Source organism: Malus sylvestris, chromosome 8, assembly GCF_916048215.2.
Source record: "Malus sylvestris chromosome 8, drMalSylv7.2, whole genome shotgun sequence".
NCBI classification, from domain to species: Eukaryota; Viridiplantae; Streptophyta; class Magnoliopsida; order Rosales; family Rosaceae; genus Malus; species Malus sylvestris.
The window spans coordinates 599,531-727,350 of record NC_062267.1 but is presented as its reverse complement, the minus strand read 5'-3'; the positions used below and the strand labels follow the sequence as shown (position 1 = coordinate 727,350).

The 127,820-nt window shown below is 37.6% G+C and overlaps 18 protein-coding genes, 1 long non-coding RNA gene and 2 pseudogenes across 26 annotated transcripts; 9 read left to right on the top strand and 12 right to left on the bottom strand.

Moving 5' to 3' along the window:
* The first annotated feature begins 20,598 nt into the window (after positions 1-20,598).
* LOC126632694 (GDSL esterase/lipase EXL3-like) lies at positions 20,599-22,753 on the top strand. The gene is made up of 5 exons (XM_050303147.1): positions 20,599-21,013; positions 21,517-21,647; positions 21,734-21,967; positions 22,058-22,313; positions 22,407-22,753. The coding sequence occupies exons 1-5, from the start codon at positions 20,686-20,688 to the stop codon at positions 22,601-22,603; spliced, it is 1,146 nt and encodes a 381-aa protein (XP_050159104.1). The 5' UTR covers positions 20,599-20,685; the 3' UTR covers positions 22,604-22,753.
* A 1,554-nt stretch (positions 22,754-24,307) lies between these two features.
* Positions 24,308-26,824, top strand: LOC126633283 (uncharacterized). Its single transcript, XM_050303856.1, has 3 exons — positions 24,308-24,601; positions 25,020-25,496; positions 25,894-26,824. Exons 1-3 carry the CDS (start codon positions 24,488-24,490, stop codon positions 26,629-26,631), a joined length of 1,329 nt encoding a protein of 442 aa, XP_050159813.1. The 5' UTR covers positions 24,308-24,487; the 3' UTR covers positions 26,632-26,824.
* Positions 26,825-27,768: 944 nt separating this feature from the next.
* Positions 27,769-29,077, top strand: LOC126632347 (SKP1-like protein 1B). The gene is made up of 2 exons (XM_050302723.1): positions 27,769-28,152; positions 28,624-29,077. Exons 1-2 carry the CDS (start codon positions 27,856-27,858, stop codon positions 28,795-28,797), a joined length of 471 nt encoding a protein of 156 aa, XP_050158680.1. The 5' UTR covers positions 27,769-27,855; the 3' UTR covers positions 28,798-29,077.
* Positions 29,078-29,330: 253 nt separating this feature from the next.
* LOC126632346 (CO(2)-response secreted protease-like) lies at positions 29,331-33,247 on the bottom strand. The gene is made up of 7 exons (XM_050302722.1): positions 32,706-33,247; positions 31,875-32,158; positions 31,631-31,742; positions 30,904-31,524; positions 30,575-30,811; positions 30,088-30,491; positions 29,331-30,014 (listed from the first exon to the last, which is right to left on the bottom strand). Exons 1-7 carry the CDS (start codon positions 33,152-33,154, stop codon positions 29,455-29,457), a joined length of 2,667 nt encoding a protein of 888 aa, XP_050158679.1. The 5' UTR covers positions 33,155-33,247; the 3' UTR covers positions 29,331-29,454.
* A 2,907-nt stretch (positions 33,248-36,154) lies between these two features.
* On the bottom strand, positions 36,155-37,015 carry LOC126632340 (protein FD-like; annotated as a pseudogene).
* An 86-nt stretch (positions 37,016-37,101) lies between these two features.
* Positions 37,102-41,447, bottom strand: LOC126632339 (la-related protein 1C-like). The gene is made up of 6 exons (XM_050302715.1): positions 40,505-41,447; positions 39,600-40,170; positions 39,381-39,528; positions 39,183-39,273; positions 38,196-38,267; positions 37,102-37,933 (listed from the first exon to the last, which is right to left on the bottom strand). Exons 1-6 carry the CDS (start codon positions 41,027-41,029, stop codon positions 37,655-37,657), a joined length of 1,686 nt encoding a protein of 561 aa, XP_050158672.1. The 5' UTR covers positions 41,030-41,447; the 3' UTR covers positions 37,102-37,654.
* A 4,566-nt stretch (positions 41,448-46,013) lies between these two features.
* LOC126632222 (uncharacterized) lies at positions 46,014-54,763 on the bottom strand. Its single transcript, XR_007626642.1, has 2 exons — positions 54,599-54,763; positions 46,014-46,249 (listed from the first exon to the last, which is right to left on the bottom strand). It is a non-coding gene; the product is annotated as an uncharacterized LOC126632222 (long non-coding RNA).
* Positions 54,764-54,843: 80 nt separating this feature from the next.
* LOC126632221 (probable cinnamyl alcohol dehydrogenase 6) lies at positions 54,844-60,096 on the top strand. Of its 2 annotated transcripts, none has more exons than XM_050302523.1 (6): positions 54,844-56,245; positions 56,395-56,508; positions 56,658-56,885; positions 59,038-59,326; positions 59,448-59,601; positions 59,707-60,096. In XM_050302523.1, the coding sequence occupies exons 1-6, from the start codon at positions 56,151-56,153 to the stop codon at positions 59,724-59,726; spliced, it is 900 nt and encodes a 299-aa protein (XP_050158480.1). In that variant the 5' UTR covers positions 54,844-56,150; the 3' UTR covers positions 59,727-60,096. The 2 variants fall into 2 exon arrangements, with proteins under 2 accessions (XP_050158480.1, XP_050158479.1); XM_050302522.1 differs by having other exon boundaries at positions 54,986-56,245; positions 59,712-60,096.
* A 2,676-nt stretch (positions 60,097-62,772) lies between these two features.
* Positions 62,773-64,663, top strand: LOC126631574 (UPF0496 protein At1g20180-like). The gene is made up of 2 exons (XM_050301695.1): positions 62,773-62,948; positions 63,096-64,663. Exons 1-2 carry the CDS (start codon positions 62,885-62,887, stop codon positions 64,226-64,228), a joined length of 1,197 nt encoding a protein of 398 aa, XP_050157652.1. The 5' UTR covers positions 62,773-62,884; the 3' UTR covers positions 64,229-64,663.
* A 1,040-nt stretch (positions 64,664-65,703) lies between these two features.
* On the bottom strand, positions 65,704-67,276 carry LOC126631282 (expansin-A11-like). The gene is made up of 3 exons (XM_050301459.1): positions 67,045-67,276; positions 66,596-66,917; positions 65,704-66,306 (listed from the first exon to the last, which is right to left on the bottom strand). The coding sequence occupies exons 1-3, from the start codon at positions 67,181-67,183 to the stop codon at positions 65,997-65,999; spliced, it is 771 nt and encodes a 256-aa protein (XP_050157416.1). The 5' UTR covers positions 67,184-67,276; the 3' UTR covers positions 65,704-65,996.
* A 2,312-nt stretch (positions 67,277-69,588) lies between these two features.
* On the bottom strand, positions 69,589-72,321 carry LOC126633206 (probable 26S proteasome non-ATPase regulatory subunit 3). The gene is made up of 8 exons (XM_050303777.1): positions 72,147-72,321; positions 71,851-72,038; positions 71,612-71,755; positions 71,366-71,502; positions 71,133-71,187; positions 70,945-71,055; positions 70,358-70,597; positions 69,589-70,240 (listed from the first exon to the last, which is right to left on the bottom strand). The coding sequence occupies exons 1-8, from the start codon at positions 72,235-72,237 to the stop codon at positions 69,728-69,730; spliced, it is 1,479 nt and encodes a 492-aa protein (XP_050159734.1). The 5' UTR covers positions 72,238-72,321; the 3' UTR covers positions 69,589-69,727.
* Positions 72,322-74,882: 2,561 nt separating this feature from the next.
* On the bottom strand, positions 74,883-78,032 carry LOC126632901 (uncharacterized). 2 transcript variants are annotated; one of them, XM_050303432.1, is made up of 9 exons: positions 77,865-78,032; positions 77,450-77,582; positions 76,949-77,029; positions 76,761-76,849; positions 76,551-76,625; positions 76,053-76,114; positions 75,886-75,942; positions 75,414-75,602; positions 74,883-75,260 (listed from the first exon to the last, which is right to left on the bottom strand). In XM_050303432.1, the coding sequence occupies exons 2-9, from the start codon at positions 77,570-77,572 to the stop codon at positions 75,181-75,183; spliced, it is 756 nt and encodes a 251-aa protein (XP_050159389.1). In that variant the 5' UTR covers positions 77,573-77,582; positions 77,865-78,032; the 3' UTR covers positions 74,883-75,180. The 2 variants fall into 2 exon arrangements, with proteins under 2 accessions (XP_050159389.1, XP_050159390.1); XM_050303433.1 differs by having other exon boundaries at positions 75,105-75,320; positions 75,371-75,602.
* A 1,864-nt stretch (positions 78,033-79,896) lies between these two features.
* On the bottom strand, positions 79,897-81,892 carry LOC126633460 (uncharacterized). The gene is made up of 4 exons (XM_050304072.1): positions 81,503-81,892; positions 80,898-81,000; positions 80,422-80,583; positions 79,897-80,220 (listed from the first exon to the last, which is right to left on the bottom strand). Exons 1-4 carry the CDS (start codon positions 81,772-81,774, stop codon positions 80,050-80,052), a joined length of 708 nt encoding a protein of 235 aa, XP_050160029.1. The 5' UTR covers positions 81,775-81,892; the 3' UTR covers positions 79,897-80,049.
* A 1,996-nt stretch (positions 81,893-83,888) lies between these two features.
* LOC126632491 (E3 ubiquitin-protein ligase ATL23-like) lies at positions 83,889-84,254 on the top strand. The gene has a single exon (XM_050302909.1). The coding sequence runs from the start codon at positions 83,889-83,891 to the stop codon at positions 84,252-84,254; it is 366 nt and encodes a 121-aa protein (XP_050158866.1).
* A 6,106-nt stretch (positions 84,255-90,360) lies between these two features.
* Positions 90,361-104,439, top strand: LOC126631954 (probable nucleoredoxin 2). Of its 2 annotated transcripts, XM_050302169.1 has the most exons (7): positions 90,361-90,494; positions 98,386-98,705; positions 101,650-102,144; positions 102,505-103,139; positions 103,705-103,832; positions 103,916-104,015; positions 104,156-104,439. In XM_050302169.1, the coding sequence occupies exons 2-5, from the start codon at positions 98,532-98,534 to the stop codon at positions 103,730-103,732; spliced, it is 1,332 nt and encodes a 443-aa protein (XP_050158126.1). In that variant the 5' UTR covers positions 90,361-90,494; positions 98,386-98,531; the 3' UTR covers positions 103,733-103,832; positions 103,916-104,015; positions 104,156-104,439. The 2 variants fall into 2 exon arrangements, with proteins under 2 accessions (XP_050158126.1, XP_050158127.1); XM_050302170.1 differs by lacking the exon at positions 98,386-98,705 and having other exon boundaries at positions 90,377-90,790.
* A 617-nt stretch (positions 104,440-105,056) lies between these two features.
* LOC126631955 (pentatricopeptide repeat-containing protein At1g20230-like) lies at positions 105,057-106,276 on the top strand (annotated as a pseudogene).
* Positions 106,277-106,441: 165 nt separating this feature from the next.
* Positions 106,442-107,301, top strand: LOC126632489 (pentatricopeptide repeat-containing protein At1g20230-like). Its single transcript, XM_050302908.1, has 3 exons — positions 106,442-106,469; positions 106,590-106,821; positions 107,229-107,301. Exons 1-3 carry the CDS (start codon positions 106,442-106,444, stop codon positions 107,299-107,301), a joined length of 333 nt encoding a protein of 110 aa, XP_050158865.1.
* LOC126631956 (probable prolyl 4-hydroxylase 3) lies at positions 106,976-109,525 on the bottom strand. Of its 3 annotated transcripts, none has more exons than XR_007626517.1 (9): positions 109,147-109,525; positions 108,949-109,033; positions 108,692-108,789; positions 108,487-108,584; positions 108,058-108,187; positions 107,732-107,919; positions 107,550-107,639; positions 107,374-107,491; positions 106,976-107,286 (listed from the first exon to the last, which is right to left on the bottom strand). XR_007626517.1 is itself a non-coding variant. In XM_050302171.1 (8 exons), exons 1-7 carry the CDS (start codon positions 109,335-109,337, stop codon positions 107,566-107,568), a joined length of 864 nt encoding a protein of 287 aa, XP_050158128.1. In that variant the 5' UTR covers positions 109,338-109,525; the 3' UTR covers positions 106,976-107,286; positions 107,550-107,565. The 3 variants fall into 3 exon arrangements, 1 of the variants encoding a protein (XP_050158128.1); XR_007626518.1 differs by having other exon boundaries at positions 107,374-107,487; XM_050302171.1 differs by lacking the exon at positions 107,374-107,491.
* Positions 109,526-110,945: 1,420 nt separating this feature from the next.
* On the bottom strand, positions 110,946-111,580 carry LOC126631069 (uncharacterized). The gene has a single exon (XM_050301227.1). It carries the CDS (start codon positions 111,549-111,551, stop codon positions 111,084-111,086), a length of 468 nt encoding a protein of 155 aa, XP_050157184.1. The 5' UTR covers positions 111,552-111,580; the 3' UTR covers positions 110,946-111,083.
* Positions 111,581-118,722: 7,142 nt separating this feature from the next.
* LOC126632451 (U-box domain-containing protein 34-like) lies at positions 118,723-124,616 on the bottom strand. 3 transcript variants are annotated; one of them, XM_050302877.1, is made up of 10 exons: positions 123,907-124,616; positions 123,291-123,665; positions 121,441-121,515; positions 121,103-121,290; positions 120,747-120,968; positions 120,412-120,619; positions 120,138-120,286; positions 119,818-119,996; positions 119,561-119,711; positions 118,723-119,479 (listed from the first exon to the last, which is right to left on the bottom strand). In XM_050302877.1, the coding sequence occupies exons 1-10, from the start codon at positions 124,529-124,531 to the stop codon at positions 119,132-119,134; spliced, it is 2,520 nt and encodes an 839-aa protein (XP_050158834.1). In that variant the 5' UTR covers positions 124,532-124,616; the 3' UTR covers positions 118,723-119,131. The 3 variants fall into 3 exon arrangements, 2 of the variants coding, with proteins under 2 accessions (XP_050158834.1, XP_050158833.1); XR_007626733.1 differs by lacking the exons at positions 119,818-119,996; positions 120,138-120,286 and having other exon boundaries at positions 119,280-119,479; XM_050302876.1 differs by lacking the exons at positions 118,723-119,479; positions 119,561-119,711; positions 120,138-120,286 and having other exon boundaries at positions 119,749-119,977.
* On the bottom strand, positions 121,557-123,277 carry LOC126632458 (uncharacterized). Its single transcript, XM_050302886.1, has 2 exons — positions 122,539-123,277; positions 121,557-122,295 (listed from the first exon to the last, which is right to left on the bottom strand). The coding sequence occupies exons 1-2, from the start codon at positions 122,795-122,797 to the stop codon at positions 121,781-121,783; spliced, it is 774 nt and encodes a 257-aa protein (XP_050158843.1). The 5' UTR covers positions 122,798-123,277; the 3' UTR covers positions 121,557-121,780.
* Positions 124,617-127,820: the final 3,204 nt, after the last annotated feature.

The following is a 127,820-nucleotide window of genomic DNA, read 5'->3' as shown; positions in this document are numbered from 1 at the left end:
AAAATCGGAGTTAAATTAACCGTTAAATCGTGATTTTTCGTTTATAACCGTCGAAAAGTTTTGGCCCATTACTTGCTCTCTGAATGTTTATTTTTTGTAATTTTTGGCGTATGCAATCTCGAAATATATAAAAACATGTTTGACGGTTGGATCATTGAAACTAGTTTCATAGAATGAGTATCCCATCAAAACAATAGATTCACTAATACTTAGAAAGTTTATTCATACTTTTATTAAGTATAACATAAGATTTTGTGGTATCCACTAGTGTAAATATTTTAAATTGAAGATCGAATTCAATCATTGTATTCATATAGGGTCAAGGAGTGTAGTTGTAAAAAATCATCAAAATCGGAGTTAAAATGACCGTTAAATCGTGATTTTTCGTTTATAACCGTCGAAATGTTTTGTCCCGTTACTTGATCTCTGAATGTTTGTTTTTTGAAATTTTTGGCGTATGCGATCTCGAAGTATATATAAACATGTTTGGCGGTTGGATCATTGAAACTAGTTTCGTAGAATGAGTATCCCATCAAAACAATAGATTCACTAATACTTAATAGTTTATTCATACTTTTATTAAGTATAATATAAGATTTTGTGGTTTCCACTAGTGTAAATATTTTAAATTGAAGATCAAATTCAATCATTGTATTCATATAAGGTCAAGGAGTGTAGCTGCAAAAAATCATCAAAATCGGAGTTAAAATGACCGTTAAATCGTGATTTTTCGTTTATAACCGTCGAAATGTTTTGTCCCGTTACTTGATCTCTGAATGTTTGTTTTTTGAAATTTTTGGCGTATGCGATCTCGAAGTATATATAAACATGTTTGGCGGTTGGATCATTGAAACTAGTTTCGTAGAATGAGTATCCCATCAAAACAATAGATTCACTAATACTTAATAGTTTATTCATACTTTTATTAAGTATAATATAAGATTTTGTGGTTTCCACTAGTGTAAATATTTTAAATTGAAGATCAAATTCAATCATTGTATTCATATAAGGTCAAGGAGTGTAGCTGCAAAAAATCATCAAAATCAGAGTTAAAATGACCGTTAAATCGTGATTTTTCTTTTTATACAACAACAACAACAAAGCCTTTTCCCACTAAGTGGGGTCGGCTATATGAATCCTAGAACGCCATTGCGCTCGGTTTTGTGTCATGTCCTCCGTTAGATCCAAGTACTCTAAGTCTTTTCTTAGAGTCTCTTCCAAAGTTTTTCTAGGTCTTCCTCTACCCCTTCGGCCCTGAACCTCTGTCCCGTAGTCACATCTTCGAACCGGAGCATCAGTCGGCCTTCTTTGCACATGTCCAAATCACCGGAGCTGATTTTCTCTCATCTTTCCTACAATTTCGGCTACTCCTACTTTACCTCGGATATCCTCATTCCCAATCTTATCCTTTCTCGTGATTTTTCTTTTTATAACCGTCGAAAAGTTTTGTCCCGTTAATTGATCTCTAAATGTTTTTTTTTTTAATTTTTGACGTATGCGATCTCGAAGTATATACAAACATGTTTGATGGTTGGATCTTTGAAACTAGTTTCGTAGAATGAGTATCCCATCAAAACAATAGATTCACTAATATTTAATAGTTTATTCATACTTTTATTAAGTATAACATAAGATTTTGTGGTATCCACTAGTGTAAATATTTTAAATTGAAGATCGAATTTATTACTTGTATTCATATAGGGTCAAGGAGTGTAGTTGTAAAAAATCATCAAAATCGGAGTTAAAATAACCGTTAAATCGTGATTTTTTGTTTATAACCGTCGAAAACTTTTGTCCCATTACTTGATCTCTAAATGTTTGTTTTTTGCAATTTTTGACGTATGCGATCTCGAAGTATATACAAACATGTTTGACGGTTGGATCATTGAAACTAGTTTTGTAGAATGAGTACCCCATCAAAACAATAGATTCACTAATACTTAAGAGTTTATTCATACTTTTATTAAGTATAACATAAAATTTTGTGGTATCCACTAGTGTAAATATTTTAAATTGAAGATCGAATTCAATCATTGTATTCATATAGGGTCAAGGAGTGTAGTTGTAAAAAATAATCAAAATCGGAGTTAAAATGACCGTTAAATCGTGATTTTTCGTTTATAACTGTCGAAAAGTTTTGTCCCGTTACTTGCTCTCTGAATGTTTTTTTTTTGCAATTTTTGGCGTATGCGATCTTGAAGTATATACAAACATGTTTGACGGTTGGATCGTTGAAATTAGTTTCGTATAATTCGTATCCCATGAAGTTCAATGGTGTGTGTGTGTGTGTGTGTTTATATATATTTATTTATTAAGTAGATTTAAATCTATTTGTTTTGTATGTATAATTATTATAGTTTTTAGGGGTATAAAATTTAATATATATATATATATATATAATTATTATAGTTAATATTTTGGGTATAATTATTATAGTATATATAATTATTATAATTATTATAGTTAATTTAATATATATATATATATATATATAATTATTATAGTTTTTAGGGGTATAAAATTGTTAAATTAATATATATATAATTACTATAGTATTTTTTTAGGGTTATAAATTATTAAATTAATATTCTGCTTATCGTGTATCGTGTTACCCACGTGTATACCCAAACAAACCCGTTATCTTAACAGGTGCTTATCGGGTTACCCGATAACGACCCGTTTCGTTTTCGTGTCGACCCGAACACCTGTTAATTTCGTGTCGTGTCGTGTCGGGTTATCGGGTTGTGTCAGGAATTGCCAGGCCTAGCTTTAAACAAGGCATGTCGATGTCTCTGGCGATCGATCTGTGGATAAATGACAATCTCTATATCAACTTGTGGTTGTTCGTGGCAGGAATTTCCGTCGGGGATGTTTCTTGGCCGACGAGCACACAGCTCCCCTGGAGGTTGGCGCCGGTTGAGGGCTACTGTCGGGCTTCTGCTTCGCTGTCGGGCGTTGTCGGGCAAGTCTCGTCGGGCAAGACTTGTCGGGCAAGATTCTTCGGGTAAGGCTGAAAGAGAAGGACATCGTTAACTTTGAGAGGTGCCTTTGTGGGGCCTTAGGTGTAGGCCTTGAGGCTCACAATCAAGGTTAACATTTAGGTGCTCAAGCGTGCCATTGCCATCTTTAGCATGGCAGATGTAAAATGGTTGTCGTGCTTTAGTTGTACATATGTATGTATCCGAGAAACCATGTTAGTTATAACAGGTGCCTTTGTGGGAGCTTAGGTGTAGGCCTTGAGGCTTCCCATAAATAACTAAACCAGTGCTCGAACACATCATATTTGTTCTTGTGGTTGTAGGAGTTATCTAACTATTATACTTCTGATTACCCGAATCTAAGAAGTAGAATGAACCCAAATAGGTGCCTTTGTGGGGCCTTAGGTGTAGGCCTTGAGGCTTCCCATCAGAGTTCATTCTTATACTTAGACTCTTTAGATCGCCGAACGGAATGGATCCAGATGGATGCCTTTGTGGGGCCTTAGGTGTAGGCCTTGAGGCTTTCCATCAGAATCCATTCCACACTCAAACGTTATATGATAATCATGGTATACTAGAAAGAAAACTAGAAGGTAGATTGATTACTTGCGCCCTAAGTAACTTCAGACTTCTCGTTTATCAAGGACTATCGTGGATGGGTTAAGTCCACATAAAGTTCTTTTTTATGCCTTGAGGCCAATGACTTTTAACTGATCAGATTTACATGCCCGAGGGCTTAGTACTTGGATCTGGTTTGAACACTGATAATATATTCAAATCGGATTCAAGTGCTGGGAAAGCTTTTTAATGGTCATGTTGCTAGAAATAACTTGCATATAACTGGAAGTATACAACATATTGAAAAGACAAAACTAAAGCAAAGAAGGTCGGGCAAGGTTAAACCTTATCGGGTAAGGTTGCTCGTCTTGCAGGTTCCTATCTTTGTAGTTTTGTCAAAGGTCTGAAAGCTTAGAGGGGTAGAGAGAGATTACAAAAGATGAATCGATACTACAACAAGGTTGAACAAGGTAGCAGAGCTATTACAAAAGGTTGAAGAGAGGGTTATCCCGAAAGGGATGGAGGTTTATCCCGAAAGGGATGAAGGCTGACTACAACTTTGTTTTGAAGGCAAATCTGGCTTTGAGCAGAGTTTGTGCTTGCATTTGTTTGTTTGTTTGTTTGAGTGTCCTTAATCCTTGATTTTCTTTCTTCTTATATAGACAACTCGGCTTGGCCTTTGGTAGCAGCAGCTTTGCCCGAATGCGGTTTGAGGGTGATGACTCATCAGCTATTTTACATGTAATGCCACCATAAAGTACTTTATGGGCTGTGTAGCTGACCAGCCTACACCACTTGGCCTTTGGGTAGGTAAGCAAGTGGTCTTCATGAGCTGCACCAAGTCAGAAAAGGCCTTCTCCTGCCTTCTGGGCTTCGACTGGGCTTTGGCTATCTTCCCTTTCGGGCCTCCTTTTGGGCCAACTCTTTTCTTGAGCCCAAAGTTAACTTTTAATCCAAACAGTGCCCCCTTCAATCAATATTTAGCCTGGAATTCCAGGCGCCAATATTGATTGAAAAAGCTCTTTATAAAACCCACGAATCCCTTGCAGTTGAACTCCTCGATACCCTGTACTCACAGCAAGAAATCCTTCTCTAATTTGTCGCCCTCGTCATCTTCCTTGGTATTCCGTTCTCGAACTCCTTCAAATGACTGGGGAATCTAGCCAAACCCAACCCTCTTACGAATCTGGCGAAGGAATCGCCACTCTTCGTCGTCTACTCAATGGGCTGCATCGCCCTCGGGCAAGTCTGCACTCCGAGCTTTTCTTTGAGGTGCATGGGGTACAATCATTGGGTCCCGCCTGGATTTCTCGGGTCCCTTTAGTGGTGGAGAGCAACATGCCTAGAGATAACTGGTTTTCCCCAAATCCCTATTCGGCTAGGTCGGGCATCTCTTCCTCCAAATGGTCATCATATCGTCGGGGTTTTCCTCTGATGAATGATCCTGCCTGGGCTCAATGGATTGAAGATTTGGAGCTTACTTTTAAGAGGAAATGGATGAATAATGGTATTTATGAGTTAATCATGCTTTCGAAGACCACGACTATTCCCAAGCCCGAACTGCTTGCTTCTGCCCTCCTTTTCTAGAATTCGGGCACAAATACCTTTGACTTCCGTATAGGCCCCATGTCTCCCACCATTCTTGACATGGCTCAAGTTTTTGGTTTAAGGCCCTCGAGCAGGATAGTGGACGTTACTCAAGAATGGGTTCCATCATCTGCCACTGGAAGCTCAAGTTCATCCGCTACCTTCCTCTCTTTGAATTATAACTCGGCAACTTTCAAGAGTTACGAGACTTCCTTCAAAGGATTCATCCCCTTCGTAAAGGAGAATTTTGGGGTGGGCTCACCTCGGGTAGATAAAGATCAGGAGCACATGTATTTCCTCTTATACTGGCTCAACAAGAACATCTTCCCCAACAAATATAAAGGGGTGAGGGTTGAATGGATTCCCTTGGTAGAAACTCTTCACAACTTTGATGACGTAGCTACAGGTCCATTCCTTCTTTCCCACCTTTATCATCTTCTTTTTGAAATGACTCAAGGTGAGCCATTTGAGACCAATTTGAATGGACCAATATGGATGATACAAACTTGGCTTCAATGGTATTTTTCGGAATTTCGGGCTGCTAATCTGGAGTTCCCTGAGGGTGTGGCCCCTGCCCGAATCCTGGCTGAAGCTGCCCCTATAGATCATTCCACTTTTGCCTGCTTCTATTTCTTCAGAGTTTGCAGGACTCGGTCAGATTTAGAATGGGGTGCGTCGGTCCTAAGAAGATATCCTTGGTTTTCTGACCAAGTCTTTCAAGATGCCCCTGGCGAGGATGCTACCCCCTTTTGCAGGGAGAAATTTATTAGTTGCATTCAATCAAGAGACCTGGCCTGGGGAGTGTACCATCATAACTTCTGCAGCAGGCAGTTAGGACTTAGACAGGCCATTCCTGTCCCGTTCTTCGACTCTGTCCATTGTGGCACTTCCTTCCGTTACCAACTTCATCTGAAGTGACATTCCGAGCTGCCCGACGAAGTCTTGACGTAATGAGTCAAGCAGCCCGAAAGTCCATTATCCTCAATTTTGAGTGCACCTCGCTCTTCTCTTCTTGGTGGGAAGACAAATGGACTAAGAAGTACGGAGGAGATTTGAAAGAGACTCACGATCGCCTTTTCAACCAACTCTCTCTTAAGTCATACCCTGGCTCGGGCGAACTTGAAAATTGGAAGGAAATGATTCAAGAGAAGAATCGGTCATTTCTAATAGGTACTTCTCTTTCAACTCGATTTGGCTTCCCTTCTGAAGTCTTTCTATCCTTATTTTTGCTGAATTCTGCAGCTCCAGTGGATGTTGAATCAGAAGTCATTGAATCCGAAGATGACTCTGCTGATGCTGCAATTCTTCATGGAGCTGCCGCAGAAACTGGGAGACGAGAATCTGGGGAGGGTGCAGATGTCTCAGAATCCTTTGGGGATTCAGGAGCTGAAGAAACACCTGAAGCTCTTATCAAAGCAACTAAGAGAAAGAAAGCGGCGGTGACTAAGACTTTAGATCCTGATCCAGTATCTCTACCCAAAACCACCCGACCAATTCTCACTAGAAAAAGTAAGAGAGCAAGAACTACCGCTCCTCCTAAGTTATCAGCCCCATCAGTTCCTGAGGCCGGCAGAAAGAAGCAACAATCCTCAAGTGAGTTTCTGTTTTTCTTTAAACTGTTACCTTTCACACTTATTTGATTGTCTCCTTCATCGGTGAACAGGACCCCAAGCATCTAAAAGACCAATCCTTGCTTCTAAGGAGGAACCACTAAGAGCTGCAATGCTCAAAAAGGCCGAAGATCTGCGAAATACTGCCCTCAAAGAGCTTGAGGTATGATTTATATATTTTTCTTTAGGCCTTTTCTTGCTCTCATATAACTCTAAATCTGATTATTTGACTTAGGCCGCAAGAAAGGAAAAGTTTTCTTCGCCCGAAGCCTCTCCACAATTTGCCTGAGAGACAAGCCTACCTCCTTCTCCGGTCGACCCTGCAGAGGTGATTTTTCTTCTATTCTGATTCTTGGATAATTTTCTAACTTCTGGACCTAATGTCTGAATATTGTTAGGCTGGAGCATCCACTTCCTTGCCTTGTCATGACCCTCCTCTGAGGTCCATGACCTATTCTACTGCTCTGGATGCAACCCCTTCTTCTCAATTTAATCCATCCACAGGAGTCATGCTGCACTTCGTGGATGAAGATAGTAATTTGGTGAGTCGCATATTCCATATTGAACTTCTGCGCATTGCTTTCCAACTAACTTTTACTTATGTTCTCCACAGCCTTCTCCAGTATATGAGCCACCCCCTTCAATAGTGGTTCCAGATGATGAACCCATAGTCCCTGAGATCCCTGTAGCTTCAGAGGTAGCAATCTCGCGGGTATTTGCTTGCCCGACAGTTGATAAACCTCTTTCTCCTCCTCAAGACCAAACTCAGGTATGGGAGTATTCTCTCCTTGTTCTCTCTCTTAGGCTCTATTTACTGACAATTACTGCTATCTCTGGGTACCTAGGGCACTGGTACAGGTTCAGGTGCAGCTCATCATTCTCCTGCTGGTGGTGCTGGTGGTGAGGAACCTTCCCTCCAACAAAAAATTAGTCATCTTCCTGGTGAAACCCCAGGGCTGAGTCAGGTATATTTCATCTCTCCAAATTTTCTTTTGCCTCAAACCATATTCAAATTGTCTTGACCTGGTCTTTTGGCTTTCTATAGCAAGCTTCAAGAGAAGCTTCCCCCCCCCATCTGGTCCGCAAATCAAAGCGCTCCCATCCTCACTCTTCTGGAGGTACTGCGATTCCCCATTCTGGAATTGAGCAGGTCGGGAAGGCAGAAATTGCCCCCTCAATGGGCATTCCTTCATTAGAGGAAGCTGCAGTGCAGGATTCTCCTTCTTTCACACCTCCACGCCCTGCTAAGTTGCCCAGACTGTTCGAAGCACTTGGACGGCTTGAGACGCGGTTGAAATCCTCAAGACAATCTTCAGCTACCCCCATTTCTTCAGAGCAAAAGCGAGTCCTTCAGGAATGGGCAAGGAATGACTTCACTGCTTCATTCAGCCTCATGGCTCTTTGTGATATGGAGAAGATCATAACCGAGTCTTTCAAAACCGGTCGGCTATTAAAGTCTCAACATGATTCTTTTCTATCTTTCTTTGAGAACTTGAGAGCCCTTAGGGAATAATACCAGAGAGCGGACAGACAGGCTAATCGGGCAAAATGCTTCATGGAGAAAGAATCAAGCACCTCTGCCCAAATTGATCGGAGGATGGCAGAAAGCTTACAGACAAAAGAAAGGGTCAGAGTTGTCACTTCTAAAATCCAAGAGCTGGAGGAACAATTGGTTGCCCTTAAAGCAGAACAAGCAACTCTCCTAGATACCCTTGAAAATCAAATTGAGGGGGTGGAGAAGTCAAATTCGGAGTTAGAGCATGCCCGGTCTCAACTTGTGAATATCCATACTGTTTTGGCCGAACCCAGTAGGATATTTACCATTATGCAAACATATCATTCCCGAATAATCACCCTATGTGAAGATGTAAATTTTTTAGAATAGGATGATTTGTAACTCTTCTTTTATTGGAATGAACATGTAATTTGCTTCCTGCTCTGTTATTTGGTACTGCTTGTATTGGGCAATTCTTTGCCCCCCCCTTTAATCCTCTTTCTTCTTCTGCCCTGGCTGATACCAATCTCAGGACCTGATCTTGGTCCCTTGATCCCCTTCGTGGCACTTTATTCATGCAAAGGTGCTGGGACAACCTGGGCCCTTCTCTTTCCCTGCAATACCAAATGGTGACCCCGCCTCTTGTAAAATGAGGTTGATCATATTGATAGGAGCCTCAGGGAAAGGGTTAGTATCCACCATCATACTAGCTTGGGGCGAATCAAGCAACATCTTTCCCTTCACTATAAGATCTTGTATCCAGTCCCTAAACTGGACACAATTAACTATGGAATGGTTGAAGGTATAGTGCACCTTGCAATACTTTTTCCCCCTGAGTTTTTCCGGCTTGGGCATTTTCTTAGTATTGTCGGGCAAGATTACTCTTGCCCGTACCAGCTTTTCATAGATCTCAGGTGTCTTAGATAGGTCGAACGAATAGCTCTGGTACTTGGGTGGTTTTATGGGGACAAAACCACCATCGTTCATTACGACCTTCTGATCCTTGACAGGCTGGACCAGCCCATTTACCGTCAATGGTTTGAAAGGTGTGGTCATCTCAGCGGCACACACATCTACATCCTCTTCATCACGGCCATCCTCATGCTCTGGCCTGGCTTCTCCCACTTCCACCCGTTGAATTGCAGCCTTACTTTTGTAGAAAGGAGGAACTTTGGAAGTGTGCATCATTTATTGCTCCTCTTGCAATAGCCTTTCATACTTCGTGGCAGCAATCACCAATTCTTGCAGCTCATTAAACTGTGCATCATAAAATCTTTTCCTCAAAAGCAATTTCAAAGCCCTTTGAGCAATCGATATGAGCTGCGCTTGGCTGACGGGGAATTGGCATCTCATCCTTGTTCTTCTGAACCTCATCATGAAGTCTTCAGTAGATTCATGATCGTATTGCTTGACTTCAACTAGGTCGTTGATAGTCAATTCTGGCTCTATTCTGTAAAATTGTTCATGGAAGGCCATCTCCATTTGCCCCCAGTTGGCGATAAAGTTAGGGGGCAATAGAGAGTACCACTGAGATGCTAACCCTGCTAATGAATTCCCAAACAACCTCAACTTGTAGTTTGGGTTGTCTTCATACGCCACGCAATGATTGGAGAATTTAAAAATGTGGTCTCTGGAGGACACGTTGCTATCTTCACCTGTGAATATTGGGAATGCGGGCATCTTGAAGTTGAGAGGGAATGGATTTAACTCGTCAACATATTCAGGATAAGGCTTCTGATAAGTAATCCTGAATACTGGGCTAGCTCGTGGTTGAGCATTTTGAGCCACCGCCCTTCTCAACTCAGCTAGTTCCTCCCTCAGCTGCTGAGTAGCTAGAGTATCATTATGACCAAAGAGAGCAGGTTCGATTTTTGGACTCCGGTCATTGCCCGCACTTGCTTCCCTTCTTGGTTCGGGCTTCCTCCAACTAGTTCCTCCACCTTTATTTACCAACGGGGGTGGCCGATAAGGTTGGGGTTTATTTGCAGTACTGGAGCCTTCATTTCCGCTAGTTTTGCCCATCGTAGCTGGCATCCCGTACCTCGTTCTCTCTTGCTCGCTTGGCTTCCTATTATTGAATGATAATACTGGGAAGCTGGGAAGTTCTCTCTCCAGAACCGGCTCTATCACTGGTTGACTCCCTTCAGGAGCTACCTTTTTCTTTCCCTTATCTTTTTCTTATTCTAACAGTGGGAATAAAGGAATGATTGGTTCATTTCTCATAACTACTTGGCTCATCCCGCTCCCTTGAGCCCCTTTTGGAGTAGAGAATTTGAAATCCAGTCTTCTCTGGAGATTCCCTGTTAGTGTACAGAGCCTGCTTACTTCTCCCTTGGTTTCCAAGGAGATTCTTTCCATGCTCTTCAGAACTTGGATCATCGTAGCCTGTAGCTCTTCATTAGTTCCCTTTCCTTCCGATCTTTCAGATGCAGTTGGGCTCTCCAGGACCACTTGTCCTGATGGGGAGGAAGGGTTTTCTGATTGATCTGCCATTCGTGAAGACTCTCATTCGGATTGTTTTTGCCAAGTTTTCTGGCTTTTCTTTTTGGACATGCAAGAAGTTTTCGAATCCCACCGGGCGTGCCAAAACTATGTTCGTGGCAGGAATTTCCGTCGGGGATGTTTCCTGGCCGACGAGCACACAGCTCCCCTGGAGGTTGGCGCCGGTTGAGGGCTACTGTCGGGCTTCTGCTTCGCTGTCGGGCAAGTCTCGTTGGGCAAGACTTGTCGGGCAAGATTCTTCGGGCAAGGCTGAAAGAGAAGGACATCGTTAACTTTGAGAGGTGCCTTTGTGGGGCCTTAGGTGTAGGCCTTGAGGCTCACAATCAAGGTTAACATTTAGGTGCTCAGGCGTGCCACTGCCATCTTTAGCATGGCAGATGTAAAATGGTTGTCGTGCTTTAGTTGTACATATGTATGTATCCGAGAAACCATGTTAGTTATAACAGGTGCCTTTGTGGGGCCTTAGGTGTAGGCCTTGAGGCTTCCCATAAATAACTAAACCAGTGCTCGAACGCATCATATTTGTTCTTATGGTTGTAGAAGTTCTCTAACTATTATACTTCTGATTACCCGAATCTAAGAAGTAGAATGAACCCAAATAGGTGCCTTTGTGGGGCCTTAGGTGTAGGCCTTGAGGCTTCCCATCAGAGTTCATTCTTATACTTAGACTCTTTAGATCGCCGAACGGAATGGATCCAGATGGATGCCTTTGTGGGGCTTTAGGTGTAGGCCTTGAGGCTTTCCATCAGAATCCATTCCACACTCAAACGTTCTATGATAATCATGGTATACTAGAAAGAAAACTAGAAGGTAGATTGATTACTTGCGCCCCAAGTAACTTCAGACTTCTCGTTTATCAAGGACTGTCGTGGATGGGTTAAGTCCATATAAAGTTCTTTTTTATGCCTTGAGGCCAATGACTTTTAACTGATCAGATTTACATGCCCGAGGGCTTAGTACTTGGATCTGGTTTGAACACTGATAATATATTCAAATCGGATTCAAGTGCTGGGAAAGCTTTTTAATGGTCATGTTGCTAGAAATAACTTGCATATAACTGGAAGTATACAACATATTGAAAAGACAAAACTAAAGCAAAGAAGGTCGGGCAAGGTTAAACCTTATCGGGTAAGGTTGCTCGTCTTGCAGGTTCCTATCTTTGTAGTTTTGTCAAAGGTCTGAAAGCTTAAAGGGGTAGAGAGAGAGATTACAAAAGATGAATCGATACTACAGCAAGGTTGAACAAGGTAGCAGAGCTATTACAAAAGGTTGAAGAGAGGGTTACCCGAAAGGGATGGAGGTTTATCCCGAAAGGGATGAAGGCTGACTACAGCTTTGTTTTGAAGGCAAATCTGGCTTTGAGCAGAGTTTGTGCTTGCATTTGTTTGTTAGTTTGAGTGTCCTTAATCCTTGATTTTCTTTCTTCTTATATAGACAACTCGGCTTGGCCTTTGGTAGCAGCAGCTTTGCCCGAATGCGGTTTGAGGGTGATGACTCATCAGCTATTTTACATGTAATGCCACCATAAAGTACTTTATGGGCTGTGTAGCTGACCAGCCTACACCACTTGGCCTTTGGGTAGGTAAGCAAGTGGTCTTTATGAGCTGCACCAAGTCAGAAAAGGCCTTCTCCTGCCTTCTGGGCTTCAACTGGGCTTTGGCTATCTTCCCTTTCGGGCCTCCTTTTGGGCCAACTCCTTTCTTGAGCCCAAAGTTAACTTTTAATCCAAACAGTGGTTACTTGTATTAATTTCCAATAACACTGAATTGATTGTATTACTTAATTATCACGTAATTATATTCTAAAGTAAATTACATAAAATTACCTTAGAGCAAGTCAACCCCTAAGGACTTTGCGTTAGCACTCAGCGTATTTATCCACTCAAGTGAACAGTAATAGACTGGAGTGAACAGTAATAGGCCAAGGCATCTCCATCCCTAAAAAAATGTGCTGGCACCCAACGCATTTATTTGGTGTGTTTTTTTTTTTAAAGTTTATTTCGGATAAGATTTTTAACCAATTTCGGATAAAATTTCAAATAAACTTAAAAAAAAATACACACTAAAATAAAATTACATACTCATCAAATAAGCTTAAAAAACACACTAAAATAAAATTACATAAACTCATCAAATAAATTAAGGATGAGCTTTTTGGTATTTTTTTTTCACACAAAAAGTATATGAAAGCTTTGGTAGAAGGTGTAGAAAATATTGAAATGTGGTGTAAGGTGGAAGATGAGGGTTAGGTATTTATAGAAAAAATAATAACTTTTTAAAAATTTTACTGTATTTTTTTTAAAAAAAATTCTGTGTTTTTTTATATTTTTAATTATTTTTAATGTAGTTAATTAATCTGGACCGTTGGATTTAAAAAATATTCAAATCCAAGAGTCCAGGATCGGCCACTTGGCCAACGCCAGCAAATGGCCCAGCTTCTTGGTCAGCCTGTTTTGTGCTGGCCCAGAGACCAGCTTAGGCTGGGTGCCAGGCTGTTTTGTGGGCTGGAGTGAATGGACAGGGTCCCAGCCTGTTTTTTGTGCTGAGTGCTGGCCTAATCCACCACCGGTGGACTTGCTCTTAACTATTGGGTCAGTCACAATTTAATACCCCGTCTTTAAAAAATTTCAATATCATACCTTATCTTCGAATTTGTTACAATGTCATACCTTCCGTCAATTGTCTGTTAATTCATCCGCTAAATGTTGACATGGCTTGAGACGCGGCCCACTTTTTATTAAAAATTTAATAAAAATAAAAAATAAAATATTTTACCCTTAAAAAATAAAAATAAAATAAAAAACCCTAACACCCATCTTCCCCAATCTCTTCCCCTTCTCTGCGACCCAAATCCAAAACCTCTCATCCGCCACCTCTTCGACTCCTTATCCCTTTGTTCATCTCCATCCCTCCCTACAAACCCATCACCCCACCCCCTATCCCCATCAAAAATTTTCCTTGTTCCCATCTTCCTTCAACCCAAAACCAGAACCACCCCAAACCCAGATCTCACCCGCGCCAACATCCCCCACCCTCCCTGGCCACTCATCCCACTACCCCACTCTTCTCATCTCTCCCCAAAAACAAACAAATTTTGAAAAAAAAAAACCCAAAATACTTTGATTCTCGGCAAACCCAACCAAATTCCTCAGCACACCCGCTGCTTTTGATTAAAATCTCCGTGTCGGCGACGTGCAGTCAAGGCGGGTCAGGAGAGGGAGAGTTTGGGGTTTGCTTTTTAGGGTTTACAGAGGAGGGAGAGGGAGAGGGAGAGGGAGAGAGAGAGAGAGAGAGATAGAGAGAGAGAAAGGGATCGGGTCGGGGAGGTGGTTGCGAAGGAGAAGACAAGGGGGATCGGGTTGGGTTCAAGCCTGTGAGAGGTAGAGATTTGGTGGAACGGAGGGAAGGAAGGAGAGGAACAGAGGGATGGGGAGTCAAAGAGGCGGCGGATGAGAGGTTTTGGATTTGGGTTGTAGGGAAGGGGTCGAGGAAGATAGTTGTTTGGGTTATTTTGTTTTTTTAAGGGTAAATTATTATTTTTAAATAAAAAATGGGCCCTGTGGATGCAAAATTCTTCCTCATTGATCTTGAACAATTTTGCACCTACAAAACAATTAACACCTTAGGTTAAGGCCAAGAGCCTCACACGCCCACGATGAATGGGGGGCTTTGGCTGAAGAACCTTCGATGCCAAAGTTAGAATTTAGAGAGAAAGAGTGTTTAGAGAATTTTGGGATTTTTGCCAAAGTGTTGGAATGAAAGTTTTGTGAAAAAGGGAGCCTTTTTATAGGGTTTGGCCGGTCCACTTTTTAGAGAAAGTGGCCGGCCATTATGTGGGTTTTGTGGTTGAATTTTAGGTTTGATTAGCCAATTTATTATGATTTATTGGCTAATTAAACATAAAGGGAATAAATGGGTGGTTATAGAATCAATTAGCTAGCTTAATTGGGGTAGTAAAGTGGGAAAAGATAGGAAAGGTAGAAAGCTAAGGGGATGGCCGGCCATGTGGTGTTTTATGGGTAAAAGGGATCACTTAATTGACAATTTAAGGGATTAATTAGGCAATTAACCCCTTAATTGGTCATTTATCATGATTTTTAGAACGAAGGTTTTAGAAGTTATGGAAAAAATAAAATAAATAGCTAATTGATTAGCTAAAAAGGGAAAAAGAGGTAAGAAATATATGAAATGAAATTGGTTGAGAATGATTACCCGCTACTCACACGTAGGGATCCTGATACACCTCAAGGGTATTTTTGTCTTCTTCATCCAAAAATCCACGTGTCGCCTTATGATTATTTTTGGCTCCACATGCCCCCTCTCAAGCCATGTCAGCATTTAACAGATGAATTAACAGACAACTGACATAATGTATGACATTGCAACAAATTCGAAGATAAGGTATGACATTGAATTTTTTAAAGACAAGGTATGAAACTGTGATTGATCTAATAGTTGAGGTAATTTTATGTAATTTACCCTATATTTTAATATCGCACAATAATTTTGTTTCATAACCAAATAGGTAAAGGGATCCCTTCTTATTTTTGAACAATGCTTGACTACTCAAAGATGAGTAGGAACTCTTACTCAAAATTTCTCAAAATTGTTCATTGTCAATTTATAAAACTTCGTATTTATAATTAGAACTATTCATATTATAAATCACCCTATAAAGATCGCCTCTACAAAAAATAAATTAAAACTAAAATCGTTTAGTCATCAAACTATTTAAAAACAAATGAACGGTATTGGTAAAAGCATTACGAATTGTCTATGTATTTGCCACAATAAATTGATTGAAAGACCTTAGTTTTTAATTTTTTATTTTTTTTGTAAAGATGATCTTTACAGTGTGATTCATAGTATGAACGATTCTGATGATAAGCACAAAATTCTGTGATTAACAAATAGATACAACATAGTTTGAAAAAAAAAAATTGAAAAACTACACGGTACTTGTTATGTTAGATCACCAATCATTTGAAAAAAAAAATTCAATAAGCACCCTAAACTAATAGGAATAAGCACGTTTATCAACGTCTAAGTGATCAACCAATCATCAACTTTCATGTCCTTTAGTTTTCAAAACTTTGTCTATAAATTTAATCTCCCTAGCATTACCTATTAATTAAAGTTAATTATTTCCTTTGTTTTCAAACTTTTCATTGAGTTTCACGTTCAAGCACATGGTTGTCTCAATAGCTGTTAGAACTAATGAATGAATATCAGAGTAATTAAAGGATTATATTGGCTAGAAAAGGATATATGAATGGACGTGGACGGCTCCAATCAATTTTCATTTCACAAGTAGGAGTTTGAGTTTCGTGCATTAATTTGTTGGCCAAATTTTTTCGTGATCTTTGTAGTGAGATCCTAATTTTAAACTAATTCATGTGGTGAAAAAGTTGTTAATCATAACCTTGTGGTCGAGTTTGTTATCTATCTTAATCGTAATAAAAATTTCTACTAAAACTCCATCCACATAATGTAGGGATAAAATGACAGTCCACTATTTTTTATAGAAACAAAGAGAATTTTAACAAAAAGAGAAAAAAAAAATTAAAAAAAATAGAAACACACCACGGACCACTTCCTTTATTTATCTGATCTAACCCCGCTAACATCCCACTCTTCAACAATAAATGGATCAAATTGCTCTCTCTTGGCATTGTCTTCCACCTCCGTCTCAGTCAATGACTTATAGCGCGTTTACTAACCCGTAATCGGAATGAGAATAAGGAATCCGATTCCGATTACGGATTATACCTGTGTTTATTAAAATTGGGATGAATCAAAAGTGCGTGGGGCCCACACAAAAAATGGAATCCAATTCCTGAAATTGGAGGATTTAGATTCCCAACATATAGAAGGTATTTGGATTCTGGATTGCCCAAGCAATCGGAATGATAATTTTTTTTCCCTTTATGCTCTCACTTACTTTCATTATTTTCAAGATTATCCTTTTAACCCTAGACTTATTTTCCTCTCGTTGCATGTGCTACTAGCTCATTAAGCATAATTCTATGTTCATTCATATTATGCACAACTTCATACATATGCCGAAGAGAAAAAACTACAACTTGAGCGAGAAAATTTAGATATTAAAGTCAATACTTAAATTTATAAAAAAAATAAACAAAATCATTTTAGTATGTCTGTGAAATAAAAAAGCAATTTAATTTTTTCTTACTATTATATACTATATCAAATTTTATTACAAAAAAGTATATAAAATATTTGATTTGAGACAAGGGCATTTTAGTAATCATATTGGTTTATATTCCGATTCTGCTGAATTAGTAAACAGCTTTATGAAATTTTATTCCGATTCCGAACAGTTTTAGTAAACAACTTCAACAGGAATCTGATTCTGATTCCACCTCATTTCAATTCCTCCTTAATCTAATTCCTTTTCAATCCAATTCCTCTCAATTTGATTACGGATTAGTAAACGCGCTATTAGAGGCATCACATACTCTCTCCACCGCCACAGGTTACAGTAATTGTTGGGGCAAGTAGGTTGATCTTGAAGAAAACCAACCATGACCCTATTATATATATAAACCCTACAACATATATTAGTTAACACAATTAACATGTGATGGAGGTAGAAGAAAAACTTAAGATATTGATTTGGAGCAAGAAGAAGGAGAAACAATATTTAATTTTTTATATAATCACAAAATTAAGTAAAAGATAATTCTATAAATAAGAGAGAACATTTATCACAGTTTAATAGAAAGATAAAAAGCTACTTAGTACTAAGGTCTAGTGGTATTCCTCTTCACTGGTAAGTGAGAGGTCTTGGGTTCGATTCTCGCCAAAGGCGAATTTTAACCATATTATTACTAGCTCATTTTGAGGCTTAACTTACTCTCTACCCCTTAGCATAGATAATATTTTTTGTTAAAAAAATAAATAGATAAAAAAAAATTAAGTTGTTGTGGATAATTAGTGAACGGAACTAACCCATTAATGTGAACTAAACCAAAAAATTACTTACAAAATTGGACTTATATCAAGTTTAGTCTTTTTTTATACGGTGCGCTATTTTATCTTTAACTAATTTAAATTGTTGGGAAAAATTCAAATTCGATTATACATGTGATAACTTATTCACTTTAGTCAATGTGATCATATTCACGTGCAATATGAGATGAGGTTATAACTTAGAGCATCTACAATGCAACGAATCATGTTTTAAACCTATATTCTTATATTTCAATTCGAGAAATGTGATGGGTTTAAATTTTTTAAATTTCACCTCCAATGCAATGACTATATTCTTAGTTATATATATATATATTTATTTTGGATTTTAAGGTTTGAGTTTTTTTTGGAGTAGAAAACATTATAGTCAAAATTTTGAGTTTTGACAATTTGGGTATGTGCACTAGAAGAGAATTGGACTCAAAACTCAAATCTTATTTTTCTTGGTTGAATAACATTTCTCTTAATTTGTTGGCACGAGATTCATCTTGAATTCAAATATCATATTAAAACCGATATTTGAGTTTCACTTTAGCCAATGGTTACTTATATATGGTTTTAAGCCTCCATTGTGTTGGAGAGTTTGGACTCATATTTGAACTTAAATATAGAATTTGATTCCAAACTCTTTGCATTGGCGGATCCAAAGGGGGTCCTCTTGGGTCCTGAGGCTCTAGGGAAGTCGGGAAACATAGGGAAAAAGTCGTCGCATGTCCCATGGTCATTTAGTATGGGACTTGAAAATTCCTACTACCTCTTAGGAATAATTCAGCACGTCTTTGGCAAGTGATGTTCAATATGTCTTCGGACAAGCCTTGGCAGGTTATGGCCGACATTAGGCCTTCGAAGCTGTTGATAGAACTAGGAAAATAATGAAATTGCCACTAAGTGCTCGACTAAACATGTCAATGAAAAACTGAAATTTTTTTGCCGATAGATGCGTGCGCTTAGATCTTTTATACTAGGACCCCATGAGGTTAAATCCTTGAATCCAGCACTATTGTAGATGCTTCTTGGGTTCAAATAAAACCACCATTCAAAAAAAAAAAAAAAAAAGGATAAGAGAGTTTGCTTCTCCATCGTAGCTCCCAAACGTTTAATCTCGACATCATAACCAACATTTTTTCGCATTTCGCTTCTCGACCATTATAATTCATTAATAGTCTACCGTTGCCGTCCTCATTTAGTTATAAGCCAACTTCCAACTTCATAAATTCACATATGCTAGAACCACACCATACAATTTACATGCAGATGCCTTGCATGCTCCAAAGTAGAACTTAATAATTAAGAGAGACATGCAATATTGATTAATTTGATATATATGAATGCTCAACCGTGTCAATTGTATATCAAGAGGATCCTCGCCAAACAACTTCAATATCAAACAATTAGGAGTCATCGTGGTGGTTAAGCATCCATGGGACCTCCGAGCTCACTCTTTAATTGACGGCCATCAACACGTAAAATAGCATTAGTTTAAGAACATGCATGCATCATGTTTTATTTGAGAATTGTAATTAATATTATCTAATGTTTGGCATGGTGGGTGGTAGCTGGTAGGGCACCCGTGGGATGGGGTGCTCTGTATTGGGGGAATGACTTATATAGATCGGGTATATTTTGTAACAATAAAATAAAGATATATGTAAGTTTTTGTTCACATACACTTGTTTCATTGGCACATGAACGTGTATCCGTGCCATGTAAGTTATTCTTCTATATGAAGCTTGGTTCCTTTCAATTCTTTTGAGCGGGGAGTGTATAGTTTGCACATGTGATGTATTTTTATTCCTCATATATATTTACATATTATGAATTGTCTTACTAACTTGACTTCAATCCCTTAAATTGGAAGTCCTCCCCAAATTGAGTTTGCATGTGAGATGGATTTGTAAGGCCCTACTTGGCAAGTGTCACTTGCAAATCTCCTTTATACACCTTTATAATGATCATGTGGTGCATTTCCAATTCTTCGTATCTAAAACTTATTTGTAGAGTATTTTTTTCTCACTGGACATAAATTTCTTTAAATCTTGAAAATCACTCACCACAACATAGCCTAAAGTCTGCTTTCTCTCAGTTTCTCAGTTATATATAATATCGTCTCTTTTAAAATAATAAAAATGACATTATGCATGAATTGATGCATGAGACATAACAGTTGTGGAAATACTCATTAACATTGTTCTCTAATGTAGAAAATATAAAGGGGAGAAATGAAAATTCTTATCTTATTAGTTATAGGATAATGCTTGTGTTTACTTGTCCCATAATTACGATTAACGTATCTTTACTATACAAGTATTATAATTACAATCGTTCATTCTTTTTAACATCGCCAAAATATTATACTTGCAAAAAAAAAAAAGCATTCACTTTGAAGATGGTTCAGCCATTTATATGTATCAAATAAATAGACGGTTCATGAAAAAGTTACTTGTTATCTAAAGCGTTGATTGGTTTGACAATATAGATGGCGAAACCAACCAACTAAAATATTTATTGCATGTTGAAAAAGTTAGAACAGCTACATATGCATGTCTCGAAGGAGCGATCTCTCTCCTGTTTTTGTTGTTAATAAATGAATGGAGATGGATTGTCTGCCCTCCCCTCTCCATACCTTTCCCATACTCTTCTGTTATGTACGTTCACGGTTAAGCCACGTTAACATTTGTTTTTTGTCTTATTATTTTTATAAAAAAATTAATATAAAATGTTGACGTGATTTAACCTGACCGTACAAAACAGGAGGGCATGAGGAGGGTATGGGAAGGGGATGGCAGACAATCCATCTCCTAAATGAATACCATCGACTGACAGCCCCGCTTCTGAAAAATCTATGAATTGATCTATACGTATATATAAATGCACAAGAAACAATCGGAAACTAAAGACCCGCAAGTTTATGCTCATATCTTTTCGACCATTTTTTTGTGTGCTTGGGGATATCATATTCCAGAATGCACTCAGATGCAGGAGGACTAGGAATGTTGAGTCCTAAACTGGTCAGGCTGCAGATGCAGTCGTCATATGTAATTTTCGTTATTTGCTTCTGCAATATTATTAGTATGAATAACGTCACTGAGGCAGCCACGACAGTCAAGCTGCCGGAGAATGTGACCGTCCCGGCTATTATTATATTCGGAGATTCGATTGTTGATACCGGCAACAACAACGAGAACTTCAAGACATTTGCACGCAGCAATTTCCTTCCCTACGGAAAAGACCTCAAGGGAGGAATGCCAACCGGCAGATATTCCAACGGAAAGGTTCCCTCAGACTTCATAGGTTGTTATCACCATCATCATCATTAAATACTCGTAAAACATTACTAATTGGTATTATCATTATAAATAGTTTAGGAATCAACTTTGCAACCCTAGCCCCTCTGGCCTTTGGTTTTTGTAGAACTTCGGGTTGGTTTGGTATTGCTGTGCTTTGAAATAAAAACTGTTTCTACTGTGCTGTGAGAATAAACTCAGTTTTGCTACTTCACGTTTTCAGCTTTTTTTTCACCAAAAACTAAGAAAATAAGTTGTTTTTAAGTGTTTACCAAACACTTTTTTGAGCTTAACTATTTTTTATACCCACTTTTTATAAAATCACCTCAATACCAAACCAGTACTTCGTATACCGATTAAAAACTGTGCGTTAACTCCTAATTTTCTGTGAAATATCCTAGAATATTATAGGTTTCATCTCAATTTTATCCCAGAAATTCAAACACATATTCTCATACAATAAAATGTTCAATTAACCCTTCTTTATTATGATTTTTTTTTCATGTCCAGCGGAATCATTTGGAATCAAGGAGCTGTTGCCAGCATACTTGGATCCGACCCTGCAGCCTAATGACCTCCTTACCGGTGTTGTCCTAGCAGCCGGTGGCACAGGTTATGACCCTTTGACAGCAAAACTTGCGGTACAACTTATATATTTGAGCTCTAATCCTTCATTCTTTTGTTAATTTTTTTTTTCCTCCATTAATTCTGGAATTCGATTGTGTAGGCAGTTGCATCGCTATCCGACCAATTGAAGCAGTTCAAGGAGTACATAGAAAAGCTGAAAGGAATTGTTGGAGAGGAGAAAACAAACTTCATCATAAAAAACAGTGTGATTTTTGTGGTAGCCGGCAGCAACGATATTTCTAATACCTATTTTCTTAGCGGTGTTAGGAAATTGGAGTATGACGTTCCTTCTTACACTGATTTCATGGTCAAATATGCCTCTGATTTCATTAAGGTGCGTATTTTCTTGATACAGATTGCTAAAAATGAAAAAAGTACATATTTTCGCAATTTAGTTGATGTAGCAAAGTTATGAATTTTGTAGGACTTATATGGCTTGGGGGTACGAAGAATAGCCGTACTAAGCATACCACCTATCGGATGCGTGCCATCTCAACGAACGGTAAAAGGAGGCATAGGAAGAGATTGTGACGAAGCACAAAACCAAGCATCCCAACTGTTCAACTCCAAGCTCTCTGCGGAGATGGATCGCCTTAACAAAAACCTGCCAAACTCGAGAGTTGTCTACATTGACATGTACAATGTGATACTTGATCTCATCACAAACCCTGCTAAACACGGTATGAAATTTCATTTAATCTGCCTAGCTAGCTCCACTACATTTCTTACAAATTAGTAAAGATTTATATGTTTGTTGTGACCCATGCCGGCAGGGTTTGAAGTTGTGAATAAGGGTTGTTGTGGTACTGGCCTTATTGAAGTAACAAAACTGTGCAACCAGCTCCAACCTGCCGGGGTCTGCACAGATGACTCCAAGTATTTTTTTTGGGACAGCTACCATCCTACCGAAAGAGCTTACAAGATCGTCGTGAATCAGATGCTCGACAAATATGCCAGCCGCCTGTTCTGAGACAACTCATTATCCTTATAAATTAATAAAACCCTTCAAATTCCCTGCTTCGAGTAACGATTTGAGAAATTTATTCGTTCTAGACTTATTTGATCAAAGAGTTGCGTGTTTCTCATAGTATTTTTATTTATTTATATTTTTTATGTCAAAGTGTTTCTTTATGATTTAGGTCAACATGGTTTTGTTGTATGCGACAACTTAAGAAATCAAACACATTAACAAGAGAAATGAGAAGTTGTACATGTTGGCTATCCCACATTCATGGGGGAAGTCAACAATGATGACTTTAAATAGGATTATCCTACTCTAACTAATATCGAGGTCTTTTGTGGTAAAATCTCACACATGACAGATTAGGTATGTAGTAATTATCAAGTTGAGACAATATCTGTGTCGTTGGAGTGGGCCTCCTTGGCCCGTTGATCTAAAAATTCTAACATGGTATTAGAGTCTACGGTTACGGATCCATATAAGCCAAAGGCTTGTCACCAAGAAGTGTGGGCTTGGAAACAAGCATTGACTCTTAACATTTGATCTAAAAATTCTAACATGGTATTAGAGTCTACGATTACGGATCCATATAAGCCAAAGGCTTGTCACCAAGAAGTGTGGGCTTGGAAACAAGCATTGACTCTTAACATAGAGCCAGCCTCTGAGTTTTTTAGAAGCATCTCCTGTAAGGATTGAAAACAAGTCTCGATTCCATTGGAGCTGACCTCTAAGTTTCAATTGCCAACAAGTCTCGACTTTATTAGAGTCGACTTCTGAGTTTCAATTGCCGATGTGTGGATCTCCACATGTGGACCACTAAAGGGGGGAGGTGGGTTCCACGTGAGGCCCACACCTAATGGATTGGGTATGTGATAATTATCAAGTTGGAGACATTATCAGTGTCGTTAGTGTGGGCACTCGAGCCCGTCAATCTAAAATTTCCAACGGTACATGGCTTCTTGAAATTATTCACATAAGTACATATGAAAAACATGTTTAGATTCACAGATTGTATTTCTTTATCCCATTTGGATTGTATTTCTTATGAATCCCCGAACGAAAAACTAGGTTGGGAAGATTCTTGTTTCCAGCGTCAAGATATGAATCCCTGACCGCAAAAAGTCCTTCGAATTTAAACGTTCCATTTTCTGCTGCAGGTAGATAAAACTCCTTGTGTGCTTGTGTTTTTTTTTCCCGAAAACATTTTACCCAATGTTCTTGAAATTATTAAAGAATAATAATGTAAAAAGTTGAAAAAAAAACTTTTACAAACAATAGCATTAGTGAGTTTTGTTAGACCATCTCTAAAGGAAATGTCAAGTTATAAGAGACAAATTACAATTGATGGTTGATGTGACAATCTGAAGTCTTATATCAAATAGAGTTTTAAATGGTTGTAATTATTAAAAAAAAAATGTGTTGAAACAAAATTTCCATTGGATGAAATGTTAGTGGAACAAGGGATCTACCACAAAAATGAATTAAAAATACATTTGACATTGATGTCAATTTTGACTCTAAATAAAAAAATCTTCAAATTCAGTCAGCAAATAACATTTCAGTTGAAGAAATTTCTAATGTCAAATATGTACCGTGACATTCTACTGAGAATTTTGACGGGTCCAATGGCTAACTTTTCAACTCGGACCAAAGAAAATTCAGCATGGCAAGGCCCAGGCCCTAGTGTTTTTATTTTAAGCAAAAAATAAAAGAAGACGAAGAAAGCAAATGAGAAAAGTGGACCAAATGGTTGCCGGCTTGCCGCTCTCGCGTTGAGTCTGGACTTTGAAATCCCAGCAATTTCTGTATGTGGAAAACCCTCGGAGTTTCCGAAAATCCACTTCCAGTAGTTCTCCGTTGTCTGGGTCGGTAGGTGTTGTTAGGGTTTCTAAAATGGAAACCGTAGATTTTGTTGCAGACAAGATACGAGGTTTCACGAAATCGACCCAGGAGATGTTCGACAGCCTCGTTCATGGACGCCCTCGGCCTTCAGCTCGTCGACATCCGGTAGCTCCAAAATTTCTCTTTTATTTCTTTTTGTCACATGTATTTTCACGTCTTAATTCGTTTTGGTTTCTGCTTAATCAGGTTTAATTAGTTAATAACCAACCTTAAGCTAAGCTGATGGTAATTTGATTTGAAATACTAGAGCATCCATGAGTGAGAAATGTTCTGCTAGAAGTGCTTTTATTGGAGGAAATTCAAAATTCAATGTGCTTCTCCAGAATGCACTTCTAAGTGCTTCTATAACCCAGACGCCGTTTTAGTTTTTTCTGCCTGCCAAACACCGCTAAAAGCTCTTTTGGTTATATGAAAGCGCTTTCGGCAATTTCAGAAGCATTCCGAAACAAGTGTTTATTCAGATTATATAGATGAGTAATAAAGCAATAAGCGTTTGAACACTTATATGATATGGGATTTTCAGATTGAAATATTGAAGCGGTTGCAACGAGAAGCGTTTTCGGATTTGATGAGACTGAGGGATAGACAAGATAAGGTTGAGAGAATGGTTTCCTTGTATGGAACATCCAGGGGAAGTCCATTTCAAGAAGCCAGCACCCTTGTAAGGGGAGAGGTTGATCTCTTGGGGGCTTTCTTATTCGTGCTTAATAGTGAGGATGAGGCTGATCACAGCTCTGATGCTCTTACTCGAGCCGGAATGAGAACTGGTGTCGATTCGAAGTTTGCTTTTGAAACTACTGTTCGGGAGAATGATACGCTTGTTGCAGAATTTGTGGCCGGTCAAAAGCACAAGAATAGTCTTTCTAATCTTTCAGAATGCCCACTTTCTCTAGCAAAAGTTTCCTATACGGCAAATGTTAGCAACTGGTTATCTGCGATTGCAATCCCAGTGGGAGCTCGGTGCAGGGATGTTGCGGTTCTTACTAGTCCATCTCACCAGGTATTACGTGCTCGCATTGATGTCAATGGTTGCCTAGATTGTTTCCTGTATTCCTTTTCCTTTTCTTTCTGATAAGATATGTATGCATGAGTGCAAGTTGGACTGTTTTTCAGGTGCTTATTTGATAATATTAATGTCATGTCTCACAAGATAATAACTACCTAATGATTGTATCTGTTTGCTTGAAGAACATTTAACGCTGTAAATAATTTGCATTTTACTTTCTCGGTGTTTATCCTAGTCAGTGAATTTTTTCGGTTCCTTCAGTTTATTGGTAAGACTCGTAAGAGTGTTTATTTTGTGGCAATCATGCCTATAAATTTTGCATATTTTGGTGTTGTATCAGTCTTGTTATTGTTTTTAGTAAATTGGAGATAATTTTATTTTCTCATGGCAGGGGAAGGGCCTTACTGATCTTTCATCATTTGGGCCACCTCTTCTAAATCAACACAATGGCAGTGCAATTGGTTTAATGGTGAAAAAATCAAATGTTGTTGCTTCATTGGCTCAGTTTGTTTCCGGACTGGCAACACAAGCAGGTTCAGGTAGAGTTGGGCGCTGCTTGAGCACTTTTGGGCAAATTGTCTATCAACTTCCCGGAGGAACAAAGCTCTCGCTTCTAGGTCTGCACCAAATACCTAAGTTATCTAGTGAACGTGGGGAGCATAGAATTGGAGTTCTTACGATTCCTTTAAGCAGTTTGGTGCGTCGCAAGCCCCCTGAGACAACGGTTGAGGGCAGTTTGACACAGCACACCTCCCCCGAGACAATGGTTGAAGCCTTTGCTCCACCCCTACGAACAAACTCTGGGTCAACTGGATCTGTTGCTCTGATGTTGGAATCAGAAATTGATGAGTTCACAAAGCTTGGGGGTTGGATTGAGATGAAGCAGTCGAATCCCAAGCATTTAGAATGGGCTGTGACCGTTGCTGATGATTCGGAAGATTCAGTTGGATGGGGAATAGGTTTAAATGGGATACTTGCAGGTCCAAACTTATGGGACCGTTTTCAGGCTGAATCGTACTTCAAGTTAAACTTGGGTAAGAGGTTCAGTGTAAAGCCAGGGGTTGCATATATAAGGGATGGGAATGCGAAAATGACCGCCTTTATGCTGCGGTCAAACTGGTCTCTTTGATTGAGAAAACGATCAAGCTGCAGGTCCTTTGTCTAGCTCGCGGTTGAAGACGTGCAAAACTGTATGCCAGACACCGATCCTATGTCGTTAGTTTTGATCTTAGTTATTATTTATGTGGAAGAGGGAAGTTATGTTTTAGAGAACACCTGCATATGATGTTTCATTGACTAATCGAAGTGGCTCTATAGATGAAGCACTTGGGGCTAGACCTGTAAACGGATCATCCGAACCCGATTCGTTAAGTTAACGGGTCACCCGTTTCATCCGTTAACAATTATTATTATTTTTTTGTATATAGTATATTTTTTGTTGTTAAGACTTGACTGAAATTACTAAAACATCCTCAACTAACGGGTTGACCCGAAGTGACCTATTATTTAACATGTTGTTAACGAGTTCATCCGTTAGTAACCCGACCTGTTAAGTATCCATCTAAATACTAATATTAACGGATTGTGTCTGATTAACGGGTCGGGTCCAAAATAGCAGGTCTACTTGGGGCCGTTGATCATGTCAACATTTCATGAGACGTAGATCTTTGACCCTATGAAATTACTTGAAAAGCAGCAAACTTGTTGACTATCCTGAGTTTTGGCCTCTGTGACATTGGACTTGGTTTTGCCGACATTTTACCATCCAAACATTTGATTTGTTGAACCCAAATTAAACGTTGGATTTGAGCTAAAAACTCACATGACAATAATTATGTTGCACGTCATGTTTCAAAATAACGTCACATGCATGTCGTGAGTGATAAAGCTAAAATGACATGTTTATTTACGTGAAATGATAGGAAGAACTACTTCAATTTCGGACTTCGTTACTAGCATTTGGATGCTAAAATTATTCTGATCATGAAATTTTATGGCATTGCCATCAAAATTTATATGGCTTTTTACTGCACGTGGAAGATAATTATACCTACACACCTCGACGTGAATCCAATTTTCACCAATTTTCTGTAACAAATAATTATCACTAACACTATCGCTATAAAAAATAAAAAAAAACATATTTGACTCTAATTCTTTCCTTTAAAAAAAAATTAAATAAAATCTTTCTTTGATTTTTTTTTAATTTTCTGAAAATTATTAAAATATTAACGGAGTGAGAAGTTAGTCGTCGGGCTTCTTATAATATTACTTTGTTTTGTTTCTTCTTCTCACCCGATATCATCTATCTCTCTCTTCTCTGGGTTTCTAGGGTTAAGGCAGCAACGAAACCATGTCGTCAGAGAGGAAGATAACTCTGAAGAGCTCGGACGGCGAGACGTTCGAGGTGGACGAGGCGGTGGCTTTGATGTCTCAGACGATAAAGCACATGGTGGAGGACGATTGTGCCGACAACGGGATCCCGCTGCCCAACGTCACCAGCAAGATCTTGGCGAAGGTCATCGAGTACTGCCGGAAGCATGTCGAGGCCGCTAAGCCCGAAGAACGCGCCTCCGTCGATGAAGACCTCAAGGCTTGGGACGCCGAATTCGTCAAGGTCGACCAGGCCACGCTCTTCGATCTCATCCTGGTCTGTTTCTGTTTTCCTCCGTTTTCGATTCTGCTCTTGCAATTCGATTAATTTACTGCTTAATTACCTTAGGGTTTCTAATTATCTGATTTCTGAGTCTTGACGTTTTTCGAAATTTTTAGGGGAATTAAACTCATGGGTTTGTTTGTCTAATTAGTTAATTTTTTTTCAATTATGATTTGTGCTTGTACGTTTACTAATCAGTAATTACTTGATGACCACTAGATTACAACGGGCCTGTTTGGCAGAAAAAAATTTATAAGTGCTTCTGGGTGATAGGAAGTGCTTTCTCCCAAGTGCTTCTGAAGCGCTTGGATTTAGAATAATTTTGACTTGTCTCTGGCAAAAGATCATATGAGTAGAAGTGCTTTCAAACGCGCCCAATGTTTCTTTGTACTAATATGTATTTCTCTATGCCTGTTGGTAATTAAACTACTTGGGAAAACATGTTATTGAGTTGTGTTTGTATAGGCTGCGAATTATTTGAACATAAAGAGCTTGCTGGACCTGACTTGCCAAACGGTGGCGGACATGATCAAGGGAAAAACACCCGAGGAGATTCGCAAGACGTTCAACATTAAGAACGACTTTACGCCCGAGGAAGAGGAGGAGGTCCGCAGGGAGAACCAATGGGCCTTCGAGTGAAGGGCCTGGGGATGAAGGAACCTGTTTTATGGTTTGTTGCTCTTTACAAGCTGTGGTTGTGGAATGCTGTTTGTATCTGTTATCTGAAACGTTTCGTGACTTAGTTTCTATCTGTTGTCTGAAACGTTTTGTGACTTAGTGAAGTACTTTATTTGTATGCAGACGACTGTTATTTTCTTCCACCGCACTTCTAGCTCTTCTATACTTGCAATCTATGATGTTATGTGGTTCTCTTTTGTTATGTTAATATATTAAAAACATGGTGCTTACTCTTTTTCCATTCTTGTCTTCTGAGTTGATTGATTGTTTAGGCATAATGAATTTCCTAGTGAGTAGGTTATGATGATTAGGGAAGATGAATGATTGATATAAAGATTGGCCTCTGTTGTAAGGCAGGGGCTTCCAGAATGACTATGGAGGTCAGCTTATGTTTTCATTAAAATCCGTTGATTTAACAGATATTCGTGGGTTTTATTTATGTGATCAGCATTTGGAGTCAATTCATGACATGCCAATTTCTTGATTTCTTGTGGTGTTGAAGATTGCATTTGATTAGCAGGGCGGGGTTTTATATTTGCTCAGATGTTGTTTATTGCAGAGGCAACACATCGCTATGATAGTTATAACTTGACTTATTGAAGTACTTCCTGTCAGTTTTCATACATCTACGACAAATGGACTTCGGACTTTATACTTTGCGTTTGTCCATGTAACAGACCCAAACATATCTTCCTTGGGAGAGGAAGTCGTGGGAGAGAAAACCACTTGGTAAGTCAGCTTCTGGTTGTTCTTCGAAAATTGCAGTTTATCAGGAATCACTTTCACAGTTAGACCGCTGGGTGCATCGACGGTAGCGGTGAAAATGATTTCTCCATCTCCTGCTACATTTGTAACCGTCCTGGTCACGTTCTTGCTCGCTTTTCCGTTAAAGTTGGAAATTGCTATTGAAGGGTAGTTGATATTTGATATGTAGTCAGCATTGGAATCCTTGGGGCAAGCAAATTCTTTGGGAGCAGTTTTGGAGATGGTTTTAATTTGTGATACGTTGTAGCCGTAGTAGCAGAGGTAGTTCAAGTAGTCGACGGTGCCAGTTTCATAAACCAGCCCTGGTTGTAACGGTCCTGTTGTTGTCACTTCTCCTGCGCCGTAGTCGTATGGTGTGGCTGTAGAATTTTTATCTGTACTAATTGGGGCTCCCAGATTGTCTGTTTGAGATGCTGCAGAGAAAGAAAGTTGCATTTAAACTTCAGCTCGGAAGTATAAAATGTGCAATGAAACAAGAATCTCGACCTGTGGTGATGATCGCTGATCTGATCGCAGAGGGACTCCAGGCGGGGTTTTGAGCTTTGACTGTGGCGGCTATCCCGGAAACATGGGGACATGACATGGAAGTCCCCGAGAGGACATTGTACAGCGGGGGATCCTTTCCTTCGAGAGCGACAGACGAATCATTGCCGATCCATGGTGCAAGAATGTTCACACCAGGTGCTGCAATATCAGGCTGCAAACAAACTACATTAGGAAAATGGGTACTCTCTTGGGAAATTAGGAATCGGAAAGGAGAAGCCAGCTTGCTTGCCTTGAGAATGTTCCTTGTACCGGATGCAGGTCCTCTGGCTGAAAAATATACGACGGTGGGCGCTGGTTTATACTTCGTCACCGTCACTGTTGGTTGGACGGTTGCAACTGGGTTTCTTGACACAAGTAATCGATTAATTTTGAAAGGAATGTCCAATTGATGAAGCTAAATTTGGCTTGGTTTTAGGGTTAGGGTTACCTGGTTGAGTTGATATAGGATAGGATTTCTTGACCGTCCTTAAAACTGAGGACGGTTGCCGGAAATTCTGCGTATGTACTCGCGACCACCCCCGGATTGTCTACTTGAAAAATGACACCTACTCCGCCAAGACTCGTCACCGAGTCAATCTGGCCGCTCCTCCAATAATCACCGGAGTCACACAGCACAATCTTCCCATTGATCTTTTCTGCTTCCATGGAATCTTCGTTGCAGTATCTGAAAAATGTACGTGAAGCTACGTGATCGGAGAATCACAGATATTCAATCAGACGATATTTTAGGGACGCAGCCGGAAATCGCGTTCCTACCTTGCATTATGTTCATTACCATCAGCTTTGCGGGCAGACAGAGCATATATCAACGGGTACACAGGCGATTTTTCGAGTTTTGAAAAATTTATGGCTCTCCCCTTGACCACCGTGCCGCCTCCCAACACCACATCAGATTCGAAATCTCGGTCAATGGTGGTGGCGCCAACTGTCAAAATCCAGGGTGCGGCGTTCACAACGGTTCCAGGGTCAGGGCCATCATTCCCGGCGGAGCAGACCACGGTAATCCCCTGCTCCACCGCATGGAATGCTCCGATCGCAATGGGGTCGTTGCTCAACTCCGGCTGAAACCCACTGGCTGAACCAAGCGAGAGGGATAGAACGTCCACCCCGTCCGCAATCGCGTCGTCAAAGGCAGCTAAAATGTCGGAGCCACGACAACCTCCTTCCGAGCATACCTTGTACATGGCGATCCTTGAACCCGGGGAGCCTCCTATGGCAGTCCCAGCTGCTACGCCGTAGTAGGACGCATCTGATACAGGGGTCCCTGCTGCTGTTCCGGCCACATGGCTGCCGTGTCCCACTGTATCCCTTGGGGAATCAATCTCTATTGTGCCATCAGATTCAGGAGTGCTATAAAACCTTGCTCCTATCAACTTCCTGATCGTTCATCATAAAATAACAAATTAAAATTGTTTAGTACCTATAATTTCACGAAAATATATCAATGTTCGTAACACATTTAAATCATGAGTTAATAAATTACCTATTACAGTTGGAGGAACTGAAATCATCTGATTTCATGCACGTACCCTTCCACCGTGACGGAATAGGACCCATATCTTTGTCATTGAAACTCTCCGACTCCGGCCATATACCTAGATTCAATTTATGATTTCGTTATTAATCCGTTAGACTTATGAACCATAGTCAATTTATGTGAGTCTGAAACGTGCTAATTTTCTCTGTATTGTTCCAATTTTATCAAAAGGACAATCTCGATCTGTTACCTGTGTCCAAAATACCGATAATGGTGTCAGATCCATCAGCGGTAACTAATGAAACTCCGTCCGTGGCATCATAGTTGTTAGAGTTAAGATTTGAGTCGATTTTTAAAGCAGTTTGATACTTGAGGAAATCCCAGGAATGAGTAGTGTGGAGTTTCAATATGGGATCTAGAAAAACAGATACAACTCCAGGCTTTGAAGCAATGGATCGCGCCTCTTCGTCCGTGAGACGAGCCGCAAATCCTGAAAAACCATGCTTGTAAGTGTGCACCACTGCATTTGGTTTCCTGCACCCACAAAATATAACCCAATTACTATTCAGGCTACTCCACTCCAGGAGCAGTGCATATAAGTTCCTTTTTTGGATTTTACAAATTGCCCACAAAAAAGAATTGCCAGGAGTAACGCTTGAACCTAGACCTTAGTTAGCGAAAAGAACGATCCTTATCAACTCAACTAACTATCCAACTTTAATCTATTTCTTCTTCCAATAAACATATGAAACCAAAATTTTAACGAAAATAGAGTAGGAAAGTTTAGGAAAGGGGGTGAATTAACTAGTTCCAACTTAACCTAATTAATTAACAGACACACAAGTTAATAATGTTAGTTCCATTCTAAAGAGGTAGGGGGTCATATTTTCATGTTCATGATACGTATTACGTGTACATGGATAAATGAACAGCCTAAAGGTCGTACTGCACAAGGCTCCCGCTTTACGCAGGGTCTGGGAAAGTTTAGGTAAGGCTTCCGCTTTACCCAGTGTACATGGATAAATGAACAGCCTGATTATACAATATTCATACATATACTTGGAATTAATCGATTACCGACCTTGTTACGACAGAACTGAGGAGCTGAGCACGATCATCCCTTAGGGAAGAAATATCATCATCACTAGTTGTTGATGAGGCGGCTGCAGATCCCATATACACGATGTAAAGGCGGTCTCTCCGACTCCCTCTCCCAGCATTCTGATGATCATCAGCTGCTTTAGTTGGTCCATGAAACGAGATGATGATCAGGAGCAAGAGAAAAGTACCGGGCGACATGAAAACGAAGATGTTTTTCATGCGCATTTTGATCTCTCTCTCTCTTTGTTCTTGCACTTCACACTCTGCTAACCTAGCTATATATACACACACACAAACACAGAGAGAGAAGATAAAAGGTGACAGGAGGATTACGTACTTAGGTGGTGAAGAGAAAGATCTTACTTGGGCTGCATATAATATTGGATCAGTAGGATATATCTCTATAACATGGACTCTAAACCTACCCATATTAATCAAATTAGTGCGCTCTTATCTTGCTTGATTATCTAATCTGATTTCCATTAATTGACACATCGTACATCTGTAATTGGATATCTGGGTGGTGGAGGCTGGTACACAGTGGTGGTGGTGGTAGTATTCCTAACCCTAATCTAAGAAATTTTCTAGATACCGGAAATACAAATTATGTAGTGTATTATTTCAAGTGTTATAATAAATATGTAATTTGAAATTGTTTAGAGAGCGCACCATTCGACTGTTATTAGCAATTTAAACATAAATTTTGGTAACAAGTTATGTGAAACAACAACTGATCAACTGAACGATCATCCCATGTATATGAGCAAGGATAATTTCCTGCATAGTAGGATTGAAGAAATCTGGCATATATTTATCATATTTTGGTCGAATATTTGTATCATATTTATCAGTGGACTTGCTAAATCCTAGAATCCGTGCAGTGACTCACTCACACACACTAACTCTTTTGTAATGATATTTTGTGGGGTGGGGGTAACTTTAAGGCTAAAGTAATTCAAAAAATGTAAAAGTGCGTTTTGAACTTATTTGAGTGCTATATATATTTTACGGATTTAGATCCTCTCCTGAACTCAGTCTGCTAAACCTTCTGAGCAAATCACACGGGATTATAATTTTTAGAGGGTTCCTGTTTGTAGCCGTTAAATTAAAATCCAACGGCCCGTATGATTTGCTCAGGAGGCTTAGGAGGCTGAGCTCATGAGAGGATCCAAATCCATATTTTACTATGAACTATTTTCCATGTGTCTTTCAGTCATTAGCTAAGAGCCCAAGCAAGAAGGATGAAGCATATGCCCGCGTCACAAACTTCATGAAGTTAAATCCCCTTTAAATATACGGTTTAGCTATCAATTGCACTTACTTTTTGTAATACAACTCAAACACATGTCGTCCAACTGTGCAGGTAGTGAAGTTGAGAAAATATAAGTGTAGTAGTGGAACACTCGACTGTGTTTAAAATTTTAACAAAATCTTGACAATGTTCCAAAAACAATGATATAATGTTATATGAAAAGAGACTTACACATTACATTATATTATTGACCTAAAATACTACAGTAATCTCGAAAGAAGGTGCATATAAATCTTTCTCTCTCAAAATACAAACAAAATTAGGAAAGGTGGTTTTGATTTGTTGCGCATGCATGAATAAACACACAATTAATATCACATTTGGTAATGCTCCTTTGTGCGTTTTTGGTGCGTGGGAGATAAGCATGCAAGTACAGTGGTTGTGGACTATACTTTATGCTATATTTAAATTCCTGCACTGCAGCCTCAAAGCTCACCAATGACTACTCTCGATCTTATCAAAACATGTCAAATACTCGAAGGCAGATTGTCTGCCCTTCTAGTTGTGTTGACCTTTCATGTTTTTCTATTTTGTGTGATCACGGTTAATCCACGTTAACATTTTATATTAATTTTTTAATAAAGATAATAAGACAAAAAATAATAAAAATATAAAATGTTGATGTGGCTTAACTGTGACCACACAGATAAGAGAGCTTAGAAGGGCATGAGGGCAGATAATCTGCCTCCATACTGAAAAGTGCTCCACTACGTACTCCCACTGGCTACTTTTTCTTTATATTTTCTTCTTCGTTTTTCAACTGAAAATTTGTACCCTCCTCCGATTAAGAATTCCACTACCTCGTGCGAGCTAATAATAAAAAATAAAAACAAAAACTTTCAAGAACAAAGAGAGAGAGCATGTTTGAGATTTTTGTTTTGAAACGACTAAAAACGTTCTCGGACAACCTAAATTTTTGTGGCTCCGATTGCTATAAAAAATGAAAATGTATTTCTGAATCGTAAAAGTGTTTTTTTGAAGAGGATGCTTTTCATGAAGCAATTTAAATGTTTATAATGAAAATATTTGTAAGTGCTTAAGAAGGCGAAGTTCAAAAGTAAAGCAAAATAGGGATAAAAGTGTTCAACTTCAAATGATATCAAATTTAACTGATTTTATGTATGAGATTTTATCTTAAAATGTCACAGTTTTTTGAAAAATAAGTTTTTTTTGTGTTGGTCGTAGACAAACACGACTTTCGTTTTTGTATACACGCAATTCATCAACTTACCTTCGCTTGAACTTTTGTTTTCTCGTAATAGTGCAATTAGCTTCCTTAAATCTTAGCAAGAATTCCATAAAGCAAAGTTTCCTTAAATCTAGCTTGCTTAAATCCCAGAGGTCAGCAGTGAAACAACCTAAGTACCCAATCAAAGTGGTAGACGTAAATTCTTACGAAGACATATCAACTGTCCCTAGTGAAAGATTGAAGATCTTTCCCTCTAAATATATTAACGGATTAAACTACTCATTAAAGCTCGAGAGAACACAACCCTTGATGATCCTACATCTGACAAAAAGTTTATCCCATTCACTTTCCAACAGTTCCTCGTCTGCTTGCGATCTTCCTTAAAAGCAAGCATGCTCGAGGATATACTTTGCAATGCAGACACAAATCCGCAAAGAAAGACAGACAACGGAAATGAAGTTCTCTCCTGATGCATCGCTATGCCGACACAGATCTCTAGGACTCCCACGTTACAGTTTACAGCATTGTTGCAGCCATGTTACCATTCGATAGGTCGCATCTACCCTGGTCGCACAAGAATAATGCTACAAACACAATGCGATAAAGAAAATACTAACATATGAGAAGTTGAGCTTAACGGAACGTCTAGGAAGTTGGGGTTTTACTGTAAAATTAAATATGACGAATAGTCCAACTCACATGCAAAGTCCTTAACTTTCTGGAATTGAAATTGCATTCTCAACAAAACTAGTTTAATTTCTTCCTATAAGCATAAGGTTAAGGTGGAGGCGACTGGAAGAGAAAAGAAAGGCATAACATATATTTACATATAGGAGGGAGCGGGTCGTTATTTCATGCAGTTTGAGGCTGCCTCAACCGATCAAGATGGAGCTGTTGAGGTTCTGAAGAGGGTTTGCCTTTTTGGAAGCAGCGATTAAGCAAGGGTAGGGGATGCCAAGTAGGACTGCAACCAAGGAAAAACCAATCAGCCTATTTATTTATTTTTATACAAGCGACAATCCACGCTAAAAGGATCATCATCCTTGCTTGCTGTCTCTTGAGCCTGGCATTCTCCTCCCGCAGATGTGCAATTTCAAGTTCCAACTCATTTGTATAAGCCTGCATACAATTACCAAAAGTAGGCTTCATATTCACAAAACAAACAAAACAAAAGTAGAACTGTAAGAGCACATGATCGGTAATGAAATACATGGGCAGAAAGGTTCCTGCTTTTGGGCTCTGGAGCGAGCAGCGGACTGTCGATTCTTGTTCATGCGCTTATGCCGGCCGCCGATGGTGGAGTTGTGATGATCATCGTGATTTTGATCATGATCATCTAGAGCCCTTTTCTTGTAGCAAGAAGGGAAGACTGAAGAGTGATTATCCAAACAATTAGGCCTAGTAGTAGTAACACTAGTTCCGGTGGGTTGAGTTTTGGGTTTGGCTTCAATGGACGAGGATCAGTGATCGTAGTCCTAGTGGTTTCAAGTAAACGCTGTTCAAGATCAGATCGAGTCCCGGAATTTAAGCTCAGAACAGTACTAGCGGCAGCGGGTTGTGGTGGGTCGATGTTGGAGGAAATAGTACTAGTACAAGCCAAGAAATCTTGAAAAATGATGCCTCGAAAAGCAGCGGCAGCAGGTTGTCAGCCGCGGTGGTGGTGGTGGTGTTGCAGGAGTTATGAGAAAGATACGCTAGGCTGATGTCTGTCCAGACATCATCCATGGACCTTCTGCTGCAGCTACTTGAGGCTGTGGGAACCATATTTTATAGAATCATTGATGGGGGTGACGGTGGATTAAGCCGGAAAGTTTAACGGCAGTCGAGGGAGAGATTATATGTAGAGAAAGAAAGAATACATGGGAACAAAAGAAATAAAGATGGGCAAAAGTTACATAAAGTTAAAAGAGTACAAAATTGTGAAAATTCAAGCAAATGGTCTAACCATCCTTCGGTGGAAAACAAACACGAGCGCACTGCAGCTCAAATCCACACCTCTACTATATAAGTGGTCTCTTGCGCACCAAAAAAATATTGCTTACATGCCCCTTAGCTATAACATCTCAAATTAAGCTCTTCTTTCGACGCGCCAAAAAATAAACCCGCAAACATTCACACCAAATCCAAACTATACAAACCAATGACCTCCAAATTCTGCCTTTGCTCGATCTCTTCATCTTCTTCTCTTTCTTCTCAATTGACGAATAATTATCGTTATTTCTTATTTGTTTCCTGTACTAGCCTCAAAAGCATTCCAAAACTAGGCAAAGTAACAGATTTATAAAGAAAAGAATTCGCACGCCCTCAGTACAGGCTATACAGCTACCTCCCTTCCCCCGTTACCTTAGCAAACCCTTCAAAATTGGAACTGCACTTTTTCTCCATGATTTTGCTTGAATCTTTTTTGTGCTACTCATCTACTTTGACTTCAATGATCAGTTTGAAGAACATCTCCATTAGGAAGTTGTGCTTGGCTAGTTGACTCGGTTGAACAACTCTCTGGAATAGCCACAGAGTTTGGATCTGGCTTACCTCCCATGCTATTTTGGCTAGGTCCTTCCACGGTCATCTTTTCGAAAGAATTTGCAAGCATGTTGTCACTTAATACACTGGAGGATAGTGTGGATGGTGAACCTGACTCAGGTGTAAGCTGACCAGTAGTTGATATCCACTTCGTCCATTCATTACGCCTCCTCACTTTATCATCCTGCCGCAATCATAAGAGAGTATTAGACCAAAATAAAATATTGCAGCACAATTGCCATGGTTTCCTTTAAAAAATACTGGTTCCTAACGTAAGTCATTTCATTTGGTCGGCATTATAATGAGCCAAAAGGTCATCTTTTCCTTTTGGCAATAAAGCGGAAGATTACTCATTTCACAATCTAAAACATATATCGGAGTTCTTCAGTAGGACATGTTATTACAAATACAATGCTTAACAAAACAACAAATATAAAGAAATTCACCTGTACTTCAACAATACCGGAACCTCTTAAAGAATCAAGTATTAATTGGATATTGGTTGTCAAACTCTTAACCTGTAACAATAAAATATCAAGTGGGGATGAATGATACTTAAAGAGACGAGGATAATTTTCTTAAGAAACAAAAGTTGACTGAAGTAGCCAAACATGACAAGGAAATCATTAGCATCAAATAAATAAACTTAATGGAGATACTTATGCTCCTGGGTTTCAAACTCAAAGTCACATAGGCTCTAATTTTCTCTCTGTTTTCAGTTATGTTTTGTTTCTACGTATTCTCCCATATCTTTCTTTCCTTATTTTTATCTTAGAAAGTATCAATCACCATGTTCTCCGCCTACAGGATCCTCTCCATTCAATAAAATCATTTCCTAGCAGATATCAAATCGTCAACAGACCAAAATCTGCAGTTACTATTTTCATATTGCAATCTTTTTAGTTTGTTTACAGGTCAATAGCACAGAAATACAATGAAAACAAATAATCCTACTTTCTTCCTCCCCTATAAAGTTATAACAGCAAGGATTCAGGCAGAGAATTATCTGAATATAAAACTTCACAAAAAGGAAGGCAATAAACAGAAAAGCTAAAGGTTGAGACTTAGATTAAGGTAAATAAATTAGTTCTGTTAAATTAGAGCATAAAACTGAAGGTTGAATAGAACATTTTGCCATTCAAGCACCTTAAGAGAGAACTATAAATGTTATGCAACTTGTGTAAACTATTTTATAATACCTAACTTGGTGAGGCATAATGTAAAGGTATTACAAACGATTACCCATTGTCGCTCTACAAGAGGGTGATTTTTTAACTTTCATAGACTAAAACGTCTTTTAAAAAATTAGATGTTTCGTCATGTTATACATAGAGAACCATAGTAATAATATATGTCACAAAGAGAGAGAGCAAAATGTGCTTAATCAATCAGAAATAACATACCCAAGTTACAAAAACACATAAATAACATACCCGAGGAAAGTTTGCTATTAGAGATATAGGAACCCATCCCTGGGCATCCATGTTTGACCGTAGAAAGTCGTCTTTTATTAAATTAGCATCACTGTAGTAACAAAGAACGCAACTTGGGCAGTTAATTCTCAAGATAACGAGGAATTAGTTCATGCAGCTAACAAATTGTGAATCAATGAAGCATGAAATTAAATATACCTGAAGTAATATTCTATTTGGTTGATTATCAATGAAGGTAGGGGAGATTCTGAAACAGGATAAAACATTGCAGGATGTGGTGCTTGAGTAATGAATGGTGGCATGCTTCGAATGGGCTCCAAAGGCAATGGAGGGACATACATAAACTCTAGAAACAAACAAAGACATAAGTTACACTTCCAAATATCAAAAACAACTATATTAACATAGTATACTCACCCGGAAAACCCATGGGATTTGCAAAGGGTCTTGCAGGTTGAGGGGGAAATGCAGCAGTATTTGGTGGTAATGGCCTTACAAGGCTCATTGGAGGGGCTCTATGCTGATGCATGTGGATATCCCTGGGATTCATATAGTTTCCACGATCCTGGTCACGCTTGCCTCCGTGATTGTTGTGGTAGTGACCATCTCCACGTGGGCGAGGTCCAAAATTTCCCCTACGAGAATTCCGATGATCGTTTACTGGGTGTGATTGAGGCACAAAGCCACGAACTGGTCTAGCATCCCAATTGCTGCCCCGGAAAGAAGGATCTCGTGGAGAAGGATCTGGCATTGCTGTTACCAGATTGCCATACCCATTTGCAAGAATAGGAAAAACAGGGAATGGTGGTGGTGGTGGCGGGGTGACAGGGTGTCCAAAACCGCTATGTGCATGCCCACCCCCAGTGTTGCCACCGCCACCACGCTTAAATGATCTTTGTCGAGCTGTTGCATGATTTGGGGTGGAGTTCTGATTTGCACTATTAGCAGGATGTCTTTTGGAGTTGGGTGAATGTGCTATAACAGGTCCCTATCAACAAAACACAAGATCAATCGCGCATAGAGAATGACTATCAGTACTTCGAATAATCTCCCACCCAAAAAAATATGATAACTTTTACACTGGTTGAGAGAAAATGCAGGACAATGTATCAGTAGCTCTCTGAATCTAAGTTATTTCATCGTTTTTGGCACCCGACGAAACAAAAAATCTGTACAACCGTCTGGATTAATTAGCTAAGTAATTGGTTAATTAATGGTTACCCAAATTTGCAGTAATTCTATCTTTCTTTCCCTTTTCTTAATATTTATCTGCAGCAAAACAAGTAAAAAATAAAAAATAAAATTAATGATTGTGAACTAACCTGGGAAACAGGGAATGATCCTTGGTTGACAATTGCTTCGGAGACAGTCTTTGGAGAGGAATCAGCTGGTAGTTTAGGTGAAGCCCTAGCCGACTCAGATAAAGCAGGCCAAGAAGAAGCATCCATAACAGTTACAGGACTAACCTCAACGACGCCGTTGGAGGGCTTGTTCCAAGCCAGCTTCTTTGGCCCACCGGCATTGCTATTATGCCCATTGGGACTGTCGGCAGCTGAAAAGCCCTCTGGCGTATGGGGAGGCGGCGGCGGTGAAGACCGAGCAGCTTTGGAGGATTGGGAGCAATTGGAAAAAGGGGTTTGCTCCGGTGCTGAGTTGCCCATCGAGGACAACGATGACGATGAGGACGGCGGAGATTGGACAGCCTCTGGTTCACCACCTCGGACAACCTTCGCCCATGGAGATGGTAAACTAGCCCTCTTGTTGACAACTTCGCCGCCGCCATCAACGGAAAATTCAGTACCACGCGGGGAATGGTGATTGGCAGAAGAATCCGCAGCCATCGCCATTTCAAATTAGGGTTTGTAGCAGAAAAACAAAACTCTGATCAATTTATGAGCACAAACGTAAACTAATCAGTTTACAATGAATCAATAAATTAATCAGACAACAAAACAAAAAAAATTAATCAATTAATTAATCAGTTCACAAAAGATGATTGGCAAAGACTGAGAGAAGAGAAGATTTAGGAATTGTTTTTGGGTTTTTTTTTTCCAGAAATTAGAAATTTCAGAATGCCGGATTTCGATAGACTAAAGGCGGATCTTGCACGCGAAAATCACAATGACCCGTCGAAACTCAGAACCAACGGCGTGACTCCGCGCCGGACTCCTCCTCCCTCTCTCTCCGCTCTTCTTTCTCTCTCTCAGAACTACAAGGAAACTACAGCCTACTGAAAAACCCCCTTCCGTTTATTTTTAGAGTGCAAGACCCATCTCTTGTCCTTTTTTCCACCTATATTATAATCTCTTACCCCTCATAAAAAAATTAAAAATAAATTTTTTTCCCAAATAAATCTTGTAAATTTTTTTTTTTTAATTTTGACTCCATGGGTAATGCTCACAATTTTGTGAAAAAAATAAAAAAATTAGTTTTAGAAAATATTTTGCGTGGGAGCTAAGAAAAATGTTGCATGACCTTTGGATGTGATTTTACTATTTATTAGGTCTGAAATCTTTAGATTTTGAAAATCTTCAGGATGTCCCAAATTAATTTTAAGAAACATGTGGTGCGACGAGGATGACTCGAAGGCTTATAATAAATCTTGTAAAAATTCTTAAAATTGATTTAAAAACGTGGGTTATAACTCATAGTTATTGTAACAAAATTTAAATTATTAATTTGCATGGGAGCTAAGAAAAATATTGTAAAACTCTTTAGATGTGATCCTACAATTTATTACGTTTTGAAACTCTTTTTATTGATTTTTAAAGTTGAAAAAAAAAATATAAACTAATATAGCACCCCCTCCCCCCCCCCCCCCCCACACTTTCCCCAAACCCCAAAAATACAATTTTATGTGTCGAAAATCTCCCGAATGTCCTAAATTAATTTTAGGAAACATGTAGTGCAACAAGAACGACTTGAATTTGGCTTATAATAAATCTTGTAAAAAATTTCACAATCGATTTGAAAGCATGGGTTATAACTCATAAGTTCGTGCAAAAGTTGAAATTTTTAGTTTAAAGAATATTTTGCGTGGGAACTAAAGAAAATAATGTAAGACCTTTGGATATAATCCTACAATTTATTAGGTTCTGAAACTACTTTTACTTATTTTTAAAGTTGAAAAATGGAAAAAATATATAAACTAATAGCGAAGCCCCTAAGGAGATTTGTAGGTGTCGAAATCTTCTGAATGTCCTCAATTAATTTTAGAAAATAAGTGGTGTGACAAGAATAATTCCAATTTTGACTTATAATGAATATTTTAAAAGTTCCCAAAATCAATTTGAAAATGTGTGTTATAACTCACAACTTCTGTGAAAATTTTGAACTTTTAGTTTTAGAAAATATTTTGTGTGGAGTTAAAGAAAATGTTGCAAAACCTTTAGATGTGGTCTTAATATTTATTAGGTCATGAAACTATTTTTTATTGATTTTTAAAATTGAAAGATAGAAAAATAAAATAAACTAGAGGATCTCTCAAATATATTTTATGAAAAAAAAAATATTTTGTATGTGTTGAAAATCCTCGAAATGTCCTAAACTAAGTTCAAGGAACACATGGTGCGATGAGAATAACTCGAATTTGGTTCATAATGTATCTTGTGAAAATTTCCAAAATCAATTTGTTTAAGAAATATTTTGTGTGGGAGCAAAGCAAAATGTTGCAACCTATTGATGTGATCCTGTCATTTATTAGGTTCTGAAATTATTTTTGATTGATTTTTAAAGTTGAAAAATAAAAAATTCCCCCAAATAACTTTTTATGTGTCGAAACCCTTCATAAAATTATAGAAAACATATGGTGTGATGAGAATAACTCAATTTTTTGCTTTTAAAAATTTATTTTGGAAACGTGGGTCATAACACAACTTTTGTGAAAAAAAATTGAAATTTTTAATTTTAGGAAATATTTTGCATTAAGAGCTAAGGAAAATATTGTAAGAGATTTGGTTGTAATTATGAAACAAATTTTTTATTTTAAAATTTTAAAATAAAAATTTTTTAAAATAAAAAAAACTAATAGTGCCCCCCAAAGAGATTTTCATGTGCCGAAAATCTTCAGAATGTCCTAAAATTAATTTTAAGACACATGTGATGTCACAAGAATCGACTTCAAGCTTTGCTAATAATGAATCTTGTAAAACTTTCCAAAATTAATTTTAAAACCTGCATTATAATTCACAAATTTTGTATAAAAGTCAAAATTTTGAATTTAAGAAATATTTTATGCGAGAATTAAGAAAAATGTTGTAACACCTTTAGACATGATCCAGCCAACTACCATTTATTTTGGTGACATACTATTTATGTTGGTTCATATTTGACAAAAAATTATGTTGGTGAATATTTATATTGTTGGTTTCTCGTTCAAATATAATCTGTCCAGCTTGTCACGAACAAGAGATATACCAAGAAAAAATATATATAATTTTATTGACTTAAGAAAAATAAAAATATAAAAGAAAAAGGAAATCGAGAAAAATATTGATCTGGGACTTATTGGGCTTAGTTCGACATCAAATTTTTCCCAATTCATAATGTGGGCTTTGATACATTAAAGTCCAGTTAAATGTTATGGGCTTTGATGTATAATTTACAATCTAGCCCAATAAACTTTGGTCCGATGCGAACTCGGATTTAACGGCTGGACCGTATGTTCAGTTTTATCATTTCTTATTCAATATTCAATTAATAACCTTTTGAGGATTTGGTAACGTCATGATTTTTGTTTTCTTGAATAAAATAGTACATAAAATAACACAAAAACAAGCTTATTAAATATAATTGCATGTATAAACAAAAAAATTAAAAACACGCTTATTAAATATAATTGCATGTATAAACAAAAACAATTAAATACACGCTTATTAAATATAATCACAAGATATAAATTAAAAATAGAACACATGCAAACATCTTTAATGCTATAGAAAATGCGTCATGATCTTGAAAAATAGAGTAATGTTATTCATATCATATTTTTGTACCACATTTTCATATCACCTTAAGTGACATTTGATGTGGACAGTCACATCATTTGAATTAATCAAAATTTTAAATTTAGTTCATTATTTAATAAACTAATAATTAAGAAAAACTAGTTAATTAAATGATGATTTTGATATATGAAAAGTCTTCTCCTTCATTTCCTTGGGTTTTGCAAATTTTTCAAATGATGTAGTTGTTCATATCAGATGCCACCTAAGGTGGTATAGAAATGTGGTATAAAAACATGATATGAATAGCATTACTCTGAAAATTAATCTCAATTCACGTTGAAAAGTTAGGTTTTCCTCACCATGATATTGTTGTCACCAACCATACAATACTATTAAATCTTTTTAGAGTGTGGGACGGTGAATACTTGAGTCAAGTACGAAATTATATAAGCACCTGCAGGTCTAATAAAATTGATGAATTATTTAGAACGTTCTTGCGATTCACGGGTTGCGGAAAAGTCCAATTTATAGGACAGAATCATATAACTAAGGATAAAAAATATCAATATCATCGTTGTGATGTGTCTGGAGAAATTGGTACAAGAGGTTGTGGATACACTTCTTAATAATGGGATATGTGGACAACCAATGAGGGACGGTCATAATAAGGTTTACAAGTCGTTTTCAGATGTAATTGAAGGAAAAGAGGGAAGATTCCACACTTCTTGATAATGGAATCTATGGACAACCAATGAGGGAAGGTCATAATAAGGTTTACAAGTCGTTTTCAGATGTAATTGAAATAAAAGATGGAAGATTTCATGAGACTACTTGTCCCAATAATCCAAAGGATACAAGCTTGCTAAGTCAAAAAGTTTTTGTTTTGTAGAGTCTCTTTCAGTTCAAGTTTGTTGTTATTATTATTGAAATTTTGATATAAGTTTAATTTGTTAGCCAATATTAAGCATTTTTTTCAATTTTTCTCCACCTCTCTCCGCCCCCTTCCCCTGTTTCCCCCTTCCCCCACGTCTTGACCTCTCCCCCTCCCCTGTGCGTCCCTTTCCTCGACCCCTTTCCCTTTCTGGTTTATCCTTCCCCTTCCTTGCACCAACCCCGCCGCCCCTTTTACTTTCTTCCTTCCCTGCTTTCTCCCCCACCTTTTGCACTCCTGTCTTGTGATTTCAGGTCTCCTCCCCAGATCCAAGTTTGCCCTTTTCAAGGTTCTCATGATTTGAGTTTGATGGGGTTTCCAAATTTGGTTATGGCTCCCTTCGGCATGTGCGGTTTGGTTTTTCAGTGTGTGGATGTTGGCGTCCCACTTCTCAGTTTATTTCCCTTCGGTTTGCCTCGGGCGAGGTTTATGTAATTTTAGTTTGATTTAGTTTTCATAGATTAGTCCTGGTCTTCCTAGGAAAATTTGCTCTCTGGGGTTCCTAGGTCTCCTTAGGTTCTCTAAGAGAAGGCCTGTCTAAAGATTGAATTACGGTGTTTGGCGTTAAGTTACCTCTAATTTGTTGGAGACATTTTCAGCTGGTGGTTAAGGCTGCTTTTGCAGCGTGTGGAAATGACCATGGAAGCCATGGTCGCATGCCTTGCCGCATGGTTGATGCACACAGCACAACAATGGTTATACGCTACATGTTTGGTGGGTGGAAGATTCCCCTGATTTGCTTAGGGATATATTGTAATTTGATAATGTATTGACATTTGGGGATAGGTCATTTTGTCGTGCGGGACACTGTTTTTCCTTAAACCGAATTGAAAGCTCCGGTCATTTTGTCGTGCGGGACACTCTTTTTCCTTAAACCGAATTGAAAGCTCCGATAAGGTTTTATCAAGACCCAATATGCACAGTATTCTCGGTTTGTTGTCAGTTTGTACTTGTATTGCATTGTTTGCAATGAATATCAAATGTCATATTTCTCTCAAAAAAAAAAAAAAAAGTTCAATTTGTTAAGATAAGTCTAATTCGTTATGTTTATTATTATTTTATTATCAATAATTATCTCTTTAATTTGTAAAAATTATTTTTTTCTAATTATATCTTTATTTATTTCCTTTTTTTTTCTTCTGCGTACTCCAAACCCCATTTAAGATTTTATTTTAATTTTTATAATCAACCTATTTATATCACAAACTCCGCCTATGTCTTACATGGCCGGTCCCAAGCCCGGATAAAGGAGGAGGGGGAGGGCGTCAGGTAGTCGACAGCCGGCACTCCATGATCACGTCGAATCCTTATGAAAATGAATCCAGAACAAAATCGCGCTAAAGCTAGGGCGTCACCCGTAAGTGGCGCGCTGTGTGGCCCGAGCACAGTGATAAGTGAGCAAGGGTCGCTGTATCTCCATCGGCACCCGGATGCAGTGTTAAATGAGCAAGGGGGCCATAGAAACTTCTTTTCGAACGACTCCACTCAAAGTTGTTTGGGAGCATATGCTCCTATCAACTTTACCCGGGACACACAAAAGAAGTACTTTGATCCTATTAGACGGGGGAGGGTGAAGAAGCTAGGACAGAAGGGTAGAGTTCAAGAGAGCAAAATGCGTTTAGGAACGTGGAATATAGGAACCTTAACGGGAAAATCTATGGAAGTAGTGGAAGTTATGGTGAGGAGAAGGATAAATATTATGTGCCTACAAGAAACTAAGTGGGTTGGTAGTAAGGCAAAGGATCTAGAAAACTCAGGGTTTAAACTTTGGTATTCGGGCACAAATAGAACGAGAAACGGTGTTGGCATCATCGTGGACAAGACCTTGGTACAAGATGTTGTAGATGTCAAGAGGGTAGGAGATAGAATCATGGCAATCAAGATTGTAATAGGACAAGAACTTATCAATGTGATTAGTGCGTACGCACCTCAAGTAGGGTTGGATACGAGTTCGAAGGAGAAATTTTGGGAAGATCTTGGAGACTTGGTGCAAGGAATTGCTCAGACGGAGAAGTTATTTATAGGAGGAGATTTAAATGGACACGTGGGCAGGGAGACAGGCAACTATGGAGGTTTTCATGGTGGCCATGGTTTTGGGGAGAGAAACGAGGATGGGGAAGCTATCTTGGATTTTGCAATGGCATATGATCTCTTCTTAGCCAACACCTTCTTTAAGAAGAGAGAAGAACATGTGATCACCTACAAGAGTGGGTCGTCAAAAACACAAATAGATTTTCTTCTAATGAGGAAAGGGGATCGTATAACTTGTAAGGATTGCAAAGTTATACCAGGAGAGAGCGTGGCTAATCAACATCGCTTGTTGGTGATGGATGTACATATCAAAAGAGTAAGACAAAAGAACAAGACTTGGAAGTGCCCAAGAACTAGATGGTGGAATCTAAAAGAAGAAAAACAAGTCATTTTCAAAGAGAAGGTAATCACCCAATGTGTGTGGGATAGAGAGGGGGAAGCTAGCCAAATGTGGGATTCCATGGCTAGTTGTATCCGAAAAGTAGCAAAAGAGGTATTAGGAGAGTCCAAGGGCTTTGCCCCACACCAAAAGGAATCTTGGTGGTGGAATGAGGAGGTACAAACAAAGGTGAAGGCTAAGAAGGAATGTTGTAAAGCCTTATACAAGGAGAGGACCGATGAAAATGGTGAAAGGTATAGAAAAGCGAAGCAAGAGGCGAAGAAAGCTGTCAGAGAAGCTAAGTTAGCGGCTTACGACGATATGTATAAACGACTAGATACCAAAGAAGGAGAGTTGGATATCTATAAACTAGCTAGAGCAAGGGAAAAGAAGACAAGGGACCTAAACCAAGTGAGGTGCATCAAGGATGAGGATGGAAAGGTTCTTGCTACAGAGAACGCGGTTAAAGACAGATGGAGAGGTTATTTTCATAATCTTTTCAATGAAGGACATGAAATGAGTGCTTCTTTAGGGGAGTTGAGTAACTCAGAAGAGTGTAGAAACTACTCCTTTTATCGTCGAATCCGGAAGGAAGAAGTGGTTGTAGCTTTGAAGAAGATGAAGCATAGAAAAGCAATAGGCCCAGACGATATACCAATCGAAGTGTGGAAAGTTTTGGGAGAGACAGGTATAACATGGCTCACTGACCTTTTCAATAGGATTTTGAAAACGAAGAAGATGCCAAATGAGTGGCGAACGAGCACTTTGGTGCCTATCTTCAAGAATAAGGGCGACGTACAAAATTGCATGAACTATAGGGGTATTAAGCTAATGAGTCATACAATGAAGCTCTGGGAGAGAGTCATTGAGCATAGATTGAGGCAAGAGACACGGGTTTCGGACAACCAATTCGGGTTCATGCCAGGGCGCTCAACCATGGAGGCAATCTATCTCTTACGAAGATTGATGGAAAGATATAGAGATGGGAAAAAGGATTTACACATGGTCTTTATAGATTTGGAAAAAGCGTATGATAGGGTCCCAAGAGACATTCTTTGGAAGATTTTAGAGAAGAAAGGAGTACGAGTAGCATATATCCAAGCTATAAAGGATATGTATGAAGGAGCAAAGACTGCCGTAAGAACTCATGAAGGACAAACCGAAAGCTTTCCCATAACTGTAGGATTACATCAAGGCTCATCCTTAAGTCCTTACCTTTTTGCGTTGGTAATGGATGAGTTAACAGGACATATTCAAGATGATATTCCTTGGTGTATGCTTTTCGCAGACGATATAGTGTTGATAGATGAAACTCAGGAAGGGGTAAATGCAAAGCTTAACCTTTGGAGAGAAGTGTTGGAATCTAAAGGTCTTCGCCTAAGCCGATCAAAGACAGAATATATGGAGTGCAAGTTCAGTGCAAATGGAGGCCAAAACGAGTTAGGGGTGAGGATCGGAGATCAAGAAATACCAAAGAGCGACCGTTTTCGTTACCTAGGATCTATCTTGCAAAAGAACGGAGAATTAGATGGAGATCTCAACCATAGAATACAAGCTGGATGGATGAAGTGGAAGAGTGCATCCGGCGTGTTGTGTGACCGCCGTATGCCACTGAAGCTCAAGGGAAAATTTTATAGGACGGCAATAAGGCCGGCGATGCTGTATGGCACAGAATGTTGGGCGGTGAAACATCAACACGTACACAAAATGGGTGTAGCGGAGATGAGGATGCTTCGTTGGATGTGTGGGCACACGAGAAAGGATAAGATTAGGAATGAGGATATCCGGGGTAAAGTAGGAGTAGCCGAAATTGAAGGAAAGATGAGAGAAAATCGGTTACGGTGGTTTGGACATGTGCAAAGAAGGCCTACTGACGCTCCGATTAGAAGATGCGACTATGGGACAGAGGTTCAGGGCCGAAGGGGTAGAGGAAGACCTAGGAAAACTTTGGAAGAGACTCTAAGAAAAGACTTAGAGTACTTGGATCTAACGAAGGACATGACACAGGATCGAGCACAATGGCGTTCTAAGATTCATATAGCCGATCCCACTCAGTGACTTGGATTTTCCAAGTCTCCAACCAAGAAGTTTTCCTCACTCGGGAAATTAAGGGAACACTACCCCAACCTACATGCTCCACTCAGAAAGCTTCAACATACAAGCTTCAACAAAAGAAAATTCAAAGAACTTAGCGAAGAAGGCTTTGGTGTATTTAACACAATACGTTGAAATGAAGGAAAGCTTATTTATTGATATCCCCGATAAGCTACAAATATGTACATATACATGAGTCAAAATAAACACACAAGAGGGAGCCTTCACAAAGGTTGCTTAGGAGAAGTCTCAGCAGTCGGTAGAGCCCCAGAAAGAGAAGGCACCGGAGGGGGATCATTTGGAGCCTCAGTACTGGACAGAACCCTAGAAGGAGGAGGCATCAGAGGTTGATCATTTGGAGCTTCATTACGCGGTACAGCCCCAGAAGACGAAGGCAATAAATGCCTTTGGAACAAACCCACAAATCTCTGATGATCAAGTAAAACCTGACCATCAGTTTCCTTCATCTGGTCAAGCTTCCTCTTCATGTTTGTAGCATAGTCATGTGCGAGCCGGTGCAACTGTTTATTCTCATGCTTGAGCCCTCTAATCTCCTGTTTGAGACTCATCACTTCAGCCGCCAATGATTCAACTTGGCGGGTTCGAGCAAATAGGCGTTGGGCCATATTAGACACATAACCTGCACACTGAACACTGAGAGCCAGCGAATCCTTAACAGCTAACTCATCAGACCGTTTGGAAAGTAGTCTGTTATCTTTGGGAGTGAGAAGGTTCCTGGCCACCACCGCAGCAGTCATATCATTCTTCATCACGGAATCCCCAACGGTAAGAGGACCAGTTGGGGAGACGAAGGATGGGCGCCATATGTTGTCTGGTGAAGGCGGGGCTGCCTCTTCAACAAGGTTCAAGTCAAAACGACGGTCGGAGGGGCCAGACATTTTCAAAGGTGTTGAAGAGAGAAGAGGTCGGACAAATCAAGATCTTAGAAGTGCAAGAATGAAGCTTCTACTGGTGGAGATTCAAGTGTGCTTTGGAACTTAATGCCAGCCTCTATAAAAATCTGCACTCGACGGAGCTTCAGAAATCAAAGAGGCGCCTGCTCAGAAATCGAAGAGGCGTTTGCTTTCTCAAAAGTTGGGCTGCTTAGAGATCACGAGGGTTGATCTCAGAAATCGAAGAGCCGTTTGCTTTCTCAAAAGTTGGGCTGCTCAAAGACCACGAAGGCCGATCTCAGAAATCGAAGAGGCGCTCGCTTTCTCAAAAGCTGGGCTCCCTAGAGACCACGAGGGCCGATCTCAGAAATCGAAGAGGCACCTACTTTTCCAGCCTTGTCAGCACCTGTCACACGCACACTCAGCTTTGCGGAAATTATGGGCATTCTGTCAAAGACTTCTGGGGAAGTAGAAAACACATGAATCTTACTGTTCAATCACCCACTTCCCACACGCAACAATAGCTCATGGGTACCACAGATAACTTTGCCAAAGTTCTCTGCCAAAGTTGAGCACGTGAAGCTTGCAGCTCCCACTACATCGCTCTGACCAAGAAGGGTAAAAGAATAGCAAAGAAACAGCACTAACAAAGTTTAGACCCATAAATTTTGAAGGTATAGCTACCATATTATTACCCACAAGGGTAAAGGAACAGTACCACTGCTGGATAATTGGAAAGTCCATGTATGTCAACCTCTGTGCTTCGTGGCAAGGTAGACTAGCAAACATGCCCAACCTTTACTCACATTCGAGAAAACACTCCCAATAAGATTGCTTGCTCCAAAATCGAAGAGGCACCGTCCTCCGAATCTAAAGAGCCAGACTCCCAACATGACTACTTTCTTAAAAATCGAAGAGAGGGTAAAGGAACAGTACCATTGCTGGATAATTGGAAAGTCCCTGTGTGTCAACCTCTGTGCTTCGTGGCAAGGTAGACTAGCAAACATGCCCAACCTTTACTCACATTCAAGAAAACACTCCCAACAAGATTGCTTGCTCCAAAATCGAAGAGGCACCGCCCTCCGAATCTCGAGAGCCACTCTCCCAACATGATTACTTTCTCAAAAATCGAAGAGACACTGCTCCCCGAATCTCGAGAGCCAGACCCCCAGCATGATTGCTTTCTCAAAAATCGGTGAGGCACCGTTCTCCGAATCAATCGAAGAGGCGCTCGCTTTCTCAAAAGCTGGGCTGCTCAGAGACCACGAGGGCCGATCTCAGAAATCGAAGAGGCATCTACTTTTCTAGCCTTGTCAGCACCTGTCACACGCACACTCAGCTTTGCAGAAATTATGGGCATTCTGTCGAAGACTTCTGGTGAAGTAGAAAGCACATGAATCTTACTGTTCAATCACCCACTTCCCACACGCAACAATAACTCATGGGTACCACAGATCACTTTGCCAAAGTTCTCTGCCAAAGTTGAGCACGTGAAGCTTGCAGCTCCCACTACATCGCTCTGACCAAGAAAGGTAAAAGAATAGCAAAGAAACAGCACTAACAAAGTTTAGACACATAAATTTTGAAGGTCTAGCTACCATATTATTACCCACAAGGGTAAAGGAACAGTACCACTGCTGGATAATTGGAAAGTCCCTGTGTGTCAACCTCTGTGCTTCGTGGCAAGGTAGACTAGCAAACATGCCCAACCTTTACTCACATTCGAGAAAACAGTCCCAACAAGATTGCTTGCTCCAAAATTGAAGAGGCACCGTCCTCCGAATCTCGAGAGCCAGACTCCCAACATGACTACTTTCTCAAAATCGAAGAGAGGGTAAAGGAACAGTACCATTGCTGGATAATTGGAAAGTCCCTGTGTGTCAACCTTTGTGCTTCGTGGCAAGGTAGACTAGCAAACATGTCCAACCTTTACTCACATTCAAGACAACACTCCCAACAAGATTGCTTGCTCCAAAATCGAAGAGGCACCGCCTTCCGAATCTCGAGAGCCAGACTCCCAACATGATTACTTCCTCAAAATCGAAGAGACACTGCTCTCCGAATCTCGAGAGTCAGACCCCCAGCATGATTGCTTTCTCAAAAATCGAAGAGGCATCGTTCTCCGAATCTCGAGAGCCAGATACCACAGACCACTTTTTCAAAGTGCTCTGACAGAGTTAAAACATGTGAAACTGGCAGCTCCCACTACCGTGCTATGACCAAGCAGGGTAAAGGAATAGCATTACTACTTGTTGTTAGGGAGACTCCTATATATGTCGACCTCCATCCCCAACGGACAGGCAGACCTGCAAAAATGCTCAACCCTTCATCATATCTGAGAGGGCACTCCCAACAAAGCCTTTCGAAATATTCAGCTTTCTTTCCCCCCGATAATACCTCTGCAAACAAGCTATACTAGAGCAAGAATATCTCATATCATCAGGGTTAAAAGCAAGAGTATCCCATATCATGCTTTTTCCCTGTTTTTTCTTTTGGCCTTGTTTTTACCTGCAAGACAAGGAGAAAGAGAGCAATCAGTCAGCACTTGGAATCAAGCTTCCAGCCAGGAACTGACTGCCTGGAACCCCTTACCTGATTACTTACCTGGCATTGCTCTCGAGTACTCATCTTCATCATCTTATGTTTCCAGGGAAGATTCCGCATCTGCTTGAGGAACAGATAGGGCAAGTGCGAAGGATACAAGGAAGCATGTGGAGACAAGCGTAACAGCACACGTGCCGATACATCCATTACTCTGTCAAAAGCAAAAGTATCCCATATCAGCAGGGTGGAACGTACTCTAGATTTGATGGACTTGTTTTGACCCTCAAATTCTTCAGTCGGCCTTATACTCTGGAGGAAACCAGAAAACCCTCCAGCTCAGTTCAAGAATAAGCCTGTGGAAAGTTACTTCTTCAAAAGCAAAAGTATCTCATATCATATCTTCTCATTTTTCTTCTCTTTATCCTTCATGCTGCTGCAAGATGGGGAGAAGGTGAACAATCAGTCGGAGCTCTGATTGCTTACCTTGTCTGTCACCTCTTTCAGCAGACCCCCTAGCTCGGCGACTTGGGGGACTCCTACTACATGGTTTGTATCGCGCTTGACCAAGCCTGAAACTACAAGTAAGCTTCAAGTGAAATTGATACATTACCTTGTGCATCTCCACCAGTTAAAGATACCATCCCTGGATGGAGGAAGAGTACTTCCAGAGAAGATGCCACATCTACCTATGAGACAGATAAGGCAAGTCAAGACGACACCACACTCCGATACTTAGAAGTTTCGTGATTACGAGATCATTCTCCCACAATATTTCCTAATGTCATTTGTACTAAATCATTCACTCGTACTCACTAAAGGAGAGCTTGAACCTATGTACTTGTGTAAACCCTTCACAATTAATGAGAACTCTTCTATTCCGTGGACGTAGCCAATCTGGGTGAACCACGTACATCTTGTGTTTGCTTTCCTATCTCTATCCATTTATATACTTATCCACACTAATGACCGGAGCAATCTAGCGAAGATCACAAAAAGCGACCGTTTTCGTTACCTATGATCTATCTTGCAAGAGAACGGAGAATTAGATGGAGATCTCAACCATAGAATACGAGCTGGATGGAAAGAGTGCATCCGGCGTGTTGTGTGACCGTCGTAGGCCACTGAAGCTCAAGGAAAAATTTTATAGGACGGCAATAAGGCCAGCGATGTTGTATGGCAGAGAATGTTGGGTGGTGAAGCATCAACACGTACACAAAATGGGTGTAGCGGAGATGAGGATGCTTCGTGGGATGTGTGGGCACACGAGAAAGGATAAGATTGGGAATGAGGATATCCGAGGTAAAGTAGGAGTAGCCGAAATTGTAGGAAAGATGAGAGAAAATCGGCTCTGGTGATTTGGACATGTGCAAAGAAGGCCGACTGACGCTCCGGTTCGAAGATGTGACTACGGGACAGAGGTTCAGGGCCGAAGGGGTAGAGGAAGACCTAGGAAAACTTTGGAAGAGACTCTAAGAAAAGACTTAGAGTACTTGGATCTAACGGAGGACATGACACAAAACCGAGCGCAATGGCGTTCTAGGATTCATATAGCCGACCCCACTTAGTGGGAAAAGGCTTTGTTGTTGTTGTTGTTGAACCTATTTATATCACAAGTTAATTGAATTTATCTACTTATATGACTTCTTTTTTTTATAATCAACCTGTATTATGTCTTGCTTGTAAGTATATTATGGTTTTGTACCTTTTACTAAGGTTCCATACCTCGCTTATATGTATCTTATACATTCATATATTTATTACGTAATAGAAGATATTAAGTAGATTTATTGGAATTAAAAGATGCAGGAAATTAGAAGATTTTAATTTATCTCTAGTATTTAAAAAATATACGCAATGAGTATAAAAGAAATAAAAGTGGAGAAAAGATAATACTAGACTTAACCTAATAATTTGATTTTTTTGGACCTTGATCTAAACGCCTTTTATTATTATTATTACTAGTAGATGTGTGTGAACAATTTCATTTCGTTTTGTTTTTTATTATGAAGTGGGATTAGTTTTTAAGATTCTTAAAAAGAAAAATCAGTTATGAAAATTGGGATAATGTTGCAAAAAAAGAAGGGATAATGATGAGTGGTTTCTTTTAACGTGGGAATATATTTTATTTTTTATTTTATTTTATTTTTAATTTTTAATAGGGCATGTTATACTAACCTAGCTGTGAGGTTGTTGTAAAAAACAACAAAATTTATATTCATGTAATTACTAAACTGCCTATATTTTTTTATTTGAGTTCAGTTTGGTGAGGGGATTAAAATGATAACTTCCTAGAGTTTTGGTTGACAACCAAAGTTTTATGAATAGTTAGTTTAGATTATTTAGTAGAGCGATAAAGTTAGTATGTTAAATAATTAGTTTGTTAGAAGGGAGGAAAATCGGTGAGAATTGAATCACACTGTGATGTATAGGCATAATTGATTTCCACTATTGTGCTAAAATGTCATCTGCATGTATGATCGTTATTTGATGAGAAAATATCTATATGGGTGAATTTTTAAACGGTTTTAAGGAAGAAAACGAGAAATTTTTTCGGTTAACAAGGCTGAAAAGCCAACAAATGGGTATGGAAACTTAGATTCAAACAGCATGGGACTAGCAACCCACTATATATTCTCGAAAACTAGTTTGCCATTAAAATTAATCACATTGCTGAAGACGAAAAGGTGGTCAACAATCTTGTTAGTATTGTCTATGTGAATTAACATTATTAGCCACTTAGTACTATGATCTAATGGTATACATTTTCACTTGTAAATTAGATTCGATTCTTGCTAGAGACGAATTTGAACCACATTATTAGTAGCACATTGTGAGGTTAAGCACATCCCTAATCCTTAGTGTAAATAATATTGTTCGTTAAAAAAAAATATATATATATATGTATAAGGTTGTTAGCATATAACTTTAATTTAAATCCAAACTGAATATATAACCACAATAATGCCAAACAAAAATGAATTTATTATGTGTATATATATAGTTATATATTTTCCTGGTCTTTGTTTATGCATTTCTCAATTGTCTGCTAATTCAACTTGCCGAGTTCTTTTGCCCCCATATATGTTATATATATTGAGTTGTGCCGAGTGAGTTTCTGCATCCCAAGACCATAAGGCCAATCTGACCCTCATGGCTCAGACGACTCCAAATCACACACAGACGGTTTCTGGGTGGGCAGCTTACGATTCCTCGGGCAAGATTACTCCTTTCGTCTTCAAACGAAGGTAACATTTATACACATATATGCATATTACAATTATATAAGTTTCAGTTTCTTCCTTAATTATTTTAGTTATAATTTTTCCTCGAGTCCACTTGTTGTCTTTAATTAGATCGTTGTTCAACTAATCTTCAAAATGCTATACAAATACAGAGAAAATGGGATCAACGATGTGACCATAAAGATCTTGTATTGTGGGATATGCCACACCGATCTCCACCATGCTAAGAATGACTGGGGCATCACCATGTATCCAGTAGTTCCCGGGTAATAACACATCTCTCTCACATTCTCTCTTGTCAGTTTGTTTGATCAGTCGAGAGTAACTTACTTGACCTTCCAGATATTGTTACATACGTGACATCTTCGTGAGAAATGCTCATGTGACAAGTTGTGTATGGTGGTACTATACGCAGGCATGAGATTACAGGACTGGTCACTAAAGTTGGGAGCAACGTGAAGGAGTTCAAGGAAGGAGACAGAGTCGGGGTTGGGTGTTTGGCGGCGACATGTCTGGAGTGTGAGTTCTGTAAGTCCTCCCAAGAGAACTACTGCGACCAGGTCCAGTTTACCTACAATGGCATCTTCTGGGACGGCAGCATCACCTACGGTGGCTACTCCAAAATGTTGGTCGCAGATCACAGGTAACTACCTGATGTTCTTAAAAACTCCGTAGGCTTATTGATCGCCAAAGTTTAATTGTCTTGTCTATTTTTACGCCTCTATCCGAACCCAATCCTGTTTGTCAGAGTTTTGATGTGCTTGGTTGTCCTTTTTGTTAAAGTTGTGGTTCGACAGCTAGGCACCTGACATTGCGATAAGGTTTCTGGCGTTTGTAGGCAATAGGTGATACAGAATCCGTGTAAATTCATGAAGAGTTTCTAAACTCTTCGACACAAAACAATCATTTTAGGTAAAATATCTTGCATACGAGGCCTTAAGGGGTTCTCATTTAAAAACAAAAAAACAAAAAAAGGATATCATTTTCCTAGGAATCATAGGGATTCCGTAATCGTGTTAAGTACTATTTATATTTCAATTTTAAATTTTAAATAATTTTTTACCGTACGATGTACGATGAATGGACACGATTACGAGATTCATAAGATCCCTAGGAAAATGATCCGGCGAGGATCCTTTTCCTAAAAAAAAGTAGGAATGAGTTGTGGGGCCTACATTATATTAAACTTTAACTATTCAAACTGTCTATTTTTCAAATTGCACTTCTTAGATCATCTTTATAAAATATTAGTCAAATTGAAGATATTTGATACATTTAATTGAGTTCAAAGAAATTAACGAAAACTAAGCAATGAAATTTTATTGTGATAATTAAATAGGTAAATGATTTTGAATTGATTTGAATTTTTGCAAGGATGATCTATGAATTGAGACTTACAAAATAGACAGTTCGAATCGTTGAAGTTCAATATAGAATGAATCTCACACAATCTCCATTTTTTTTAAAATGGAGATGCGTTACCCTATAGGGCTTGTCTTGCATATGTTATTGCATATATCAGTAATACTTTACAATAGGTAAAATATCTTGCATATATCAAGAGTATTTTTATTATTATTATATATGGGTGTGCAAGTAATTCACTTATACTTTATGTGAAGTATAAAATTAATTTTGACTCAACAAAATGTTTTTGTTTGGTAGGTAAATTGTTTTGGATGTATTATTGTATATATTAAACCAATTATTATTATTATTATTATAAATTTATATATATGTGTGTGCAAATGGTTTACTTATATTTTTATATATAATATAGGTAAGTTAGTTTGAATTAAACAACATTCCTTTATTTTATAGATACATTATATTGAATATATATTATATTTATTAGGAACTTTTGTTGTTGCTATGTATATGTTGTGTAAAATAATTTACATATATTTATTTTGAGGTGAATTTACCTTAATTTTGAATAAAATAACATTCTTATATTTTGTAGCACATACTAATAATGTTGGGGGGAAATACATACACTAACTGCAAGAAACACAAAATTAGCACCTTTTCATATTTCCAATTTGGTAAAAACAAATTAAAATGCCTAATTTGACCCCAAAAAAGGTTTTGAAAAGAGTAATTAAAAAAAATAATGCATTGAATAACGTAGATTATCGTTATATATCTGATCTTTTAATTTTTTTATTAATTTAAAGTAAAACATAAGCAGTAATATTCACATTTATTGTCACCGTTAATCTCTAACTTTAATGCGTTTTTTGTCCTTTTCTTTTTGCAAAACCATTAATCCCTACTTTACAATCCGCAAAGAATGAATAGCGTGCATCAAAATGCAAAAGGGGAATTTTTGGCAGCAAAAAATTTTAAATGTGTAAAGTAAAGATAATTGATGAACTTGCTTATGTAGATCATAGTTATTGGTTTTTCTTCGAATCAAAAAATTATGTACGGTTTTATGTGAAGAAAAAAGGACCTGGCCGCTAAGGTCATCTTTTCAAATAATTGTACATGGGTGAGCACATGTGGCTTCGGCTTCACATGCGCGAATCATCTTGAATTGCAAAATAAACCTAATGAAACTAATTGCCAGTAGAAAATAGCTCAAATCCTAAACTTTACCTTTTTTTCAGCGTGCTTAATAATTTGGTCTCTAGCATCGCCAGCTAAGCGGAGCAAATTAAATATATTTAACTATAAGCCATTGATTAATTAATTTATATAAGAAGAGTGTTTCTTTTCAGGGTTTAATTTATATAAGAAGAGTTAATGATGTGCTTAAGAATTAAGTAATATGAACATGTATGATGATGAAGGTACGTGGTACGCATACCAGACAATCTGCCGTTGGATGCAGCAGCGCCGCTATTGTGTGCGGGAGTGACGGTGTTCGCCCCCCTGAAAGACCACAACCTACACAAAACAACGGGGACGAAGATAGGGGTGGTTGGCCTCGGAGGTCTCGGGCACGTGGCGGTGAAGTTTGGGAAAGCTTTTGGTCACCATGTAACTGTCATCAGCACCTCTCCAGCCAAAGAGAAGGAGGCTAAAGAGCATTTGGGTGCCGACGACTTCCTCGTCAGCACTGATCCTCAACAATTGCAGGCCGGTTTCATTTCAGTTTGTTTTGTTTTTTGTTTTTCTCTATGTTCCTTTTAGAACAAATTAATTAAGGATTAGTTAAAGTTAATGACGATGACGATGACGATGATGACTACGACTGCAGAAAGGGAAGAGGACGCTCGACTTCATATTAAACACAGTGTCCGCTAAGCACTCGCTTGGGCCCATCTTAGAACTGCTCAAAGTGAATGGAACTATGGTGGTTGTGGGTGCACCGGACCAGCCTTTTGAGTTGCCTTCATTTCCTCTGATATTTGGTACGTACCAAACAAAAACACCATTGATTAGTTTCTAATTTTTGTAGAAACTAACAAATATATGCATGCAATGGCGTTGTGATTAATGGACTGACGTGGACGCAGCACAGGCAAGAGAGCAGTGAAGGGAAGCGTAATAGGAGGAATAAGTGAGACAGCGGAGATGATGGATTTATGCGGGAAGCACAACATAACATGCGACATTGAGCTTACAACGCCGGACAAAATCAACGAGGCCTTGGACCGTGTCGCCAAGAATGATGTTAGGTATCGATTTGTCATTGACATTGCTGCTGGTGATGCTGCTAATGATCAAATACCTTCCAAACTTGCGAGCCTTTGAGTGTTGGGGTCTACTATGACAATTGTTTCCTACCGTATTCTCCCGTACAATTTATTATCATTTTACTCCATAGATTTTATTATCCTTGTCACTCAAGCGATAAAAGTGTGTGCGAAAATAATTTTCCTTTTATAAGAACATTCTATTAAGTATGTGTGCCATATGGGAGCTAATCGATATCAAAGCCAAGTCTATGTTATTTGAATTAGTCAATTGGTTGATTTTTTTTGTTTTAAAAGTTGGGTCAAGGACCCGAGTAGTTGTGGAGAAACTCTCGCCCGAGTAGTTGTGGAGAAACTCTCGGACTCGATCGTGGTTGGGTCAAGGATACATCGTCTTATTGTTAAATTGCTGCGTGCATGTAGGAGTAATTCCTCTCACCTTCTCTTTGTACTTGTTCAACTTCCCATTTTCATATTGAAAATGGGGGGAGCTATGCTGGTCCACACATATGCTATTAAATATCGGGCTTAAAGTCCCGAAAATAATTTTTTTTTAGAGAACCTTAATGAAAATTTTTTGGTACTGTTTACTTTAATAAAAAATCATATTTTTTACACTAAAAATTCAATTATGGTACTAATCACTTTACCCTTTTATTTTGTCTTTTTCATAAACTCAAAGTTTTCAAACTTTTTTCATTAGTTTTTATTTTTATTTTTATTGCAGGCCATTCGTGTTCAAAAGTAATGTTTATCTTGATTGCTCCATTTAGTCACGTGCGTGTTAGTGCTAAATTATCCTTTAATAACACAACTTAAGGATGACAATTTATAATCGTTAAACCCAATAACTGTGGATAACCGTTTGAATTGATTGGATTTGGGTATGAAAATTCGAGTATATTTTGGGTATGATGAAAAACCGTGAATATTATTCGGTTATGGTTTTGGATATTGTTATAGGGGTCCCCAATCCATATCCGTACCCAAACTCGAACTGAATAATATATAATATAAATATATATAATATTAAAGTATTATATAATATATGTGTATATATATATATATATATTCATTATTCACCGAATCCATTACCTTGAGAATACAAAAAGAGTGATGTTATTTCCACCCCAATGTTTTATCTTCACACCCACCTTTTAATGAAATTTTTAATTACAAATTTGTCCATTTGCAAAAAGATTGATAAGGACAGTAATTATCTTGCTTTGCTTAATTTAAAAAAAAAAAAATTAAGCGTGGGAGACGATTTCTCTACCTTAAACCCTAACTCATATTTTCATTTCCTTTCATTTAGAGAAAGTAAAAAACATATTAATGGAAGAGGTGGAAGATGATGTTTCTACGGAAGAGGTAAAAGATTATGTTTCCATTGAAAAGGTAGAAGAATAATTTGTGTGTAGGTCATTTGAATTTGTCCATTGTATTTTTACATTGTCGAATTCTTTTGAATTTGGATACATATGTCGTTTCCATTTGAATTTGCAAACCTTAGTAGTTTTCATTTACATATTATTTGTTATATTTTTTAAGAGACAATTTTATAATTTCATATGTATGTACATATTAAAGGTTATTTTGGGAATAATAGTGGGTGAGGAAATAACATTTTAATTTTTGAACTTTTTAAGGTGGGTGAGATTATAACGTGGGTAGGAAAATAAGACAATAGGGTGGGCCTAGTAGCTCTCATACAAAAATTGCATTGTGTGAGTTGCATTTTATGGCAAAGTTCAATAGTTTTGATAAAAATCAAAATCTATTAGAATTTAATGGTATTTATGGGCGATATCAAAGATCAACCAACATTATCAATGTTTAGTTTTAATTTTCATGCTCCACAAGATCCATTAATTAAATCATTTTATACATAAAATATTTAATGACGAAATTAATATTTACTAAATTATCATGCGTCAATTGAGCGAATATATTTTTTGTACTAACGAAAATGGATATAACCGTTAACCGATGAGAAATCCGTTATCTGGATGAAAAAGTACATAATAGGATACATATGCTGCAATTACGTGAATCTCAATAAAAATCTAGTCAGGGAATTTAAACCCGATCAAATTAAAAAATAGTGCATTGCACCAACTTTATAAACTACGAGTCTAAGACTATTCTCAAAATAACATAAACAATCAATTCGGGTTTCCTCGAACCAAATCAAATCGGCTTCCTCGAATAGTGCCGTACTATAAAAGTTAAATCTTCAAGTTATTCATGTTTAGTGCAAATTTAGAGCACGGTATATCAAATTAGGAACGCAATAAAAAGAGAGAGAAATAAAGAAATTGATAAATGAAAAGAATAATAAATCTTATCTATTTTATAGCGTATAACAGGAGGAATTGGAGCTAGATATTTAGAACCGAAACTCACTGAGCAGTAGCAGCATGAAATTTGGCAATTAGTTATCGTGCTGCGATATTTGTAAGTGACCTTCTAACACAATAGTTAAGAGAAGTATTGTCATTGCATTATGACATAGGTTCAAATTCCGTCAGTTCCCTAATTTAACATTTATCTAACCAATTTATAATTTGACAAAAAAAAAAAATTCGTACTGCAATATTTGTTATATGTTTTGCTTTAAATTTGGCAAATAATAATGGTTTCATTTTTTTTCTGTGATCTAAATTAATAAAACATGGAACGTTATCTCTCTAGGTCAATTATAATTGTGCTTGAAAGCCTTACACGTAGAGAGAAAGCTAGAGCAAAACGTATGAGGGACTCAAACGTGTGACCAAAGCCACAAAACTAATTGAGTCGGTGGTATAAGCCTATAACTGCCAACTAGGTGTCGTCCACATCTCTCTCTCCGCATATATATATACGCCAACTTTCTCCGTATCTTCTTCCTTTGTATACCGGTTCGACTCTCCTGCGATTTTAGAGAGATAACAAATTAGCAGCTCCATTTAATCATCTTCCGTCGATCGATATATATATATTATACTATTTGATTTACATGATCATGTCTAAGATGAGGAAAACCCTACGAACCAAGTTGAGATCTGCGTTCTCCAAGCCAAGTGAGTTCCGATTTCTATATTTCTATGCATGTTAATTTCCTTAATTTATGATTACTAGTTGATTAATTCACATTTAAAAAAAAATTAATTTGTGTTTTGAATAATCGATAGATATTGCTTGTTAATTGATGGGTAATTTAATTTCAGGGAGCAAAAAGGACAATGTCGGTGGGAATAGCTTCTCCAGCAAGTTAAACGTGAAAGAAGAATACTTGGAAGTTTTCAGAACAAAATCGTACGTAGAAATGTGGGATAGGGTTCACGGACAGCTCCCGAGCGCTAGGCTTTCTTCGTCTAGCTCATCGCTTCCGCCTAATTTGTTTTCGGACCGCTCCGAATATTTGCTAGAACCGCGGCAAGAAACCCTTAAAAACATCGTCGACAAGGAGGGCATAAATCTCCACCACCTTCTCACCGACTACTTCGAAGCCAGCTTAGATGCCTGCCACATTTGTGACGTGCTCCTCCGTAGCATGCACCAAACCCGGGCAGAAAACCGACACACGAAGAAGCTCTTACTAAAACTCAGCCGAAGGGTACGCATACTTAATAATGATAATATCGACATTACTGATGACAAACAATGCCTGGCAATTTTCGGGGAGCTTGGCACATTTGCCCGAGCCAAAAATCCGTTGTCGATAGTCAGCCCTGGGCAGTTCCGTGACATTCACGACAGCTACGCGGCGCTGTTCAATAGGCTAACTTTAAAGCACAAAAAGGTGCGCAGGGCCGCAAAGCGTAACAGAATATGCAAAAAGGTTGGAGAGGTGGGTCTGGTGTTGTCACACACCGCGCTTTTGATCGCGTGGCTTGTGTTTGCAATCCACAGCATGATTGGAATCGTGGTGGCGCCGGCGCTCATGGCCTGCTCATTGGGTTTGTGCGTGAGAAAAATGGACTCTGCGGCGGAGTGGTTGAATGCTAGGTTTCCCGAGAGCCACGGGAAGCAACTTGACGTCGCGGCGCAAGGGGTTTATATTTTGATCAACGACTTCGATACAATGAGTCGGATGGTGAGACGTTTGCACAATGAAGTGGAGCACCGGAAAGTGGTGGCCGGAATATGTGTTAGAAGTGTGAGGAGTATTATTACTACGAGTAATGGTGGATCAGCCTCAAACTTTGACATATTTAAGAAGGTGGTGAGGGAATTTCATGCGAGTGAGGCTAGCTTTTTGGAGCAGCTAGAGGAGCTTGAAGAACATATTTACTTGTGCTTGCTCACCATAAACAGGTCGAGAAGGCTTGTGATACAAGAAATATTGGCAAGTACCTAATTAGGAGCTAGTTAGTGACATCGTAACCGGTCATTAAGCTGGTAATCATACATCATGATTGATGTGAAGTGGTATGGGATGTTACGCCAAAAAGAGATGCAGATATATATGGTGACAATCAGTGATATGTTACGTGACATATATAGCTTGGACGTAAGCTACAAGTCCAAATAATTTGGATGAAGTAGTTATCCACGCAATTGCTTCATCAACCAAATTTTCTTCTTCATATGGATCAACCTCAGGTTAAGGGATTATTCATTACTTCGATCTGTTATTGCTACTTATGTGTGTGTGGTTTCACTGCCACTGTTTCTATTCTTTTATTCATTATTCTTTGGTCTGTAACTTTATCAATGGGTCATTCTATTTGTACGTAGAATCAATAAAATTACTTCATTTATTTATAAAATCATTCTTTTTTTACTTTAAAAATATTTAGATCATGACTAGTAAAACTGTAAAAGCTTCTATATCTTGAGTCGGTGACATAAATCAGTAATAAAACAACCATGTTTTTGTTCATAAAACTCAAGTACAGTTGAGTTTGTGGTGCATATGTCGTTAATACCATGTATACAAAACCAATTTCATTGCTAAACTACCCTGTCATTCAAAGAAGTAGTCATGGATCCACTTAAGGGCTCGTTTGAAAGTACTTTTGTAAATGCTGAAAGCTTTTTTGGTAAAAATGTATTGAAATCAATCATTGGTAAAAATGCAAGTAAATCTTCGAAAAACACGTAGAATGCTTCCTACAATAAGCACATAATTGTTACATGAAATACTTCAAATACTTTTGAAATAAAAAAATATTTTCTTTAAAAACTTTTTTAACTATTTTAAAAATATTTTTCAATCGAACTTTAATTTTATGTGACTAAATAGTATGTTTTAACGTGGCATTATGGTCCCAAAGCCTTTTTCATTGTCGTACTCTGAAAACGAGATTCTCATTGTCATATTCTCCTTGTCCGATGTCCATAAAGAATGCCAAAAGGCCTTCAATACGAGGCCCGGTTTTTTGCTAAAAAGCCCAACAACTTAAAATGACAAAAGTCCAAAGATAACCTAATTTTCGTCACAAATGGCAACTCACAAGGACAAGAGTGTGTTTCACGATAACTTTTTTGACACAAAAGTAACAAAGTCGTGATAACTTTATTTACATGTCATACAAGTCGATTTCATTTACATTTCAGGCAACTTGATAATGATATAATGCATTATAGAGATAAATTTATACATCGTATTATGTTATTTATATAAAACGTCATAATAATTTTATATCCAAATCATATGAGTCAATTTCATATATATTTCGGGACAAATCTCATGTAATTTAATAATCAGGCTACAACATGAAAAAATAGTACAACATGAAGGATGGGGTATTTCCAAGAAAATTTAACTATTATAGTAATGATTCATATTACAACCGACAAAAAAAAAAAAAATCATATTACAAGAATATATGATGATTATAATTTTTGTAGTAAAAGCCAAAAGGCAAATATTTCTACATGTTTGAAGCTGCATCTTTGACGGCGCTTCTTATTCAAACGGTACAACACAGATGTTGTTTTGGGATCGAGCCCTATACTTTCTGGGTATAAAAAATGACAATATATAACCACGTAATTTGATAAACCCAACAAAATGTGGCGGGCTGCCTCTTAAAAATAACGTAAGCACGCCTCTGCCGTTGATTAACCCAGAACCGTGAAAGCAGCCACTTGAATTCATTAAACCAACAACACCAGATTATTTATGAAAACTGTACTTGGCTGGCGAACGTTTGGCCAAATCCCCAGTTCGCGGGAACAATGTTGTTAAACAGTTGAGTTTCGCCGTCGGTTGTGGTGACTCTGAACGACAGAGATTGGCCGTTGAGGTAGGCGTTGGACTGCCAGTTTGCTCCCCAATTCCTCGACATTGCAATCCAGCCAGTGTTGGATCCTTTAATGTAAGCAGATTGGATAGATCCGGCTCCTCCGACATTGGTGATCAGCACAAGCTCAAAGTAGTTTCTCCCATTTATTGTGAACCTCACACCGCCCTTCTTCTTGCATGGTACCCTGCACACACACGATCCAAATCCCATAAATATATATAGTACACTATCACAAAGGGTTCAATACAAAAATTCTTTGTGCAGGAGAAGATGAACGCGTTGAGGTTGTCGAAAATCTACATGTCGATAACATGTTGATAGGTTATCGTTGATATTGTATCGGTATGGTCAATACCATGTTTGAGACATACAATAACCATATAGATAACATATCAACCTCGGATTATAAATTAATGGTCAAATTCGAACTAATTCAACGATTAAAGTTTAGTTTTCGGGCTAATTAGAATTACCTTTGGAACAAGACAGGGATGATGCCACCTCTGTAAATCCCGATCTTTTCCCAGGCAGGCTGAGCCATGTCGAAATGCTGAAGGGGTGGGTTGCACCATCCTCCATTGTCGTTTGGAAGATTAGAATTGGGAGGACAAAAGTTTGTTGCAGTAATTGTCACGGACCTTCCTTTTACGCACCATCTAGGATCTGTTTTGAAGTCGCATATGATCTTGTAGCATTGTCCACAAGAAGCTCCGTCGTTAAACAGGGCGGTACTTAAAGCCGCCGTCCTAGTCCCGTACCTGGTGGAATACAGATTGCCATATCCACAAGCTCCCCCTGCAGTGCATACAACCCGTAACATGTTAGAATTAGGATAGGTCAAGGGTTCGGTTAATCATAATAATATATTAGTAAGGAAAGCAACTTCCGCATAAACGCAGAAGAAAAACAACTACGTACGTACCCATAGTTCCAGAGGCATCACTGCCTCCATAGAATGTGGCATGACCTCTACTCCAGGCAGATGCTGTGAATGCAGTGACATATGTCGAGAGACTACATACTCCAAGAAAGATTGCTAATGGAAAAATGAGCTTCGCCATTGTTGAGAGAGAGAGATAGGAGAGTAGAGGGGGGGGGGGGGGGGAGAAAGAGAGAGAGAGAGGGGGGGATTGGTATTTGGGAGTGTATTTACATTAATCGGGAATTTCCAAAGTATAAATAAGAGAACAGATCGACTCGGTGATGCCCATGCAACCACCTCACATGGAATAATCTCTGCAGCCGGATTGAACGTATATGATTAATTTGGTGTATTAATTAAGTTATTAATTAAATAATAAATTGAATTATCCATCTCTCTGTCTCTCTGCAAAGTCTGAATTGTTCAGCAATTATTTCCACGTTCTCTCTCTCTCTCTCTCTCTCTCTCTCTCTCTCTCTCTCCCACCTCCGCTCCACATGCTCTTGACCAACAGAAAAGCCGGGAATGATCAAAATGCAGAAATCCAAGTTGCAGGTTGTTGCTATTTGAAGATAAAATGGGCAAATATTTAATGTGTTTTTGTATGATTGGAACTTATATATTTCAGGGTCGTATCGTAGCACACAACTTTACATGCTACTTCCTTGAGGCTTGACCTTATATGATATGGCATCGTTCTTCTTTCTTGCATTACACATGACCCCGTTTTCACATTACACACTACATTTTCCTGAGTTGTATATTCCTAAGAAAAATATTTTAATATAATAGATTGTATATCACCTTTTTACACGAAACCATCAACTATATCCTTCATTTGATGAAAATCCACTCGCTACACTTAAATTATTTTATCACAATTTCTTTCTTCAATCTTTTATGTGCGATCATCGTTAAGATTTGCTCACCAACCAATAAGACAATTGTGTTGTAAAAAATAACTTATAAAGTTCTTTTTTTATATTTAATCTATCGAGAAAATAAAAATTCCTGAATTTGTCATGCAGATATAACCTCTTTGCTTTGTTTAAAGAAAAAAACAAATGAATTTGAAATTTTGGAAATGGAGTTTTGGTATTGATCGTACAAGTATTTTCATGACAGTTGCCACGTGAATCGTGATGCAGCACCGTCGAGCATTTTTGAGAGAGAGAGAGTCCATCGACTTGTAATATAGTTTATTAAGCACCGCTACTGAGATCTAGAGGGCTCCCATACAATACAATATAAGAAATACTTTGACAATATCACATGAAGTCCCCAAAACCAAATTAATTTCTGAGACCCATTTGCTTGTTCGACAAATAAAAACCCAGAAAAAAATGAAAAAACCATAAAGTTTCCTGGCGCAATCTCAGGAGTTTTGACGTAAAGCAAACAACATTGTATACCTAAATCAAAAGGTCGTTTGAGTGAGATAATGGTTAGGAGTTGTTCAAGTTGGTCAGTTCAGTTGGTGCTTAAATGATTCAAAGTCAACTGCTCAAATCTTGCACATGATAGTACATGCCATTAAGGAAACTGTGGTTCTGTATTCACACTGTACGCTTCTGTGTTTTTTCCGTTTTGTCTGGAAAGTAAATTTCATTCATCCGAAGGAAGGTTACAGGTCAACACATAAGAAGGCAAAATAATACTGATACATTGGGGGGATAAAAATACATAAAAGCCCATTCCAATTAAATAAGTAAAAACTAAAACTCAAATCCCTAATCTATGACCGTGCAAAAAGTTGCATCTGTCGCCGTCGTCGTCATGAAAGTCTTGTCAATAGCTACTTGACACATACTAGAGAAAATGACTGAGTGGTGAAATCGATCAAGACATCGTAGCACAAAAGTACCAAAAGCACATCACATCCAGAATTTTTCACCAAAGATGCAGAACCAAGAGATAGTGACCAGATCCAAATCTCATCTACTAATCCCTGCAAATACATACAAACACATTAACACATAGATAAAAGGTGAGGCTAAAAGGGTATGCAAAATACCCTTACTTTGGCCACCGCAAAACACTTGGTCTTGAGGGAAATTCGGCATTCCGATTGGGGTAGGGAAAATAAGGGAGGGAAATAAATCTGGAAATCATATATGGCCTAGAGTGCGCATATCAAAACATAAGACGGGTTGGGGATGGATTATGAGGAAGGGAGACAAGGTGAAAAGGTAAGGGAAAATGGAGTTTTGTATTTGGAAAGAAACGGCCAGAGGAGAGGGAGGGGAGGAGAGAAGGCTTTTTAGTTGTTATATTCTTAGTCAAAGTTACAATGACCAATATTTAACATCTAAGAACTTATTTGGAAGTGCTTTTAAAATGGCTAAAAACGTTTTTATTGAAAATGTTATTAAAATCATCCTTACTTCAAATACAAATGCATCATGAAAAAACACTTAAAAAGTGTTTCTTGCAAGAAACACACAACTAGTGCTAGTTGTAATGTGATAAACGCGAAACACGCTCTTTGGTGTATTTCGCAATTCGTGATTTGGAATTTGGGGCTAGCATGCATCATAGGGCAGATTTGAGATTTTAAAACGTAGGATTAAGTATTTAACATAACAACTGATAACAGTTACAATTCGAGGTTAATACCGGGTGTCTAAATGAAAAGGAGGAACCATCTGTCTAGAATCAAGAAACACTTAAGGAACACTTGGCATTAAAAATCGTCGTCGTCGTCGTCCTCTGCAATATGGTTGGCAAGCTCTTGCTCCTGTTGTTGCCTCTCTCTCCTCTCAGCACTCTCTTTCTCCTTGTGTGGATTTGGAGGAAACCGCAGGGCCCGAACTGCTTCGTTGTGCATGTTGAGACAAAAGGCAATCCTGGAGTTGAAAGCAGCCTGAGGCTCATTAGTAGAGTAAATGTCTCCAGTTTCCTTGGACACCATCCACCCATTTGCATGATCTAACGAGGCCTCAATGGCGCCGTCGCGGATAGCCTTAGCCACGATGCTTTCAGCATCCGCGATTGGGTTTCCTGAAACCAATCTTAACTTCTCGGCAACATCAGCAAGTGAGATGCGCGAATAAGAGATGCTGATATTTCGCAATCCTGTCCTGATGACATTATGTCGCAGCCGAACAATTAAATTGTGGGTTTGGTCCTTACTGAAAGTGCCAGCAAACTTTGCTGCAACATTTCTGAATAGTTCTAAATCACCAATTCGAACAGCCTGACAATGCCAACAATTTGAAAAAGAAAGGAGATAACATTAATCAATTAATATTTAAGCAAGAAGTCAGACACCATTTACGCAAGACGATTAACAGTCATGAGAATGTAGACTCACATTTGTAAGTTCAAAGTATGGCCTCAAAGCTTTTTCCATTCCTTTCTGCATGAAGATGATCCTCTCTGGTATTTCACCAAGCAGCAGGCGAACCAAGACAGCCCATTTGTTACATTGAATTCGGAAACCTTGGGCTGCAAGAGGGGCTTTACGAGCAGCCTGCAAGAGAGACTCTTTTGCATCTGTATACTCCAATTGTATTGTCCGAATCTTTCCAAGGTAGAAGAGATAACGGCAAAACTGCATATAAAACAATTGTCTCAGAAATTTGCAATTTAGACACTTCAAACACAATGTCCACTTCTGGTAACAGAACGTTGACAAGCATTGATGGACACCATTAGGCACATATCACCAGAAAGCTGGTGAAGTGTATGTCTCGAATATTGAGTCTTGAAAAGGTTTAAGAAAAAAACAAACCCATGAGAAATGTAAACAAAGTTTCAGGGGGGGAAACAAAGCTCAAAATGCAGTTGCAAGTTCTTAAGGAATGCAAAGCTCCAACAGGGAAAAACTGGATAACTCCCAAGACTCTAGATTTATAAAACTGGATTCTAGTTATATAATCTGGAAAGAGATTGCTGTACCTGTTGGTTTGAATGTGCTTCAAATCGTGGTGCCTTAGACCTTAGCTTCTCTGCCTGGTCATACAGGTTATAATGGAGATAGTTTCGAAGTAACAGGTTGAGAAGTGTTTCCTGCATAACATAACCATATAGTTTTAAGTTCTAACATCCCAAATACAAAACAAACTGTAATCCCCTTGGACACTCACCTGACCCAACTCATCATGACGCAATGTGGCAATGCGATGCAGCGCAAGGAGGTTGCTAAAAAACAGATGCAATGAAATTAGAGCAGATACTACAAACCGACAGAGCAACCAGTGTCCTCAGGGTTCCTTTCATGTGTTAAATGTGTACAAGCATGCATAAGAACATATGTAGTGAGAGGTTAAACTTAAAAGTTGCAAACAAAAGAGACATATTGGGTCGATTAACAGCTTACCCCCGAATTTCAGCAAGATTTCCAGTCAGCTCATAGCAAAACGAGTAATAAAAGTACAATCTGGATGCTAGAACATCGACGGTTCTTCTATTGAAACTCTTAATTCGCGCAATACTAGCTGAGGAACAAGCTTTCGCCTAAAAGAATGGCGCAACAAAAAGAAAAGAAAGTTTTCAAATTTGGGACAACTCAACACAGACAATGGAGAAATCAAACAAAAAAGAAGAGCAGAGTGATCGATTCAACCTCATCGTATCTTTTCTGATCAATCAGAAAAAGTATCACAAGCAAGTAACAGTAGATTTCGAGCTCGGGCAACGCGTGCTTTGCCGGAACTTGAACAGCAGAAGCTGCAGCATCATTGTCAACTTCCATGTCATGCTTATCATTCTACACAGTACAAATTCAAACACAATAATTTGCAAAAATTCGAACAAGATAAATTAATGTAACAGTAAATAAACATTGTTCGATTATTCAAACACCTTAAGGTAGGCAGACAAATGCGCGTGTGCTTCAGAACCGGGAAGAAGAGCGAAATCGAGAAATGCAGAGAGCACGGCCGCCGTGAGCTTGCGGCGGAGCGCAACCGTCAGGCGGACGGCGCGGGATATTCTGCGGACCTCTTTGGTGGAGGAAGCGGCCTCAATAAACGACGCCGCCTCCTTCAAATCTAGGGTGTTAGGAAAAGCCCCAAATTTCAGAATTAGATATGTAACTGATGAGGAAACGAAAACCCTAGAAGTTGGAAGAAATCTGAGACAGAGATTTTGAAGCTTACGCTGCAGAGTGGAAGCCGAATCGGAATGGAAAGAGGGTTTGGATTGGGATTGGGATTCGTCGTCTTTCATCTGCACGTCTGGAGTACTCATCTCTTCTTTCTCCTTCAATAACACCTACCTACCAGATTTTTTGCAGCACCTGCTTTTACTTGGTTGCAGGCGGTTTATAGGATTTTAAAAGAGTTTACAAATTGTGTGGAAAACTGAGTGTTAAAAAGGATAATAACAAGATAAACGGTAAAGTGAATAGTATCAGGATTGAGTGTAAAAATATGATTTTTCTTTAAAGTGAACAATGTTAGGAGTTTTTTTTGTTAAAGTTTCCTATTTTAAATCAATCAAAGTAGAATTTATGAGTATTAACTATTTCATTAAGATTTTAAAACTTTATAGAACTTCATAGAAATCTAGATGTATTTATTCAAGATTTTGAAGTAATTTATAAAAAATTCAATTACATTATGTTTGGAAGAAAATTTAAGATTCTTAAAGAATTTTAAGATGATGAAAATTGAAATGCCAGGATTTTATTTTCTAGAATTTTTGAATTTCCTTTTTTGGTTAACCTAAAAGAACAAATGAATTGAATATGAAATTATTTTTAAATTCTCAATCATAAAAATTGAGAAATGACACATATTTACATGGAATTTAAACTTGGGAATTACACTATATTTGGATGAAGAAATTTAAGATTACTAAGGAATTTTAAAATGACGGAAATTGAAATGAATGGATTTTATTTTCTAGAATTTGTGAATTTTGTTGTTTGGTTAACTTAAAAAAACAATGGAATTGAAAACAAAATTTGCTAATTTTAAACTCCCAATCATAGAAATTGGGAAATGACACATATTTACATGGAATTTAAACTTGGAAATTGGAGGCCCCAAATTCCAAGTTTTTTTTCACGCGGAAATTCTAAATTTCTATGTTATAAATCCAAACAAGGGAATTGGTGCATGTCAATTTATAAATTCTGACTTTTATCCAAATTCCAAGTTCATTTCCCTCATCCAAACATAGTGTTAGAGATCCCAAATTCCAAGTTTTTTTTCCACATGAAAATTCTAAATTTCTATGTTTATGAATCCAAATAAAGGAATTGTTACATGTTAATTTATAAATTCAGACTTTGATCCAAATTCTAAGTTTATTTCCCTCATCCAAACATAGTGTTAGAATTTGATCTTAAAGTATTTAAAGTGAATGATTTGATGGATTTTATAGTGTTTTTTTTAAGGTATTAGGAAATCAGGCCATTTTGAATGAATTCACCTAAAATACAAATAAAGTCTATAAAACTCCATTAAAATCTTTGAATTTTTAACCTTTTAAAACTATTTTTTCAAGTTTTCTTTCTCTTCAAGTCAAATTTCAGTCATCAATTGAGAGGAACCAAAATATCGCCATTAAAAATTGAAGAAACAAAATAGGAGAAACAATTGTTATTGGCACTATAAAATTATCATTGTTCATTTCAAATTTTTATACTTAAAAAAAACCAAGGTTCTAAAAAACGCTAAGCGCTAGTCGGACGGCGGGCTAGCGCCTAGCGCCTAGGCGGATTTAGGTAAATTTCTTGTATATCTTGTAAATAAGTGCATATTGACACCTAAAAAAAATTATACTTGTCTGGATAATAAAATAATGATAAAATGCAAATTAGGTACACTATTTCCATAAGTATTGGATGAACTTGTAGTAAATCCATCATTTGCAAATTAGATACACCATTTCCATAAGTATACCACCATGAAACCAAAAAAGAAAAAAGCACGCAATTAATAAAAAATAAAAAATAAAAAAAACCTCCTAGGACCGCCTAGGGCCGCCTAGCCCGCCTAGCCCGCCTAACCCGCCTAGCCGCCCAGCCCGCCTAGGCGCCGCCTAGGCCCAACCCGATTTTTCCTCCCGATTTGCCCAAAAAAACCTCAGTTGTTAGGCGCCTAGCGCCTAGGCGGCCGCCTAGGCCGTTTTTTAGAACACTGAAAAAAACACGTGCATTACGCTTTTGAAAATAATTCTTTATACGAATTAAACTCTATACTTTTCTTTTATTCTAATACAATGATATTCTACTCAAATTCTAGATGAGGAATATTAAACTACGTCGCATAATAGACCAATCATAACTAAACACCAAACTCAACACAAATTATAAGTGCTCCTTGTCCATGTGAGATAAACCCACCTTTCACTTAGTAACTAAGAGAAATACCATTACATACAGGGGTGAGCACGATCTGGGTTGGCTCGGTTTTGGGTTCCAAACACGTTCCAACCTAAGTTCCAAACCACAATTGCGATTTAACATGCACATGTTACCAAATGAATTTTTGTATGCTACGGTCAGAGAGTTTTGTAGCACATGCAATATATTTAGTCAAAAACTCGAAATACCAATTAAAAACTGAATTATAACTCAAAAATTTTGAGAAAACATATAATATAAAATTTTGAGAAATTTTTTACGTGTGAATTAAGGAAAATATTATAATACCTTATGAGGTTATCATACCATTTATTGAGAGGCCCAAAACCATACGTTTCGTATGCAAACCTGTACCCAAACCCGCACCCTACAAATCTTCGCAGTTAAAAATACACTCATCATCTTAAAAACACCACAAACATGCATTATACTGTTCTTGCAAAGCCAAAAAATGAAGAGGAGGAGGAGGAGGAGGAGGAGGAGGAGGAGGAGGAGGGGAGATAATTCTGACACCAAGAACTTTGGCAACAATAAAATAAAAGAATACGCTTATCAATCCAGATGGAAAATTACAACTGTTCAAACATCTCACCTAAATCTACACGACAAAACGGAGGGATTGCCTCATGGAACTCTAAACTAAATCTACAGGGATCATGCCGTACAGTTAACATTAGAAGTCTGCCATACCACGGATAATAATAAACGACATGGAAAAAACGGAAACTTGTAAACATAGATATTTGATAAGATAAGGCGTCCATTACTTGACACTGGCCATTTTTTGTATGATGTTCCAATGACGCTCGTATCGCACCTCAAGCAGCTGCCTGGATCGGCCCATTTGACCTATAGCCACGTCCCCTTCCACGATATCCTCCCCTCCCACGGCCACGACCTGCACACCAATATTGTATTGAGATGCAATGCATAACAATTTCAGTTGGCTACATCACGCCTGCCTATGGAAGTCAATCAAGCAAAAGAATCCAGGCACGCACGCGCTACTCTCTTGTGGCTATATACAAGGGAAAAAAGGAGATATACATACCACGGCCACCTTGAGCAGGTGCTTCTTCAATGTATCCTCCATCTTGCTGAGCATCATACTGGGGACCATTGTACCCTCCTCTTCCACGGCCTCGGAAACCACGTCCTCTCCCACGGCCCCTACCCCTAAAGTTCCCCTGACTCTGGTCATAACCTCCATCGTCATATTCAGTTGAGACAAAGCCATTCCCTACAATTATTATCAAAACAATTTAGCCATTAAAACACTTCAATAGCCTGTTTTAAATCGAAAACCAGCTACCATTCAGGATATAATACTGTCCACCAACCAAGACACCTAAAACCATCACAACATTCTTGAATCACAATTACTCAATCATTTTAGAACGTATCTATATTAAGGTATACAGGGTTGAAATTGGTAAAGGAAACCATTATAGTGCCAGCAGAATTAATAGGAGAAAATTATAGAAAAAGGCAAGTAAAAGTGTAGAAACATTCTAACAGGCTACCTCTGAACCTTCCCCTTCCTCTGCCACGTCCACGTCCACGACCATTTGTTGTGCCCTCTGCAGAGAACAGAAATGTTCAACAAAATGTAGAGTAATACTAGAGGAGGAAGGGGGAGGGAAGAAGACAATTGCTAATTAAATGAATGTGGTTAGTAAAATGGTAGTACCTCCTTCATAATCAATCTCCGTTGATGCCTTCACAAGCTCAGCGGGTAAAGGCGGCTGATACCTGATGGTAGCAGTAGTTCACAAATGTTAATATGAACAACGGAAAAGGAACAACGGAACTTAATTGGTACCAGAGTTTCATTTTCAACATGAAAGCAAGCAACTTATACTTGCAGACCATAACAACATATACAACTATGACCGTAACAACATATACAACTATTCTGCTATAATTTCTTAGCCTAATTTGTAAAGAAGGTTCTTACATATCTTAATGTGTGACTCAGCAATCCATAATGCTAATAACCAATGTAAATTGTGTATACATGTATTAGATACACAATTTATAAATAACCAGAGTTATAGGAGATCCTCCACTCTTTTGAGTAATATGGTTCCATATATTGTCAGGAAGAGATTCTACATACGCTAAGACAACTCGACTACACACTCGGGTTACATTTCAAACAAGAAAAAGGTAACTAGTAGAAACTCACCCGATGGAGGATTGATTTATTTCCTTCTTTGACAGAGTTATCACAATCATTGACACATGCCTTGTTGTCTCCAGACTGTGACAAAAACAGGACAACACGAGGTATAAAATCACCAATAACAGACAAGGCCAAAAAAATAGTACCCCTCATGAAGTACTGCAACAAATCAGAGGTGTTCAAAATACGGTTTAAAGTTTAAACTAGGCTTACGTATCAAGGCCTTCCTCAAGAGGTTCATAGATATCAGTTATGTCTGTGGAACCAATTGTAGTGTTCTGATGAAGACCAACAATTCTTCTCTGAAACAACAGTAATAAGAACATCTTGTCAGCCTAATCCAAGAACGGAAACAAACATCTCACAAACAATACATAACGATTCAGAACAAGACACATAACCTTGATTAACTCCACAATCGTTACAGTCTTGTTGATGGCTCTTCCCATGGCCTTGAACACAACTTCATCCGATCCTTTTTCCTGCAAGGATGCGGCACAAGCGGATAAAGAAAACCTAAGGTATTGTAATAACTAATATAGGTCTAAAATAACCTAAACTACATCCGAAGTCTCTCGGATAAGCAAAATCTAAGGTGCTGTATCAAGTAATATAGGTTTATCAGAACCTAACATAAATCCGAAATCTCTATTCAATCTTTATTAATTCATCCCTACGCATTCTCAAACTTCCACACACCTTATATACTACCATATAATCACATACGAGCAGAAAATCAACAGCAGCAGATAAACACACAAGATTAACAACACAGTTTGAATTTGTTTCATCATAATCCACAACAAAATTTCATTCTATTAAAAAAAAAATCAATTCGATACATCCGAAAGCAGAAATTAAACACAAAAAATGGAAGAAAAAAAAAGGAGAGGGAGAGAGACCTGAAGCAGGGTCATGGCGTAGGTGATGTAGTTGCGCATCCTGCCCTGACTGGTAATCCTAATCTCGTTCTCATCGATAGGCGTCTCCACTCTCGGCTTCTCCACTCTCTGGTACCGATCCATCTCTTCCGCCCTACAATTTTTTTCAAAACATAAAACTAATCGTCTCAAAAAACCAAACGAAAATTTAAATTAAATTAAATTAAACAATCACGCTCTACAAATTCCGGGACAAACAAAACAAAACCAGGTCCCAAACGCACAGCTCAACACAGACAACAAAATCAAAAAATTTCTCGGGAAAACAGATTCTCGGAAACCAAACAGAAGCTAAGGAGGCGGAACATGCAAAATCGAGAGGGGAGAGAAGGAAACGGAGGGTTGGATCTGGACGGAGAGAGGAAGGGGAACGTACCGGTGGTGCTGGTGGTGGTTCAAAAAAGGATAAGTAAGCGCTCCACACAAAAAAGAGCCCTCTTCTACGGCTTCGTTTTTCTTTTACGCCCTAATCCGCAGCGCGGGGTTGTCTCTTGGTTTATATACTCTCCACGAAACTACCCTAACCACCATCTTTACTTCCTTCCCCGTCTATGTCTCCAAACAGTTGCTTACTTCCTCAAGGGGTTTGTGCACTTTGTAGAGCCCGGCCCATATACGGTGTTGAGCCTCTCGTAATTTTCAAATATCTACGAACAAAAAAACACACTTTACAATGTTGTATTTTTGTGATTTCGTCTTCTCTGAACTTTTAATTTGATTTTGAACCTCTATTTTTTCTCATTTTGTCCAAAGTTTTTGCATGTTAAATATTCTGTTAAATTGATGGTTATTTTCTACCATTTTATACAATAGAATTGCATATGTGTAACTTTAATTATTTTCTTAATTGTTTCTCATAACTCGATTATCATGTTTTCGAAGTATTTACCAGAGTTTCAAGTATTTATTATTTTACCCTGTAGATATGGTATTTTGTTGACGTATATACCCCTAAAAATTAATCATGTCCGTTACACATACAGAAATTTTGGACATTTGTGACAATTAATTGGCCGTTACATTGGCCCTAATTTTAAGTTTAGAGAGACTTGTCACTTAGTATTAAAGTCTAGTAGTATTATTCTTCAAATGCAGGTGAGAAGTCTTAGGCCTTGTTTGGTATTGCTTTTTTTTTTACTAAAAACTGCTTCACTTTAAAGTTAAGCAGTAAAAAAATGTTTGGTAAAAGTAAAATATTCTACTTATTTTAAAAGGAAAACTAATGAAAAAGGCTTGAAAACTTTGAGTTTTAACGATAACGACTAAATAAAAGGTAAAATGAATAGTACCAGGTTTGACTTTTTAGTGTAAAAATGTGGTTTTTCGTTAAAGTGAACAGTAACGTGGGCTTTTCGTTAAAACTCCCTGTTTTGAAAGCAACATGCTCCAGACAACAGTTTTAAAAGCAACATAGAGGTTGCTTTTAAAAGCTACTTTAATAAAAAGCATAGTTGGGTCTTTAATAAATAGTTTCAATTGTTGTATACCTTGATTAATTTTTTTTTTTAAGTGACATTATTTAGCTTTCCACACACATTTTATCCTTTAGAGAAAAAAAGTAAACACTACCATTGTCACCACCATCATTACCTCTACTCCACCATTGTTGCCACCATCGCCACCACCACCATTGTTACCACCATCAATGCCGCCATCGCCACCACCACCACCATGCATCACTACCACAACCGCCATCACTGCCACCACAACCACAACTGCCACTACCACCATTATTGCCGCAACCACCACTACTGTTGTCGTCACCCCCACTCCTACTATTATGTCCATTTGTTATTGTATATAGTTATATCACTTTTACATTAAATTTTACCAAACGCTTTTATTCTGCTTTTTATACTCACAAATTCATAACACTTTTAAAATTCAGTTAGCCAAGCGCTCATCAGCTTTATTTTACAACTGATTATTCTTAAAGCACATCAGAAGTAATTTAAAAAAAAAAAAAACACAGTAATCCCAAACTGTCCCTTATTAGGTTCAAATTTCGAAAAATATATCGTTTCAAATAAAATAGACTAAAAAATCATGGTGACCAGAAGTAGGTTGAAATGCCTTTAAGAGTCTTCCCGGCCCCAAGGGTGGACACCGTGGCCAAGCCACCACTGATCACCTTCTTGAATAAAAAATAGAGAGTTTTAACGAAAAACCACATTTGTACACTAAAAAGTCAAACCTGGTACTATTCACTTTACCCTTTATTTTGTCCTTATCATTAAAACTCAAAGTTTTCAGGAACTTTTCATTAGTTTTCCTTAAAAAATTACCTTAACACTATCTTGGATAAAAAATGACCTCCCCTTCTACTGTTCTTCGCTGTTGCTAATTGGAAAACTGCAACCAACATGAAATGACCTTTAACAAGGCAAATAGCAATACGAGACAAGAGGGACAAAAGTCTTAAGGAGACTGGATGCATTTTTCACAATTGTTACAGATCAATAATTCCATGACTACAATTCACAGATAAATCTACACTGGACCCAGCATTGTTGAGTTTATTCTTCAACCAACCAAGCACATCAAGCAATTAGCTCAGTCCTTCACAAGAAGAATTGCACATTTTCTTGGCTCTTCGGCGCCCCGTTACCAACAACTAACGGATCAATGATTTTTTTCCACCCGTTAAAATCTAGACTGGAGCCAGCATCTGGCAATACAAATCCATTGACAAAGAAAGTAGGTGTTCCGTACACCCCTCTTGAAGCGCTAAACTGCATGACGAAAGACAATGAACATGAAAAACCGAATATTGGGAAGACTACATGGTTCTAATTGTCAACTGTATGACTCCTGCAAATGAGAGATTGCGTGTGCGGTAGCATTTTTCATAATGTGCTTAATTGTAACACCAATATAAGCATACTAGCTATTCGAAATTATAAGTAACGTAGAAACGACATATACTGCATTACCTTGAAGGAAACCCTTGTTTTCAGATCCGTTTTCCGGTCATTGAAGCCAAATTCAATGGCGCTGTGATAGGAGTTCCCAATCACTTCTGTGACAGAGTTCACTATGTCATTTACAACAGCAACTCTGGACATGTTGCGAGTTTGAGCATTATAATACCTCTCCTGTTTAATTTTTTGAGACAATTTCAGATCAACAGAAACTTTAATACCAACAACACATACATATCTTGGCTAATAAACTACCAAGCAACCAAATAGTAGCTTTCGTCTAAGAAATATGAGCTCGAAATCCAGCGAATTAGCCTAGCAGCTGAGTAATGGATCGAATAAGTGAATTCCCGAGAGCGATGCAAGAAATTTCTACATAATGCAGATTGCAGATAGATAGACCGATAGTAGCAAATGAAAAACAAGTATATATCAGCACCAAAAAAAGGATATGCTACGAAATTAACAACTAATGAAGTGATCTTAACCTGATTCTTGAAGAACCACTCCAACAATGGGAATGTAGCAGAAGGTTTCAGCTGGTTTACGATGTGCAGAGCCCGAGAAGTAACGAAAGCATTGTCATGGTAACTGCAGTTTCAGAAACAAGATTTTTGAAGTAATTTGACATTTACCGATCAGGGTCATCTGCTACAAATTTACCCAGGTCGCCTCGAAGTCTGAATTTTGCAAAACTAAGCCTGGTTTATTTGTCGGTTTAAGCTCTTAGGCTCCCCGCTTTGCGATGGACGCAGACTTACCCTTACTTTGCAAACAGGCTATTTGTCGGTTTCATTTTCATTAATTTAATCGCTTTGATTTTTCGTTGTACATAAGCTTCTGACTTCAAATTCATAACATGCAATCGATTTCTCAAAAACTACACGACTTCAATTGTTCTTATTGGCCCTCTACCATAGTGGTGGAAAACTGTTGAGCCCTTGAGGGCGTGTGCTCAAATTCCGTCAATGACTAATCTAACCTCTAATCTAACAACATCTATAGTTTGAAAATAAATAAATTAATTAATTGTTCTTATCCAATTTCTGACGAAGACATAGGCAGATAGAAAGAGAGGAGTCTGTTTACTTACGGCAACGGTAAGAGGTGAATTGCCACCGTGACGCGAGGGGCGTAGTGCTCGACGACTTGTTTGAGGGGCGGCCAGGCGTCCCTACTGTCTGGGCAGACCGGGTCGAAGAACGCTTCGATCAGGATCGAATCGGAGTCAACTCGGTGGTGTCCGTACAAAAACCCATCGTATTTTGAAGGGGGCAATCTCTGCGCGCATCCGCTCAAAACCAGCACGACCAACAACGTTAAAGCTGTTTCGAGTTTAAGGATTCTGTGCTTTGGTTCCGCCATTCTTTTTCTTCCGCTTTTGTCTCTCTGTTTCTTCGAGTGGACCGTATGAAGGCAAATCACCTGTGCTGCACCAAGACCGCATGGAACCGCCTGTGGAAATGTATCTTCCCTGGATTTTGACAAAATTAAATTAAATAAAAAACTAATTAAAACAGTTTGAAAATTTAAGTTTTAACTACAGTTATAAAATAAATAGTAAAATAAATAGTATCATGATTAACTTTTTAGTATAAAATGTAATTTTTTATTAAAGTGAACAGTATTGAGAGTTTTTCGTTAAAATTTCCTAAATTAAATGGTTAATTTTGTATCTTCCCGGGTTTATGGCTAAATTAGTTGGTAAAGAATTGATTAAACTTTGGGCCTCCTGCTAGAATCAGGCAGCCCAAGTGTCTGCGGATAATGTGAAGGAAATTGTATTAAACAGCCAAATACGCAATTTTTTTGAGAAGTTATTGTTTTTTTTTTAAACAAACAATATTATCTTTATTCAAATTTGCATTTAGCCAAAATTGAACCTAAGACCTCTCACTTACAAGTGAAGAAAAATACTACTAGACCGTAATACTGAGCGACAAGTTATTGTTTGTTACTCATTATGTTTCTGTTTTTGATATCGAAAATGTGATATTCTATAATCTTTAGGCAGAGAAGTTCAAACTCGAATTAAAAAAAAAAGGTATGCTTCTTTGGCCAACTAGCCTAACATACATCAGCGCAAATCGTTTTACTCGTCAAACGGAACTGAAATTCGGGTTAGGCGATCATATAAGAATTGTCAAGAAAAAAAAAAAAAACTGTAACACTTTGCAATATAGTATTAATTATTGTGAGGAGTTCTGCGACATCGTGGACAAGTAGGGTAACTTGCAAGGCATCAAATTAGGAAGTTTGAATCGAGTTCACCTAGTATTTATGATTTGTGTCAAAGAATCTAGTCCACATTTCATGGGCCTATTCTCTCCTTAATCCCAATAGGCAAACAACAGAATAAACGTTTCTAGTTCCTTGTGGGCCTTTTTAGTAGAGTGTTGAGTGCCCAAAGGCCCATAAGGGGACACGCTAACTTAAAGATCTCGTTTGGTATGCAGAGTGAGATGAGCTATTTTCAATTAAATTGTACTTGTGCCCCAACCAATGTTTTGGTAAGAAAAGTTAAAATATGGACTGGATTGGCTACAAATTCAAAATAGGAAAAGATAATGCGTTATGTTACCCAACCACACACATGGATTATGCAACTCATCCCTACCTAAAGTCCAACCTTATCCGATCTACCAAAATGGCCCAAAGAGTTTACAAAGAGATACGCATAATTTTGTTAGTCCAGACCAAAATTTTGAGTTTGATTTAATTTTATAATAATCAATCTCCTTTAGATAAAAATTTTGAAGTTTGAAATAGTTTTTCGATTTTTGCGTTCAATATGTTACACGCAAGAATTTCATTTATATACAATTGATAGTGTTAAGGGCAATTCCAAGCAAATAAAGTTGTCGATTTTACGAGAGTCGATGAAAATATCTATCTTAAACAATTTAAAAAATTGTCGATTTTACGAGAATCGATGAAAATATCTATCTTAAACAATTTAAAAAATTGTCGATTTTACGAGAATCGATGAAAATATCTATCTTAAACAATTTAAAAAATTGTAGATTTTACGAGAATCGATGAAAATATCTATTGTAAACAGTTTTTAAGTAATTTATTTTTTTACTTAAAACATACCGCCAAGAGGGAAAATAGTTCTACCAAGATATTTCACCTTTAAGAAACTTGCGGAACACGAAACGCGTGAACGGAGGGGAAATAACAGATCCTCGTCACCATTGCCTACTCACAGTGTAAAACCACCCAGCCAGTCACCACCTCACTTTCCCACCTCAGAATTCCATCTCCCCAAGCCATGATTATTTCTCATTTTCCCTTAACTTTTCGTTTTGTCTTTCTAGAAAAACCCTAATTTCCGCTATGTTTTGTTGCGCACAACAACATCACTCCTCACCTAATCAACTTCTTCACCGGCCAATCTAAAAAACCTTAGTTCTACCATAGAACTTGAATTTTCCGGTTCACTGTAGGAGTTTGATTCCCGTAAAGAGAACATCGAAATGCTGCTTTCGGTGTTTTTGACGATGTTTCTGCCGTGCGTGGCGATAAGCGCGGTGTTCGTAGTGTACGTATGTTTGTTATGGTACGCTACGAACGACCAGGCCGTCAACATTGGCCTGCCTGTCAGGCAGGTTTCCGAGAATGGGTTGTCGGCGTCAGAACTCGACAATTTGCCTAAAATAACGGGGAAAGAGGTGATGGCGGAGAGGAGGGAATGTGCGGTGTGTTTGGACGATATCGAGGGAGAGCAACCGGCGCGGGTGGTTCCCGGCTGTAACCACGCCTTCCATCTGCTGTGCGCCGATACCTGGCTTTCGAAGCACTCGTTTTGCCCCGTTTGTCGAGCAAAACTTCACCCGGTTTGATCAGTCTCTCGATGTTTCTGAAAATCCGTGCTGATTACGAAACTAAAGAAAAGCAAAAGCTAGCTGCATGTGGTTTCATTTTGCTACTCTATTGACAGAAATATTGTAATTAATTAGCCACTAGATTGTTATTGTTTATTGTCAAATTAATTAATTTCCTAGTTGTATCAACCTACATGTATATAATTTCCATTTTTACGGACTTTTTCTTCTCTTTTTTTTCTTCAAACAAAGCGATTCAACAAAATTACAATACTATAACAATGACATAAGAAATAGTGGTACAGTTGTAAGTGATGTCGACATTAGATGCTAAATATGATGGAATATGCTAAATAGTGAAATTTGTTCCTGAATGTGGCATCTAATATCGGCATCTCTTGCAACTGTAAACAATAGATGCCTTCTCAGGAACCAATTTCACTATCGCTTTCATAATAAAAGAATGTTTACTACAAAGAATAAAAATTGAAATTGGAATTAATAAACACGAGGAACTTTCCCTTACGTGTTGATCTGATTGTTTATTCTTACTTTCTTTCTACATTCTCTGATTCCTTCATTTTTCCAACTTTTGTTAAGTGAACATGCTCAAAATTCAGAGGTAATGTTGAAAAAACTTTATTTCCAAAATTGTGACTCTCCATGAATTCTCTCATGTAACTTCTCTATAGATTATTTGTCACCTCATATTTTAACGTAAATTTTCCTACTAATATTATATGTATATATTGGAAGCCGAACAAACTTTGATTCATGAGTTCCCACCTGAAAATTGAAATTCCTTCCACAAATGATTTTTTCATTCATTTCCGTTGATTGCGAGCAATGAATCCAGTCCGTGATCAGTGTGTCCACAGAATTGGGCAGCTGGAACCATAAATCCTGCCACGTCGCGTGCTTTGTGTTGCCAACCAAAGGGTGAGAAGTAAAAAAGGAATTTCAAAGACATAATTCCTCCGCAATCATTGGATTTATGCATTAAGAAAGTAAATGATAATGCTAGGAAGACCAACTATTTTGGACTAAAATTTAATAAACCATATGACGTGATTGTTAATGATTGAATTGTTACTTAAGTGCCGATTAACTTACTTATTTCTTATTGGTTATACATCACATGGTTTGAAAATTTAGTCAAAAAATTTAGTCTGGCTAGCATTAGTTGTAAACAAAGTCTCAAATGTTTTACCAAAAACAAATCTCCAAACTTTTGTATCAATTATCAGTCATTGGATATTCAATGAGTGTTGCAATGATGTATTTTGTTTGTCTAATGTTAAAATATCGTGTCACAAGCATACAAATGTGGAGTAGATAAGTCTATACGCACTACAACGCAAATTCATCATAAAAAATGGATGTTAACGGACGTGGAGTTGAGCCACTATCTTTTAGTGTGTTTTTTTTTAACCTCAACTTAAGAGACGTCCTTTCCCATCACTAATACTTTTTGTCTACGTGTTAAGTTTAAGGGTAAATTACATAGTAGCTCATTAGATTTGAGATTACAACCTCATACAACATCTTTAAAATATTTCACTTTCATACCTCACGTACTATTTTATTTCAAAATAATACATCCGTTACATTTTCCATCCATTGATCCATTAAGTGCTGACGTGTCTACCACATTTATGCCACGTGGCTACCAAATGTGTGCCACGTGGCAAATTTTTATTTTTATTTTTTAAACCTGAATCTTCTAAATTAAAAACAAAAAACAAAAAAAACTCATCTTCATCTTCCTCGACCTCTCCTTCCTTGCAACCCACCCCTTTCTTCCCCAAACCCATCGTGCACCCATCCTCCACCTCCTCCTCCTCCGCAACACTACCTGCAACCCATAAAAGAAAAGAAAGAAAAAAAAAAAACTCATCTCCCTTTCCCTGCAACCCAGATCCCGTCTTCCCGAATGAGTGTGGATTTAAGGAGTGGGGTGTGTAGAGGATGGAAAAGGATGTGTGCGATGGTGGGTGCACTAGTTTTTTTTTTCTTTTCTTTTTGGGTTGCACGTTAGGCTCGGGTTGAGGGAGGGGGGAAGAGGGGAAGATGGGTGCGCGGAGGAGGTGGAGATGGGTGCAGAGGAGGAGGGGTTGGTGAGATCTGGACTTTAGCGGCGTGGGGAGGGGGTGGGATCTGGGTTTTCTGGTTTTTTGTTTTTTTTGTTCAAGGTTCAGGTATGGGGGAGGGGGTGGGGTGATGGGATATGGATTTCTCTCCTTTTTTTTATTATTTTTTTTTAAATTTAGAAGATTCAGATTTTTTTTTTATTATTTGAAAAAATCTTTGTTTTGCCATGTGTCACACATTTGGCAGCCACATCAACACTTAACGGATAAATGGATGAAAAATATAACAAATGTATTATTTTGAAATAAAATAGTACGTGAGGTATGAAAGTGAAATGTTTTAAAGATGTTGTATGAGATTGTGATAGACCTCAAACCTGAGGGGCTACTATGTAATTTACTCTAAATTTAAATAACTCCACACACTTCTATTAATCCTGATAAGAGAGAAATTTGATTTGCTTGGAATCCCCCAGACATAAGTTGGTGGAAACTAAATGTTGATGGCTCTAGAATGATAAATGATAGACGAATTTGCGGTTGGTGGTGTATTAAGGGATCATCATGGAGATTAGTTGGGAGGCTTTGCTGTCAATTTAGGGCAAGGGCAGGGATGTTGTTATGTTGGTAAAGTCCTATCGATAACCTTAATCTTCTAGACGCAATTATACAAAGCTTTAGACTAATGATAAGACAATTGAGAATATATGAGTTGAAACACATTTATAGGGAGAAGAATTATGCAATGGATCAGTTGGCAAACTGGAGTTTTAATATGACTTTTAGCGTTTATGTAAGATGTTACAGGAGATAAACATAAAAATAAGCTGCAACTAGGCCGAAAGGCAAACAAACCCAAGCAAAACACATGATGACCCAATCAGCCTCTTGCTTGGACTGGATCAGCGTTCATGGATGATACTTATGGGGTATTTCGAAATCCCTTTGTTTCCTCTAGCGTTTTAAGTTAGCTTAGAGTTGTATTCCCCGCTTCCTTACCAAAAAAAAAAAATTGCAGACATGAAGGCTGCTACTAAGAGCAACAATCCCTCTCAGGAAATTAAGGGACATTTTATTTGATCATAAAAATAAGATACTACTTATAATACAAATTGGTTTCATGGTTATAACTTCAAACTACGTCACCTTCCTATTACTTTAGATTAATTTAAAGTAAAATATCTTTTGTATAAACGAAAGAAATTTCATTTTCAATTGGGCTCAAGATTTGAAAAAATTGATCCAATCCGAAAAATTAACATGGGCAAATGTTAATGTCGAGGGTAATTCAACAAAAATCCAGTTTAGCCCAAAACATTAATTTTGAACTGTACAACCTAAAGCCCAATGTAACATGAAAGGTAGATACACATGAACCCAACCTAGTTCGCACGTGAAACACAACTATATATATATATATATATATATATATATATATATATATATATATATATATATATATATATATATTATTATTTTTTGGTCAAGTGGGATCCAAAAAGATCACCAGGAAATTTTATTAAACACACAACACAAGTTTACATACTACTAGCCCACTTACAAAATACACAAACCAAAAAGGACTATAACTGGAAAATAGAAAAACACGGGCCAAACCCTAAACTAACAAAAAGCCCAACCAAACAGCTAAGACCCAAAAACAGAAAAAACAAACAAAAGCCGAGAAGTCCGCTACTACCGCCTCCTCCAGGATAGTGCATCTCAACCTGTAGAAATCCATGCCCACCGCTAAACATCGCCTCTTTGATCGTATCATCCAACACTGATCTGCTTCCTGAGCACATCCATAAAGTAAGGATAACAAAAAACTGAAGGAAATCAGTTGGTTATCAATCAAAGGAAGCCCATGGAACACCATGAGCAACACTGTCAATCTGGCAAACAACAAAGATAAGGTGGTGGTGTTGGGAAGACCTGAGTCGATCGAAACACCGAAACTCACAGCACCAACTCGAACGCAAGTGTGGCTGAAGATCGAAACGTAGATGAAGGAGGAAGAGGGATGACAACAAGGGAAGAAGAAGAGGGCAAATCAAGATGAGGAGGAGGGGGAAAAGGCAGCAAAGAAGGGAAAAAGAGGAGAAAACAAAGGAAAGGAAAAAGTGGCAACCGACTCCAACCGAAGCTAGAATTGGCGCCTAAAATGGTGGTCAAGAATTGTGCTCCAAAATTTTATACGGTTACTATTAAGTCACGTCAACATCTTGTTTTGAACTTTTTGTATAGAGAAAAAGACAAAGAGAAAAGTGTGAGAATTCCAACTAACGATTGCACACAGTGCCTTGCCGATTCGCTGTTGGGCCTAATAACTCTGGTTTTGTTTTTTCCTTCTTTTTTTTCAATAATTTTTTTCAGAGAGAAAGGAACAAAAGGAGTTGAGAGCTTCGAATCCGAGGGAAGAAGTTCAGAAGGGTATTTAATTTCCATAATGCTACTAACCTCTTCACAAAGTCTGTATGGGAATATATTTATACTAATGTGTTAGATATCAGTTTTATTATTAAAAATACAAAAAAATGACCCCAATAAAAAACCTACCATGTTGTTTAAACAAAGATTAAGAAGATAACCAAACTTAGGCACTTGTCATCAGCTAACGACGACCCACGTGAGTCAACCTTGGGTGGTGGGCCCCCGCCCGAACAACTTTACCCAAAGACTCTAAATCAGGCGTGTAGACAAAACATTCCACGTGTGTCTTCCTGAATCGGCCACGACCCAACACTGGCTGTCTTGCAGTTCACGATCTCTGCTTGGACGACGATCACTTTTGGCTTTTTCTTGCTTGGACGATGCAGCCAGGAAAGACAGGTGGCCTCGATGTTCGGCCGATAGCTTCCGGTGGGACCACGTTAGATTCTAAATCGTTTTGGATTAGGGTTACTGGGGCAAAACCCTATAACTTGATTATGTAGAGCTCCACGTTACCCTAAGTTGTTGCGTTTTGATGGTTTCTAAAAGCCTAACTGGTCACTCAAGTTTGGCGGGTGGAGAGCGAGAAAGACGGAAATGGATCATCTTTGGATTATTTCCTTTTAATCTACTAATTAAGGGATCTATATTATTAAAATTTAATCTAACGATTAAAGTTTTTATAATTTTTAAAATGAATTTTTGTTTGTAGTCATTATATCAAATTTCAATGACACAAATTCTTTAATTTAATAGATTAGGAAAAAAAAATCTGAAAATAATCATTTTTCGAGAATGATTTATATAAAACGACAAAATTTTTCGTGGTTATTTATTTGCCCACGAGATGTGTTATGTTAAAAAGAGAAATAGATTTGAATAAAGAAGGCAAATCACGAGAAGACAATAATCCGAATGTACTCAGCAGCAAAGTAAGAATTTGATTGCAACGAGGATAGATTTTTTTTTATTTTTAATTTGCTTACATGACCTTGATTTATAGTTGAAGAAAATTGAAATTTAACCAAAAATTAGTTGACAAAATAAGTAATAAAAAATTTATTCGAAATAAATATTGTTTAGTCATTGAAATATATCAATAAACCAACAAAATATATAAATGATGAACGGTTCAATTATTTGACCCGCTTATATTACTAAACAGTCTCTGTTTGAAATAATTTACCATAAAACTAGGAATTCCTTATAAAATTTGTAAAATAAAAATAAGTCAGTCCCAAGAGATTTGCAAAGATTATTCTTAAAAAAATAATGCAGCTGGTGCGTGAAGGGGCTCACATTTTCCTGGAAAAAGCATGAATATAAAAGTTGTTTAAAGAGAATGGAAATAAGTCGCGATGGACATGTGTCCCTCTGTTGGTTTTGGCTTTCATAAATCAAAAACCATCAACTCAAAAGTCCTTTTATGACTACGCGGACCTTGCCTCCTTTGCCTTGATAATTAGAATTCATAGCTATCCACCATTCAAAGACCTAGACGTGTGTCACCTTCTGGTTGGTTAGGGTTGACCTTTCACACTAAGGACAGACTAAAAGTTGGTTTTGTTTGGGTACAAAACGAGGTAGTGATTGGAGAAGCAGCAGTTTTGCAAAAAGCAATTGAGAAGTAGGAAATCAGAGTCTCTAGGGTTGGGTTGGGGGCAGATTTTCGGATGTATGTATGATGGGGAGGGGGGCTTAATTAATATTGGATGTAATGACGTGTTGGAATAAGGTTCTTTGGAAGGATAGTAGTGGAGGCTCTACTATTTTTGATTGATTTTTCTTGAGCTCCTACGGCGCTCTCTCTCTCTTCTGTCTTCAATCCATATTGTGCCAGTGGCAGAGAAAGAGATCGATATGAAGGAGATGAACGTGAAGATCGGTCATGGTTCTGAAGCTGCAGTAAGCAACGGTGGTGGTGGTGGGTATGGTGGCGCTGCTGCCTCCGACCCCGTCTCGAGCTCAAGAGTCTCATCTCTCCTGGCCTCCAAAGATCGTGACTACCTTCTTTCTCCGACTGGAAACCAGGTATCTCTCTTTCAGTAAATTAAGGTTTTTTCCTTTTAATTTTGTTCCTTCCGAAGGAGAAGAAAAGTCTAACTGAAATTTAGAGAAAAACACCTGACTGAAAACAGTTTTCTCTTATGGATAAAAATCCAAAGATATACGGAACATAAAACGAATATTTTTGTCGGAATTTTTATGCAATCCGATTTAATAATTCTGAGATGGATCTGAGATATGTACTATCTCTGCAAAACATAAAATATGACTAAAAACATAGCTGCATATCTTCCCGTTAATCCTTAAACAAGATGAAGATTTATAATCTTATATTTAATGGAGGTCCATATGTATGTGTGTGTGTGTGTGTGTGTGTGTGTAGTACAAAACTAATTTAACAAGACGATAATACATGATCGTGTTTTTCTTGGGGATATTTGCGAGTCTCTTGATCGAGGATTAGAAAATGTCAAGATTCAACAAGATAAGAACGATCGAGTTTTGAATGTTACAATTTTAAATTTGTGTGCTTGCACTTATGATAAATTTTCTTATTTTGTTGAGCTGAATTTTAGATGTATTGTGAGTCTATGAGTTATGCATAATACACACACACACACACACACGTACGCGTACGTCTTTGTTTATTAAGTATTTCATGCAAGAGTGCGTAAATTACGTAAAGCTTTTCTCACAATTCATGCTTGCTGAAGGAAAAAGAACGTTTACGTAAGTGCATGCTATGCTGATGATCTATAGAACAAAGAAAAGGGAAATTTACAGTACGTATTTGACAAATTTCATCAAAATATGTAAATCTTCTAAACACCATCTTAGACAATCTCTTAGGGAGTTAGTAAAATTTTCTTAAAGTGTTATTTGTTAACCCATTTGACACTATACTATAAAAATTTGTCACTCCAACTTAATTTTCAACTAACTCTTCAAATTTCATCCTTCAATTTAAAATATAAATATGATCAGTCTCTCGATGTTTCTGAAAATCCGTGCTGATTACGAAACTAAAGAAAAGCAAAAGCTATCTGCATGTGGTTTCATTTTGCTACTCTATTGACAGAAATATTGTAATTAATTAGCCACTAGATTGTTATTGTTTATTGTCAAATTAATTAATTTCCTAGTTGTATCAACCTACATATATATAATTTCCATTTTTACGGACTTTTTCTTCTCTTTTTTTTCTTCAAACAAAGCGATTCAACAAAATTACAATACTATAACAATGACATAAGAAATAGTGGTACAGTTGTAAATGATGTCGACATTAGATGCTAAATATGATGGAATATGCTAAATAGTGAAATTTGTTCCTGAATGTGGCATCTAATATCGGCATCTCTTGCAACTGTAAACAATAGATGCATTCTCAGGAACCAATTTCACTCTCACTTTCATAATAAAAGAATGTTTACTACAAGGAATAAAAATTGAAATTGGAATTAATAAACACGACGAACTTTCCCTTACGTGTTGATCTGATTGTTTATTCTTACTTTCTTTCTTTCTACATTCTCTGATTCCTTCATTTTTCCAACTTTTGTTAAGTGAACATGCTCAAAATTCAGAGGCAATGTTGAAAAAACTTTATTTCCAAAATTGAGATTCTCCATGAATTCTCTCATATAACTTCCCTATAGATTATTTGTCACCTCATATATTAACGTTAATTTTCCTACTAATATTATATGTATATATTGGAAGCCGAACAAACTTTGATTCATGAGTTCCCACCTGAAAATTGAAATTCCTTCCACAAATGATTTCTTCATTTATTTCCGTTGATTGCGAGCAATGAATCCAGTCCGTAATCGGTGTGTCCACAGAATTGGGCAGCTGGGACCATAAATCCTGCCACGTCACGTGCTTTGTGTTGCCAACCAAGGGGTGAGTGGTAAAAAAGAAATTTCAAAGATATAATTCCTCCGCAATCATTGGATTTATGCATTAAGAAAGTAAATGATAATACTAGGAAGACCAATTATTTTGGACTAAAATTTAATAAATTATATGACGTGATTGTTAACGATTGAATTGTTACTTAAGTATCGATTAACTTATTTATTTCTTATTAGTTATACATTACATGGTTTGAAAATTTAGTCAAAAAATTTAGTCTGCCTAGCATTAGTTGTAAACAAAAGTCTCAAATGTTTTACCAAAAACAAATCTCCAAACTTTTGTATCAATTATCAGTCATTGGTTATTTATGAGTGTTGCAATGATGTATTTTGTTTGTCTAATGTTAAAATATCGTGTCACAAGCATACAAATGTGGAGTAGGTAATAAGTCAATACGCACTACAAACTCAAATTCATCATAAAAAATGGATGTTAACGGACGTGGAGTTGAGCCACTATCTTTTAGTGTTTTTTTTTTAACCTCAACTTAAGAGACGTCCTTTCCCACCACTAATACTTTTTGTCTACTTGTTAAGTTTAAGGGTAAATTACATAATAGCTCATTACGTTTGAGATTTATTATAATCTCATACAACATCTTTAAAATATTTCACTTTTATAACTCACGTACTATTTTATTTCAAAATAATACATCCATTGCATTTTCTATCCATTGATTCGTTAAGTGCTGACGTGGCTACCACATTTATGCCACGTGGCTGCCAAATGTGTGTCACGTGGCAAAAATAATAATTTTTGAAATTTTATTTTTTAAACCTGAATCTTCTAAATTAAAAAAAAATAAAAATAAAAAAACCCATCTTCATCTTCCCCAACCGCTCCTTCCCTGCAACCCACCCGTTTCTTCCCCAAACTCACCGTGCACCCATCCTCGACCTCCTCCGCCGCACCACTACCAGCAACCCATAAAAGAAAAGAAAGAAAAAAAAACTCATCTCCCTTTCCCTGCAACCCAAATCCCATCTTCCCCAATGAGTGTGGATTTATGGAGTGAGGTGTGTAAATGATGGAAGAGGATGTGTGCAAGGGTGGTTTTTTTTTTTCTTTTCTTTTTGGGTTGCAGGTTGGGCTCGAGTTGAGGGAGGGGGGAAGAGGGGAAGATGAGTGCGCGGAGGAGGTGAAGATGGGTGCAGAGTAGGAGGGGTTGGTGAGATATGGACTTCGGCGGCCGGGGGGGGGGGGGTGGGATCTGGGTTTTCTGGTTTTTTGTTTTTTTGTTTTTTTTGGAGGGGTTGGTGAGATATGGACTTCGGCGGCCGGGGGGGGTGGGATCTGGGTTTTCTGGTTTTTTGTTTTTTTGTTTTTTTTGTTCAAGGTTCAGGTATGGGGGAGGGGGTGGGGTGATGGGATCTGAATTTTTTTTTATTTTTATTTATTTATAAATTTAGAAGATTTAGGTTTTTAAAAAAAATTAAAAAAAAAATCTTTTTTTTGGCCACTTGTCACACATTTGGCAGCCACGTAGCATAAATGTGGCAGCCACGTTAGCACTTAACGGATCGATTGATGAAAAATGTAACAGATGTATTATTTTGAAATAAAATAGTACATGAAGTATGAAAGTAAAATGTTTTAAAAATGTTGTATGAGATTGTAATAGACCTCAAACCTAAGGGGCTACTATGTAATTTACCCTAAGTTTAAATAACTCCACACACTTCTATTAATCCTGATAAGAGAGAAATTTGATTTGCTTGGAATCCACCAGGCATAAGTTGGTGGAAACTAAATGTTGATGGCTCTAGAATGATAAATTATAGACGAATTTGGGGTTGGTGGTGTATTAAGGGATCATCATGGAGATTAGTTGGGAGGCTTTGCTGTCAATTTAGGGCAAGGGCAGGGATGTTGGTATGTTGGTAAAGTCCTATCGATAACCTTAATCTTGTGGACGCAATTATACAAAGCTTTAGACTAATGATAAGACAATTGAGAATATATAAGTTGAAACACATTTATAGGGAGAAGAATTATGCAGTGGATCAGTTGGCAAACTGGAGTTTTAATATGAATTTTGGCGTTTATATAAGATGTTACAGGAGATAAACATAAAAATAAGCTGCAACTAGGCCAAAAGGCAAACAAACCCAAGCAAAACACATGATGACCCAATCAGCCTCTTGCTTGGACTGGATCAGCGTTCATGGATGATACTTATGGGGTATTTCGAATTCCCTTTGTTTCCTCTGACGTTTTAAGTTAGCTTTGAGTTGTATTCCCCGCTTCCTTACAAAAAAAAAAAGTGCAGACATGAAGGCGGCTACTAAGAGCAACAATCCCTCTCAAGAAATTAAGGGACATTTCATTTTATCATAAAAATAAGATACTACTTATAATACAAATTGGTTTCATGGTTATAACTTCAAACTACGTCATCTTTCTATTACTTAGATTAATTTAAAGTAAAATATATTCTGTATAAACGAAAGAAATTTCATTTTCAATTGGGCTCAAGATATGAAAAAATTGATCCAATCCGAAAAATTAACATGGGCATATGTTAATGTCGAGGGTAATTCAACAAAAATCCAGTGTAGCCCAAAACATTATTTTGAACTGTACAACCTAAAGCCCAATGTAACATGAAAGGTAGATACACATGAACCCAACCTAGTTCGCACGTGAAACACAACTATATATATAGGGGTGTGTGCAACTATATATATAGGGGTGTGATATACACACACCTCATTTTATTTCTCACACCTTTTTAATTTTCGGATCGAATGAATTGAAGAAGATCAATGAACAGAAATTATCAAGGAGTGTGTGAGAAGGAAAATGGTATGTGTGGATAGCACATCCCTATATATATATATATATATTTTGGTCAAGTGGGATCCAAAAAGATCACCAGGAAATTTTATTAAACACACAACACAAGTTTACATACTACTAGCCCACTTACAAAATACACAAACCAAAAAGGACTATAACTGGAAAATAGAAAAACACGGGCCAAACCCCAAACTAACAAAAAGGCCAACCAAACAGCTAAGACCCAAAAACAGAAAAAACAAACAAAAGCCGAGAAGTCCGCTACTACCGCCTCCACTAGGACAAGGACAGTGCATCTCAACCTGCAAAAATTCATGCCCACCACTAAACATCGCCTCTTCAATCGTATCATCCAACACTGATCTGCTCCCTTAGCACAGCCATAAAGTAAGGATAACAAAGGAAGCCCATGGAACACCATGAGCAACACTGCCAATCTGGCAAACAACAAAGATAAGGTGGTGGTGTTGGGAACACCTGAGTCAGTCGAAACACCGAAACTCACAACACCAACTCGAACGCAAGTGTGGCTGAAGATCGAAACGCATATGAAGGAGGAAAAGGGATGACATCAAGAGAAGAAGAAGAGGGCAAATCAAGATGAGGAGGAGGGGGAAAAAGCAGCAGAAAGGGAAAAAGAGGAGAAAACAAAGGAAAGGAAAAAGTGGCAACCGACTCCAGCTGAAGCTAGAATCGGTGCCTAAAATGGTGGTCAAGAATTGTGCTCCAAAATTTTAAACGGTTACTATTAAGTCACGTCAATATCTTATTTTTAACGTTTTGTATTAAAAAAAAGACAAGAAAAAAATACGAGAGAAAGAAAAGAAAGGGGACGATAAAAAGAGATTCGTACTTCAATTCCAACTAACATTGCACACAGTGCCTTGCCGTTTCGCCGTTCGGCCTAATAACTCTGGTTTTGTTTTTTCCTTTTTTTTTTTTTCAATAATTAAGTTTATTGTTTTTAGAGAGAAAGGAACAAAAGGAGTTTGAGTTCAGAAGGGTGTTTCATTTTCCTAACCCTACTAGCCTCTTCACAAAGTCTGTATGGGAATATATATTTATATTAATGTGTTGGATATCAGTTTTATTATTAAAAAAAAATTAAAAAAAATGACCCCAATAAAAAACCTACCATGTTGTTTAAACAAAGATTAAGAAGATAACCAAACTTAGGCACTTGTCATCAGCTAACGACGACCCACGTGAGTCAACCTTGGGTGGTGGGCCCCCGCCCGCATACTCTAAATCAGGCTTGTGGACAAAACATTCCACGTGTGTCTTCCTGAATCGGCCACGACCCAACACTGGCTGTCTTGCAGTGCAGTTCACGATCTCTGCTTGGACGACGATCACTTTTGGCTTTTTCTTGCTTGGACGATGCAGCCAGGAAAGACAGGTGGCCTCGATGTTCGGCAGATAGCTTCCGGTGGGACCACGTTAGATTCTAAATCGTTTTGGATTAGGGTTACTGCGGCAAAACCCTATAACTTGATTATGTTGAGCTCCACGTTACCCTAAGTTGTTGCGTTTCGATGGTTTCTAAAAACCTAACTGGTTCACTCAAGTTTGGCGGGTGGAGAAGGAGAATGACGGAAATGATCGTCTTCGGATTATTTCCTTTTAATCAATTAAATTAGGGAATCTATATCATTGAAATTTAATTCAATGATTGAAGTTATTATAACTTTTAAAGTTAATCTTTGTTTGTAATCGTTATATCAAATTTCAATAACACAAATTCTCTAATTTGATGGATTAAGATGAAGGAATTTGAAGAGAATCATTTTTCGAGAATGACCTTTTTAAAATGGCAAAATTTTTTGTGATTATTTATCTGCCCACGAGATGTGTTATGTTAAGAAAAGAAATAGATTTGAGAGCAATTCACGAGAAGACAATAATCGGAATGTACTCAATAGCAAAGTAAGAATTTGATTGCAACGATATATATATATATGTATATATATATTTTTTTTAATTTGCTTATGTGACCTTGATTTATGGTTAAAAAAAATTGAAATTTAACCAAAAATTAGTTGACAAAATAAGTAATAAAAAATTTATTCGAAATGAATATCATTTAGTCATTGAAATATATCAATAAACCAACAAAATATATAAACGATGAACGGTTCAATTATTTGACCTGTTCATATTGCTAAACAGTCTCTGTTTGAAATATTTTTCCATAAAACTAGGAACTCCTTTTAAAATTTGCAAAATAAAAATTGGTCAGTCCAAGAGATTTGCAAAGATTATTCTAAAAAAAATAATGCAGCTGGTGCGTGAAGGGGCTCACATTTTCCTGGAAAAAGCATGAATATAAAAGTTTATTAAAGAGAATGGAAATAAGTAGCGACGGACATGTGTCCCTCGGTTGGTTTTGGCTTTTATAAAATCAAAAACCATCTACTCAAAAGTCCTTTTATGACTACACGGACCTTGCCTCCTTTGCCCTGATAATTAGAATTCATAGCTATCCACCATTCAAAGACCTAGACGTGTGTCACCTTCTGGTTGGTTAGGGTTGACCTTTCACACTAAGGACAGACTAAAAGTTGGTTTTTTTGGGTACAAAACGAGGTAGTGATTGGAGAAGCAGCAGCTTTGCAAAAGGCAATTGAGAAGTAGGAAATCAGAGTCTCTAGGGTTGAGTTGGGGGCAGATTTTCGGATGTATGTATGATGTGGAGGGGGCTTAATTAGTAAGGAAAACTAATGAAAAGTGCTTGAAAATTTTGAGTTTTAATGATAAGGACAAAATAAAGAGTAAAGTGAATAGTACCAGGATTGACTTTTTAGTGTAAAAATGTGACTTTTCGTTAAAGTGAACCGTACCGGGTGCTTTTCGTTAAAGTTCCCTAATTAGTATTGGATGTAATGACGTGTTGGAATAAGGTTCTTTGGAATGGAATATAAGGAGTTGGAAGGATGGTAGTGGAGGCTCTACTATTTTTTGATTGATTTTTCTTGAGCTCCTACAGCGCTCTCTCTCTCTTCTGTCTTCAATCCATATTGTGCCAGTGGCAGAGAAAGAGATCGATATGAAGGAGATGAACGTGAAGATCAGTCATGGTTCTGAAGCTGCAGTAAGCAACGGTGGTGGTGGTGGTGGGTATGGTGGCGCTGCTGCCTCCGACCCCGTCTCGAGCTCAAGAGTCTCATCTCTCCTGGCCTCCAAAGATCGTGACTACCTTCTTTGTCCGACTGGAAACCAGGTATCTCTCTTTCAGTAAATTAAGGTTTTTTCCTTTTAATTTTGTTCCTTCCGAAGGAGAAGAAAAGTCTAACTGAAATTTAGAGACAAACACCTGACTGAAAACAGTTTTCTCTTATGGATAAAAATCCAAAGATATACGGAACATGAAACGAATATTTTTGTCGGAATTTTTATTCAATCCGATTTAATAATTCTGAGATGGATCTGAGATATGTACTTTCTCTGCAAAACATAAAATATGACTAAAAACATAGCTGCATATCTTCCCGTTAATCCTTGAACAAGATGAAAATTTATAATCTTAGATTTAATGGAGGTCCATATGTATATGTGTGTGTGTGTGTGTGTGTGTGTGTGTGTGTGTAGTACAAAACTAATTTAACAAGACGATAATACATGATCGTGTTGTTCTTGGGGATATTTGCGAGTCTCTTGATCGAGGATTAGAAAATGTCAAGATTCAACAAGATAAGAACGATCGAGTTTTGAATGTTACAATTTTAAATTGTGTGCTTGCACTTATGATAAATTTTCTTATTTGTTGAGCTGAATTTTAGATGTATTGTGAGTCTATGAGTTATGCATAACACACACACACACACACACGTACGTCTTGGTTTATTAAGTATTTCATGCAAGAGAGCGTAAATTACGTAAAGCTTTTCTCACAATTCATGCTTGCTGAAGGAAAAAGAACGTTTACGTAAGTGCATGCTATGCTGATGATCTATATAACAAAGAAAAGGGAAATTTACAGTACGTATTTGACAAATTTCATCAAAATATGTAAATCTTCTAAACACCATCTTAGACAATCTCTAAGGGAGTTAGTAAAATTTTCTTATAGTGTTATTTGTTAACCCATTTCACACTATGCTACTTTAAAAATTTGTCACTCCAACTTAATTTTCAACTAACTCTTCAAATTTCATCCTTCAATTTAAAATATAAATATGTTTAACTTTTATCTTATCGTCTAAGCCCAAATTTTAGTTTCAAAATCTTTACTAAATAATATTTTTAGCAAAATATATAGTGGGACTTAATTTGCTCACTTGAAGAAATGCAAGGTCAATTGCTAATTCTTCAATTTGCTAAGGGTTACTCCCTCTGTTTGAGATGCATTTTTCTTGCGCGACAACAAATTTAACTCTCTATTCAATTGCTACATCTTTTGGAGATTCTTCTAAGAGCAATATTCAGAGTGATTGTATTGTCATTTTATGAATAATTATAAGTGATTATAAGGTTTTTTAGATATAGCCCTTTAATTATGAGGTTCGAGGTCATCCACCCTCCTTTATGATGATCAAACATTTGAGTACACGAAAATTCGTTTTAAATTAAAGAATTTAATTGTTGACGACCTCTCCAAAGAAAAACTGAAACCTCTCTTGGCTCAACAACATATTATGTGCTTAATGATCTGTACATTTTTAAAGTAATTTCATTACCAAAGAAGATTAATCTCAAACTTGGATTTGGATCATCTCTTGAGCAGATGGTCTGAATCCTCCTGATCAGATAACAAAGGAATTCAACGACTACAAATAGAGAGTTATTTAAAAGTTATAATAATTGTAGTCGTTGAATCAAAATTCAACGATCCATATTATTTGATCAGGATTCAGACCCCTGCTAAAGAGAGGAACCAAATCCTCAAACTTATTTCTTATCGATCACTCTATCTACCTCACCATTGAAGTAACTTATTATTCTCAGTAATTTATTCTGTGAGTGTTGAAGATTGAAATTACCAAACCAAAGCAGAAACGCAGAAAATTTTGATGCTATTTGTCACGAGATGAACATGATAAAGTGGTGTCACAATCAAAGATGGACAACCACGCATTGTTGATTGTCTAAATCGACATGTGGCACCCTAATGTCAATTCCGTCCCACATCAATGTTACCGGGGCAACACGCGGTCCATCCACGGCCATCCACCTGCATGTTTATTTGGTACAACATCCGCTTTCAAGCTTAACTAGATTCTTTACTTTGGGTGAAAACCGGCAAATTTCAGCTCATTGATCGATGTATCCCTCTTGTCGGAATTATTCAGGCGGTCCACACCTACTTCCAGATGCTTCTGGTCCATGCACCGAGCACTTTGGATAAGTATTTGGCGTGGAATAATGAAAATAATAAAGGACGTATATGTTTTATAAATGAAAAGGTCTTGGTCAATATCTTTATTCTTTATAATCTTACGCGCTAAACCTTACAATATCAAAAAATTATATGTTCATCATTTATTTGTATTATTTCTCTAATAGAAATAGATCCATATATGTTAGTGAGTTTTACTTTTATTAGAGAAATGATATAAATAGATAGTAAGTGTATTACTATTCTTACATTATTTCATTCGGTTAAGGTATTTTTAGAGACCCATCATTACTATGTTAATTACGTACTCTATGGTTGATTCCAAAGAAATTAGTGTAGGTTAAAGAAAAGTTAATTAAGGAAATAATTTTAATTAGAGCATTTTTAAAGGAGAGGCTAAATTTTACGTAGAATGCCACGTAATTTTCTTATAGTTGATTCCAAAGAAATTAGTGTACATTAAAGAAAAGTTAATTAAAGTAAACAATTTTAATTAGAATATCTTGAAAGGAGATGCTAAATCTTACATAGAATGCCACATAATTTTTTTTTGAACACTTTGGGCGGTATGTCAATATTACGGAAATTGACATAGAGATTGTGTGAGATCAATTTGACATATAAAATTTAATGTGTTTTTACTTTTTAAATATTTTGTTTTGTGGGTCCTAGTAATGCACTAATCATCATAAATTATGAAATTAGTTTTGAAGAGTGATTTCTATAAATATTATTTAAAGGAATACAAAGAAATATGTAAGTGAGTAAAAGGACATTAGGCATCCACATAGGCCCTTAAATTTACATTTAACATTTTAATATATTGCAGGTGAAAGTTTCTGATCTTAATGAGAAGATAATAGGCCTCTACTTCTCAGCCAATTGGTACCCGCCATGCTGGAACTTCAACCAAGTCCTAGTTGGCATCTACGAGCAGCTGAAGAGCAGTGGGTCCAACTTTGAGATTGTGTACGTGTCATCTGACGAAGACTCTGAAGCCTTTAACAAATACCATGCATGCATGCCGTGGCTGGCGATTCCTTTTTCTGACTTGGACACCAAGAAAGCCTTGAACCGTAAGTTTGATGTGGAAAGTATTCCCAGCTTGGTTATTTTGCAACCTAATGATAACAAGGAAGAGGCTACGTTGCATGATGGAGTTGAAATTATCTACCGTTACGGGGTCGATGCCTTCCCTTTTACAAAACAAAGGTTGGAGGAATTGCAAGATGAGGAGAGAGCGAGGCATGAGAACCAAACTCTGACCAATTTACTAACAACCCATGATAGAGATTATCTTTTGGGTCACCCCACGCCTAAACAGGTAAAATTTTGTCTATACTTTCGAGCATGCCTTTATCCAAGTACATATAATCTTGCTAAGAAACTTTTAATGTTGTTGATAGTGTGTTGATATTATTTTCTCAAAACGTACCAACATGCTATTAGATATTTTAGACAATGTCATCTATGATGTACAAAGAACTCTTGCAGTATAACATATATGCATGAGATATTATATTCACATACCCCAAATTACTTATCCCACATCTTTTTAATTTTTTAATATTTTCTACACACCACTAACCCTTGATAAAAAAAATATTAAAAAAATAAGTGTGTGGGAGAAGTAATTTGGGGTATGTGAATATAATCTCCTATTTTATATCTCTTGTGCACGCAGGTGTCAGTTGCTTCATTGAGTGGCAAAACCATTGGACTCTACTTCTCAGCTCAATGGTGTCGTCCGTGCGTTAATTTCACTCCAAAGTTGATCTCCATCTACGACATGATTAAGGAGAAAGTGCTAGAGGATGATCACGATGGAGAAGACTTCGAGATAGTATTTGTGTCGAGTGATCGTGACCAAACTTCGTTCGACTCATACTTCAACACCATGCCATGGCTAGCGTTGCCCTTTGGGGATCCAAACATAAAAGAACTTGTCAAGCATTTTGACGTCAAGGGTATCCCTCTTTTGGTAATTTTAGGGCCTGATGGTAAAACTGTGACCCAGCAGGGCAGAAATCTTATAAATTTATACAAAGAAAATGCGTATCCCTTTACGGATGCCAAAGTGGAGTTGCTGGAGAAGAAAATGGATGAAGAGGCTAAAAACCTCCCTCGGTCGGTGTACCACGGAGGGCATCGACACGAGCTGAATTTGGTGTCGGAGGGCAACGGAGGAGGGCCCTTCATATGTTGTGCTTGTGATGAACAAGGATGTGGTTGGGCTTACCAGTGTCTTGAATGTGGATATGAGGTGCACCCCAAGTGTGTGACTGCTACCACTCCCAATAGCAATACCAATACCAATAGGTGATTTACTGAAGCTTATTAATATTACTAAATTACTAATTAAACTTGTGCTGTATTATATAATTTGTGATCTCGTTTTTTAACAAAGGTTTGGGATTGAGAATAATTAATTCCCTATTTAATCATTTTATTTGTAACATTTTTCTAATTTTTAAAGTAAGTTGGACTTCATCATCAGTTATTATCGATCTTCATGATTCATTGGCTACTAATCAGTACGATTTTTATTTTTTATTTTTAATTATTATTATGGGGAAGGGGAGGATTCGAAAATTTCTAACCCAACATACGTGGTTGGAAACCCAACATCCAATTTACTAGAATATTGAACTACATGCAATCTAATCTTTACGATTCATTGTCATTGTTCCCCGTGGCTTTAGTCCTGGCAATCATTTCGCGGCATACTTGTAAGTTTCAATTATTCCGTGGCATGCTTTCCGTTACAGAAATAAAGCAGCTGATGGATGCCGTCAGTACTCGAATTTTTTTATCTTAGTGCTCGAATTTCCCTTGACATTAATAATATCCAGTTTACATTAATTTGTTCTTCTTTTCTGGTTAGGCCGACGTTGATAAGAACGGGACTCTAGATTACATCGAATTTATAACTGCCACCATGCATCGCCATAAACTGGAGAGGGACGAACATTTGCACAAGGCTTTCCAGTTCTTCGACAAGGATAATAGCGGGTTAGTTTAATCAATTTAATTAATCCAGAGTTTTCGATAATTAAGTTCTACTGAATCATCATTGACTGGTTTAAGCTGTTCAGGTTTATCACCAGAAATGAGCTGAGACAAGCAATGATTGAATATGGTATGGGGGGCGACGCTACTATTGACGAAATCATGAATGATGTGGAAACAGATAAAGTAATCATCTATACACAAATACGTATTATATGTACACACATTTATATATTTGCGCGTGTATGAATATGTATATGTATGTATATTGCCATTGTGTTTCTCCAGTGTTTCTCCAGATGACTGAAGGCTTAAATTTTTTGTAGGATGGAAGAATCAATTACGAGGAGTTTGAGGAGATGATGAGGGTTTGAGGCCGTCACGATTCTGATGATAAACTCAAAGCTCTGCATGACTGCCTATGTAAAGTAAACCAATGTCCATAAACAAACTCAAGAGCTGTTATATATCATACGCACTACATGGCCAAATTAATAATAATAATATACAAATTACATGCTGTAAATATAAATATGTTGGGCTAAATTGGCTTTGAAGCTTTCTATATTATGAAATTTATGAAGTGGAAATAAACAGTACTTATTACAAACTTTTAGTCAAAAATAAAATTTGACGAACATTAGGCACTAAATTGTTGTGTCTACTGGCTGTAAAACTTGGGGTCTCACATTCGAAAAACGACAAAACATTTTCTTTTGTTTTCAAGTTACTACCTTAAAGTCATTAAATTCTTAACTAGAACTTTTTTTGTGCCTAACTATTTAGGCCTCCTCCGTTACCTATCAGTGTACCACGTGGAAGCTCAGATTTCGGTTAGACAAAAAATTATGCAAATGTTAGGTAGTAATGTGAAAAAAAATGAAACATTTTGTGTTTTTTTTTTTTTTTTTAACAGCGGGCTCGAACCTCAGGGGCTGCTATGTAATTAGATCGCATGATTAAGATAAAGATTACACGACATGTCGCTCAAACGTGGACATATTTTGTTCTGGTGTTCTGGTATTCTGGTTGGCACTTTTGGAGGGAACCGGTTGCAGAGGAAACCATGACAAGGCAACCTCTGAATCTGCTAGAAAATCTGCACAAAACACTGCTCCAATTTCTAAACCCCTTCACAGCTTCCTTATCGCAGGCGCGTCAAGCCCGCGCACAAATCCTCAAAACCGCCTCTCCAACGACACTAATCTCACCACCAAGCTGCTCTTTACGCCAACGATTTGGGAATGGGGGTTCAGATTCATTGCTCCAGGATCAAGCAGGGACTAGTGTCAGACAAATGTGTCGTCAGCGCGCTTATTGATATGTATGGGAAGTGTGCCTGAACGTTTGAGGATGTCACGGTTTTTCGATGAAACGGATCAAACGGATGTTGGTGCTTGCGATGCTTTAGTCACAGGGCTTTCGCGAAATGGTCTTGTTGACAACGCACTGGAGATGTTCCGGTGGTTTAAGGGCCAAGGAATGGAACTGAATATTGTGTCTTGGACCTCGATCATTGCTAGTTGTTCTCAGAATGGGAAGGAAATGGAGGCTTTGGAGCTATTCAGACAGAAGCAGATTGAGGGTGTGAAACCAAACTTTGTGACCATCCCTTCCTTGCTTCCAGCCTGCGGCAACATTGCAGCCTTGATGCACGGGAAGGCAGCCCACTGTTTCGCTCTCAGGAGGGGGATCTCTAACAATGTGTATGTGGGTAATGCATTGATTGATATGTACGCGAAATGTGGAAAAATCCACTTGTCTCGGCTTTGTTTTGATAAAATGCACGCCGGAAAATGGTCAGACGCCCAATTTCATCAGCTTTACCTGCATACCGTCTGCATGCAGCCAGAACGGTTTGTAAAAATGTGGTTTTTCGTTAAAGTAAACAGTACCGGCAGTTTTTCGTTGAAGTTCCTATTATTTTAACAGTATGTCAAAGGAGCATGGTCTAAAACCTAGAGTGGAGCATTATGCTTGCCTGGTGACACTTCTCGGACGGGCTGGAAAACTTGATGAGGCTCATTCCATGATCAAGAAAATGCCGTTTGAACCAGATGCTTGTGTTTTGGGAGCTTTACCAAGTTCTTGTGGAGTTCACAGTAATGTGAATTTAGGCGAGTCTGTTGCAAAGAAGCTCTTCAATTTGGAACCGAAAAATCCCGGGAACTACATTCTTCTGTCAAATATTTATGCTTCCGAGGGCATGTGGGCGGAAGTCGATAGCGTGAGGGATACAATGAAGAGTCATGGTTTGAGGAAGAACCCTGGCTGCAGTTGGATTGAACTGAAGAATAGAGTGTTAGAATATGAGCATGAGTATGAATCGGTAAACTTGGTTGTAGGATTAGAGATTGAATAGGAAGTCTTGTTGAGAATGGATTTGTAAATCCATGTTGTAACTGGACTGCTATTTGGAATGAATTGGTATTCCATATGGATTTTAATAGGGGAATCCTTATAGAATTTGACTAAGATTGTATAGTATATATATGGTGGCCTCTGCTCTCGCAGTGCGAACTCAATATAAGACCAAGACCTATTATTAGTTGAGAACCTTGAACACTGAAGAAAGGAGAAGGTGCACCACAACATTGTTACAGAAATCAGACATGGCAACCGGTTCAAGTTCATCTACAGGTACGGTTTTCTCCATACATTGGTTTAATGAACAATGATTTGTGTTTTGATAACAGTAGCTCATATAACTTGTTATTGGTTTATGTTTATTCTAACATAGAGTGCACATGCTTCTTGCAGGAGACAAAGCGCATCTGCAAACGAACCAAATTATTGACAAGCTGGATCAACTGAGCTCGGAGATGAAGAAATCGGGATGCTTTCCCAATACCGAGTTTGTATTGCAAGATGTGGAGGAACACAGTGAAAAGTTGGCGGTGGCGTTAGGGCTTCTGAACACTCCTCCCGGCGTGTGCATGGCGGAACTAGGACTTGAAGACACCTCAATTCAAAGGATGAATCTCCTTTTGAGGTACTCATGTGGTGCCCTCGTTTGTTTGCTTCAGTTCATCATCTTTACAAGAACGAATGATTGCATCGCTTCAATAAATTCGCCAAGAAGGCAGTCTTCAATAAGTCCGGTGACTATCATGTTGTAAGTAAATTCGACAAGAAGGCACCAGTAGTACAAGAAAACTGAAGAATTTAAATGCTAATAGTGCAAAAGAATGTACAAATTGAGAAAATGTGACAACATTATAAAGGTTAAAACGAATTTGTAATTACAAAGTTCCTCTCGATAAAATTATGTTGTTTTGGTATAACTTCACAGTTATCTCAAGGTATAAATTGCTGAGAGACCAGAAAATCAAGTGAATGGCGGTTCAGACCATACCATACGCACTCGGTTAGAATCGTATGGCTGCTTTCATTTGTCAGGGATTCTAAATCTGCTAACTTCCATAGACGACCTGCACGGCTTAACTCTCATCACATCCTGCTGAACACATAAAGAAATTAGACAATGAAGTCAAGGAAAACTATTGATGGATTATTGCAAGATGTTTTAGATTTTGCATGCCACCTTGCGAGGCCTTTTTGTTACGTCAAGGCAACATCTGGTTTCTTTAAGAATACGGATGTAAATCATCACATAAACCCGAGGCTAACCACCAGTTACAGGACATCTAACAAAATCCTAACTTTCGAGCATATTTTATGCAGAATGTCAATTAATGATTGAAAGTAACAATGCTGTACCTTTACATTAAACGACTTAGACTTTGTACTCTTCAAGATGCATCCATTTTGTAGACGACCACTTGTTACCAATTATCACAGGGCATCCGCCTATGACAGCATATGAAATGAATAAAAATCAATAACAATATATGTTGGATAACCCAAAAAAAACAGAGAGCGGAGAGTGCAAAAGAGCTTGCCATGCAAACTTGATGGGTCTAGAGTAGCATCGGGCCTCATGCTCCAGAATAGTAGTGCATCACCCATTTTAGGTTTCACTGCAAGTCCCTGTTTACCACATTCAGATAATTCATTCCACCATGGCACAGAGCTGATATTCCCCTTTGCAGCAGGAAACACCGTCTCACCGCCTTCTTCAACATCTGACCTGAATCGATGGCAGAAGAAATGGTGGATTAGAGAGAGAAAACAGAAAAAACCAGAGACATAAGACACGGGAATGCGATACAAATTAAGTTACTTTAGTAAATATATTGAACGTGTGGGAAGAGAAAAACAATCTTACAGATACATCAAAAGAGTAGCAACCCGTTGGCCACCATTCTTGGTGTTGAACTCATCTAGGAAGTAATCAAAATGTGCATCGTATTTCTGCCCAACTTCATAGTGGAGAATCTGAAGTCCTTCTCCATGCTCTGAAAATTGCACGCAAGAATAAAAATCAGCAGATAATCATAACACTGAGATATAACTGATACATGGAGATAAAAACACTTGGGAAGCAAAAAGAACAAATCCGAATTTGTATTTCAGTATCATTGAACAATATTATAGTTGTAAAACTCTTTTCCTTTCGAAATTTATGCGATAAAAAGGCATTTGATTTAAAAGAGAGGTGCCACAGACTCACGGTACAAGGCACTAATCAAATAATCATTTGACAAAAGGAAAAATAATGGATTAGAAGAAACATAAAGGTGTAGTAGCATCATACCTACAGGAATGAAAGTGAAGTCTGCTATTCTCTTCTCGATATCCCTAATTATTTTATCGCGTCCTCTCTTCAGAAACATTCCGGAGCTTGTGCGCACCCTGCAGAGAAGGATTTCTCAGGCATCGTAAAAAATTTCTAAGGTGACACCAAGACTACATTTATAATTTTATACAAGGAAGAGATCGAAATGCTTAGAAATGCATACCTACTATCTTTGCTTTTCCCAGTCTTGCTATCAACAACCGATGACTTTACCATATGAGGTTTAGCAAGATTTATTAAGTAGTCACATTCTTCCTTGGACTGTTCAATATCATATCAAGATTAACATTCTCGAACAATTTATTCAACACTAATTTGAATAATTCACATTTCAGGTTTCTCACAAAATATAAAATTAAGATCAAACCATAATATGAATCACATAAAACAGATTAATTGATTAAAATGAGGAAAACTAACCAAGAAATTATGATATATGAAGGCTCTGGGCTCCCAAGAAATCACTTCCGTCCACTGCTCTACTCTATTCCCCAATCCATCACCTCTGAAAAATAAAATTACATTTATTTACATAAATCCTGAAAAATGATGATAAAAGCAAAGCAAATTAACATAAATTTCGAACAGATCGAATTCACTTAAGAGCGAAATGCGTACCTCTCGACGGTTTTCCGCCTAGAAGAGCTGAGATCGTTAGGTGAAGAGTCGTCGGTGCTGACCGGAAGCGACACGATTCCGAAAGCGAGAAGCATGAGAAGCACCACCGATAGCATGAGCAGCATCGACAAGACGAGCATGAACGTCGACCATTTCTTGCTCTGCAACCGACCGTACCTCCCCTTCGCCATTGTTGAACGAGCTCCGAAACCCTAGACCTCTGATCTGGATGCAAAAACCCTAATTCTCATTCAAAAGCGAGCTCTGAGTGCTTAAATTCTGAGCTCCCTGAGGACTCGGGGACACCGAAGCTTTCAGAATCTCAGTGAGGGAGATGGTCAGAAGGCCAAGCAAGTGATTATGTCATTTTTGAAACGTGTCCGTTAGAGGTCGGAAGGTTAACTATTAACTAGTCAAGCTGACGAAATTACCCTGCTGCTTGTATTTTGGGAGGGTCAATTAATGGGTATTTTGGTGATTTCGTACATGGCGGTTTTATTTTCCAGCTTTTGGAGTGCTGTGGGCGAAAGATTATTCAGTGCGACCGTTATATATAATGGTACATCACATGTCATTAAACAAATGATGAGATTTGTGTGTTAAAAATTTAATAATTTAAAAAATAAAATTTCTCATCGCTTATATAAAAACACGTGATATACCCATATCCCGTCACGATGAATAAAATTTCGTTGTGGGCTGCACACTGGTTATGTTCAGGAAATCTAATTAATTGCTTTTCTTTTCTTTTTCTTATTTTCTGCCTGCAGGTTTGAATGATAAAATCGATCGCATCTGGCACCAATGTAAAATTGGGGCTAAAAAGAAGACACTAACAAGAATCAAGCATGCCTGATTTACATACGTCAATTGATTCTCCTTTGATTTACTTAATTCAAAATAAAAAACAAAAGTGAGCGAAAAGGAGCGTGTGGATATTTCATTTTAAAAATGTCGCTATGCTGAGGCATGAATCCAAAGCGAGTTCGAGCCGCATCAAAATCCCTCTCTATAAAAGGATCCATCTTTCTCTACTTAAAGATATATGAGGCTTTGAAAAAGTGAAAGAAACCTGAGCTAATACTGAATCAAATAGGCTTAATTTCTAAAACTTCCAAATGGATCCGATCAGCAAGCAGGTGCGAGCAATCATAGCGACTCGAGGTGAAAAACGGAGTGCCGACTGTCCTCCCCCTACTCCTTTATTTGGGCTTGGGACCGACAGTGTAAGATAAACATACACACGCAGTTGCGAGCAATACCAGCAAAAAATCTATCTTAAGACTCTTATCAGCATCACCTACTCCACGCTATATCATTCAAGGCAATCACATAATCACAGATACATAAGCCATTGACATAAAAATGGACTTTCCGAGATAACACTAGCCTCTACGATTCCATAGTGATTTATGCTCACTGAAACCAGATCTGGTCTCCAGTTTCTGCTAAACAAAATTCCAATCATGCAGACACACGACACATTTCTGGTCGGAGATCAAACCAGAGATTCTCGAGTGTCACCGGTTTCATACAACCCCTAGACATTGTTGTATGCAACCGGTGATGTGACAGATTTTCTCGAGATCATATACAATCCCTAAGCATGGTTGGATGCAACTGGTGATACGACAAATTTTCTCGAGATCATGGGACCTCCATTCATTCCCTCTACAAACCAACTTTGAGCTCTAGCAATTGGTTATAGTAATTTGTTTCAAAAACTTGGTGCCTTGACACTTTTATGTTGTTTCAAATCAACCCGAGTTTGTACATCAACAAAACCATTGCAGCTAACATTGAGCAAAATTTCAGCAATCTACACCTTTTTCTGTAAATACTTTATTTAATCATTGAAAATTACCACACAGAGCAATATTACATACTCAATCACATTTTTACAAGAACAGAAAGTCAAAAATCGGGGTTTAACCTGCTTAATCTTGACCGCCTCCTCGCTCCTTCTGAATCTGCTGCCGTTGCTTCTCGGCAAGCTTATCTATCGCCGACTGCACCGCATCATGACCGCCGATGAGCAGTCGGGTTATAACTTCCGGATCCGTCTCGAATCGGGCCTCCTCGAACTCCTTCCTAGCGTTCTCCCTCAGCACGTCTCGCCAGAGCACGCCTCGAGAGTCCGGCCACATGAAGAACCGAGTCGCCCTAATTATGTCTCGGTACAGACTCAGCGCCTCCCGCCGAGTGCTGGTGAGTCGCCGACGATTCAGCAACTCCTCCTCCTCCTCGTCGAGGTGTTTCTCTTTCTTCACTATGTGTCTGTCCAGAAGCTCCTCCACGGTGTCCGGGCCCTCGTGCAATAGACGCCAGCTACAATTGAAAACGGCGTCGTTGCGCCCGATGAGGAGCTTCAGAGGGATTCGACATTTTTGTAGATTCGCGGTCATCTCTCTGCTCAGTTGGGGGGTTGCAGAAATTGGAACAAATAGATTACAAAGAGAAATATAAGGTGGGCTGAAAGCGTCATCGAATTGATATGGGCTTAACAACTTGTTCTCTTAATTAGGCCCAATAAATGCCAGTTGTTAGGGTGTAGGGGATCTGGTGAGATTAAAGCCGCACTAGGTTTCATAAACATCTTTAGTTTCCGCCATTGCGTTAAATGACGCTAATATTGTTATAAAAAAAAATCATTAATGTATTACCTAATTTTAACCAAATAATACAGTTGTATTTTCCGTTAAGATCATTTCGGTATAAGTAAAACTGGACATACTGATTTCCAAACCCTTGATTGTCTCTACATATTATTTTTCACTCTAAAACAGCGCCAATTAGGAATTAGTTATCGGTTATTCCACTCATCCACCAAAACAATTTAAATCCTAGTCCATGACTGCTTTCTAAAATGCATATTACATTAAACTACTTTACTCGATAGGATTCGAACTCAGGTATGAAGAACCTGAACATTACGTTAACCAATCGGTCAAGTTTGAACTGCAGCTAAACATTTGCTTGACCAAAAAAATAAACGAAAAAAGAGCAATTACCTTGTAGCCCTAAGTTCCTAAACTTATTCTCTTTCCATGAACTGTGAGTTCTCAAGAATCAAAGGGTGTAACTGCACTTGACAGCCTGAGATTTACCATTGCAATGTCGCATGTGGACGTTAAAGTCCGTTTATTTTCTATGACAAGTAAATGACATAGTTGGGACTCATTATCTCTTCATGTTGGATAATTATTCATGAGTTTTCATTTGTTGCTTTTATGCCTTTAGAGATAAAGCGTGCGATAGGCACTGACTTCACTTTATGCCTGCCTATATATGCATCAGCTAACTTCATTTTAGGCCTGCTTATATGCATCAGCTAATTTTATCTGTATTGGCTCATTTCTGGACTTGGAGTATGAAACCAGACATACAAACACTTTTTCTTGCATTTAATATTTTTTAAACCAGTTTTGTCTTTCCTTTCCATATCACGAAGTTGAAGTTTTTATTAGTTTCAAATAATGTAATTCTGTCTATTGAATTGAGAAGTTTGTATGTTGAAAGTGTGTTACAACATCAGATTGCAGATGTAAGAATCTAGCTTTTTTCTTTTCCTTTATTTGTTGTTTTGTCGAGAACATAAGAATCTAGCTTTTTTCTTTTCCTTTATCTGTTGTTTTGTTGTGCGGGTGCTTACGGATGTGCATGCGTGTAACAGAGAATTACCATTCCTGAGATAAAGAACCACTCGTGGTTCTTGAAGAATCTCCCTACTGATTTGATGGACGAGAGCAACCAGTTTGAAGAGCCAGATCAACCAATGCAAAGCCTTGACGCAATCATGCGTATAATTGAGGAGGCTACTATACCAGCAGCCGGAACCCTTGGTCTGAGGACAACCTCGACATGGATGACTTAGACTCAGAGTCTGAACTTGATGTTGATAGCAGCGGGGAAATAGTGTACGCAATTTGATTGGAGTACGTGATGTTGTTCTTGTTAGTGGGTGAGAGTTTTTAGTGTCGGTGAAAAACTAGCAAAAAACAAAGAGAATGTACAATAGAGTGTGTGATAGATTATTAGCATAGAAAACCAGATATGGGAATTGAAGGCTCTATGCTATATTATCTCATATAGTCTCCTTGGAGGTTATAGTTAGATTCATATATTTTATAAACGTAGTTGTATATTTTTAACGTGGAGTTAAACCTCTACATTAAGAGGTGGGGGAGTATGTTAAGGTTCAAATGGACGAGCCATAATAATGTGGTTCGAATTCGTCTTTAGCGAAAATCAAATATAAGATCTTTTAGTTACAAATGAATATGAATATTAATAGACCGTAATAGTAAGTCGCTCTAGTTAAAGTTTTTTTTTTTACATTTATCTATTTATTGGTTTTGCATTGGTCCTGTAATTTCCTTCTTTTTTCGCTCGACCATTGTTTTTATACTCCTTGATTGATGAACCCGAGATCTTCCTCGCCTTGTTAATTTGCTTTTTTGCGCCCTCCTCCATTTGCATCTGAATATTTGCGTCTCCATTTTCTGCAATGTCTTCAGTGTTGCTAGAAATTACAATAGAATATCGCGTACGTAGCGAAAAGTCATCAACAATACCACGTGGTATTGAATGCTCCGGAGAAAGCAATGGCTAGATTTACAAATAACAAGGTGGGGAAATGTGAGAATAGAGATGCAAAGAATCACATAATTAAATCAAATCAAATTCCGATTAAATCGAATCTCTAAAATACACCCCTTTATATTTTTCAACACAAAGTTGATTGTTAAGTAGAAAGCAGGAACATACACAGGAAAGTGGGATCATTGGGCAGACGGAGGACCAACTCTAAGTTTTATCACCGAGTTTTTTACAATACTATCCTTTACTCAAGTAACCATAACATTACTTTGTTGACCCGTTCTAAATTTAGTACTTGCGCTTTGTTTCATTTTGTTGGGCCTTTGCAAATTGAGCACTTGGTTCATGTTTTATTTCTTCAAGTTGTTGATATGTTCCTTGGCCTTCTGCTCAGTTCCATTGAGTGATCCAGAACTGGGTATTTGTTGGGGTTCCTTTGAGTGGTCCAGTTCCCTGCTTTGTCTGGATTCCGTTGAGAGGTTCGGAATCCCTTTTACTCCGCGATTCCGTTAAGTGGTCCATAATCATATCCTGGTTTGGATTATGTTGAGTGGTTCGGAATCCGGTTTGGTATTTTGGTTCGGTTGAGTGGTTTGAAACCCGATGTTATTGGATTTCATTGAGTGGTCCGAAATCCCATTCTTCAAAGATGTAGGCAAATGTTATTGATTGATATGATTGTGGAATAGTGTTGGAAAGCATATGTGTGTGAATGGCATACCTGTGTGCATTGCAAGATCACAATTGTTGTTTCGCTTATGGTTGATGTGTAGTATGGTACTCTATATTTTCTGCTAAAAGTGCTTTACGGAAAGTTTAGAGTTAATAAATGACAAACTACGTACGAATGGCTTAATCCCTGTTTATGGTACATAGACAGTCTAACGAGGATGTTAGATGTAGTCATAAAGCATTCGAAAAATTACTACGCGATTCGATTCTTGAGTTGTGTTTTGCCTATATCCCGGAGGCAGGGTATGTTAGATGTGTCCATCCTGGATGTATGTCAGGATTGGGACGTGACAGAAACCTGTCGTCCTTGTCAGCAAACAGATCATATTACATTTGAGCATCATTATGGCATTAATATCTTCAATAATGCAATAGATTTTCAGTTAGCTGAGCTAAATAGCAGGTTTAGTGAGGAGGTAATGGAACATCTTATTCTCAGTTCAGCTTTAGAACTAAGAGATGCTTTTAAGGCGTTTAACATTAATCACATTCGCAAGCTTGCAGAGAAATTGTATCCCCTGGATTTCATTGAAAAAGAGTTACATACATTGAGGTGCGAGTTGAAAATTTATGAATCAGATATACCACATCATCCTGTGTTTCAAAAAATGGCTACTACTTCTGAATTATGTCGGCGATTAGTTGAAACTTAGAGGTTTGAAAGGTACTATTTGATTGATAGGTTAATTCTACTTGTATTGACTCTTCCCGTTTCTACAACAACTACTGATCACAAGCTTTTTAAGCAATGAATCTTATTAAAACAAGACTTCGCAACAAGATAGAGAGTGAATTTCTAGCAAATTCAATGGTTGTCTACATTTTAAAAAGAGCTTGCCAAAAAGATTGATCCAAATAAAATAACAAAGGATTTCAATTCCATTAAGAATTGAAGGGCACAACTTGAATAAGTATTTTTTTTCTTTTTATTTGTTAGGTTTTTATGACAAGATTGATGATGTATGTTTCTTTATAGGGTAAACTGTCGGTTTACCCCCTGAACTTTCACCTCACTTTCGATTTCCCCCCTGAACTTTTCTATTGGAAAATTAAGGACTCAAACTAATTTTTTTAGCCAATTTGCCCCCTACCGTTAGTTTTTCATATATTCCATCCATATTTCCGTTAAGTGAGACCATGTGCATAACATGTGAGGATAGTTAAGTCATTTCAATTTAAAAATGATTAAAAACTGAAAATAAATAATAATAATAATTTTCCCTCTATTTTTTCCCGCTAATTCCTATCCTCAATTTTAATTTTCCTTCTCATTCCTATGCATGAGAAATAACATATGGTGTTATTGTCTTCATAAGTAGCTAAGTTAATCTTTTTTTTGAAGCATGTACTACCATTTTTATTTTCTCTAACAAATTAATAATTTGACAAATGCTCATGGTGTTATTATCTCCAAAGCAGTGCATTAATATAATTTGACAATAGCACCATTTGTCAAATTATTAATTTGTTAGAGAAAATAAAAATGGTAGACAATAACACCATATGTCATTTCTCATGCATAGGAATGAGAGGGAAAAATAAAATCGAGGATATGAATTAGTGGGAAAAAATAGAGGGAAAGTTTTGCTTTTTTATTATTTTCAGTTTTTTAATCATTTTTAAGAGTGAAATAACTTAACTACCCTCACATGTTGTGCACATGGTCTCACTTAACGGAAATATGGATGGAATATATGAAAAACTAACGGTAGGGGGCAAATTGGCTAAAAAAATTAGTTTGAGTCCTTAATTTTCCAATGGAAAAGTTCAGGGGGGAAATCGAAAGTGAGGTGAAAGTTCAGGGGGTAAACCGACAGTTTACTCTTCTTTATATTATAAGTTGCAACTTTAAAGGTTTTCTTTGTTAAATCTAGTTGAAACTTGATTCATTCAGAGTTAAATTTCTTACTTCAAATTATTGCTTTTAAGCTTATTACTGTGTAACTTTATGTAAGTAACAAATTTTTTTAAGGAAAACTAACGAAAAGTAAAAAAAACCTTTAGTTTTAATAAAAAATGACAAATAAAGATGCAGTGAATAGTATCAGTAAAAGGTAAAAATATGATTTTTCGTTAAAAGTAAACATTATTGGGAGTGTTTCGTTAAAACTCCCAAAAAATTAACCATTTGATTTTGTAGTAATAATCTTAGCTTAGCACGCTCACCAAATAATTCATGACTCTGCTATTGAATTCTTAGCATGTGCAATTTCAAAGTCTCCGTTGCCAAAGTCTCCCCAGGCTGTAAAAACTAATCGATTTTTTTTTTTAAATTTTGACTTTTTTGATGATTTGGTTTTCAAAATTCTGATTATTTGGATTTTTATTTGGTTTCGTGTTCGAGCCATGCTTTTTTTTGTTTAGGACATGCTTAGCTGACATTGTCACGATTATTACATTTTAATCTAATGGGAATGACATTCGTGGCTAACATTTGATGGAATATGGGCATGTTGTATACTGTGTTTTGTTGATAGGTTTATGACCATGTCTATATGCAGGAGCCTTATATATTTATTTGTAAGCTGTTTTGCATAATGTATATGGATAATAGTTTATGATAATTAAGAAAATTTGTTTTGAAGTTATTTTCTGTATATAAATATCTCTACTGTCATAGTTGAGTATATGTGAAGAGAATTGCACCTATTGAGATTAACTGAAAGAACATAAATGTTAAGACTGGTCATGTCTTTTGAATTAAAGAGTGCAATTCCTGTTGTTGAGTTTAATACTTTTTTGATGGAATTGTATGTAATTTATAGTTTTGGGTTTCTTTAATTTTCTGCTTTTTTGTATGTGTTTTTTTATTTGATCAAATTGTTTTCTTTTTAGTTTTGTAGGCGATGAAATTTAACTGATTGTCAAGGAGCTTCCATGGCACATCCTCTATGCTGTTGCTTCTTGGTTACCTCCGTTGGGGTTGAAAAAGCTACAGACCGCTATGTAAGTCTGAAAACTATCGAAGGGTTTTAGAAATTTTGAATTTTTTGATGATTTGGTTTTCAAAATTCTAATTATTTTGGATTTTTATCTGGTTTCGTGTGCAAGAATTATTATTATTTTTTTTTTTTTGCTTTGTTTGGTCGACGGTAGAAAGGAATTGGAAGAATAACAAAAGTTCTTACACTTTGTTGCAGGAGTTGGAATTTCAACGCTGCGTGTAGGAATTTGTCGAAGGTGTGGTGGCCAGAGCTTGACATTGGGATTGAATATATGTAGATGTAGGATTTCAAACTTATCTCAGTTTTTAGTGTGTTTATATATTTCACTTTTTAATTTTCTGTGTATATTTTTTGTTTTGGATTTTTGAAGTTATGATTAATTTTTTGTGTGTTTTTAATTTTGATAGGTTGAAGATGGCACTGGAGCTGCAGCTATTTCTGCAATGATGCTATTGGGGTCTTCTCTTTCTACTGCTCCTTCTCCTTAGAAAATGGACTTTGTGGCTGATCACTCATTCATTTTCCTCATCAGAGAAGAAAATGCTAAAAGATATGCTCCAGCTCCATAACAAATCTGACATTGACCCGGTACACTACTCTCACTCTTTTCCTGTTTCAATTATGAATTCTTATGAATTGTGTGCCTTTTATTTGGAATTTGTTGCTGAATATCATTCGGGTAATTTGTGAAATTTTGTTTTATTTTTTTGTTGGGCAGCTTTTGGTGTGCATGCGAATGTTGATTTGGCGATGCATTTAGGATATTACTCTTTGCATACACTTTGCCTCTGAGCTGTTAAATATATCAAGGTACTAACTATCTGACGCAGGTGTGACAGTTGCATTATATTGAGGTTTTGAAATTTCAATTGTAATGTAAAAAAAAAACCAACTGAATGGATGTGATCGTTCATTATCTGTCGATACAGGGTGATGGTTATTGATCTTGATGCGCATTGAGGAAACAGCCATGAGACGGATTTTGCCAATGACAGTACGGTTACTTCTTGGTCCTCATCGTGGATTTGAATATTTAACTTGACCCTTTTCTAGAATTCTAATAATTGTTTTGAATGAACAGGTCGAGTCTATATACTAGATATGTACAAACCTGGAATATATCCATTTGTAAGTTTCCTGCTCTTCTAATGTTCTAAGATGCAAGCTTTTTGTATATGTGTATGCTAGGTTGTTGTGCATAGTTTTGATCCTGAGTTGATAGTCTACAATAAGCTGGAATCGATATTCTAGATGATCCTCTAGGTCGGTTGAATGAAACATAGGTCTTTGTAATACAATAGGAAGTGAACATTAGTATCTATTAAATCTTTTGTATGTAAAAATTTTCCTTACGTTTCTATGTATATAGTATTAATCTTCTATGACACAATTTTTATATCATTCAAACATAATCTTTCTTAAATTTATAATCCCGCAGCAACGCGCCGGCATTTAGTTCTAGTTAAACTCTAAAACTTCTCGAGTATCTTGAAAGGTGCCAAAAGCCATCAGCCAACTCCAGTTGATGCATACCCTCCTACATTTACAAAAACAGCGTCCCCGTTAATTTATTGATCTTCTTCCCAGGACACATACCAATTTGCGAGAGTGGTTTGAGTGATGCTAATTAGTCGAGTAAAGTAGTCTTTTTAATTAAGCAGAAGCAAAACACTTAGTTGAGTCACTACAAATATGATTTTTACCTTTAATTAACGTGCTTCAAAATCAGAACTGGACATGTAGTTTGCTGATTGCTGACTCCAATTTATACCAGTCTGACTCTCCATTTCAAGTTGCTGACTCATATTTATACCAGTCTGACTCTCCGCCGTTCTCTTTCCAACACAAAATGCTGGCTTTGTTGGTGATGCTAATGGTAAGCTTCCATTAATCAACATAGATATGACATCTGACATGGTAGGCCGATCTGCTGCATTGTCTTGTACGCAAAGCAGACCGACATGGATGCATCTTAACAGTTGCTCTTTAATAAACGAATTTCCTAATGTTGGATCCATTAATTCTAGCCCTGCACCTTCTTTCCATAACTCCCATGCCTGAAGAACAAGGATTGCATTTCATTCTAAAGAAGAAAAATATGATTATAAATTTTAAGAGAGAGATTTTGTTTGTCATACATATCCTACTAAATTGTGTGCGCGATCATCATTGTAAAAGCTGTTGATTTTCCTTCCACTTATGATTTCAAGCATCAATACCCCGAAACTGTAGACATCAGACTTTATAGAAATAATTCCCTCAAGTATGTTCTCTGGAGCCATGTAACTCCTGTACCAAATGAAAAAGAAAAAATAGTCAGTATACCTATCTGCAAAAATGCGTGTTTAGCAATCAAAAGGGGAAGACCATGTCAATGTGAGGCAGAAATACTTGCCTTGTCCCGACAATCCTGGTAGTCAAGGTAGTGTTTGGTTCCAATTCATTTTGGGTGAACATCCTTGCCGTACCAAAATCGGAAATTTTTGGGTTCACGACAATCCTGCTAGTGTTTGCTTCCAATTCATTTTGGGTGAAAATCCTTGCCAAACCAAAATCTGAAATTTTTGGGTTCATGTTTTCATCAAGTAACGGAGGACATGACTTAGAGTACTTTGATCTAACGGAGGACATGACACAAAACCGAGCGCAATGGCGTTCTAGGATTCATATAGCCGACCCCACTTAGTGGGAAAAGGCTTTGTTGTTGTTGTTGATGTTTTCATCAAGTAGTATGTTACTCGGTTTTATATCTCTATGAATTACTTTCTTTCTTGAGTATTTGTGCAGGTAAAGCAACCCTTGAGTAATTCCTTCGATAATGCTAAAACGCTTCTTCCAATCTAGTAGTCGACCTCTGGTTGGATCTGTCCAATATGTAGAGTTAAGTAGGACTAATATTAATTAATAGTAGTAATCTACGAACTTTGACAGTAAAATAAAGGTCAGATAGCAAATTTAACAAATGAAATCAAGTATCTTGGTTCCTCACCAAATAAAAAGTGCTCCAAACTTTTGTTCTGCATATACTCATATATCAACATCTTCTCTTCGCCATGAATGCAAAATCCGAAAAGATGAACCAGGTTTGTATGTTGGAGTTCATTAAGTATCAGTTCATTCTTGAATTCTGATAATCCTTGCCCTGAACGTTTCGAAAGCCTCTTCACAGCTATTTCTTGTCCCATCGCCAATTTCCCCTGAATTGATAATCCGTATCATGTTTTTGCTGTCATCTTTAGGCAGATGAAGCTAATTCCTTTTTTATTTTTTTCTTCTACAGCTTTTGAATTAGAAGCAGAAATTTTTGTTTTTTCAAAATGTTACCTTATAAACCGGCCCAAACCCTCCTTCTCCTATCTTGTTTTCTTCAGCAAAGTTGCTTGTGGCAGCCAAGATGGATGAATAGCTAAAAACGCTTGAATCATGATGTCCTATCTTTCCATCATTTCGGAGACCATTAACACCATCAGTAGGTCGATTAGATTTCTTGAAGAAAAGCATTCTATGCCACTTCACAGCTTTTTTTTGTCCCATCGCCAATTTCCCCTGAATTGATAATCCATATCATGTTTTTGCTGTCATCTTTAGGCAGAGGAAGCTAATTCGTTTTTTTCTTTTTCTTTTTTCCTTCTACAGCTTTTGAATTAGAAGCAGAAATTTTTGTTTTTTCAAAATGTTACCTTATAAACCGGCCCAAACCCTCCTTCTCCTAGCTTGTTTTCTTCAGCAAAGTTGCTTGAATAGCCAGAAACGCTTGAATCATGATGTCCTATCTTTCCATCATTTCGGAGACCATTAACATCATCAGTAGGTCGATTAGATTTCTTGAAGATAAGCATTTCGTTCTCAATCTCTGTCCGGTTCTCATCTATACAGATCAATTATAAGAAATTAAGGCTCTGTTTAGTATCCTATTTGAAATTTTTTATCATATCTCAAAACATTTCTTAAGGACATTTCTTCAAAACAATTTTCTTTAAGATTCAAAAACTTAATTTGTTTGCAATTTAAAAATTACCATTAACATCATCAGTAGGTTGATTAGATTTCATGAAGATAAGCTTTTCGTTCTCAATCTCTGTCCGGTTCTCACCTATACAAATCAATTATAAGAAATTAAGGGTCTATTTGGTATCCTATTTGAAATTTTTATCATTCCTCAAAACATTTCTTAAGAACATTTTTTCAAAACAATTTTTTTTAAGATTAAAAAACTTAATTGGTTTGCGATTTAAAATTTTTAAATCTTACGATTTAAACTAGACAAAGAGATTGGGGGGTCGTAGGTGAGGGAGAAAGAGGAGACAGAAGAAAAGAAAGTAAAAGATGATTGAAGGAAAGAGAAAGAAAAGAGATGATCAGAGGAGATGGAGAGGCATAGGAGTAAGAGAATGAAGAGAGTGATTGGAGGAGAGACGAAAAAAATAAAAAAAAAGATAGAGAGATTTGGAGAGAGAGGGGAGGAGGGAGAGAAAAGAAAGGAGTGTGATTGAATTTTGAGTATCAAATCCTTTTGGCATTGTACTATTGGTTCTCTTCAAACGTTGCCCGAATGCCTCCAGAAATTTCACCAAATCATCAAGTTTGTTGGCGTATTGAACCATTTTGCGGTCGGTCCACTCAACGACATCGGAGCACTTGCGAATGAGCTCTGTACCCTCCTCCACTTTTATCCTAAACCACTTTACTTCGTGAACCCCCATATCCAATTTACGGTTTTCGTCAGCGTCTCCCAGTTCCTCTACCACCCGTCTTAGAGCTTCTTCAATCCTGCTGATATTATTATGAGGGTTAGGCTTTGACAACGCTTCAACAGCATGGCGCATTGTTAGTAACGATGATCGCAGAGCTTCCTCTTCCACCAAAGATGCCACTGCCGTAATCATACAAACAAATTAACACCAACAATACATCAGAAAAAATTACACTGCTTTCTTGTATTTTGTTTCCTTGTCCAACTTCTAAGCCTGGTTTTTGTTTCTGAAAACCAGGTTTTTGTTTGAAGAAAAAATTATACTTATAACTATATTACCTCAAAACAAACTATACATGTAAGACAAATAGAAAATTTCATTTTAATCTTTGAAAAAAAAATGACTTGATGCAAATGGATTACCTTTTTCACTGATTGGTACAAAACCACTAGGACCATTAATCCGTTCAAATCGGTCGAGCACCGTCTTTGTCAAATTCAAGGTCTCCTCCCCATAACGGACAATCCCGGTTTTGCAATCATCGAGTTGAATCGAGATCTTGTTGACGTCCGTTTTACAATCATTGACTTGAACCAAGACCTCCTTGACATCCCGTACTCCCTGCACCTGGAGTATCCGTAGCAGCCTTTTAAGAGACTTATCCATTCCATCAAGCTCCATGTTGTAAAAAGGCCTCTTGCAGTAGTTCCACACACTCCTCTCCGAAAAGAGTTAGTGAAGACCGGGAGGTGTGAAAATTATATGTTAGTGTATAAACTTCTTATATTGGTTTTGTTGTTACCGATTGCAACTGCTTCAGTGAAGAGAGCTTTTTCTGCTATAAAGATTGTGAAAACATCATTGCGTAACAAAATAGAAGATCAATGATTGAGTGATAGCATGTTTGTTTACATTGAGAAAAATGTATTTGCTTTTATTGATAATGAGCCTATTATGCGACGTTTTCTTGACATGAAATCTCACCGGCAATAATTATAATTTGTTTGTATTAATTAATTATGGAAGACATTACTATATAAAAAGATTTAGTTGTTGCCATGTTTCTTTAACCTTGCATTCTTTTAAGTTCGTCCCTCCCCAAGAAATTCTAGCTTCACCACTGCACCTATACAGATCAATTATATGAAATTAAAGTTTCGATGGAGACACTAACCGTAATCGACTGAGTACGTAATGCATGGGATTGAATTTTGAGTATCAAATCCCTTTGGCATTGTAATATTGTTTCTCTTCAAACGTTGTCCGAATGCCTCCAGAAATTTCACCAAATCATCAAGTTTGTTGGCGTATTTAACCATTTTGCGGTCGGTCCACTCAACGACATTGGAGCACTTGCGAATGAGCTCTGTACCCTCCTCCAATTTACGGTTTTCGTCAGCGTCTCCCAGTTCCTCTACCGCCCGTCTTAGAGCTTCTTCAATCCTGAAGATATTATAATGAGGGTTAGGCTTTGACAACGCTTCATCAACAGCATGGCGCATTGTTAGTAACGATGATCCCAGAGCTTCCCCTTGCACTAAAGATGCCACTGCCGTAATCATACAAACAAATTAACACCAACAATACGTCAGAAAAAATTACACTGCTTTCTTGTATTTTGTTTCCTTGTCCAACTTCTAAGCCAGGTTTTTGTTTGAAGAAAAAATTATACTTATAACTATATTACCTCAAAACAAACTATATATATATATATATATATATATATGTAAGACAAATAGAAAGTTTCATTTTAATCTTTGAAAAAGTATGACTTTATGCAAATGGATTACCTTTTTCACTGATTGGTACAAAACTACTAGAACCATTAATCCGTTCAAATCGGTCGAACATCCTCCTTGTCAAATCCAAGATCTCCTTCCCATTACTTGCCACTTGATCAAGTTGGTCAGTGGTTCTGCTTTTCCAAGCCGAGATCCCCTCGACAATCTCGGTTGTGCAATCATCGAGTTGAGTCGAGATCTTGTTGACATCGGTTTTGCAACCATTGACTTGAACCAAGACCTCCTTGACATCCCGTACTCCCTGCACCTGGAGTATCCGTAGCAGCCTTTTAAGAGACTTATCCATTCCATCAAGCTCCATGTTGTAAAAAGGCCTCTTGCAGTAGTTCCACACACTCCTCTCCGAAAACTCTTGAACACGCTTTACGCCTGCCTCAATTTCATTTTTAAGATCTTTTAGTTCCTCATCCTGGAGAAGCAACCTGTTGTTCTTCCCTTCTATCTCTCGTATCAATGGCTGCAAAGCCTCTAGCGTGGACTTGATGTTCGTGTGGGAGGTCGTAAACTCGGCAGCATTCCGTAACACCTCCGTAATGCCATCAAATATCGATCCAAACGCTGCTCCTGCTACTCCCCCGACTGCAATTTCCACTGCATTGAGTCCACTGACCATGATTGGTTGATATATGTATCTGCTGCTTTTTTTTTTTTTTTTTTTTTTGTGGGTGTACGATGTGTTGATTGCCTTGCCTCTATGCAGGTTCATTTTATCATGAGTCTATTTATATATGATTGAATACAATTAACCAAGGCAAGGTCGGTCGTGGACATTTACTGGGTGACCTCTCAGAAGGTCGCTCGAACTTTCCAGCTCACTTCCAATCAGGTTACGCGTTTTTCGGTCAAGGGCTGATTTGATATTGTTGCACTTTGAAAAAAAGTTGATGTGAGAATAAGCGGCTGTGCTGTGAGAATAAGTGACTGTGAAATAAATCAGCAGAGTGTTTGGTAAACTTTTTTGTAAAAGTGCTTTTGGAAAAAAAAGCAGTCTGATAGTGGGTCTTTTCATTAAAGGAGCACTATAGCTCCGTGTGCTTTGAAAAAAAGCCAGTTTTCCAAAACTGCAAATAGCAGCTTCAGCTTATTCTCACAACAGCTTTCAAAATAAGCCCTTATTTTTTAGTTTACCAAACACCTAAAACCTTCACAGCTTTTTTTCATGGGTTTTTTTTTTAAGCACCTCACTCCCAAACCACCCCTAAGTTTGACTACTGTACGCATTTACTCGTGTAGGTTGAAATTTTATCTTATCCAATTAAATTCCAAAAATGTTACTTTTATTATTTAGTTTTATCATTATTTGTACTATTTTTTTAATAAAAATGAAATTTACATACATTGTCGAACTCTACCTATATTAAAGAGTTATACAAATAGATATTAAATGTAGCACTACTCATTAATTTCAAACGAAAATTTTGCAAGGCCCACTCTATTTTGTGAGTAATACTTAGTTCCTATGTAACATTATTTTACCGTAGGAACGTCATATTTGATTTGTTTAGTCTCCCTATAATTATTTAAAGATTTTTTTTTAGAAAATTTTATTTAATCAGAAACAGTTTAACTATCCATATATTTGAAACAATTGATATTATGGTAGCCATAAACTTGCTTGACTCATATAGATGATTAAAATTCTCCAAATTAATTTTTTTTTCTTTCTATAGGTGATTTTTAGATGATGATAATAAAAATAAACGGTTCAAATTATGAAAGTTGTACCACTTTTGGATGCAGGCATCTATTTATATGTGATTCAATACGATTTACCAAGGTAAGGTTGCTGGACAATTACTAGGTGAGCTCTCAGAACGTCGCTCAAACTTTCCAGCTAGTTGAGCTCTCAGTCTCTCATAAGGTCGCTCGAACTTTTTTCGGCCACTAAGTTTGACTACTATACGCGTTTACGCGTGCAGGTTGAAATTTTATCTTCTTATCCAATTAAATTCCAAAATTGTTACTTTTATTACTTAGTTTTTATTGCAGTCCTATTGAATTAGAAATGTTATTGTGTAAATTCTAATGTATCTGGAAATATTTTTAAATATTTTTTTTAGTAGTTAAATTCTTATTAGAGTTGTAATCCTATTAGGGTAAAAAAATAACTTTTCCTAATACTATAAATGCACAATAGGATGGAATAGAATGCACCTCACAATTACACATCTCTCTATTTCTCTCTATTGTGCCGCACCAGTCTCTCTTTCTCCTTATTATAGTTCAGTAAATTAGGCCTACAAATTGTTATCAACACGTTCTTAATGCTGTGCTAAGAGAGTTTGAACTTCAATCAGAGGAGTATTACATTTTAATCATTCTTGCTATGTCATCATGTAGAAAGTTAAACAATGTCAGCGGGGTTGAAACCAGGAATTTGTATGTATGGAGACATACTCAACCAACAAGGTACAATTAAAATGCTTAATAATTTACTGAACAAAACACTTATATATTCATTTATAAATATAGGTGTTGAGACAAGGAGGCTCACCATGACTCATGAGGTGAATGTAAGACTTTAGACTTGGAAATTCCTTACACAACCGTTAACACGACATGTACACATCACGAAAATAAATAGTTTCAGGTCAATACGATAACTAATTGAATCGTTATTGGGTCACACAATAACAGCCCAATAATAATAGATCCTTAATGGTTTTTCAGGAGAGTGATACGCAGGCAATCCATTTCGACACGGCAATAAAAAAGTTATCATGATAATTTTAATTTTTTAAACTACAGTAAAGCCAGCTATAGTCCCCTTCCTAATAAGATTTGGTTACCAAATTAGCATACCAGTTAGTGTTCAATTGTGACTCAACTAACGCACACAAATCCTAGGAGAGCTATACTTATTGCACACCACAAATTGCAGCAATTTTACAGCCTTTTTATTACTGCCTACTTCCTTGGATTTGAACCTTTTGAGAGTGTCCTAAATGGATCCCGTTGATCGGTCTCCGAGCTTGTTGGCATTGAAGGAATTGATTCTGTTAAAGCCGTGGAAGATGCCGCCGTCGCCTCTGTTGTCACATTGTCAATATGGAAAGTATATGAAGGTGAAAGATGGGTCAAGAGTGTATCGGGCGCCGAAGACAACGTTGCATAACAAAGAGAACAATGATATTATAAACGTTGAAATTACATATGAAGGATTGTTTGAGTTCGTTGACAAGTTTGTCCTCAGGAAAGTTAGGGTTTTGATTGAGCGAGTACTTGGAGAGATATTAAGCTTACCAAAGTATGATGCGTACCATAGTTAACGACGCTTATGAATGTGTTTTTTGTTTGTTTGTTTAGGTTTGTGCAAAGTTTTCTAAGCTCTCATTAGATGTAAATTATGACGTGATAATTGTCTGACTTTAGTTTTTCAATTTTGTTTTGCCTCTAAATTAGAGGTTTATGGAAGAGAAAACTTGTTTCTTGTCCATGTTTGAGACTTGTTCGCTTTTGTGTTTTAATGTGTAACCAAACGACGTCGCGTATGGTCTAACATTCGCGCGTCAGTCTCTCCTCACTCTTTTTCACTCTAAAACCGCTCCAATTAGGAATTAGTTATCGGTTATTCCACTCATCCACCAAAACAATTTAAATCCTAGTCCATGACTGCTTTCTAAAATGCATATTACATTAAACTACTTTACTCGATAGGAATAAGGATTCGAACTCAAGTATGAGGAACCGGAACATTACGTTAACCAATCGGTCACACTTACACAAATCTTTTTTTTTTTTTTTTGGCTTACCAGCAGTTGAATCCTTATCAAATTGTTATTATAATTCTTAACGTTCTCTAGTTATTTTACAACCTTTACTCAAAGGAAATTAGGAAAGCCAGCTATAGCCCCCTTCCTAATAAGATTTGGTTACCAAATTAGCATACTAGTTAGTGTTCA

Bases quoted from the DNA above. Each gene is read 5' to 3' on its own strand.
- LOC126632694 (XM_050303147.1), top strand. From the start codon at position 20,686: ATGCACTCAGATGCAGGAGGACTAGGAATGTTGAGTCCTAAACTGGTC. The intron at 21,648-21,733 runs GTACAACTTATA...TCGATTGTGTAG, and splicing joins CTTTGACAGCAAAACTTGCG to GCAGTTGCATCGCTATCCGA. The intron at 21,968-22,057 runs GTGCGTATTTTC...TGAATTTTGTAG, and splicing joins ATGCCTCTGATTTCATTAAG to GACTTATATGGCTTGGGGGT.
- LOC126633283 (XM_050303856.1), top strand. From the start codon at position 24,488: ATGGAAACCGTAGATTTTGTTGCAGACAAGATACGAGGTTTCACGAAA. The intron at 24,602-25,019 runs GTAGCTCCAAAA...TGGGATTTTCAG, and splicing joins CTTCAGCTCGTCGACATCCG to ATTGAAATATTGAAGCGGTT. The intron at 25,497-25,893 runs GTATTACGTGCT...TTCTCATGGCAG, and splicing joins TTACTAGTCCATCTCACCAG to GGGAAGGGCCTTACTGATCT.
- LOC126632347 (XM_050302723.1), top strand. From the start codon at position 27,856: ATGTCGTCAGAGAGGAAGATAACTCTGAAGAGCTCGGACGGCGAGACG. The intron at 28,153-28,623 runs GTCTGTTTCTGT...GTGTTTGTATAG, and splicing joins CGCTCTTCGATCTCATCCTG to GCTGCGAATTATTTGAACAT.
- LOC126632346 (XM_050302722.1), bottom strand. From the start codon at position 33,154: ATGGGTAGGTTTAGAGTCCATGTTATAGAGATATATCCTACTGATCCA. The intron at 32,159-32,705 runs GTCGGTAATCGA...TTGTGGGTGCAG, and splicing joins CTCAGTTCTGTCGTAACAAG to GAAACCAAATGCAGTGGTGC. The intron at 30,812-30,903 runs GTAGGAACGCGA...TACATTTTTCAG, and splicing joins GGTAATGAACATAATGCAAG to ATACTGCAACGAAGATTCCA.
- LOC126632339 (XM_050302715.1), bottom strand. From the start codon at position 41,029: ATGGCGATGGCTGCGGATTCTTCTGCCAATCACCATTCCCCGCGTGGT. The intron at 40,171-40,504 runs GTTAGTTCACAA...TTTTGTTGATAG, and splicing joins GATCATTCCCTGTTTCCCAG to GGACCTGTTATAGCACATTC. The intron at 39,529-39,599 runs GTGAGTATACTA...GTTTGTTTCTAG, and splicing joins AAATCCCATGGGTTTTCCGG to AGTTTATGTATGTCCCTCCA.
- LOC126632221 (XM_050302522.1), top strand. From the start codon at position 56,151: ATGGCTCAGACGACTCCAAATCACACACAGACGGTTTCTGGGTGGGCA. The intron at 56,886-59,037 runs GTAACTACCTGA...ATGATGATGAAG, and splicing joins ATGTTGGTCGCAGATCACAG to GTACGTGGTACGCATACCAG. The intron at 59,327-59,447 runs GCCGGTTTCATT...CTACGACTGCAG, and splicing joins CTGATCCTCAACAATTGCAG to AAAGGGAAGAGGACGCTCGA.
- LOC126631574 (XM_050301695.1), top strand. From the start codon at position 62,885: ATGATCATGTCTAAGATGAGGAAAACCCTACGAACCAAGTTGAGATCT. The intron at 62,949-63,095 runs GTGAGTTCCGAT...ATTTAATTTCAG, and splicing joins ATCTGCGTTCTCCAAGCCAA to GGAGCAAAAAGGACAATGTC.
- LOC126631282 (XM_050301459.1), bottom strand. From the start codon at position 67,183: ATGGCGAAGCTCATTTTTCCATTAGCAATCTTTCTTGGAGTATGTAGT. The intron at 66,918-67,044 runs GTACGTACGTAG...TATGCACTGCAG, and splicing joins TGATGCCTCTGGAACTATGG to GGGGAGCTTGTGGATATGGC. The intron at 66,307-66,595 runs GTAATTCTAATT...GTGTGTGTGCAG, and splicing joins ATCCCTGTCTTGTTCCAAAG to GGTACCATGCAAGAAGAAGG.
- LOC126633206 (XM_050303777.1), bottom strand. From the start codon at position 72,237: ATGAGTACTCCAGACGTGCAGATGAAAGACGACGAATCCCAATCCCAA. The intron at 72,039-72,146 runs GTAAGCTTCAAA...CTAACACCCTAG, and splicing joins TTCGGCTTCCACTCTGCAGC to ATTTGAAGGAGGCGGCGTCG. The intron at 71,503-71,611 runs GTTGAATCGATC...CCATTCTTTTAG, and splicing joins ATCAGAAAAGATACGATGAG to GCGAAAGCTTGTTCCTCAGC.
- LOC126632901 (XM_050303432.1), bottom strand. From the start codon at position 77,572: ATGGATCGGTACCAGAGAGTGGAGAAGCCGAGAGTGGAGACGCCTATC. The intron at 77,030-77,449 runs GTCTCTCTCCCT...GCATCCTTGCAG, and splicing joins ACGCCATGACCCTGCTTCAG to GAAAAAGGATCGGATGAAGT. The intron at 75,943-76,052 runs GTACTACCATTT...TGTTCTCTGCAG, and splicing joins GGAGATTGATTATGAAGGAG to AGGGCACAACAAATGGTCGT.
- LOC126633460 (XM_050304072.1), bottom strand. From the start codon at position 81,774: ATGGCGGAACCAAAGCACAGAATCCTTAAACTCGAAACAGCTTTAACG. The intron at 81,001-81,502 runs GTAAGTAAACAG...CTGAAACTGCAG, and splicing joins ATTCACCTCTTACCGTTGCC to TTACCATGACAATGCTTTCG. The intron at 80,221-80,421 runs GTAATGCAGTAT...TTCGTCATGCAG, and splicing joins AAACAAGGGTTTCCTTCAAG to TTTAGCGCTTCAAGAGGGGT.
- LOC126632491 (XM_050302909.1), top strand. From the start codon at position 83,889: ATGCTGCTTTCGGTGTTTTTGACGATGTTTCTGCCGTGCGTGGCGATA.
- LOC126631954 (XM_050302169.1), top strand. From the start codon at position 98,532: ATGAAGGAGATGAACGTGAAGATCAGTCATGGTTCTGAAGCTGCAGTA. The intron at 98,706-101,649 runs GTATCTCTCTTT...AATATATTGCAG, and splicing joins TTTGTCCGACTGGAAACCAG to GTGAAAGTTTCTGATCTTAA. The intron at 103,140-103,704 runs GTGATTTACTGA...TTTTCTGGTTAG, and splicing joins AGCAATACCAATACCAATAG to GCCGACGTTGATAAGAACGG.
- LOC126632489 (XM_050302908.1), top strand. From the start codon at position 106,442: ATGGCAACCGGTTCAAGTTCATCTACAG. The intron at 106,470-106,589 runs GTACGGTTTTCT...TGCTTCTTGCAG, and splicing joins CGGTTCAAGTTCATCTACAG to GAGACAAAGCGCATCTGCAA. The intron at 106,822-107,228 runs GTACTCATGTGG...TTCATTTGTCAG, and splicing joins AGGATGAATCTCCTTTTGAG to GGATTCTAAATCTGCTAACT.
- LOC126631956 (XM_050302171.1), bottom strand. From the start codon at position 109,337: ATGGCGAAGGGGAGGTACGGTCGGTTGCAGAGCAAGAAATGGTCGACG. The intron at 109,034-109,146 runs GTACGCATTTCG...TTTATTTTTCAG, and splicing joins AGGCGGAAAACCGTCGAGAG to AGGTGATGGATTGGGGAATA. The intron at 108,188-108,486 runs GTATGATGCTAC...TGCAATTTTCAG, and splicing joins CTTCACTTTCATTCCTGTAG to AGCATGGAGAAGGACTTCAG.
- LOC126631069 (XM_050301227.1), bottom strand. From the start codon at position 111,551: ATGACCGCGAATCTACAAAAATGTCGAATCCCTCTGAAGCTCCTCATC.
- LOC126632458 (XM_050302886.1), bottom strand. From the start codon at position 122,797: ATGGAGCTTGATGGAATGGATAAGTCTCTTAAAAGGCTGCTACGGATA. The intron at 122,296-122,538 runs GTAATCCATTTG...TGATTACGGCAG, and splicing joins TGTACCAATCAGTGAAAAAG to TGGCATCTTTGGTGGAAGAG.
- LOC126632451 (XM_050302877.1), bottom strand. From the start codon at position 124,531: ATGGTCAGTGGACTCAATGCAGTGGAAATTGCAGTCGGGGGAGTAGCA. The intron at 120,620-120,746 runs GTAACATTTTGA...TTATCAATTCAG, and splicing joins GGTTTGGGCCGGTTTATAAG to GGGAAATTGGCGATGGGACA. The intron at 119,480-119,560 runs GTATGACAAACA...CTTGTTCTTCAG, and splicing joins CACACAATTTAGTAGGATAT to GCATGGGAGTTATGGAAAGA.